The 121896-nt window shown below is 36.0% G+C and overlaps 15 protein-coding genes and 1 long non-coding RNA gene across 17 annotated transcripts in view; 10 read left to right on the plus strand and 6 right to left on the minus strand.

Moving 5' to 3' along the window:
- Positions 1–463, plus strand: part of LOC137573034 (uncharacterized) — a 2543-nt gene extending 2080 nt beyond the window's left edge. Inside the window, exon 1 of the mRNA XM_068284885.1 lies at positions 1–463. This exon is cut by the window's left edge and continues 2080 nt beyond it. The gene's annotated coding sequence lies outside the window, so the exon portion shown is untranslated.
- Positions 464–4099: 3636 nt separating this feature from the next.
- Positions 4100–9855, plus strand: LOC137572809 (carbohydrate sulfotransferase 11). The gene is made up of 4 exons (XM_068284649.1): positions 4100–4387; positions 6476–7087; positions 8228–8283; positions 8346–9855. Exons 2-4 carry the CDS (start codon positions 6585–6587, stop codon positions 9119–9121), a joined length of 1335 nt encoding a protein of 444 aa, XP_068140750.1. The 5' UTR covers positions 4100–4387; positions 6476–6584; the 3' UTR covers positions 9122–9855.
- Positions 9856–12271: 2416 nt separating this feature from the next.
- vri (vrille) lies at positions 12272–18054 on the minus strand. Its single transcript, XM_068284636.1, has 3 exons — positions 17531–18054; positions 15601–15897; positions 12272–15533 (listed from the first exon to the last, which is right to left on the minus strand). Exons 1-3 carry the CDS (start codon positions 17706–17708, stop codon positions 13750–13752), a joined length of 2259 nt encoding a protein of 752 aa, XP_068140737.1. The 5' UTR covers positions 17709–18054; the 3' UTR covers positions 12272–13749.
- Positions 18055–52640: 34586 nt separating this feature from the next.
- On the minus strand, positions 52641–56747 carry Bub1 (Bub1 kinase). The gene is made up of 3 exons (XM_068284846.1): positions 55459–56747; positions 53503–55405; positions 52641–53439 (listed from the first exon to the last, which is right to left on the minus strand). Exons 1-3 carry the CDS (start codon positions 56436–56438, stop codon positions 52714–52716), a joined length of 3609 nt encoding a protein of 1202 aa, XP_068140947.1. The 5' UTR covers positions 56439–56747; the 3' UTR covers positions 52641–52713.
- A 103-nt stretch (positions 56748–56850) lies between these two features.
- Positions 56851–64083, plus strand: Nin (blastoderm-specific gene 25D). The gene is made up of 8 exons (XM_068284913.1): positions 56851–57493; positions 57854–58104; positions 58178–58400; positions 59616–61359; positions 62710–62823; positions 62858–63185; positions 63246–63357; positions 63415–64083. The coding sequence occupies exons 1-8, from the start codon at positions 57220–57222 to the stop codon at positions 63672–63674; spliced, it is 3306 nt and encodes a 1101-aa protein (XP_068141014.1). The 5' UTR covers positions 56851–57219; the 3' UTR covers positions 63675–64083.
- A 2252-nt stretch (positions 64084–66335) lies between these two features.
- Positions 66336–73719, plus strand: LOC137572938 (alanine--glyoxylate aminotransferase 2-like). The gene is made up of 4 exons (XM_068284791.1): positions 66336–66666; positions 67722–67840; positions 71961–72195; positions 72270–73719. The coding sequence occupies exons 1-4, from the start codon at positions 66578–66580 to the stop codon at positions 73312–73314; spliced, it is 1488 nt and encodes a 495-aa protein (XP_068140892.1). The 5' UTR covers positions 66336–66577; the 3' UTR covers positions 73315–73719.
- Positions 73720–74032: 313 nt separating this feature from the next.
- Positions 74033–75006, minus strand: LOC137573064 (uncharacterized). Its single transcript, XR_011031801.1, has 4 exons — positions 74887–75006; positions 74677–74830; positions 74509–74602; positions 74033–74439 (listed from the first exon to the last, which is right to left on the minus strand). It is a non-coding gene; the product is annotated as an uncharacterized lncRNA (long non-coding RNA).
- Positions 75007–75351: 345 nt separating this feature from the next.
- LOC137573062 (tubulin gamma-1 chain) lies at positions 75352–77411 on the plus strand. The gene is made up of 3 exons (XM_068284898.1): positions 75352–75602; positions 75692–75894; positions 75954–77411. The coding sequence occupies exons 1-3, from the start codon at positions 75554–75556 to the stop codon at positions 77118–77120; spliced, it is 1419 nt and encodes a 472-aa protein (XP_068140999.1). The 5' UTR covers positions 75352–75553; the 3' UTR covers positions 77121–77411.
- Positions 77412–77683: 272 nt separating this feature from the next.
- Positions 77684–79035, plus strand: LOC137573063 (uncharacterized). The gene is made up of 2 exons (XM_068284899.1): positions 77684–78019; positions 78084–79035. Exons 1-2 carry the CDS (start codon positions 77734–77736, stop codon positions 78893–78895), a joined length of 1098 nt encoding a protein of 365 aa, XP_068141000.1. The 5' UTR covers positions 77684–77733; the 3' UTR covers positions 78896–79035.
- A 745-nt stretch (positions 79036–79780) lies between these two features.
- On the plus strand, positions 79781–87465 carry LOC137573061 (probable multidrug resistance-associated protein lethal(2)03659). Of its 2 annotated transcripts, none has more exons than XM_068284896.1 (10): positions 79781–80043; positions 80579–80711; positions 80780–80865; positions 82732–83052; positions 83117–83325; positions 83386–85016; positions 85077–85636; positions 85702–85967; positions 86031–86960; positions 87025–87465. In XM_068284896.1, exons 2-10 carry the CDS (start codon positions 80635–80637, stop codon positions 87067–87069), a joined length of 4125 nt encoding a protein of 1374 aa, XP_068140997.1. In that variant the 5' UTR covers positions 79781–80043; positions 80579–80634; the 3' UTR covers positions 87070–87465. The 2 variants fall into 2 exon arrangements, with proteins under 2 accessions (XP_068140997.1, XP_068140998.1); XM_068284897.1 differs by having other exon boundaries at positions 79781–79978.
- Positions 87466–88991: 1526 nt separating this feature from the next.
- LOC137572797 (probable multidrug resistance-associated protein lethal(2)03659) lies at positions 88992–94145 on the plus strand. Its single transcript, XM_068284631.1, has 6 exons — positions 88992–89010; positions 89225–89415; positions 89910–90315; positions 90377–92199; positions 92261–92957; positions 93015–94145. The coding sequence occupies exons 2-6, from the start codon at positions 89348–89350 to the stop codon at positions 93969–93971; spliced, it is 3951 nt and encodes a 1316-aa protein (XP_068140732.1). The 5' UTR covers positions 88992–89010; positions 89225–89347; the 3' UTR covers positions 93972–94145.
- Positions 94146–94343: 198 nt separating this feature from the next.
- Cog3 (conserved oligomeric Golgi complex subunit 3) lies at positions 94344–97934 on the plus strand. The gene is made up of 8 exons (XM_068284775.1): positions 94344–94546; positions 94608–95105; positions 95170–95663; positions 95723–95862; positions 95944–96104; positions 96170–96299; positions 96362–97089; positions 97158–97934. The coding sequence occupies exons 1-8, from the start codon at positions 94367–94369 to the stop codon at positions 97473–97475; spliced, it is 2649 nt and encodes an 882-aa protein (XP_068140876.1). The 5' UTR covers positions 94344–94366; the 3' UTR covers positions 97476–97934.
- Positions 97867–99173, minus strand: LOC137572924 (AN1-type zinc finger protein 2A). Its single transcript, XM_068284777.1, has 3 exons — positions 98978–99173; positions 98342–98871; positions 97867–98272 (listed from the first exon to the last, which is right to left on the minus strand). Exons 1-3 carry the CDS (start codon positions 99030–99032, stop codon positions 98096–98098), a joined length of 762 nt encoding a protein of 253 aa, XP_068140878.1. The 5' UTR covers positions 99033–99173; the 3' UTR covers positions 97867–98095.
- Positions 99174–100018: 845 nt separating this feature from the next.
- On the minus strand, positions 100019–102372 carry Snx1 (sorting nexin 1). The gene is made up of 5 exons (XM_068284776.1): positions 102122–102372; positions 101815–101918; positions 100858–101743; positions 100605–100757; positions 100019–100539 (listed from the first exon to the last, which is right to left on the minus strand). The coding sequence occupies exons 1-5, from the start codon at positions 102296–102298 to the stop codon at positions 100489–100491; spliced, it is 1371 nt and encodes a 456-aa protein (XP_068140877.1). The 5' UTR covers positions 102299–102372; the 3' UTR covers positions 100019–100488.
- Positions 102373–102568: 196 nt separating this feature from the next.
- Positions 102569–104051, plus strand: SelT (selenoprotein T). Its single transcript, XM_068284778.1, has 2 exons — positions 102569–102912; positions 103035–104051. Exons 1-2 carry the CDS (start codon positions 102761–102763, stop codon positions 103483–103485), a joined length of 603 nt encoding a protein of 200 aa, XP_068140879.1. The 5' UTR covers positions 102569–102760; the 3' UTR covers positions 103486–104051.
- Positions 104052–104672: 621 nt separating this feature from the next.
- On the minus strand, positions 104673–111464 carry vkg (viking). Its single transcript, XM_068284847.1, is given in 10 exon segments — positions 104673–105465; positions 105539–105762; positions 105837–105951; positions 106023–107931; positions 107992–108025; positions 108027–108843; positions 108901–110657; positions 110715–110759; positions 110818–111000; positions 111435–111464. Coding segments are annotated over 10 exon segments (5622 nt in total). The 3' UTR covers positions 104673–104957.
- Between the last annotated feature and the right edge of the window lie 10432 nt (positions 111465–121896).

Genomic DNA, 121896 nt, shown 5'->3' on the forward strand with positions numbered 1-121896 from the left:
TTGTAAGACAAAAAAAAACTAAACAAAAGAAAATGAAAATCCTTACCAATCCCTGAAATATACCACAAAAATGCACATAAAAGCAAACAAAACAACCATGCAATAAGTTAGAGGAAAAAAATTTTAAAATTAAAGAAAATTTTTGTAAAATGAAACACGACAACAACAGCAACAACAATAACAACTATATGAGCAGCAACTGGCCTAGCTTTAAGAAAGCAGTCGCCTGTATACACATCTTTGTATGCATAAATATATATACAATATAAAGGAAACAAAGAAAACGAAACACACATACATATATATATTATATATGTATGTATATATATTTTGCGGTAAACAAAAACACACACACAAATGAAATGAAAAGTTGTATAGTTGTATATAAAGGCAGGCTCTATTTTTGCTAAATGTTATTTGAACAAATAAGAGAAAACAAAATAATAATAAAAAAAAAAGAAAAGTAAAGGCAAAATGCGCTAACAACAAATAAACAATATATATATACATAAATCTTCACCACAAATCACACACACACACAACCACACACAATAATATGTATATATATTGTTCAATATTATTATTATCTCTTATATATATATATATTGTATGATTGCTATATATATTTAATTGAAAAACAAAAATTTAAATCATTTTTTGATACTTTGTACATGTTTACTTTAAACATAAACTTAAACTTCCCCATCCCCCTCCCTTAGTATAACTTTGCATATAGTACCGATATATATGTATATCACGTTTAATGCCCACTCCCTTATGCAAAAGAATCAGATTTAGTAAAAAAAAACAAATAGAACCCTCTATTTAGCTATTTCACACACACACACACAGAGACGACAGAGAACACACAAATCGAGAAACTGCAATAAACCGCAAAATACTGCAAAATGTTAATGTAAAAGTTGTATAAATCATAAATATAATAACCATAAACAATAACACAAATACAACAAAAAACAAAAACAAACAAACACACATGTAAGCAAATAATATAAATATATATATATATTTCAAAGCAAACACAAGATGAACAACAACAAAAAAACGAAAGTGTCTTAAAAACCGTAGTATTAGAAGTTTATTATTAATAATTTGTTTGTACTTTAAAGTAAAAAATATTTATAGAAAAAGAAAAAAAATACAAAGATTTAATATACACAAAATATAAAAAAAAAAATTACGTATTGTTTTTTTTTTATCTGAACTTTTAGATCGAATCGATTGCCAATTTTTGATTTCAGATCAACTAAACTGGATCAATAAAGTAAGATATTCAGACTCGAAAACGACCATATGCATATGATCTAATATTATAAATAAATACTCAAATCAGTATATTTTTTAGGGAAAGGAAAGTTTTAAATCTTCGAATTTGCAACTTTTCTTTTAGAAAAGGTTTAATTTATAAGGATTTATTTTCAAAATATTTCGAATCGTTTTTCGAGGAACAATTTTTCATGGATAATTGGAACTTTAATAGTTTATAACTTAAAGAAAATTTTGGGATTGCAAAAATAATTTTAACATTTTGAAAACCAAATTTAATTTAATAATCGGGCTTTTTTCTTATATGTATTTTTGTAAGATGTAAATTTAAATTTTAGTCCTGATAAATTGATGTCGAACTGTTTTGAATTATTTCAATATAATTTTCTGAACGTACAGGTCCACCCTGTTTTCGGTTCTGATTAAATGAATCCTCTAATTTAGCTTTTAAATCGAATGCTTTGTATTCAATATGCCATTATTTCAGATTATGTTAGTTATAATTTTCGACTTAAAATTATCTCAAATAATTTTTCCTAAAGGCTAATTAAAAAATTGCTCGGTAAGACAACAATATATTTTTTTTCGCAGATATTCTTATTTTTTATAAAACATAAGTTAAAAAGATCCAAAATGTTCTTTTTTCAAGGTTTCAGGTTTGTATTCCCCATTTAATAATTTAAACACATGTGGTCAATGTGATTCCCGTAAACCAAATTTTTCATTAAGTTAATCTTGAAATGGTCACAGTTTTAAATGATTTTTTCTAAACGATTTCCAAAAACTGCTTTCTTAAAAAAATATGTTGAACCTTATTCAAATACAATTAATTTTTCTTTTAATTCTTGTAAATTTAAAAATAACAAAAGATTGATCAATTTATTTAGGATTCATAGAATTGTTAAAAAAAAGTCTCGAGTAATTGTAAAATATTGGACATAAGTAATTCTCTCACAAAGAGAGCTACACATGTGATACTTTATTAGAATCGACAAAAGTTAATAATAGAAAATAAGAACTAAAAACAAAATGTATGCAAAAAGAAAAAAAAATTAACTATAAACATTCGTTTCGTACAGATCTGCGTTTGAGCACAGGTTCTATTGGATCTTCGGCAGAAGCCTTAGCCTCTGCGCCAATTATGACGTAACCGCCTCGTGAAAAATAACCGAAGCTGATTCTGTCTAATGTAATTTATCGATAATATATCGAAAACCTATTGCGTAATAGTAGTTTCGGCAGAAATATACAATGAGTTTCACTTTCTTAAATTAATTTGAAATAGCCATCAAATTTAGAATAAATTGCCAAATATTACTTAAATATCGGATAGTGAATTTCAATATTACGACTAATCCTCGAATTACCTTATAATCCCATAAAAAATATCCTAATGTAATTCCTAATCATCGGTTCAGGCTGTCTGTATTTTAAGCAGTGTGGTGGCGTAGTGGTTTGAGTTAAGCATCATCAGTCTATCTATGGATGGGACCTCGGGTTCGAATTTCCTCTGGGCTAGCCTGGCAGAGAAACATTCACTCGCAGTTTGATGCTTATATTCTCCTATAATTCCACAATCGTAGTAAAAACATGTTGTTTTTCGTCCACACTGCCCAGTAAAGACGCATTAGGCCAAATGTGTGTTTACGACCCCCGCACGGGGAATCCCCCGCAGAGAAAGAGAAAGAGGTTTCGGCTGTGGCTTTGCCGTTTCCACCGGACTTTCATCTACGGTGTGGTTTCTGTGCAAACCTGTTGTGTAAATTTTTTTTCTTATTTTTTTTCTCACTATTTTTTAAACTTTTATGTATTTATTCCTCTGATTAATTTTTTGAAAAAGTTTGCCGTCGATCCAATAAGGTTTTTTAAAAACAACAATTTTTTGTGTTTGAAATAATTCGCTCCGCTGACTTCGGGATCAACTATTTCAAGTTGATAAGATTAATTGAATGCATCTTATATCGGTACATAGTGTCGGATTAAGACATTGCGGGGCCCGTAACTACTTAAGTTTTCTAAGTTTTAATGCAAATTTTCAGGTAATGTTATCAAGATCATATAGGAAATGATAAAAGTAATGCATTTTATCCATGACTCTGTTTCCAGAATTACTCCATCACTTTGGCCTTTTCTTAAAAGCATTCTGCGATACCAATAAACGAAGTTATTTTCACTTGCTATTTCAATTAGCTTTAATTTTAATTGAAAATGGGAACAATATTTTTGACACCTTTTCTTCCGATCAAAAATTTATTTTTGAGCTTAAAAATTACAATACCCCAAATATTTTAAATACTGCGAATTGGATATTTACGTCAAAGTTTATAATCCGAATATAGCCTCCGAATATAGCCTCCGAAAATGCAATCTTAGGACACTTATCACTTTTCGGATCGTGCTGTCATATGTATGTATTATGAAGGAGCAATGCTGGAAGCTGAGTCGTGGATAAAATTCATTATTTTTATCATTTCCTAGTTGATTTTGATAACATTACCATTATAATTTTACTAAAAACAGTTAAGTATGCCACATAACCCTGCAAAAAACCCTTATAATTTGTTTAAATTCAAAAGATCTTTCAGTAACATTTTGAATTGTCATCAATTTAATGATTAATTAGTTAATCGCTAATAAACGAAACTAACATTTATCCGTTGTAAAACATTTCAATTTTCAATTTGAATTTTCCTGCCCTCATTTATGAGCCTCTCTGAGCGGAGTTTGCGCAATCCTGATATTGTTGCTCCAGTCTGGCGGACAGCCTTTTGGAACAGAATCAGCAGCAGCTTTTTAGTTGAGAGCGAGTAACCGTTGCGACCAGCACGGCAAGGCGGAAAAAAACAAGTCCAAAGCCTCAAAGAAGAGACAAAACAAAAAACCCAGGAGGACGAAAAAGGATAAGGCAGAACAAAAAAAAAAAAAAAAAAAGCAACACGTAACACAGTGAGGCCAGAAGAGCAGTGAGTGGATTGGCGGGGTGGACAAACATATACATATGTATATATATATGTATATATATACATATATATATGTATGTAGGCTCATATTCACTGCTGGATACACACGGAGACTTTAAGTAAAACGCCCGCCGATAGCGGTAAGCAAAAAACAAAACTATATACTGAAAACAGGAATCTAGCAGATGTTTGCCTATTCCGTGGGGATCTAGTAAAAAATAAAACTCTGGTCAAGTTGTCCCTTAGGCCCCAAGAATACCGACCTCTTGGTAAGCCCAGAAGATTTCCCAGGGATAGCAACCACCACTACAGAAAGCAAATATTTAATGTTTAAGGATGACGTCCTACTTTTTGCGATTATTTTCCTTTTGTGTGTGTGTGTGTGTATGTGTGTGTGGGGAGTATGACGTAGTTCGTCATTATGTATGTATGTATGTATGTTTGCTTTCCATAAGTATGTAAATACATAGAGAGATGTATATGTATACATATATCTATATGAATGTGTGTGCGTGTGTATACACCAACAAGTGTCGTCTGTCGCATAGCGCCAAAAAAAGTGTCAAGAAAAATGAAAACAAGGACAAAACTAGGACTTTTCCATGTTTAAATATCTTTAACTCTGCCAAAGTGTTTGACCATTCTTTATTTGAGATTCCAAATATATCTCTTTGGTTTCTACAAAAAATTTGAGTGAGTGAGCTAACAAATTTAAAAACCTTCCTTTTATAGAATGAATGTTTTTATATTAAACTTGTTCTTTTCTTACTTTAACTTACTTCTCAGTGATTCACTTGTTAACTGACTGCCGAGTTTACTGACTTACTAGATTGTTTACCCACTTATTCAGTATTTCTTACACTGAAACTAAATTGGCAAGATACATAGATGGATTAATTAAAACTAATTTAAGCTCTATCAATAGCATGTCCGAACAGAAAATCCATATCTTGGGCTCGATAATTTTAGTAAAATTTATCGTAATTGCACGTCCTTTTCGAAGACCCACTAATTGGGTGTAAAAATAAGGCGAAAAAGTCAAAAATTGCTCGTAATAAAGACATTTCTGAGATAGAACTGGAGAAGAATGTCAGTAAGTCAACTGAATGAGTTGTTTAGGGAGTCGGAGTGGAGTGGCCGAGTTAGTAATTAAAGAAGTGAGTTAACAACTGAACAATTCAGTGAGTAAATGAACTCGTTCACTTTTTAAAAAGTGAATCAATGAACTCAAATTTCTTTGATCACAAATTTTTTTTTTTAATGCAAATTGAGAAGATCGTTTTTCAAAGTTTAAAAATTTATTTAAAATTATCTTATTAACAAGTTAATAATGTTTTTGAAATTTTTTAAAAATAAAATGTTTGGTCAATCTGCATTCATTTAAGACTTTTAGGCCAGTTTCTAACCGATTTCAAAAACTTTTAACTTTGAATAAATTCGGATTCTGATATTATAAAATGACATCAAATACTGGAATATTTAAAAAAGTTAACTTCAAAGCAATTTAAACTCTTAAAATTTGGGAAAAATTGTTAAAAGTTCAACCTAAAAAACCGTTGTATTTTGAACATCAAAATTTTGCAAAGATTGAGAAAAAATTTAGTTCTCGTTATACTAATGCAGATCAAAAGACATTATTCTAACCTGAAACTAATTTGATTTAAATACTTTGCTTTTCTTCGGCATTTTTTGTTGGGCTTGAAAAGATAACTCCTTAAATAGAGTGAGTTACAATCCTATTAAAAATTCAGTTTGAAAGCCTTAAAAGAAATTTTACTATTGAAAATCTGGTTAAATTTGGCAAGGTTACAGTTTTGCAGGTTTAAGGAAAAGTTCTGAGGAATATTCCAAATTTTTCAAAGTAGATCTTGGTCAATTTTTTTGTCAACAAAAATGTAACTTTCCAGTGATCGAATATCCCTTTTGACAGAGTTTTTGTTCCGAAAGGCCCCTCCAGGCGCAAGGCCATTTGCTAGTCCTACTGTCTCGCTGCCTCTTTCACACGTGTAGCACTCAAATGCAATCTGTAGATTTCTCAATATTATAGCTAATTGATCTGGCTACAACTACAAGCTTAAGAATTAGGGCTACTGAGAGACTAGATCGTTCACTTACAGACATATGGACAGACGGACATTGACAAATTGTATATCCTCTTCTAAATCAAAGTCCTTAAAATAACCCGAATATTATATGATTTACCCAATTTCTTTCGCTCTCGTTTTTAGCCAACATCATCAACTTGTTTTTAAGTGGAACATGTAGTGGAAGTAATAGGGAAAACTGGTATATACACTAACACCCTCACCCACACACACACACATACACACCGGCAAAATGCTCATACGCCTTCGTTATGGCAGAAGGTGGCAAACCTATTTGAAAATTGGCGCCTGCATTCTGGTGGGTGTCTGTTATTTTGCCTTCCTTTTTCGTGAATCTCTCAATGCATATGAGCATCGAGAGCGTTCATCTGCCGCTTCCGAGCAGATGGATAACGATTTGGGTGACTCCTCAAAGCAACAGCAACAACAACAGCAATTGAAACTAAAACGCCAACAAATGCAACGGCAACGTTTGTTGGCCCAACAACAACAACTGGCCAAAAATAGCAGTGCCGCAACATCACAATTGACACAACCACCGCCCCCACCACCACCACCGAGCACACTCAATCCGGTCTATGAGTACTCCGAGGAGCTGCACAGTTGCACGGAACGTGAATTGCAAATGCGACGAGAGCATTTGGCCACCGTTTGTGAGCGTCACAAGTTGCAGGAAAAATATCCACCGAATCCATGGGAATTTTTCGTTTCACCGGGTCACAATAATCTCGTATGGTAAGTAAATTGGAATTTGTATTTTCGTTCATGAATAAGAGTTTTTTGAGTTTGGAATAAAGTTTAAAATGAGAGAAAGTTGGCTCCCAAAAGAAACATAAGTATATAACTTATGAAGTTTTGTGGTATTCTGTGTTAAAAAAAACCTATTGCATACTTTTGAGAGCAAACTTTGCTGATTTCCCTTTCTGTTCTGGATACAAGTAATTAATTGTATTACGAACAGAAGAACTGATTATCCGTACATTTTTTTGCTTTTTCAATAAAGCAGCATACATTTTTAGTTATATTTATTTTAACAATAAAAAAAAAAATAGTTTTTAAAATGTAGCCTATATTTAAAGCCTTTAGTTTGCTATTTACCCGAATTACTGAGACAGAGGGCAGTATTGCAAATTTTTGAAATAAACTTGATGTGCATACATCCTGCACAAGTCCTATAAAAGTTAGTTTTGTGACAAAAAGATCTTATAGTTTCGGAGATTGAATAGCATCTACAGACGGACATGGCTAAATTGTTATATTTAAAAAGTTATTTTGTTTAAATATTCTTCTAATTATTGCTGGTTGATACTTTTTAAATTCACCTTATAGTTAGAAAATGGTCTAGGTAGAAAGGAACGATTTTCCAATGTCATAAAATATAGAAACTTATAATTAATCAGAATCAACAGAATTAGCCAAGTCAGCCCGTCTGGATAAGCATGTAGATCTTGGAGTCTACACGACCTAGATTTACCAGATTTTTTAGGTAGACTCGTGTAGTGTCCGCGGCGTAGCTTGCAAATAATTGTTAAAAGTATTCGATCTTAATCGGTAAAGAAACTTATATTAAGACCGCCGAACCCTGAATTGTTGTAATAAGAGCTTTGGTGCATGAAGATCAAGATTATTTTAAGTTTAAGCACGAATAGAAAAATAAATATTTAAAAAAAAAAATTGGTTCGTTTGTGTAATATTGTAATATCAATCAATACAGCATGAAGCATGTAATAAGAATTTCATATACAAATTTGTATTTTTTTTAATCTTTAATTTATAAACTTTATTTTACTTTTACTTGGTATAACGAAGTCGATGGGACGACTTCTCTACTTCATTTAAAAGTTTATCTCATGCTTTACATATTTCTACTTACAGGTGCAATGTTTTTAAGGCTGCCAGCAGTACTTGGATGTATTACTTTAATATATTGGGTAAGCAAATAAAACATTGATAAAGTCTTAAACTTAAACTAAAAATTTCTATGTTTTACCAGCCGGCTATGATGTCAAATATTTGCAGCGTACCGAAACTCAGCCACTTGAATTGGCACGCAAACGATTTCCTCGACCCGAATTGTCAGAATTGTTGGAACTTTTGCCCAGTGCTCTGTCCTTCCTCTTTGTAAGAGATCCTTTCGAACGCATATTGAGTGCCTATCGTAATAAGCTGGAGGGAAATCGTAATAGTTTCTACAAGGCTTTGGGCACACGAATCGTTCATCGTTTTCGTCAACGTCATTTGGGTGGTCCCTGGCCACGTTGTGGTCCAACTTTCGAGGAGTTTGTGCGCTTTTTGATTGCTGAATCTGAGGCGGGCAAGCGTTTCGACGAGCACTGGGCCCCTATCTATAGTTTTTGCACACCATGCAGTGTGAATTTCACAATTATTGGCAAAACGGAGACATTTCAGCGCGATTCGGAGTTCATAATACGTCAGGCTGGCTTGGAATCCCTATTGCTGGGCAAATTGCCACAACGAAAGTTACGCAAAATTGGCAATCAAGGACGCAGTGGCATCAAATCGGAGGCTCTGGTGGAACGATATTTTGCCGATATCGAACGCTCAACATTGGACCAATTGCTCAAAATATATCGCATCGATTTCGAATTGTTCGACTACGATTATCACAAGTACTATGATATGGTGCATCCATGGAGCATGGAGCAGCAGACAACAGCCAGTGCAAACAATGGGCCACCATCGACCACACAGTCATCTGTGATGGCCCCAGTGTTGGTGGGCACGGATTCCACTCTAAGCACCAAGTAGACCAAACATCTACCACCTATCCCTCAACAAGCAACAACCGAAACCCAAACAAGATTACGATAAGTCGTTAAACAATCTTATCATGTACCTTTTACACTATATATAAAACTAAACTAAAAAGAAAAACCCCAACCGAAACTACCAAAAAGTTTAAGGCCAAAAATCAACGTTTTCCAAAAACGCAAAAAAAAAGAACAAAACAAAACAAAAATAATGCACACAAAACTCTCGACCTCTCTTTGAAAAAAAAAAAAACAAAAACCAAAATTTTAGTTAGAAAAATGCATTTTGAAAGATTTTTCAGCCAAACTTAAACCAAAAACCAAAGAAAATTTACATTCCTCACCAAACCACAAAAACCAAAAACCAAAACGACATCTTTTTAGGTGCTCGATCTTGTAGTTAGTTCTAAGTACCTACAATTTACAGTTACACTTACATAAACCAAAGAATATATTATATATATACAGACCTCTCTATACCAAAATATATAGATATAGATATACTTATTATATATCTACATATATAAATTGCAGTTAATACTTTGCTCTTCTTCAAAGTTAAGCTGCAAAATTATACAGAAAATTAAAAACAAAAAAAAAAAAAATGGATATGAGAACATTTAAGAAACAAAAATCGTATTATTAACTAAATGTATTTACAAATACATGCATATTTATTTACAAAAACCAACAAAAAAAAAAAAAACAAAGAACCCGAAAAATTCCAAGAATCCCCCCTAAAAGTATATACTTAACATAATAAGTTATTAATTATATATACACAAACACATATATATATATATATATATATATATAAATTTATAAAACAAAAACCAAAAACAGGTCTATGATCTATGTCTATAACTTTTTGTGGACTTAGATGCAAATTTTTTCCTAGGCTAAAACGACGAAAATTTCAAAACAAAACAAAAGAAACATTGAAAATTGAACGATAACAAAAGTATTTTGAAAAACCAAATATAAACCCAAAAAGAACAACAACTTTTCATGTGATGTTTAAGATTTATTATTAACAAAGACATTTAATTATTATATATTTATATATATACAACATACATATATAGATAATTATATTGTACTTCGAATAAAGTATAAAAAAAACATTAATTGAGATACTAATACCACACACACACACTTACACACACCCACACACACACACAAACAGACACATTATTATTCTAAATAATTATATAAAAATTTTTCAAACTTTTTTCGTTGTAAGTTTCTTTTTAAGAATAAATAATCTCTATACCAAAACTCTACAAAATAAAAATATACAGAATTTTCTTTGTTTTGGGAAATTTTAAAAGTAGGTACTAAAAATCTGTTACGTCATTTGTTATTTTGTACAAAAACTTGGAAAAATTTGCAAATGTTTTTCTACTTGTACCTACCTACCTACCTTGTAAAAAGTGTGCAAGGTACAAAGCAAGCATCTTGGACTATATAAAGTATATATACTTTTGATGAGCACGACGGGACGAGTTCATCTATATGATTCCTATGCATCACTTGTATATATCTCCGATTCAGCCGGATCATATGCATATTTTCCATTATTACCACTTACAACTTGTAAGTTACAAATGGAATTTCAGGTATGCAAATCACCGATTTGGATGCATTTCGGATATGTTATAGAATACGCCGTCATTTGAAAATATAGAATAGTGCGCCGAAATATTTAACACAGCTTCAAATGATGCGGTATTCTACAACATATCACAAATTCATCCAAATCGGTGATTCGCATACCTAAAGTTCTCCTTATTAGTTCGCTGAATTTTGTTCATTTGCTCACTTGTTCAGTTGGACTGCATTAGCATTCTAAATTTGATTTTGATTTATGATTCTTGAACAAGTGAGCAAAAAATAACAATTAGAACGGAGAATGTTCAGTTCTTCACTCACATATGAGTCATCCAGCACCAAAAAACTGTAAGTTCGTTTTTTTTTCAAATTAATCTTTATCAGTTTTATATAAGGTGCGCGACATAAAAACATGGGCCACCACGTTGCTATCTATAACACCAGAACCGATTAATTTAATAAAATAAACAACAATTTATCTTTAAATTTACAAAACTTATATATATTTTTCAGCCCATTTAAATGGAAAAAAGCTTAGGACAAGATTATAACAAAAATTAAAGAATATGTATATTTATATATAAAAATAAATTGATAACTGAAACAGGTTTAAACTATTGAATAGCCCTCTGCTCTGTTTTTTACCAATTTCAATATAATAGCTGTCATCAAAGTAATTTTAGTAAAAGTAGTAATGTCATCCTATAAGCCCACTAAATTTCCAAATTGCTTTCCGTGATCAAAAACCCGCTGACTCAAGATTCCCCAAAGATTTTGTTTTATCGGATTTGTGTTTAATCTGTTTGTTGACAATTCTGGAAAAAGAATTTCAGAGACTTGTTGGCTCCAATATCCTTCTAGAAAATGTAGGTATCCTGTCCAAATGGCATATCATTATTGGTCTGCCATATGCTGTTTAACTTAAGCACATACATTTCTATAATTCTGGCAAATTTGATAAAAATCTGATAACTATACGGCCTAATGGCTTAAGGTTGAGTTTGTAGGGATGTCCCTTAGCGGATATTGTAAATTTTCGATAAAACGTTTTTCCGTTTTGACGTCTGTATTTTAGGGGAGAGTAACATATAAACTTGGGTGGGTACACAGCCTTCGGCTTGGCAAAAGCTAGCCCTGGCCCTCTGGACTCAGTAGTTTAGTTCTGAGAACTTGTATCAAACGATAATCTTTAGATAGAGCTCTGTTGTGTTAAGGGACTTTAAGGGACTTTAATCAAACTTGGTAAAAAGAAAAAGAAAACTTTTACATAGCTAACTACTAATGGAGGAGCATGAAACATCTTTGGAAGTTCATTCTCAAGCGATCTTTGGAATAAATGCAAGGAATTTAGAACTTGTCATGTCGATTTCCTTCTAAAATGAACTACATAAGAGTAAAATATTTAAATCGAAATCAAAATGAAAAGATTTTTTTTTATCATGTTATGAAAAAAAGGAAATTAGCTTATAGAAAGCTGATTTAGGATATAACTCATTTGCTTAGCATTATTTCGTTAAAAAAATACAAAAATTTGGAATTTGATTTTTTTAAAACTTTATAAATAGTTTTTATTTTCATTGATCAACACAAACGATTTATATATATATATATTTATATTTTTAAATGTATGTGTGGATAGTTTGTTGTATATATGTATATATATTAGATTCACTTAGGTTTTTTATATATGCAAAGTATTTGTAATAATAGTAGATAATTTTAATAATAATAATAATCATATGTATTTTTCTTGTGTGTATTTGTTTTTTTCCATTATTCTCAAATGTAATGTAATAGTTATATAGTTCAAATATAGTAAAAGTAATAGGTAGATAGCATAAACATTTATATATTTTTTTTTTAGATAATTTAATACAACTTTTTGAAGATAAACGCTTCTTGCCCTGGGCACAATTATGTGTATAAATATATTTAGTTACTACTTAGTTAAGACTAATACGAATTGGATGTATACTAGGTTTAGACATTTCTGTCAAGTTTCTGAAACTTGGTTAACATTTAAATATATAAATCTTGTGTTTAAAGCGCGGACAACCAAAGCAGATATATAAATAGAAAGGAGAGAGAGATAGTTTTTGGGCAAACGACAAAATCCATTAAGGTAAAATCTATTAAAATTTTTTTTTTTTTTTTTGTGTATATGTTTTTTTTTTTTTATAAATTAATTTATTGCAAAATATTTGCTCAACATTTAATTAATTTTTGTTGTTTTTGCATTTTGAATGTGCTCTTCACGCTCTTTTCTCTTATAGAATACAGTTGTTTATTTTTAGGATAATCAGTAAGTAAATTTTAAGAAGCTTAGCTTTTAAAACTATGTACAACAAATATGTATATGTATAGGAATAATTATATGTAGTGTAGTGTAGTGTAGTGTATATATGTATGTACAAGATGTAAGAATACTTAGCAGAACTATAACTAAAATGTTTTCTACTTTGTTTTTTTTTTTTTGTTTGTTTGTTTTTCATGCATAAGGAAACTTTATGGGATTAAAAGAAAATCCAAAAATGGAAAAAATGAAAATTTGATCATCAACAATTTCTTAAATGTTGTTTACAAGATGATCTTAAGGATTTTGTTTTACTTTGTTTTGTTTTTGTAGCTCCAATTAAGACGAGATCTATATAGTTGTTGTTGTTTTTTTTTTTTAACGCATAGAATACATAATTATTAATTGATTATAATAGGGATATACGGATATTATTGGAAATATCTGTCAAGTTGAAATAATTTCATGGATAATAGCCGAAATTTCAATTCGTAGTTTATGTAATTCTCAACTGGTTGAGGACAAATCTTATTTTAGATAATTACGAATCGAAATTAAGGTTTATGTCCTTTAGTTAAATAATCCTGTACTACATTTATGTTTCAGCTAATACCATGGATCTCTCACATACATATCTACATATTCCCTCTCTGTGGCCATCTGACCAACAAAAATGTTATCTGTCTCTTCGCTCTCTCTCCTCTGAGTCCATGTGAGTTTTCTTATTCGGCCAAGATCATCATACTTTTAATGGTAGCCACCTCCGATTCGAGGCGTTCCAATTGGCTTTTAAGCATTTGATCACGTTCAGCACTGGACACAGTGACAGAGACCGCTACGCCATTGACACCACTGACACCACCGGCAACACCAGCAACAGGGGCAACGCTCTCTTTGGGTCCAGCCATCAGTTTGCGTTGAAGTTGAGCCGTCCATTCGGCACTGGCTATGGAGATGCCGGAATCTCTTTCGTCGCTGGAGTTATCACCATTATCATTCCAGGCTGGTGGCGACGAACGATTACTGCAGTTGGGTTCCTGTTTGATGTGCTGAAGAGAGAGCAGGGCATTGGCGGCAGCATCTTTGTCACCCAGATGGGATTTGTGGCGCAACTTGAGGGGCAGACAATTGTTGGCATCACTGGCACTGGGACTGCTGCGTTGCAATTGAAGAGGAGCTAGGTTAAGATGCGGGCTGGATGCATGAGCATGGTCATGATCTTGCTCATCATCACCAGAAACGGCACCTGATGAGACGGAGGCGGATGAAGAGGTTGATGTTGTGGAGGATAGCATGTGCTCATAGTTTGGTGAGCAGGCTCGTCGTGAGAGATTCAGTACACTGGCTGCTGAGGAGCTGGTCACTGCATCAACAGCACTGCTACTGACTGCCGTTTCCACACTATGTTGTTGGCCGTGCTGTTGTTGTTGCTGTTGTTGTTGCAGGTAAACGCTTGCCTCTAGATGCTCCTTGTAGCTAGCTCCCGTGTTTGAAGCTGGATTATAGACAGCTGCTGGTGCTGGTGGTGGTGCTCCTCCAACAGCAGCGGCACTATACAGAGCTCCAACGGCCACAGCTTTACGCAGGCTATCTAAATCCTCAGGTCTCACATTTCGATTGAGGGCCTGTTGCAATACATGAAGGTTGGCCATGGGATTGGAGGGCGGAGATACTGAAGCAGACACAGGCTCTAGAGGTTGGCCATTGGACATTGGCTGATAGGAGGAGGGATGTGCCGGTGGTTGTAGAGCAGCATGTGTGGGCGGTAGCGGGGATGGTTGCGCAATATGTTGGCCATGCTGAACCACATGATGAACACTCTTCACTTGCACATTCTCTACTGCCGCAGAGGGACGAACATTGACGTTGGGCCCATAGATCAGTGGTGAGAGGGGAGCATTGACACTTGCACTCTGATAGCCATTGTGCCCATCTCCTGGTGAACCCATCGACGAGGAGGAAGAGTTGGAGCCATTGCTATTACCACCGCCGCCGCCACCACCGCCGCTGCTCATCTTGGGCCTTTTGGTATTGCTCAAGACTTGCTCACTGGTTGGCAGCGATGCCAAAATTTTCTCCACACTAACCAAATTCTCGCCGGAAATATTAAACTTATCCCTGATGGCGTCCAATTGGGCCTTAAGCACATGATTCTCTTTGGTCAACTCGATGACTCTCTGCTCCAGAACCATATCGTTATAGCGTCTCTTTTCTCTGCTACGCTTGGCTGCTTCATTATTGCGTCGCCGCCGATCCCAATAGCTTTCATCTTTCTTGTTGTCTGGTGTGAATTCCCGTTGTTTGCGCTGCGAGAAGAGCTCCTTTTGGGCTGCTGTCAATGCGGATTGTGGTCCGTTCGGTGTGGGTTGTTTTGACATCATACTATCGCTGACATAGCCACCGCCGCCGCCACCTCCTCCTGGAGCAAACTTGGCAAGGCTATCAGACATTCCACTATCATTTGACTGAGGACTTATCGATCCACCATACATGGATAAGGGATGCACTGTAGAAAACACAAAAGTCAATATCTTTCTCTTCCCAGTTTCAGTTCAATGAATTAGTTTACTTACAATTTGTAGCCTCATTGGAGCTGCCATTCATGGACAATGTGGGTGATATGGTAGTCAAACGTACGTTATTCATCATGGATATAGAACTGGATGAGATGGCTTTATTGTGGCTATTTGTTGGTGTACCGCTAAGCACTTCGGGCATTTGTTTGGTTCCTGGGAAGAGCAATAGCTCTTCCTTTTTGATCGGGTTTCCTTCTGCTGTTAGAGCAGTTAAGTAACGTGTTCCACTGCAGGGATTAATGTACTGCAGATGTTCAAATTTCTTTGGCAAGTTTTGATTTTGTCCACGTCCAACTGCAAGGTAATGAAAAAGATTTTCCAGTTAAAAAACATATAAGCAAAATTTTAAAATATTTAAAAAAAAAAAAAATGATTTATATTACTTATCGTATTTTGTTTTCTTCATGTTTTTTTTTGGCATAATTAGTAAAATGATCATTTGAAAAAACTATAAAGATCTTTTCCTTGCGCCAAAAAGCACACTACAAAAATTTAACTTCTTATTTAATTGGGATTTTTCATTTTCTAACTTTGGAAATTATCTAATCTGAATAATAATATATTATGACATTCTTCCGATCCTATATCAACAGGAAAATTATAAGTATATTATTATTAGTTTGCAGATCTTATCTAACTGATAATTCTAGACAAGTGCCCACTCAATAGTTAAACAATTGCGACGACCTCAACCCATCAAAGTGCCGAAATGTCTAATGCGATCTTGTCTCTGTCTGGTCAAATATAAAATCACCAACACTTAAACACACACACCCTTAAACAACACACACACACACATTCATACTTTAATGTGTTTCTTTGTTTCGCGGGCATTGATGGTCCTTGCCCTTGCCAAAGCAGAAATCCATTTGAAATTTGTTTTACGTTTGCTTTCATTTGCACAATCATTACGATTGAGGGGGGGGTTAGCAGCAGAATGATGCAAGAATCGGTAAGAATTAGACAGAGAGAGGTAAAGAGAACAAAGGCAATGCCAAATAGCAACACCAATACACAGAGGATAGCGTCGCATACGCAGACAGAAACTGAGACAGAGACACAGACACAGACACTCGAAGAATATAAACAAGAAATTGCACGTCGTTGTCGTTGTCGTCGTCGAGGAGAGTTGAAGGAGAGAAGTAGGAGATTTGTGTGGCGCTCGTCTCGTTTTGGTCTCGCACCCTCACCCTCACCGTGACCATCGAATTGGCATTTACAGTTCAATGTGCTCACACACACACACGCACACATATTTGCGAGCATGCCAACATACATATAGCAAGCAGTCACGTCAGCGTCCAGACTCTGTCAACGTCGCTGTCGCTGTCGCAGTCGCAGCCGCCGGCAACCCCTACAACGCCGACGACACCCCCAATTGCAGTTAACGCGCTCATGCTGCTCTGCCTGACGAAATTCACAATAACAACATGACTAATCGAACTTCGCTCTCTTTCTTCCCTTTCTTTCTCACTCGCGAAATTCACATGAATTTTTTTTTTTTTTTTTTGGTTGTTTTTAATATGAAATTGTTGTTTTTTTGCGTTTCTAATAAATACATTTATTACATTATTGTTTTTTTTTTTTCGTATTAGTTAATTTGCAAATTCTTAATCTTTAACGAGTTTTTCACTTTAAATTTTTTTTTTTTTGTTTTAGTGTGTTTTTAGTTAATCCTGTTTTATTTTTCAACCAATTGCACAAATTTCCAAAAAATTTATTTTAATAACAGAATTTAGTTTTAAAAGCTTGAAATGAAATTTGTAAATAACAGCACAATCTAAAGAACACATTTTCTAATTGAAAAAATATAAATAAATGTTTATAGTATTTTTTTTTTATGACTTTCCCAAGAACCTCTCAACAAAAATGATGAAATTTTTCTTAGAAAATCCATATTTAAATCTTTATAAGTTTTATTAATTACATTGCTTGTTGTTGTTGCTGGTGCTGCTTGTAGAGGATATATCCTGATTATAATTTATATTGTGATAAATGGTATCCGTGTTGTTAATATTGTTGTTCTTGAGTATCAATAGATTTTTTGTTGTTGCTGCAGCTTTAAAAAAGTTCACTTTCTGTTCCAGCGTGCAAACAATCGACATAATGTTTTTTTGTTAACACTTTTTTTGCATTACGTTTGCAATAATAATAATATTATAATAATTGTAATTCAATTGATTCACACAATAATCAAAATCGCGAGATCATGATTTATTTATTTATTTGTTGTTGTTTTTATTGTGTGTGTTTTTTCTTTTGGCCCACTTTTGCAAGAACTTTCTATTCACTTGATTTGGCTTTGACCAAAATGCTTTTAACGGTTCTCGCTAACGTTTTCACTGTTGCTTTTCTGATGGTTTGTTTAATAACAATAATAATATGTATTTTATATTTTGCTATCCGCCGACTCGCGACCGCTTCGAACGAACGCTGAATCGCAATTGAATTTGTAAAAGCATTTCTCCTCAGTCGGCAGCAAGAGAAGTTGTGTGTTGTTGTTCGTGGTCACGTTGCTGTTGCTGCTGCCGCGACACGCGAGTGTGTTCTCTCCGAGAGACAGAGATGGAGACAGAGACAGAGGCAGAGCGCTCCTCTGAGCAGAGAATTGGCAAAACAAGTTGGTTATTTGTTGTTTTTTTTCTCTCCCCCTTTTCTCGTCTATGGTTAATACATGTTCGCTCTGGCTAAAAGTGAAATTTTGAGGTTCGATTGTCGTTGGCGGCCTCTGCGCCTGTTGCGCATTTTGTCTTCTTTGCAACCGATCAACAGAGATTGTTGGTTCTAGCCACTTGGAAAATTACTTCTGAGATTTTGTTTGAGCTGCACTAAAACTAGAACTTGATTGTTAGAGTGAGAAGGAGAACAAGATACCAAGAGCTTATGTACATACATAGGTGTCATATCAGGTGCGGGTGAGAGAGAAACAGAGAGCGAGAGAGAGAGAGAGGGGTTACCGGTGGTAGGTTAGGGAGCACTGGTGCTGCTGCTGCTGCTGCAATGTGCTGGCCGCGTGAGCCATTGAGCTTACATATGCATGCCTGTAAGTGTGTGTGTGTGTGTTTGATTGAGGGTATTTTTAAGTGTGTATGTGTGTGTGCCAGTTGTCTTTTGGTGACGCAAGCGTCTTACACAAAATATTCAGAGAATTAACACATTATCAAGTATAACAGAAGAGGGGATAAAGATGGGGCGAGAGAAGAGAGCTACGCAATATTCATACGCCATAAAAGGAGCACAGAACTGGGTGATGCTTACGAAAGGAATTTACTTGAGATCCGTTTAAGAATCGCATTAAGAATTGCTTTAACTGCAATCGACAGATAGGACTTGGTTTTTTTTATCAATGATGCTTTAAAAATTAATCTCAATAAAAAAGTTTTGATCCTACAGCGAACTACGAAGGCAAAAATTAATAAGGAAGGAATTACAATTACTTTAAGGCAAGCAGCATAAAAATTACTTATTATTATTATATTAAATTATTATAGCTATAAAATATTTATTTATGTCTAGTTTACTATATTTGACTTTTTGACACACGGGCCAAAACTCATTCGATGAAAATCCTTCAAATTTTGTAACTTCATATTAAATGTTAAAATATTCTCATAATTTTATTTTCGCATTAAACATAAATATTTTATACTGTAATTAAAGGCATTACCTAATCGTATGAGTGTCGGCTATATTATAATATTGAAATCTAAACCGAAATATATGGGACATACAAACATGACCGATAAATTGTGAAACTGTAGATTTCGGGGAATACCTACATATGTACATACATACAACTGTACATTAGAGTAGTCCTATAAAGCAAAATCTTTGGAAATTCGACTTGGTTTCATATGCAAACAATAACAAAATCGAATTTCGAAGAACCTTAAACTTTTCCTCCTCACGCATTAGTCTATAAAAATTGATAAACAAATTTTTGTTACTTGATCATAAAAAAAGTCTAAAGATCGATCTTAAATCTCAATTAGAATTCATTATTGTTTAATGAATGAGATCTCCTTATTGGTTGATAATTTTCTTTTCCTTTAACTTTTAGTGTTTGAATGTTTGTCTACTGAAAATAAAGTTTTTAATTAAAAAATGTTTTTAAGTTGGTTTACTTGTAACACCATGCGTATACGTTATTATTGACACGTATACGTCAGCTCTTATGTTCTAGAAAAACTAAGCTTTTAACTTAAATTGTTCCAAGTTTTAAGCCAAATTAGTATCAAGGGCATAATATAATATTTCGATTGTGTTTTGTATTGCCAATTTTCTTTGTTAATGGAAATGGCTACTCCAAAAACATTTATGATAAGAAATAGAGTTGTTGTTGTTTTTGGTTTGAAGTTTAGTTTGAGATTGTTTAGCTATTAAAAAAACTAAAGCCATTGAGTTAAAGATCAAGTTAAATACAGGATATATATTTTATAAATGTACAATAAACACACTTGCATGTACATATCTAAACATAAACAATCAATATTGACAACTTATTAAATAGAAGGTCTTTTACTCGAGACACCACCAAACAATTAATTTTCTATCAAGGCTAATTCCTTTTGTTGATTACTAAGCTTTTTGTTGTATTATGACTTTTGATGGGGGAAAAAAGTATTAAAAATTTCCCCTTATCAATGGAGATGGCGGCAATTTATGGCCACAACTTAGTTGCAGTTAAAAAAACAACAAAAAAAAAACTTAAATTAAATGTATACAACGACGACAAACAAAATATCAGCTAAAGCAGTCAAAGAAAAAGTAAGGTCGGGAGATAGTTATGCAAGTTCCGTCGATTGATTGAGTGAGTGAGTGACTGACTGACTGACAGAATGACTTGGACAAATTCTATAACAATGAAATTCTATTGAATTGATATTAAAAAGTACAATCAACAATAAGCAAGTTCTCGATTGCGTGTGAGCGTGTGTGTGAGTGCCATGATTACAAAATGCATCACGGATCATGTAAAATGTTTGTCCATAAGGTTAAAAATAAAGTTTTCTTTTTATCTGGAAATAAACCTTAATCTTTATGTACTTTTATTTACACAAATTATCAAGAAGGCTAATAAATCCTCTGGGAAAACAATATAAGAGATTCGTTTGAATTCGATAATAGAAAAAACTTTATGTAAAATGGGAAAATGCATTCAACAATTTAGGAAATTAGATGCATTTCAATAGAAAACATTGATATATTTAGAAAAAATTTGAATAAAACTAGTTTTAAAGACCATTAAAAAACCTAAATTTTATGTAAAATTCTTCAAAATTTAGTGATTAGTGCAAACATGTTTTGAAATCTCTCTAATATTTAACAGATTTTAATAAGAATATACATATATAGATTTGACCAAATAATTATAGTTCAATAAAAACGTAATTTAGTATAAATTAGTGTTGTAAAACGGCTGAAATATGATTGACCCGAAAACAGCTTCAGGAGCTAAATTGTTAAATTTAGGATGGAGTTAATGTTAGGTTCCCTAAATCTATAATTTCCTGAATGGATTTTTTGTTCATCCAAATTAATAACCAACAAAAACTAAAAAATTACTTCATTAAATTACTTGGAAGTCAAGAAAATCAGAATTAAAAACAACAATTAAAACTTTAGTTAACTTTATTCAGTAAAATTAATATTGCAAATTATTAGATAGCTTAAATTTATATTTCAAGTATTGTAAATATAGTTAGATCCATTTTGCTATTAATTATTAATTAATAGATTGATATATTATAATTAAAGGAAACCTTACCATACAAGCTTGAGGAATCGAAGTAAATATCCTTATTATATATGTACACTCCTATTTATACTTATTTTTGTTTTGATCGATAAGTATTAGGAAGAATAAGTACATGTCCTAAGATAGTTTCTATCTGAAGTTTCTTCTGAAGTTTGTCGAAGGAACTTTTAAAAATTTAATAAGTTTTTACTCATTTTATTCAAATGACATTTCAATAAAGTTAATTTCTTGGAAGATCAAAAGATTAGTAACTAACGTACAACATTTTTGTCAACGTGCTTAAAGTTTTCCCTAAAGGAAAATCAATATTTTGAACTTGACCTTGTAAAACTGCTCAGTTTGTTATACAATCCCAAAAATTTGTAAGCCCATCACTAAAATATACCTAATTGTATACATTGAACAAAGTTGGCTTGTTTGTTTTCAGAGTGTGAGAACATTTAATAAGTAGGTCTAATACCATTTTAATTGCAATCTCTCCCCGCCGCACTTGGCCTGCTCATTCTGTGGTTAGCTTATCGCACTTTTCTAAACCTTAATGTCTATGCCATCAATTACAACATCATGGCAATTGCAGGCACACAAGTCAACGTGAGCCAGCCAATTCACGTGGTCCAACCTATCGTGGCTGGAGCTGCACTTCCGTTCAGCTCCGCAAGCTATCATCTTCGGGCTAAGTTGTCTATGTATGTACGATTATTATCATAATGTCAAATACATGCAAACAAACATACATAAATGTGTGTTTCTCTACCAACTACATTTAGCAAGGGGAGACGGTGACGGGGGGGACGGAGAATGCAATATTTTGCTACAAAAGCGATTACATAGAAGAGAAACTACATTCTACTGATAGTAGGAATGGCTACGGTAATCAGCTATGGAACTCACTACAATTGGCCACACTGTGTGAGTGGGTGAGAAAAAGACGCGGCAAAGAAAAGGGTGTTTGCCCAAAAGCAAAAGAAATACCAGAGAACGCGAAACTGTTACGAAACCTACAACAACCACAACGTAATAGAAGCTAGCCCAGCTCGTCCAGCTCAATAGCCCGGCCTTCTCCTTTCTCCTCCCACCGCCCCCCGCCTGGCCAGCTACGACATAGTCTACTCAGAACACCCTTGGCCCTAACGTCTCGGCGTCTATTTATACACAGAGAGGAGCTGACTTGGCGGGCTCTGAATCGATGGTCACGTGTAGGGGAATGTGCAGCACAGCAGTGCAACGCTCCCAAAGCTAGCGTCTCACATGTTTGCGATTTGCGAGTTGCGTTCCCAAATGGAAATTAACGTTTTTTCCACATAGCTTTTTTGTTTTTGTTTTTTCTAGAAATAAGTGCGCTCACTCACTCTAGCTTGTTCTCCTTGTGACAATACAATATAGAATCATGTAGGTTATGATAGATGCCAACTTTGTAATACCCTTTAACAATTTGAATATTTTGCATATTCGGAATGTTTGTACATTTGAACTTTTTTGAAAACTTTACGAGTTCTCCATGAATATCTTTGGAGTTATCTCAAAGTCTGTAAAATATCGATTGAAAATCGGAACTTTTCAAAGTCTTTAAAATCGACCAATTGAATACAATATTTTTTAGAGTGAAAGGCCAATATTTTGGCCTCAAAAAGCTGTGGCGTATCTTCGATATTTTATGCAAATCGGTTTAATTGTCCGACCTACATCCGCAACTGCCATCAAGAGGCAGAGGGAAGTACCCCCAGGACATCATCTACAAGTTCCTTTAACCAACTCCCCGAATTCATTCAAAGTGTCTCATCTCTCGGTTATACCCAATATGCTTTTGCAGGGTATTTGAAAACGCAAATCGTTACAATTTAAGGGAGGGGAGGGAATATAGCGGAGGCGGCGGGTTAGGCAATGTGCATTGATTTCAATCTGTCTATGGGTTTTTGTTGTTATTGCCTGACAACGTGCTTGGTAGCATTTGCTGTAATATATTTATATTTTATTTTTAATTTTAAAAGCTTTTCAACGACCAATGTCATACCTCGTAATATTATACAATTGATTCACTCAACACTCAACATTCACTCATTGCATACTCCCATGCAATGGCCTTAAATTCTAGGGTATTAAATGTGATGAAACATGCATAATTAATAAAGAAGGGAAAAAAATTACGTTTTTTTTTTTTATTAATGCTATTGCAATTTTTTGTTGTTTTTATTTATTTATTTATTGACTTACATTTAAAACGTTCTTAACACAGTCATTCTTTGTTCGTTCAGAAACGAATCGGCGAAAAACGACGACGACGACGACTTCGTCTTGACTTGAGCTCGAGTCATGCGGATTATGTAATCCGACAATGTGATTTCGTTTTTTATTTTTTTTTTTTTTTTTGTCGTATTTAATTATATGGCACAAAATAAAGTATACAAAATATTTGTCAAGCATACAACACACAAAAAAACTAAGTGCATTGGCAATTTGTTGAATATTTATCGAGAAGATCTACTAGAAAATTTGTCATTTTATTTTTTTAGAGAGATTTTCGTGGTTTTGCTTAATTAGAATTAAGAAATTGTTTAGAATGTTTAGAAATGATTTCATAGTTCTTAGTTGGAGATTAGAATTAAAGCAATGTTGTCATAGTTACAATACAATGACACTAATCAACAGATAGTTTGATAATTGATAATAAATGATATTTGTTAAATTTTTTATTGCCTATAAAAGCTTTGACTTTGTTTCAACTTTAGTTTATTTATTTAATTGGGGTTTTTTTCAAAATTAAATAATACATTTTACAAATTAGTTAATCATACTTTATGGACATGTCTAAATCGTAGGAGGAACTTGATATTTATTTTTTCGATTTATCAAATGAAAAGCTTTATAAACTTAGTATTAGTTTTTTATATAATATGATATGCATTTAACAATGTATTTCAAGGTTCAAAAGTAAAGTTAAAGTTTGATCCATTTAAGTATTATAAAATAAAGTTTTGGAAGACTTTTGACTCCCTCTACTTAGTAGAAATTTTAGCCTAAAAACCCCAAGAATTTTAATTTTGCCTTTTGTTTCTTATTACAGATGAAATTTTAATGATTCTTAAAGTCGTTTTAGTTATGTATAATATTGTTAAACAATATTAAATGACGCCATTGCGCTAATGTCCTTTCTTATTACGCATCTGAATGACTTACAGGAGGAATTGTTTTACTTTATTATGAATTAAACGACCATTAAAAAAACTGGCGTACAAAATTGCATATTTTGAGATATAAAATGTCAATACGAACTTAATTAATCCTCTAATTTTGCTCTTCAATTTACAATTTATTCAAAATATTGAACAAAAAGATGTTTCCTTTATACAACAAACTCCATAATAAAATGTTTCCTGTCTTAACTGACATAAACTTTTAATGAAACATTTACTCCAAAATCTTTTCGTAAATTGTCAGTTAATTATTAGAACCTTTTATTAAGAATAATCATTTGCATTATTCACTAAAGTTTTACAAAATTATTTACCATGGTTTAACTTATTCAAATTAAAATTCACAATGTTTTGGGAAAGTGTTTTGAAATTACTTTGATTTGCCCAATCGCTTCCCACACTGATGATCTATAGAATTTTAGCCTTAATTTAAGCAATGTGACCCGCTTTTAGCCATTAGGCCAATATCCAATTTCTGTATTTCTCTTTAACCAATATTTAGCCATGACCACGAAAAACTTTCCTAAACTGCTCTCAAGCAACTTGACCTGGAAATCGGTTTTTCTTTTCGGGACACTTTTCCATCCGCCTAAATGGCTAAATAGATGCCGGGGCTGGCTGTGCAACGTGAGACGAGATGTTAACGTCATTCAAGCAACGCTCCACAGTCTCCCGCTGTCTCTCGTTCTCCCTCTAACTACCCCCAACCAAGCTTGCCCCTCAACTCAAACCAAACCCGATCAGCCACACAATGCAACATCCAACCTGTTTGAAGCTCCAAACGTTGGCAGCGCTGCTGGAAAAACGTGAGTGAAAAACGTGACGCCAAGTTCGAAATGATTTCTGCCTGGCCTACTGAGCAGGTGATGGGGGACCTCTGAGCAGGGTGCTCTGACGGCAAAAGGGGTCGAGGGGGTGGCACTGGTTCGCTTACACCACTCGGCCGATAAACATTGTATGGCACAGGCACGTTGCTTGTATGACGTGGAACACATAGAGAAAGAGTGGATGAGAGACAGAGAGAGAGAGACACAAATGGAGGGAATACGAAATGGGACAGGGACTGGGTTACTTGTGGCATTTCGATTGCAGGGGACAAGTGGGCAGAGGAGGGGAGATACGGACACTCCAAAGTCACATTATTTGTTGTGCCTATTACATGACATACAAAACGGCAAAAAAAAAAAAAAAAACAACAACGACAAGCAACAATTGTTGTTGCTTGGACTTAGCCATGGCAATCACTCCGGACACCTGTAAGCGGCAACGTGATGAAAAGCGTGCCCACAAAATCAGTCATTTCGATACATCAAAGCAAAAGAGAAACACACAGAGAGAGGGAAAGAGAGAGAGAGGAGAAATGAGCCCTTGCATTTTCTGACCGCGTCAATGTCTCAATATATATATATTTTTTGGCCGCTAACCTACGACGGATTGACTGCCCGGCAGCCCGCGTAATTGAGTGCAAATGTGAATGAACTTCCCGCAGACGCACACGCAGCGCCAACGCTTTCCTCTCCTCCCCCGCTGTCCCCAAAGAAAAAACCAAAACCAAACCGAAAATCTCGAAAAAAAAAAACAACAAACTTTGTTGGCTCTTGCTTTTGCCATGGCTTATAACTTTCACACCGAACTCGAAACGTCTCGCACATTCACACAGATACACACACACACACACACACACGCATGTATGTGAAAGGCAATCGTCACTCCCCTCGTTAATCATATATTTAAGGTTCTAAGCTTGAAATGAAATTGAAACTTTTTATCGATACTGATTCAAATATATGTATATATATTATACCTACTTGAATTAAATGTGTTTGACATATGTATACATATATGGATAAATTTATGCATTTTCTTTGTGGAAATTATACAAATTTGCAAGAAGTAAAGAAAAACATTTTAATGGGATATACCTCTGTCTTAGGCTCCAAATCGAAACAGAAAATATATATATAATTAATTGTTAATAGGTCTAAATACTTATTTTGATAAACTTAATTCAGCCGGAAAATTTAGATAAAAATCTTCAGAAACTTTTGGTTAACATTGGAAAATTGAAACTTTAGATTTTTCGGGCATTTTATACATGGTTTTTTATTTATATTTAAGACGGCTAATAAATAATTACATTTCCCTTTAAAATAAAATTTAACTACAATTGGTTTTTAGATATGAAAATCAATACTTTTTTATAACTTTAAAAGATCCAAAAATAACTCAACATAGACCAGAAGATTTAACAATTAGAGGAAGGTCTTTTCATTTTAGATTTAAACATTTGGACCAAACTAAAATAAACTGAAGGAATAAGAATTATTTAAACTTAAAAATTAAAAATTGAAAAATAGTTGGATTAAACTTTCAAATCAATTTTTATTTTAATTTTATGAAATGAAATTTTTAAGTCTTATGTAAAAATTGATCAATTATTCTTATTGTAAAAAAAAACAAACAAATTAGTGTTAATTTTCTTTTAAATTTTGTGCTTGAAATGTTTGCCTTACCATAAAAATAAATAATTTGAAAAACGAGATTAAAAAAGATTTATCGAAGTTTCTCAACACAAAGTTATATTAAAGCATTTTGAATTAAAATCTTGATTCATTTTCATTCTATTAAAATCTTTGATTTAGTGGAAGTGGTTGATTAATTATATGAAAAAAAAGTATTTTTATTCAAGTGTTAAGATAAGTGTTTAATGTTTTTTTAAGAATGTGTAAGTGCTTTCTGGCGACAAATTTATCTAACTACTCTTTGGAAAAGTCTAGCATTACTTTCAATTTAATTTTAGGTAATTGATCAAGTTGAGTTGTGATTTTTTATAATTTTTAAGATATTTATGTGCATATATCATACAATTAGCCTATCAAATAAATCCATTGCTAAAGACTATTGCGTTCTGTTCTTTAGAGTTATGACACATATATTTATGACATTTCTTATCAGACGGTCACAAAATCCATTTGCTGCCTTCCCCCTGCCCCCCTATGTATATAAATGTCCACCCCCGCGCTATCACCCATACATAAATACATGTACAAGACAAAGGCAATAAACAATACTTGAGAAATCACTTAACATAGGCCCGGGGCAGGGAGGCAATAACAATCAGCTAGCAGAAGAAAGAAAGCCATCAAAAAAAAATGAAAAAAAAGAGTTGGAAGTGGGAGGTAGCAGCAAAAGAGCAGAAGAAGCTGATAACACACAAATACAGTAACACCAATACACACATGCGTTCATGTGTGTGTGTGTGTGTGAGTACGCTCACTCGAAGCAGCAACAAAAATTGTGAAGAAATTTGGGTCTTGCTCTAGTTTTCACAACCAAAGTTCAATGATCGATTGCAAGAGCCAAAAAAAAAAAAAAAACATAAGCAACAACAAAAATTAAAATTCCGCTCATTTAATTTGTTGTCGACTTTAAAATACCCTACGTTTCTTATTTTCTTTATTGTGAGTATTAATATTTTTTTCATCTCATCTATAAATTGTTTATTTTGCTACTCCAATTGTATATTATTATATTTTAATAGTTATCTTATGCATATTTTATGCATTCTAACTAAAATCTAGAGTGGATACTAAAGGAGCTATACAAGAGTAACCATGCAATTTTTTTAATCTCAACTAAAATTAGTATAAATTATGCCTAGAAATAGGTAATTAGGACACGACGGTCTGGATAATACTGATCTACCTGGATATTGGTCTACGGGGGGGTAAAGTGTTTATCGACTCCTAAGTAGAAGGAACTGTGGATTACTTCCGTTTTTTATTAGTCACCCTAAAGAGACTCTAAGAGACCACTTTACTATTATTATGCTGCGCTGAATCCGAGTCCTTTCTCCAAATAGTCAGATTTGTTTTGCTTTAGAATATATTGTAACTTAAAGGTAATGATTATTGACAAAAGCAAAAAAAATCTGAGCATTTGGAGAAAGGACTCGGGTAATGATTTTTGCCTGAATGAAAACCCACTCAAAAAAAAACTAAATAAAATTATAAAACCAAAAATGTTAAACATTTAGAAAAAAGGTCTTAGCACTTAACTTTAATTAATAAGTAAAACGATTTGATTTTTATCTATTCCTTTGGCATTTTTCTAATTTTCATTGAGGATTCAAGTTGTTGCTTAGAGATTATTTAAGATTTCATTTCTTTTATATCTTTTGTATTCAAGAATGTTTGCAAAAAGTTTCTTAAACAATTTAGAATAATTTGTTTAAAGACAATAAAATCTCAAGAAGATTCTCTATCGGGAGATGGTCCTCTTAATTCCATTTCCTGTTTGCACTTTTTTCAAGGTATCTGTCTTCAGAAGGACTTACATATATCCTAATGACTTTGATTGTATGTATGTGTGTGTGTACCTACTAACTTGTTGGGGATGCAGGGTATTTAAAAAGCTTATTTGTGTGTGAGAGAGCGGAGCGCCGCTTCTGCTGCCTCTTCTGCTGCTGATGTTGTTGTTGTTACTCTCTTGCGTTTTTGCAGAAGAACTCACGCGTCATATGTAGAAATGTCTACGTCTTCGTTATTGTTTCTCTTGTTGTTGTTGTTGTTTGTATGTAGCTTTCTGCTTTCTTTTTATCGTGCAACTTTTGGCTGTTGCTACTGTATGAAAGAAATTCATCATATAATAATTTTATAATAATACTTTGTGTAAGTATGTGAGTGTGTGTGTGTGATTCAAGTGCTGTGCATTCAACTTGATTTCATTTATGAGTTTGTTTTCATTATTTACGCAGCGAGTTGATAATTTTTTTTCCTTCTTCTTTTTCTCCCTTTTTTTTTTTTTTTTGGTTAACGAAATTAGAATAATGAAAGCAAACACAAAAAAACACACACTGACACACACACACACATAGACAAAGCTTTATTTTTTTTGGCCCCAACAAGAATGGAAAGTCAATGCACGCAGCAACATCGAAGTTGACGTCTCTGCCGACGTCGACGTCGATGGCGATGCCGTTGGCAAAGCCAAAGCTTAGCAATTGTGTTGCTTTTTTTTTTTTCTCGTAATGAAATTATTATTAGAATTTCACATAATGTTAAGCTATTTGTCGTCCAAGCTGATGCCCCCTCACTCGTCCACTCACTCGTCTCTCTCTCTCTCTCTCTCTCTCTCGTAGGTATGCATGTTTTTGTATATATGGGTAAGTTGAGGCTTAATTGTTGTCGCTTTTCAACTTGGCTTAGAAAATTTAACCGTTACTTCAAACCAATTAGAGTGCATTACACGGCTCAGAGCGGCTCTAACGAATTGTATCTACAAACGACAAACAAACAAGATCTTCTTCTTCGGTTTCGGTAAATCATTCGGTATGCACATCACAATAAATGGAAATGTTATAAACTGATCGCAATACCGGCTTCTTGCCTCTTTCCTCCACTCCATTGGCAGTGGCTAAGAGAAAAGTTAATTTTTAGACACGAATAATAAGACTTTTCTTTTAAATCAAGGGAAATTAGCTGACATCAATATTGAATTTAATGGCCTCAAGTAGCAGTAAATAATGCACAAAAAAAAAAAAACGCTCGGAAGTTTGTTATTTAAGTGTATATTGCTTAATACTTTAGGAATTTCCTCACTGTCTATATTTTTGCACTCGTAGATGTATTTGACTATATAACTTAATACCTATGTATACATAGGCAGAAATGTAAGTAAATATTGGTAACGTTAGGCAAATTTTAACTAATTTCCTATTATTCTAACAATCTTTTTTCTAATTTTCAGCAGACTATGGGTCACTGGTGGAATTAGAAGTACCGTACTTCAATGCAAAAACTGGTTGGGAATCACAACCAGGGATTAAGGGAAAAAGCACAGAAAAACGCAGTTATATCCAAAAGTTTGATATACAAGTATATCAAACAAGTATATAAATGAGTTAAACGGTTATCCTAAAATATGCATCATGCAGGAAGCATTTTTAATCCCCAAGGAATTGTCATACAGGTTGTTTGAAAATTATAGAAGATTTTGTACCATTTGACCCAAGGGTGATAAAATGGCTACTCTTTTTAGACTCTTCAAATACAATAAATTTTTGTTAGTTAACCCCACAGAAAAGGTAAATTGTATAAAGACAAAGTAATGTGTTTTATATATAAATTTTTGCCAAATCTAAGACCGATTTACCAACCAATCTCAACCCAATCATCAACGGCCCAAAGAAAGACAATAATATTAGGTATATATTCAACCAATTTAGATCCGCCATGGAGTATAACCCTTAACGGTTGAAGAATTTCCCAAACTTCTTACAGTTTTTGGGGATTTTACAAAAAATATTCAACCCACACATCTCACAATTCTCTATTCTAAGTCACTTGACCTAAATAAAGAAATTCTCTACTCACCAAACGCAAAAAGAAACAACAAACCAACACACATAATTATGTAATGGCAAAGTCACCTAATTTTCAGTTTGAACGGTGAAATTATGGTATGTATATGTATGTATATATAAACACAGGCAGAGGCACAGATACAACACTACAAAAACTACGGCAAAAGCAGAAGAGAGAAGGAGAGAGAGGAAGAGAAAGAGATAAACGTTAAGCAAACAAGTTTACAGAATTAGGTAAACGGCATTATTATTATTAAAGACACATTTGAGTTTTAGACGTTTTAGGGTTTGAGTTTTTTTTTTTTTTTTTGAGTATGCTATCCAGAATATTAGGCCATAGTACCGTTAGGCCCATTGGAGCCCACAGCGAGAGCGACAGAGAACCGTAAAAAAAAGCTTTCAGCATGAAAAACTTTTCACGAGGCTTATGTAATCAATTACAACAAGAATGATAATAAAGAAAGCCATCACATTATACTGGTCCGCTGCCAGGTTTTGAGTTCGAGTTCGAGTTCTTACTTTCTCCAAGCCAGGCCCCATAAGTAGGCCGGCAGTCGATTAACCAACTCCAGCAGCTGCCCAGTCTCAGTCTCAGTCGACGTCTCAGTCGTCGTCGTCATCGTTGTCGTTGTCGACATGTAATTATGAAACTTTCACGCAAGACCCACACTCACACACACACACGATCGCACGAACTGCTTTCTTGGCGCTGTTCTCGGTTGGCGTCGAAGTTGCTGCTGCTGCAACTTCTTTTGGTGTTTTTTATACCATGCATGCATAAGATGAAATAATATATTTAAGGTATGATCCGTTTAATATGTGTCTGATTCCTTATTCATATGAATCTCCTTTTTAAGGCGGGTCAAAATGTGAATAATATGGGAAAAGAGACCCCTAAAGAAGCAATAGTATTTGCATATTTCCAAAATGTACAATTTGAGGTATTTTTGTTTATCGGTAATGTTTGCATTTGAGGTCAATATTTTATTTATTTGTTTCAAAATAGTAGATCTTTGAATTTGATTAAACTGATTTTAAAAATTGTGTAAAGAGAATTTCCACCATTCCTGGGTTTGCCACTGCTTTCCTTCTTTTTTTCCTAAAAACTAGACTTTTATAGTAAGTGCGCAATTTAAGTTTAGTTTATGTTAAAAGTGTTTTCTAAGTTATGGTGAGCTTAATTTTTCCTAAAATTGATACAATAATATCTCTTATAATAGTCTATTAAGCTACCAAATTTCATAAAAATTGATCGAAAAATAGCCAAGTTATCCAAAATAAACATCTTTCACTAAATGAACTAAATTAAAGTAAATGGCCGATAGAGTCGCCACGGGTTGATGAAGTGAGCGAAAAAGTTCAATTTGCTAATTTTGATCTTATAAATTTCAAATACTTCTTTTACCCTTTTGCATGGTATATGAAAGTCGTCGCAATGACTTACTTAGTTCATTTATTTTTCGTTGATGGGGAGGAGGCTTGAAGTTTTCGTTCATTTCCAGTTTAGAATTGGGTCAAATAACGGATTTGTGTGCGCTTGTTTCGTTCTCGTCTTTCTCTCTGTCTCTCTCTCTCGCACACTCTTTTCCTCTCCCCTGTCTACGTATCTTTGCGTTGCGGCAAGATCACCGCAAAGAACACAACGTAACGTAACAAGCTGCGTCATCGGAGGTTCCAACGTCAGCTCCAACTCCAGGTCGTCGTCGCAACACACAAACCGAATTTCAAATTCAGATCAACCAACAACAAAGAAGAAGAAGAAGACGAAGTAAACCGGTTTTTATTACTAAAAAGAAGCTCAGCACGGTTCGGCTCAGCTCAGCTCACCTAGTGCCCCGGCAACGACGTCTTTTACATTTTGTTCTACATTCATGAAGCTGGGTGAAAATGTGTTGCTGCAGCAAGCAGGCGGCACCAGCAGGTTTTAGAATGCCAAACAGATTTGTTTAACAATTTTATGTTATTTCTAAGGTTTTTGTTTTTTTTGGTTTTGTTGGATTGTTCAAGAAGAGAAAGTGTTACGCCAATTGATTGTTTAATTAATTTTTTTTTTCTTTTCCTCCAGTAGTAGAGTCTTCTACTCCACATGTCCAAGCCAAAGAGAGCAGTGTCAATGACCACCACCAACATCAGCTCATCATTATCATCATGAAGCAAAGTGCCAAAATTTAGAGACAGAGTAAAAGTTTGTTGTTTTTGTAACATTTTGCACAATGCGCTTCATTTGTTGTTCACTTTTTTTCAGTATATCTTTTTTTTTTTTTTTTTGTTTGTTGGACAACTTCTTCTGACTTGGCTTTCGCATTTTTCGTTCATTCTTTTTAGCCATTTGCAATTGTGTCGCTGCTCTAGCTCTCTCTCTCTCTATCTCTCTGTCTGTGTGTGTCTTGCTCTTTCTAATGTGTCAACTATACACAGAGTGTCGAACCCAAAATGAATTATGCATTCGAGCAAGTTACAACTTTCCAAATTGCTTTCGTCGTCTATCGCCTCCTATGTGATGGCTACCAAAAACAACTGCCAAATAGAAAACTCTAACTATTTGCACTTAGACTTTCGCGCGATCTTTCAATTAAGATTACAAAAAAAAAAATAAATGTGTTTGAAAACCTGTTGCCATTATGGGCTTAGAAAATGGAATTTGAGAATAGAAAACCAATAAAAACCAGGACTTAATTTGAGTATTTTAAGAATGTGTTGTTCTCAATTTATTATAATCGAAAACCACAAAAAATTGTAGTCAAAAATATTTCAAACATTGTTTAAAGTTATAAATTTTTTAACTAAAATTTAAATTTGTTTTTATTTTCCTCTACCTAGATAAATAATTTAATCTCAAAAGCCCAATATATTGTTTTTTCGCATTAGAGAACTTTATAATATTAAGTAAATTTAATGGTGTATCATGTCTTTTTTTGTCTGTTGAATAGGATGTCATTGGCCACTATCACTTTTTATCTATCATTACAGTGTTTCATAAAAGTTTTTAACTTTTAAAAACAAACCATTCTTTAAGTGCTAAAACAATTAAAATACAAGTTAGATTTGCCGAGCAATTTGATGAAATTATCCTCAAGAGCACTGATGTCCAAAAAATACTGTTAAAGCCATTAAACATCGTGTTTATCTGAAATGGCTTCACCAAATCAGATTGAACAAAGAAATACACAAACACCAAGAAAAATAAGTATAAAGATTCTATGACAATTATTGCTTAATTCCAAAACAAAAAAATAATTTGTGGAAAACACTAAAGTTTGTAACAGGGTATTGTATAATTTTCAACCCCCGAAAACGTGGGTCATTAGAATAAGATATTTTAAGAACAATTGTTACTGGCCTAAGATTCCTTTATAAACTCCATACTTTTGTTAATAAAATCAGTTCATATTTTGAATTCAACGAATGAAGATTGGGTTATTCTTCTCCTCCGGAATCCTATTCTGACTTATTTTTAAAATTTCAATTTTGCTTAAAATTATTTAAAATAAAGTTTCATCAACTGTACATTTAACGGAAATAAACAAAATCACATGATACGTATACTTGATGCATTCAAATATATATTAAGTATACGACTTGTTATATAAAAAAAAGAACAAAATTTGTTATTGTAAAATTACAATTATATAATGCTCGTAAAAGCAAAAAAGGTGATAACAAAAAGAGAAGACAGTGTAATGCACAGTCACACACACACACGCACACAGACACATACATACATATGTATTTGAGCAATATCAATGAATATGCCATTGTGGCAGAAGTACGTTTTGTGCCAACAAAGACAACCCATATAGGAGAGAGAGAGGAAAGCACACCAGAACAAGAGACAGAGGGATAGAGAGCGAGATAGCAGCGGAGGTTGGGGAAGGTAAAGAGGTAGGAAGAAGAAGCTGAGGTCCCCCCACGATCATGGCAAGTCACAGCGGATGTTGCGATTATTACGAAATAAACGAAGAATAAGAATGAAAACGAAATGCATACAAAGAGTGAGCCAACTCAACGAGTGAGAGCAAAAACGATAAAGGGGGAGAGAGTGGGAAGGTTGGATTTGTCTTAGTGTGTGTGTGTGTGTGTGAGTAGGCAGAAGAACGTATTATCCCTTTTATAGCAGAAAATGCCAAGCGACGGACCACAAAAGAATTTCTTAAGAAAATGCTAAATTTAGAGCGCCAACAGAGGCCATCAGCCCCCCAAGCCACCCCAGAGCCCACCAACAATCAAGTAGGTTGATTGGTCATCTCTCTCTCACTCTCTCTCAATCGTTCTCTCTGTCATCTCTTTTTAAGTCTTATGCAGTTTACTCTCTGGCGCACTCTCTTTCCTTCTGTCTCTCATGTTAAGCAATTTGCGCAGTTGCAGCCTGACAACAACAACGACAACAACAAAAACAACAACAAAATTAACTATTAAGCTCTTGACTTGAACTTTGCCAGCAAATTTCAAATGAACTTTTCGTTCATTTCACCTTAACCTCAGAATACCCCTTCTCTCTTCTCCCCTCTCTTTTAAACAATAGTTTCTTTCTTGCACAAAATGAATTTGAAGCTTCCGTAATTTAGTTCCTAGAATTTTACACTGATAACTGAATTAGCCAATTTTTTTTTTGTGTTTTGTTGTGTGCTTTGTTTTTCTTGCTGACTAATGGAAAATGCAAGTGATGTCATTTCATTGCGGTAGACTTGATTTTTGTATATGTATGTATGTATGACATGCATATGCACGTAAGTTAGGGTGTTCCAAATATAATAAAACTTATAAATATAGGAAGTCCTTAATGCCTAATTTCTTGTTTTTAAAAAACGACTGCCTTGCATTTTGCGCCATGAATGAAAATTTTATTATCCTCTATGCGTTTCAAAAAACAAATGTTTAAAATATCTCCACTAACTTTGGCTTTAAGTCGACGTATTTACATATATTTTAAAAGTATTCAATGAGTCCTTGATAGCTCAGAGGCCCACAGAATCCAGATATCCTTTATTAAGATAATCGTACTTTAATATAAAAGTTCGTCTTAATTTTTGAGAAAATTCCCGAGATACATGCAAAAAAATCATTATTTTCGATGATAGACATAATAAAATCTAATAGTGCCAGTTGAGATCAATCAATTAGGACAGCTAAGGACAGTTAACAACTATATATGTACATATGTATGTGTTAAAATATAATACTTTAAATATACATATTTGAAACACCCAAAAAAAAAAAAAAAAACCTAGCATATGAATGTACTTACATACATCATACATTATTTATATATCTATTATATTATTATGAACAGCTAAACACAAAATGTCTCAGCTTATATATGTATTTGCATAGAAGTTTAAAGCTAATTTAATTATTAACAAACCTTTTAATTGTGGTGAAATGAAATGCCACTATTATAGGTACTAAGTGCCTTGTATTTCACTTATAGTTCATATCACTATAAGAGCCCATCATAAAGAGATTTTGAAGACAAATTTTATAAAATTTATAACCCAATATGTTTGTTAATAATAAAAACATGTCCCTTTAAAAATTGTTAGAATTAATTTTTTGTAAAATGGTGTTGCCTACTTTTGGGATAACAAGCTTGGGAATTTAAATATCTGTTAATCAGATCTGTAATATAATATGCAAATTAGCTGTCATTTTATTGCATGTTTAATTAAATTTTAATTTAAATAAAATATACTGACAACAAAATCTCAATAAAATATATTGACATCGAAATTTGTGTGGCTTTTATGACGCTTTGAGTGGGTCTTCTTTTAAGGCCCTTACATACTCATATGTATTATTCCCAATCTTTAGATAATGTCATAAGTAATACATATTTTGATATTGTTGGCTTTTGAAGAATTCGTTAAACAAAATTACTTTTAGTGATAGAAGGTGTAAGTAGGCTAATAGAGTGCCATAAAAACATTAAAGAAATATGTATGTACATTTACATATGTATGTACATATTTACACATTTATGTACATATTTTAAATTATTTCGTATTATAGTTACTTACAGTTATTTACAGAAATACAGAATGTATCAATTTAATTGAATGTTAAGTATGTACATATGTATGTATGTACATACATATGTATGTATAAATTTTTCAAAAGTTTACAGAACATTTTTATGAGCCTTGTTCCTGGATTCTTACCATCGCCCCACGCATCACTACACAGACACAGACACGCATAGTCATGCTTAATTATAGAGCTGGCACATAAATTACAGATTGCAAACATACATACATATATAAATATATATACATATATACATATATATGTACATATATACGTATATACATATATGTATGTAAGGGAGTATATATGTATATATGTGCTTGTGTGTGTTGGTGAGTATTTGTATTACATATTGCATCCTTCTTACATGGAGCAAAAAAGAAGTACCCCACAACCTCAAAAACCATAAGGCGGCCCAGCTGCGCATTCTTAATACGACGCGTTGTGCTAATTTATACAACAACAACAATGAGAAATATATAATTTTTTGTTTTTATTTTTGCGCCGCAGCCAAAATGATCTTATTGGAATACTCACATGCACACACACCCGCCTCTCGAGCAACAGAAAGAGAGAGAGACAGAGATGAACCAAGGGGGGATAGAGAAGGTCCCTCTCTCTCTCTCTGCTTGCCTGCAATATGCCAAGCGAATGAACGACTGATTTGTAAGGCCTTGAACTTCTGTTGGAGTGCATTAACTCTGTGGCCGCACACACACACACACATGGGCCGCAACAACACGGGCGCAGCAGCGCTGCTGCTGAGCTGCTCTTGTCGTAGCAGAACAGAACTTTTTTTTATGCCCGCTCGCAAAAATGGCCACGCAATATCTGTATGTGTGTGGGTCTGTCTAAATGTATGTGTGTGTGTGTACGGATTGCAGTCTGGTATGAGTCTGATCTTGTTGTAGGCCTTTATGTAATCTAGAATGAGAATGTTGTCTGGGCTTGCACAAACATATGAACACACATACATACACACTCACATACACACACTAATATATGTATGTATGAACACATATTGGCTTATTTACACTGCCTGAGCAAATTATTCTCTTTATCAACTCTCATTCTTTGTCTCTCATCTGTCTCTTTGTCTCCCCGCCCCCCTGTTTAGGATTGTATTACATAAGCGGTCAACAAGCACAGGCCAGCAGGCTGACAGGGGCGTGGCACACACACATACACTCATAAGGCTGCAGACGCTCCTTTTGTCTTTCCCTCTCTCTCTCTCTCTGTGTGTGTTTCTTTGTTTCTCTCTCTGGGCCTGTCGCCTGTTTCCTGCGGGTATTTTGAACCTTTCAATTGGCCTTGAACCTACCTACTGTCGATCAGAACGGGCTCGGGCTAGGGGCTCTCAAAGTATTTGCAAAACAGATACCCATAAACACACACAAAAACACACATACACACTCACACGCACATTGAGTGGGGAGTTATAATACCAACAAAAGCAGCTAAGAGCTATTTTGGAGCTTCAGCTTTTTAATACCCTGTGCAATTGTTGCAAAATTAGAGAAATGTTGCCTTTTAGTGGCCTCAATTTTAAGAGAGTTTAGCGCTGCCGTCACACGAAATGTTCTTGTGGCTTCGGCAAAGTCACTTCCCTTCGGCTTATTATTTGGTTCAAAGCAGGCCCGAACATAATCGGCCATGAGCAGAGATCCAACCATAGGGGTTTGTGAAGAGATCTTTAGAAAAGCATTTGCTTCACTTGCTTGATCTGCCATGACACTCTCATATCCAAATCAATCTATAGTCTCGCTCTGACTTCCTCGTCTCCATTGCTAAGTACAGGGTATGAAGAAAAAAAACCAACGTTCTTTGTGACGATTGCAACTGGGCCTGGTTGTTGGTTATCTTTTTATACCCTTGCAAAAAGGGTATATTAATTTTGGTCAGAAGTGTGCAACGCATAGAACGAAGCATCTCCGACCATACAAAGTATATATATTCTTGATCAGCACGACGAGACGAGTTCAACTAGCCATGTCCGTCCGTCTGGATCAACGCAAACTCCTCCTAGACCGTAAGAGCTACAGAGCTGAAATTTTGCACGTAGGCTTGTATATACTGCAGGCGTTGTATATCTCGGATTCAGCCGGATCGGACCACTATATCATATAGCTCCCATACAAACCCCAAAGTCACGAACAGTGACTTTTCTCATAACTTCGTTATTTTCTATGCTATTATCGTGAAACTTAATATTAGAGAGTTTACTACGCCTATAAGCGACTATGCCAAATTTGATCAAGATCGGGTGACTATATCATATAGCTCCCAAACAAACGGCCAAGTCACAAACAGTGACTTTCTCAATACCTTCGTTATTTTCTGAGCTATTGTCGTGAAACTTAATATTGAGAGTTTACTACGCCCATAAGCGACTATGCCAAATTTGATCAAGATCAGGTGACTATATCATATAGCTCCCATAGGAACGATTGGTCGAAAACAGTGACTTTTGTAAATAACTTCGTTACTTTTAACGCGATTGCTTTTAAATTAAACATTTCTTAATTTAATATATATGTTAATAACTGTGCCGAATTTGATAAAGATCGGGTGACTATATCATATAGCTCCCATAGGAACGATCGGTGGAAAACAGTGACTTTGATCAATATCTTCGTCATTTCCTATAATTGTAGGCCTTTCTTTCTCAGCTTAAGCCTTTTTAGATAAAACGTTCTTCCACATTGATGGCTAATAGGTAAGGAAAGAGTTACCAAAAATTGCAAGGGTTACAAACTTTGACGCGGTCGAGTTGCCCGGCCTCTGGTTTTTTTTGCCATTCATATTGGCATTGGTATATACATACATATGTATGTATGTGTGTATATGTATACTTATTTGCCTGACCCCACACAACATGGTTGAGTCTGAGTCTGTCGCAAGACCTTGAGATTGTTCGTTGTTGCCGTTGTCGTTGCTGACTCCTGGATCCATTCCCTCCCATACTTATTACCTATAAAATATTGGAAATGTTTGATTATTGTCCAAACCAAATCAAATCAAATTCTTTTCCCGCTCTCTCTTGTGATTTATATCTACCTTTCTCACTCTATGTCTGGTGATTAAGAATGCATTTTGGCTTATCATCGTTTGCTGACGGTTTTGATAAGTGTTACGACTTCACCCCGTCCCTTTATCTCTTCCTCTTTAGTAATACCATTTTTCTTTTTGCATTCTGTCAGCTGTTGTTGAACCTTTGTTTCAATATTTATCGCATTATTTCTGTTTTCTACTTTTGTTTGTATGCAAAATGCGGGCTGTAGACAATCGACCGATAAGTCTCTAAGCTTATAATTAATATGTAAAGAAGAAAAAGATATAAATAAAGGCCTCTTTCACTATCAAGGATAAGCGGAAACGACTTTTGTATGTTCCTGATAGATCACCAGATCCATTACATACAAGCAAAATATTATATAATATGTGCATACACGCCTAATTGACTTTAATTGAGTAATCTCAGTGAGTCATTTTTGTTATATTCCAAAGAAATTTGGAGGGGGAAATGAAATGACGCCAAGTTATAATAATAGAGCCCAAATGTCGTACCCCAAATGAATGAGTTGTACATTAAAAATATTACGAAATACTTTTTAACCCTCAAGATAAAGCGAAAGAAACAAATTCTTTTCGCTTGATTTATGTAAATTCCGCGAAATATATCAAAGTTTTTTGACTGTTGAATATATAAAACATTTTAAGATTATTTTTTTTTTTTTTCCCGCGTTTTTAACATTATTGTACTTTATATGCATATAGAAGTTTTACGATCATTAAATAAACCCATTAAATCTGGTAAGAATTCATCATGATGCAAGTGAGAATGGAATATTGTTACAAGGAAAAAGAACCTGGAATTTCTTTGTATCATAGCAAAAAAACCAGTTATTAATGAGATAATAATTCTATACCACAATAACAAAAATAAACTAAATACAAAAAAAAAAAAAAAACACCTAATTAAATTGTCGACAGATATAGAAACATGTCGTAATGGAATATAAACAATTTTGACATTGACGCAATATCGCAATATCGTTAAAAACATTGTAGTTAAAAAAATGTAAATGATTTCGTTTTTAATTGAATTCGGATGCGATTTAAGAAACAATTCTAATGAGGACAAATAATTCTTTTTCAATTTTTCGTATAAGTTTATATACTAATTGTTGAATCTTCACTGAACTCAATCTAAATCCTGGGGCACCCAGACAAATATATGGTTTTCGAAATTTTGATCTAATATGTCAAAGTTATAGCTAGATAGTTATTTTGAAATCTATGAGCAAATGCATAATGTAAAAATGTCTACTTAAATATTTTTAAAGAATTTCCTTTATACATATTTCAAAAACATATTTAGACCAAATTTAACATTGCATTACATTTACATATATGAAAATCGTAGAAGATTGTTTGCTTTTAGCCAAAATTTGGCGATAAATTTCAAAAGTAATCTAATCGAGAACTAATTAGAGATTAAAATTATTTACGTCGTGGAAATGTTGTCTTGAGTATCTATAAGATATATTGATATAGTATGAGAATTTGAAACAGAAGCATTAAGTGAAAAACAACTCGATCTCTGTCTGAATGTGCGTGAGTGCATGTAAATTATCCGTTATATGTACATATGTATATGCATACATATATCTATAGATACATATGTATATGTAGTATATAGTATATGTATTTATGTGAAACAAAGGAACAACTTTTGCCGTTGCAATTTGCTTTGCAATAAATGGCCGCCAACGCAATGTCGTTTTGTTGTTGTTGTTGTTGTCATGTCCAAGTGCGATGACTTCCGTGTGGTGTATTTTTTTTTTTGCGCGTAATCTTGCCTTGCACTTGCCTCAAGTGTTTGCATATGATACACAAAACGCATAGTCTGGGGCTTCGCTTTTATCTGAAGCACGCAAACCTTAAAACAAAATAAAAACGAAAAAACTTATGAATGAACTAGCAGAAACACTGAATAATCGCACATTATCATCATAGTCATCATCATCATCATCATGATTATCATGATCATCGTCACACGCACACTAACCTAATGCCTATCAAATGCCTGGCAAACGGCAAAAAGGGCAACAAGCCAAACAACACGCATGAGTCAGTGTCAAGATCGTGAGAGAAACATCAAGAAGAGAGCGAAAACTGCTTTGTGAGAGTGTGCACTCTGCCGGTGTTTGGAGCTTTTAATACCCATCATTATTACAAAGGGTGGATGTGTTGGCAGGAAAAGCTTTGAGAGCACCGTAACCGTAAAAGATCTTCATCCTTAACAGGGTTAAGTGGATTTGGCTTTGAACTGGATATGTAGCAATTAAACATTTAAGAATTTAACTACAAATTATTATTAGTAAATTCACAAAAAACAATTTTAACAAATTAAATAACAATAACTTTAGTAACTGGAAAATAAAATATTCAAACATAACCAAAAGTAATTAAAACCAGCAAAATATTTTTCGAAAATTCGCATAAAAACTCGCAATGTTATCCTTATTTTGTACTTTTAGAAAAAACTTAAAAAAATATACATTTTTTATTTTCATCTTTTCATTTATGACAAAGCTGATAAATTTATGAACAAATTTTATAAAAACAAAATTAATGTAATTTCTTTTGAAGGTTTTTATTGTTTTAATGGAAATTTTGAATGATACTTATCATAAAAAATACATAAATGTCCGTCTGTTTCAGTATATCGCATACCATTAGTTTGAGGGCTATGTCGATTGAACATAGAAATTAAGTTTTTGGTTACCATAGGTAGCTAAAGTTCTTAATTTGGTCAGATTTGACCACCATTATATAAATGGTGAGTTAAAATTTTATAGGAACGATAGTGAGAAAAACTTCTTTGTTCATTGTGTTTTGACTTTGAAGTATAATTATGCTTAGTTAATATGTACATATGTACCAATTTTTGCTAAATTATTTTAAAGATCTACTAATAAGTTTTTTAGCCAAAGTTGTTACTTACCTAAACATACCTGCAGATGTGCGTGAGTGCATGCATTTGTATTTAGGGTATTAACAGGTCGATTATCGATGATGATTTCCTTATAATTGTTGCACGTTTTAATTTTCGTGGGTTTTTGTTTTGCTCGCGTCTTTTTTATTATTATGTTTTTGTTTTTGGGTATTTTGTTATATGCATGTGTGTATGTATGTGTATATTATTGTGCTTTTGTTTTTTGGTTTATTTCGTTGTGGCGGCTTTTTGTTGTTTATTGGGTTATGGTGCAGTTTATTTGCGTCTCCTTTAATTCATTACATTCGTTCCTACATATGAATACTTGTATATGTATGTATACATATTTATATCTTTAAATAACATTCATCTGCATATAAATGTTTATTTCAATTTCATTAATTGCGCCACAAATTACAAAAGAAATTTACCAAAATGACGCGTCGCAGTCGCAATTATGAAATTCTTAGCGGCTGTTGTTGTCGTGCTGTCAGTGTTGTTGTTCCTAATGTTGTTGTTGCTACACGTACTATGTATGTTTGTATGTATGTATGTATGTATGTAGTAGTAAAATTTCACTTTTCACTTTTTCAAAAGAATTTTCGAGTAGCTTTTCGTTTTGTTTGTTGATCTTTTCTGATTTTATATATATAGTTTGATGTTGTTTTTAGTATGTTTATTGTTTTTGTTGTTGTTGTTGCTTCAACGCTAAACCAATCGAAACTGAAATTGTTGTTGGCCGAGCCGCAACAACGCCAACGTCGACGTAGACGTCGACCGAGGCGTCAGAACCGACCGAACCGCCGCCAACTCAAAAGTTCTGAGAGAGAGCAAAGAGAGCATTGAAATTCAGAGAGATACAGTGGGCGACTGAGAGAATGTCGGCAATGAGAGCACGAGAGCAAGCCAGCAGCGCACATCGCATGCCGCCCACAACGCCTCAGTCAACGCTGTGTTGTTGTTGTTGTTGTTGCGGTTATATCCCCCAACCAAACAGCAAGTTCAAGTTGCTGCTGCTGCAGCGTCAACAGAGACGACCCAGTTTTATTCTTTGTTGCCGTTGCTTTTTTTTGTAGTTTTGTTTTTTCAATGTTTTTGTTGCTTCTTGGTGCCACCAACTTCTTTTTCATACCGTTGGCTCTATGCGTTCTTTTAACGGGGGACCCGCTTTCTCTTTTTATAGTAGTTTTATTTATTTTTTTTTTTTTTTGCCAAGTCAATTGATATGCGGCGCGACATGTTTTGATGTTTGAAGTTGGAAACCCCCTTTCCCCAAACTCCGTCATCCACTCTCGTTCTTTTCTAGCTCTCTTTATATTTGATGAGCTGATCTTTGCCTTTTTGCCAAGCAAATTGGAGCTGGAGCCTCCCAACGAATTCAAATGTTAAGTTCATAGCCACGAGTCTATGAGTCAATAAATGTTTGTATGTCTGCAATGACTCTCTCTCCTCTCCCCTCTCTCTCTCTCCATCTCTCACTCTCTCTTATTCTCTCTCATTATTTGTCTCTCCCTTGGTAAAAAAAAAAAACATCCTCTCCTGGCTTGGTCGTCCTTTTTGATTTTTACTTTTTTTTATGTTGCTGTTGTTGTTTTATTCTTGTTTTGTTTGCCCAGTCTGGAGGCAAAAACTTTTCAAGGTTAAGTCTTTGCGTCGTCTGCGTGCAATGACATTTGGGTTTCAACCATCGAAGCCGACCCAAGCAAGTTCGTTCACTCGTCGGCAACTTCTTCCTTCCTTTAGCCACAATCTTAATGGTCTTCTAAATATTCAAGCAGACGCACAGTGGTTAGATTAATATTAATTTATCCTTGTTTAGAAGATAGAGTAAAAGAAGTATAGAGAAAATTTCAAGTTAGAATATGGATATTAAAATTTGTAACATTTTTAAATTAACTATGTAAAAATTTATATAAGGCTTTTATTTAGCGGGTTTTTAATTCTCAGGACCAACACATTCTTAATGTTTTAGCTAGGAGAATTTGTTGCAGTTATAAGAATTTTAATCCTTTTTAGTTTATGTTTCGTTTCCAATACATTATTATATACTTCAAAAACTTTTCAGTAACTTACATAAACTTATTTAAAATATTATCTTTCATTTATGTTAACACTTGTTATGGAAATAATAATTGCTTGAGGACACTGTAGATAGGATCCCCTCTCTCATTGGTTCTCTTTCTTTCTCTCTTTGCCTGTCTGCCGTTTTCCGTTTTTTTTTTTTATTGTTCACGTTCTGGTTCCCAAGCGCTACAGTTATGTCGGTGTTGTTGTTTTGGTATCTTATTGCGCCAGGACAACTTGGCGTATACGTGATCTGTACTGTCGGTTTTGTCGAATCATGCAGACAGACGCAGACAGTAAATTTCATTAGCTTTACGCAAACTTACATAAGGCCAAACAGGAGCAAGCAGGCGGCAAACAACCAACCAACCAGGCAGGAAGATGCCTCATCACCGACGATTCTTGATGGTGGTGGTGTTGTTGCTGTTGTTGTTTTTGTCGTCTGCCCCTGCTCAGTGAAAGGGAAAGGTTATTAGACTCCGATCTCTATGCAGGGATGGGGATCCAGACCGCTGCCTCTGTCACTCCTTATTGTTATAATAACCTTTTCGGTTTCGTTTTGTTTTTTTTTTTCTCCGTTGCGTTCTTTTTACAAATATATTTTCGTCGACGGAAGCTTGTCCCCTTTTGGGTTTGGGCGATTCTGTTCTGCAGACAGCCGAGGCATTAGTGGCAGATGTTTTTTGGGGCATGGGACAGTGCAATGGCTGCGGCTGACGTCGGTCGCCGGGTCAAATGCGGCCGCATTACGAAAGTTTCGCCCACAGAAGCCGACGAACTCCTCCACGACCCAGGCACGGGGACCCGAGGCCCAAAAAAGTGAGGCAAAAATTAGAGGCTGAGCTTTATAGGATAATTCGGGCATTGACAGCAGTATTTTTGGGTCTATTGACATTCGGCAACATTCAAGGCAGTTGAATGGACGAGGCCGACACACGCAGCGGGGTCACAGGACACTTAAGGCCTAGGCAAGCTAAGGGCCATCGCCATGCCACACATGTCTGCTGGACCAATGCCAAGGATAAGGATGATAAATAAGCAATGCTGAACTAAAGTGCCTAAGCAAAATGTTTTTTGTTTTTTAATGTTTCAAGTTCAAGGACGATTTGAAGCGAGTTCAAGTTTAATGCCCGAAGAGGATGTTAAAAGAAAAATATAAAAAGGTATTTTCATTTTTATGGAATACTTAGCTTCAGGAATTGGAAAAATTTTAAATGTTTGTTTTTTTTTAATCCAGAAATTAAGAGATTTATAAATTATTTGAAATCGGAAAAAAATTTGAATATACTCAGTTGAGACTCGGCAAATATCCCACTCCAAGACGATCTAGAACTGGTCAAATTTTGAGACAGATGAAATTTGTAATTTTGTTCCAAATTTGTATTAAATAAAATGCAAAATAAACTCAAGCGTTTCAAGTTTTTGCGGAAAAGGAAAATTTCTATTACAAAATAAACATATATGTATTTATTTTATGTTAGTTAGTAGCAAAAATCTATTAATATTTTCCACTAGCACAAGGTCATGCTGTAAATGATAATGAGATATTAATGATTTTTTTGTGAAGTGTTAAAATAAAAGTCAAAATAACAAAAAATTAAATAATGTTCAGTTTTTTGTCATTTTTATGTCGGAATACTTCTTTGACATTTCAAAACAAAATTCAAAGTTTTGTTTATTACATAAAATCTGATTCCACATAATAAATTAAATGGCATTAGCTTTAATGGTCTTTGTTAGGTGATGATGGAGAATATATAAAGCTTTTTTTTAGTTTTAGTTTTTCTAAGAATAATTTTTCGAAAAGATTTAAGAGACAATTGGAAATACTTTTGATTCCAACTCGATTTATAATATTCTTAAATCTCCAGTTATACATACATATAACCTTCTGATTGGTTAAAATAGAAGTTATTTTTGTAAATCTTATTTAGGCTCATGTACCTAAACAATTCTGACATCAATAAACATAATTTCGGTTACATTATTATGTAATATGATTCCACTATAGTTTTCTATTAAATCTAATACTAAAATATTATATATCAAATTTCAAAAAATTAAAAAAAAATACTACCCAAAAGAAAAAAAATTTACACAACAGGTTTGCACAAGAAAACCACCGTAGATCAAAAGTCCGGTGGAAACGGCGTGGGCCTGAGCCGAAACCTCCTCCTCTCTCTCTGCGGGGTGTCCCCGTGCGGGGGTCGTAAACACACATTTGTCCTAATGCGTCTTTACTGGGCAGTGTGGACGACTTATAGGAGAATTATAAACATCAACTTCGAGTGAATGTTTCTCTGCCAGGCTAGCCCAGAGGAAATTCGAACCCGAGGTCCCATCCATAGATAGACTGATGATGCTTAACTCAAACCACTACGCCACCACACTGCTTAAAATACAGACAGCCTGAACCGATGATTAGGAATTACATTAGGATATTTTTTATGGGATTATAAGGTAATTCGAGGATTAGTCGTAATATTGAGATTCACTATCCGATATTTAAGTAATATTTGGCAATTTATTCTAAATTTGATGGCTATTTCAAATTAATTTAAGAAAGTGAAACTCATTGTACATATATTTCTGCCGAAACTACTATTACGCAATAGGTTTTCGATATATTATCGATAAATTACATTAGACAGAATCTGGTTCGGTTATTTTTCACGAGGCGGTTACGTCATAATTGGCGCAGTGGCTAAGGCTTCTGCCAAAGATCCAATAGGACCTGTGCTCAAACGAGGATCGGTGACACATTACTATTTAAAATATTTTTTATTTTTTTATCTTTTTTTTTTTGTATAATATTATTAGTTTATATATAATACAAACTATGAAAAAAAAAAAACTATTAAGCTTTGTAAATCGAAACAGTCCAAACATGGCTTTTTAGTTCTCCTTAGGTTTACGTTAAATTTATTAATCTAACACTTGAAGAAATATTTCGATGAATTGCATCTTTTGATGGGTATTCAATTTTAGATTAGATGTTTGTTATTTTGAGAGCAATCGAGGGATTTAAAAAAGTTTATTGTTTTGAGATAAATTTAAAATATTACCATACCATGGACCATATGTTAATTAGGAAACGTGTTTTGAACACTTTTATGAAATTTATTAGAAACTTATATGAGAAATTATTAGAAATTACTCACTATTCGACCTTTTGACTCTGATAAACGAGATTTTCTTAAATATAAATTAGTTGTCGACTTTTATATTTAGAGTGTAATTAAATAAACAAGGTTTTCCCAAATCAACTACATATACTTTAATTGTTTTTTAAATTTAATTTAAATGTATTTAGGAATGCTTCTAACCTATCCAAATTTTGTATTGAAATTTTGTTAAAGCAATTTAATAAAAGTCTGCTGTATTACCAATTAGGCAGAGGCCTAACAAAGAGGTCGAATGGGTGACATCGGCTTAGACATCGAAAAATATTGACTGTTGATCAAGGAAAGGAGAGCAAAATGTAGTTAATGATATTAAAGTCTTGAACAATATCGGTCGCTAAATCTTTAAAGCTTGGACTTATTATATTATATTCAAAACTCTAAATAAAACATATTTGATTTACACGTTCAAATTTTATAGATGCTATTCATCACGAATTGTTTAATAAAATAGATTTACTCTTAATAAATAGCCAAAAATTCTAATGCAATGGGTTCTAAGCGAAAGATATAGAAAAGGTGTAAAGCAAAATCCAAATTTAAGTAAGTAACTAACCATCTAACTATAAGTAGACGCCATCATTGTTACTATACTATACATAGCAGACCCCAATTTGGGGCCAAGTGGTGAAAAAAAAAGAAAAGCAGCAGCAGCAGCAACAGCCCATGACAGTTGCAATTGCAACTTTCTAATGCTGCAACTGCAGCAACATCAGCAACAACATCAGCAACAGCAATAAGCCAGGCCAAACGGATGTGGATGTGGATCGCGAACATTGGGCATTATGTGTGCCAAAATGCAACAACAACAACAACAACATCATGGTGCAGCAGCAACTACAACTGCACCAACTCCAGCAAAAGCAATAGCAATAGAAAATAGAAAAAAAAAAACAAAATTTCTCCTTTGCTTTTCACTGCAAATTACTTAACTATTTTCCCCAGTTTCGCTTTGTCGTCAAAGTCTTGTAATTTGTGCAGTTGTTGCATGTTGTTGCATATTAGCGGCGGCAGTGAAATGTTGGTCATGACAATCAAATGAGGGACTTGCTAGGTTCACTATGTCTGTGCCCATCCATCCATGTAGAGGGGAGAGACAGATATATATGAACATATATAGCCAAGGGCTTAGGGAGGGGGGCTTGGAAATGAAGACCTCTCTACCCCTATGTAAGTATATAAAACAAAAACAAGTTGGCCAAAAGGGAAAAATGCATCAGAAGGAGAACAAAAACCAGACTTAGTCACAAAGATGACTAACTGTACTCAAATTTCCAATGACTCATAGGCCAAGTGGCAATGCAGCAGACGTTGCAGTATCAAAAAATACATCAATTTGCTTACGTTCTTAATTTAGCAATGATCATCAATAAATTTTCAATTAGTATATGAAAAATATACACATGAAACTTGTATATTTATTTATAACTATTTATTTAGCTGAGCCTTTAATTTTGTACTCACTTCTAGAAATAGGTGGGCACTTTAGAAAACATTAATAATCTTAATTCTATAATTATTGTCAAAGGTTAGTCAAAAGTATAAACATTTTTTCATTTATCCACCTACCTTTCTCTCTAACGAGCTGTGAATGGAATTGAGATATTTTTAAAGTAGACTAGATGGTTTTCAAATGGAAACAGTGAAAATATTCCAAGTATTAAACTAAACACAGATATAGGACTATTGACGTTAATAAAATAGACTCTTTGAAAAATCAGCTATATCTAGAGATATTTAGAACTGTTTTGGTTTCCGTTTCCATTTAATTTTCAAAGGTAAAAGGGTTTCCTCTCTTACATGGACTTGAAATCAAATTAAGCCAATAAATTAACTTAAAATAAAAACAGAACCATATATCCAATTGCAATTTCGACCAACTTAGTTGGAATCAAAAAGATATTTGTAAAAAAAACCCCGTGAACCTTAAGAGCCTTACACTAGTGACTTTTTTCAAAACTTGGCCAACATTTTTTACCCAAACTGAAAGCTTAAATGGTTTAACCATAAATACTTAATGAACAATTTAAGTACTACAAAGTCACTGTCTAAAAATAAACTTTGACTTAGATAGACTTGTATCTATCTTTTGAATTACTTACTAAACCTACCTATTAAAATAATATAAGTGCAATTATTTGTTTAGATCTTTAACTAAATATTGAAATGTATGTAAAAATCTAACTTATTCTACATACAAAATAAATTAATATAAGAACAATTAAAAAACTGAGTATTTAAATTATTTAAATCTTCATTTCCTAAACTATATTGAACTTCCTTGTTTGGGCAGAACTTTAGTCCCTTAGATTCTGCCTAAACTAATAACTGTTTTTTGGTCCTCTGCCCAAGAAATTATTGATTTATTTTAGCATATTTTGAAAAACTTAATTAGAGTTATGTAGACTAACTTACTAAAGTAAAAATTCGATTAAAAAATGATCAACCTATTGTTAAATTTTGTTCTTATCAGATTTTTTCGATTTAACCAAATGAGGGAAACCAGTTAGCTTGTCCAAAAAAAAAAAAAAAAACAGATTTCGATCTATAAACGTTTTTTTTTTTTTTTACTATTTTGTCTATGCTTGATCTTGTTGTTGTTGTTGTTCCAGTCGCCAGTGATCGTGCCCCAGTGATCTAATAAAATGGGGCATTGTCAATCGTGCCCCTCTCTGTCCTCTATTGTGTCTTTCTCTCTCCATAGACAACTTCATTTGTCACTCAAACTGAAATGGCCAACTAGCTAACTGGGACACGTTCATTAATTTATGCATGCAAAACAATTTGCAAAAACATTGAAAAAGACATCTCTCTCAGTGTATGTATAGATATGGATGTGCCGGATTGCATTTCCACAAACATATAGAGTGAGTAAAAGAGAGAGAGAGAGAGAGAGAGATAGAGAGAGAAAAAGAAAAATAGAAAGTTTTTCCAATTGCATAGCCGTGTGCGCATTCGGCCAACTGCTGCAATTTTCTCTTTGCAATTTGATTAAATAAAATATTGTGTAAAACGCTGTAGATATTGTTTGTCGTTGTTGTTGTTGCTGTTGTTGCTGCTGCTGCTGCTGGCAAGCAACTTTCCAACTGCAGCAGCGGCTTCTAACTCGGTTACTAGTTAGATGCAATAATAATTGCATTTGTCCCACTTTACTTTCACTTGGCATTTGGCAAAAGCCGCAACAAATCACAAGCAACTCAGCAACAAGCAACAAGCGCAGGCGTCGACTTTGACTTTGTGTGTGGTGTGTGTTGTGTGTTGCCTGTTGCTTTATGTCTTTCTCCATCTTTCTTTCTCTCCCTCTCTATCGCCCACTTCGTCTCGGTTGCATGAAAAGTTGCAACTTTTTCCAGTCTCTGTTTTGGTGGAAATTGTTTGCAAAAAGGAAAAGTGGGTCAAGCGCAGTATTGCTTGTGTGTGTGTAAGTGTGTTTGTATTTGGCCATTGTTGTTGCACTTACTTGTTGCATGCCACCTCCATCACTTAATTGACAATTGCCCAGGCGCATATTATATATATAAAGATTTTCGTGGCATTTGATTTATGAAACTGGGTTAAAAGTTGCTGGCTTTCCTTTTTTTTGCCTTTGTCTATTGTATAAACTCGTATTTGTTTTTTCCATTTTAAACATTTTTCTTCAATTTATTTACTATTATTTAATGTTCTTTATATTTGTATATATTACTCAATAGTACATTAATTGGAGTTTTTCCAATCTTATAAGTATTTTTTTTTTGCTTTTTTTTTTTTTTTTGTTGTCAATTTTTTTTGTTACATTTTTTTTTTTTTTGCATTTGCATTATTAATATTATTTACAATAATTTTATAACGCTAAAAAAAAATATTAGAAAAAAAATCATTTTTAGATTTCAGCTAGCGTTTTTTCCGGTTTTTCTTCTTTTTTTTTTTTTGGTATCAAAACTAATAAATAAAATAAAAAGTGAAAGAAAAACTATTATTTTAAGCAATTGCAATTGGTTGGTTAAAACATAATTATAATAATAATAGAAATAAAAAGAAAATATTTTAACACATATACGAAGAACCAACTTTTAAAGTGTGTTTATGTTTTGTTTTGTTTTAAGAAATATTTTTTGTTAGTTACAAATTGTGCAATAAAATTTAATGCCACAAAATAAAAAATTGTTTATCATGTTTAAGTAAAGTTTCTAATTGATTGAGGTGTAAAATGTTTTGTGAAATTAAAGTCAAGCAACTTTTCTTTACAGGAAAACAGAGCGACACAAAAAATATACCAAACATTTTGTACCATTTTTTAGTTTTTCCTTTTGCGATTTTGTAAATTTAAACCAAATAGTTTTGCTTTTTTTTTTTTTTTTTTTTTTGTACAATTTCAGTTGTTATACGCACAGAGAGTGCGTTTAAAATTTTAGATCGTTTGCTTTTGAAACTAAGCAAACATTAATGTATATATACATATATAGATATATATTCATTTTGGTCGAGGAGATGGGGGTAATTGCTTTTGGGGTTTTAACAATTGAAATGTAAATTGAAGTTATTTGCAGTTATCGCCGATGCAATATATTGGAAAGCGTGCGTATTTGTTTCTGTAGTTCCGAATCCATGCCAAGGCATTCCTCTTCAAAGATGATACGCATCTGATGCAATTGGGGCAATTTATCGGCCTGCATATTCAAAAGTTCACCAAAGAATTTCGACCATACATGCTTTTTGAGATAACGCGGCAGCTTCTGGCGTATATCCCAGGTGGCGCCGCGTTTTTGCGGTTGCATGTATTCACCAAAGAGCATCACATGCACTGTGCCGGCAATGCAAAATAGATCCGTTTCATAGGACCAGGGGCGACTTTCCTGCATCTCGATGCAGGTGAAACCGTCTGTATGGATGACTTTACGAAATTTCGTATGCTCCGCATCCGGAAAGAGCGTCATATCGATGGCACAGCCAAAATCAATTAGACGTAACGATGGCAATGGACTATCCACATTTGGAACACGCATCAGCAGGAAGTTGTCTGGCTTAATGTCTGCATGGATTATATGCTGACGATGCAAATAATCAACAATATTGCAAATTTGGCCAGAGAAATGCATGACCAGGGACTCGTGCATCACTTTGGTAGTGGCCTGACGTATTTTGTTATTGATATCCAGCAATGAACCAAATGGCGAAAACTCAGTAGCTATCAGACTGGCATTCGGTGCTATAATCGCTGTCGATATGTCCATTAATCCGGGCAGAATCTCCGGATCTGTAATGCGCTTAAGCACCTGAAATTGAATATAAATTGTTAGCGAGGATCTTAGAAGATCAGTTTAAAGTTTTCTGCTTACCTGATCACATATGTAGATTTCCCAAGTGTTAGGGGGCTTTTGATATTTAAGAGCCACCACATTGCCAGTCCTTGTATCGGTTGCCTTGTACACTGATCCATAAGAACCACGTCCCACCTCTTTGTCAATATTGAATTGAACACTGCCTTCTAGAACATTTAGAGTGCGTGTATTGGAAATTTTTGGCAATGGAGTTTGAACAATTTTATAGGTAGATTGTTCATCGTCTTCATTGGTGCCGGGAAAATTAAGTTTGGCCAAAAATGCCCGGCACAATTCGCTGTTAAATGGGTCAATTGCCTCTTTAGCCAAATGGCGTTCAATTGTTTCCAAAGCTTTCGATAGACGTCTTTCTTGTGCCTCCGAATCGTGTTGGGTGGCAAAATAAGAGTTCTCCTGAAAGGTTGAAAAATCTGCACCATTGTTGTTGTTGTTGTTGTTATTGGTAATGGCTTGTAGTGTCTTATTTACAGGAGCAGGTGGTACCGTCGTAGACTGATTAGGAATGGCCTGACTTTGATTGCAAACTATCTGGGAAGAGTCACGGAAATTCAGTCGATCCACAGCCAAAGCTAAAGAGCTATTTGAATTATCTAAGGCAGTGGCACTAGAGAAAGAGAAATTTGCATTATCATTGAAGGAGGCGGCATGGGCATGAGCATGGGCCATAGCTGTTGTACCACCAGCCATATCGTTTGCTGCTGTCACCGAGGATGAGGAATTGCTATTGCTGCAGAGATCAGCTTGAAATTTGTTGCGTTTGGCCTTGGTTCGTATGCGTCGATAACCATTTGCCTCACTCTTCGGTGTCGATGTCTGACCCAAGAGATAGGGATGGAAATGATGACCATTTCTCTGCCTCTGTTGATTAGCTAAGGGTATAGGTGAGACATTTGGTTGAGGGGCTTGCACTGGGGTCGCCGCCACCGCCACAGCCGCTGTCGCTGGTGTTGTAATTGGCATGGACGTGGGTGTATGGGTTATTTGTTCCCTTTGCTGATAGACATTCTCAATGGTATAGGCACTGTAGGCGCTGCTGCTGCTTTCCAGCGTGCGCTCCTTTTTGAATTTAATTTTAATTGAGCGATTTGACTGCTCAAATGTAGTCTGGGCACTAAATTGTATACCGTTTGTGGTCTCTTCTTCCTCCTCCTCGTCCTCATCTTCCTCCTCCTCGTCGGTGGCCTCTTCGGATCCTTCTTCCTCCTCGCCTTCTTCAGACTCTTCGTCTTCTTCGCCATCGTCTTGCTCGTCTTCTTCATCTCCTTCCTCTTCGTTTTGTTGGCCTAACTTAGTTTCTAATTCACTGCTCGTATTTTGGTTGCCATATAATGCTCCATCTACAGCAGTCATATAATAAGAATTCTCGGATGAGTTATAGGAATTGTAGAGCGTCTGCTCCTGTTGCTGATCCGACGATTGGTGCTGTTGCTGTTGTTGCTGACGTTTCGTTCGCTCCTCCATTTTCTGCTTGTACTTACGTGCCAACAACTCTTCTGGGCTATACTCAATGCCCAATCCTGGCGGATATACTAATTGTTTGGCATAATGACAGATTCTTGAGGGATCATCGGGTTCTTCTAGCGTCAATGCTGGCTTCCAGGTCTCATGATTGTTGCGTCCGTAGGCATAAAAATTACGCGGCAAGCGTAAACCGGCCACCTCTGACATGACAGCAGGAGCAGGTGCATCCACATGTCCATTGCCATTGTGCGTGGCATTTGAAGGTGTAGGAGCCGCCGCTGCCGCAGGAGCACTTGCAACCACAGGAACCGTTGTCGTTGCGGTAGCCGTCGCCGTAGCCATCGTGGGAGTCATTTGGTTCTGGTTCTGCTGTGGCGGCTCTACCTGCTTTTGTTCTTGATGCGGCTGTTGTGATTCATAATGCGTCTGCTGAACGAAAAGGATTGGGAAAAATTAGTACACCATTTGCTAACAAATTAAAAATAAACTCACCTGGCTGGCCCCTGGCATGGGAGGAGCATATACCGCTTGATTTGAATAATGGTTCTGAGGCGGAGGATTTGCTGGTGTTGTTTCTGTATAGTGATGATAGGATACTGGTTGATGGTGATGCTGCTGCGGCTGTGGCTGCTGCTGATGATGATGATATTGCTGGTAGATTTGCTGGGAAGGCAGTTGATCCTGCTGCTGCTGAAGATGTTGCTGCGGATGTTCTGTTGCTGCGGATGTTGTTGCTGCTGTTGCTGAGGATGCTGTGGCTGCTGCTGCGGATGCTGTTGATATGGCTGCGAATGCGTTGGTGGACGCTGCTGATTATAACTCTGTGGCAGTTGCTGTGTGTAATTTGCCAACTGTTGCAAAGCATCTGGCTGCTGTAAAATCTGTTGTTGTTGCTGCTGGAGGTGTTGCTGCTGCTGCTGCCGCTGGAAGTAAACGGAGCGTGCGTAATTGAATTTGGAGTGGGCATGCTGCAGTTCGGCATGGGTTTGGGCCTTCTCCTGGAAGGCCAAGTTAAAAACTGCTTCCGCATCCTTAAACTCCTCCCTGGACTCGTAGTAACCGGCCCAGCCTATATAGAAGGCAGCCACCTGTCGTCCTGTTCCTCTTTGGAATAGAACCTGATAGAAATGCAATTGATCGGTTTGCATGGCTATATATTTTAGCCACAGGCGCACCAAACGGGCATCTTGACGATAGTAGTCGTTGTGCTCGTACACAGTCAGACAACGTTCCAATGTCTCGCGGTACTTAAGCTCTGGATCACTATTCGCATGATTCTCATACCAGCATATGTAATTATACCAATGGTCCAATGGATCGGGGCCTTGATACAGCGAAATAGCATGCTCCCAAGCTTGTTTATCCTTTAAAAAGCCGTGCATCTCATCGGGACTGGCTGGGACGAGCCCACTGGGTGCTCCGCCTCCAGCTTGGCCTTGACCAGCTCGCATATACGACGAATGCATGGCCATGATTAGCCAAAACTGGCCGAGGGCTATTAATTACTTATTAGAAGGAAATTTGTTTTTATTATCAAACTGCAAAAAACCAACAGCGAACAGCAACAACAACAAGAATGTCGTCGGGTCCCTTTGACTTGGAATTTGCTGCTGGGCAAGGCCCCTATGTTTATGTTTCTATGTGTAGCAAGCGAAAAATTCAGATTCACTGATTTCCTCAAGCCTTTAGCCAATCTGCAGATTCCATTTTCGTCTTTGGGTCACTTTTCAACTCGCTTGCTTTATTTTTTTTTACTTTATTTTTTACTAATAGGCAAATACAGGCAAAAATAGTGGTGAGAATATACGGGGGTCAAAATACTGGTATGCCTTAAACTATCGAATTTATATCGAAAATACTGCTCAAAAATCCCACTATAAAAAATCCCGCACAAGAAGAAATAAACAGAGTGGCCATTTTTGTTGTTGTTGATTCATTTAATGCTACAACTATAATAATTTAAGTTCAATTAAGTAAAAAGTGTTTATATGTTTTTGACTACTGCGTGCATATCAATAGTTTACCATTTAATTAGTTAAGAAGCAAATTTATACGCGAAACGACCTCCCTGCATGCCTGCATGCTCCTTTCCCTCACCCGTCCACAACCGCAGTTATTCTCCGCTCCCCCCCACAAAGTCTGTGCAGTGGCGCATATTATCGATTTCAACCCAAAAAAAAAACCCAAGACGAATCCCTTACCGAAATCAATCACAACGCAACGCAACAGTAACGGCTATAAACTGCCTTGCCTATGATAATGGAAGTATCGTCTGATCCTTATGAACAGAAATTATATCAAATGTTCCAAAGCTGCGAAACGCAGCAATGTGGTCTGCTTGATGAAAACTCTCTGCTAAAGCTTTGCTCATTGCTGGAGCTACGTGACCATGGAGCAGCATTGATAGCTAGTTTGGCAGCAGATGGTAGTCAAAAAATTGGCGTGTCCTTTGGCCAATTTAAAGAGGCGCTACTCAGTTTCTTGGGCACCGAATTTGAAGGCAACTCCACAACGCATGGACTAAGAGGTAATCAAGGGATTAAGTAACTGCAGCAGCAGCAGCTGCTGCTCCTAACATAAGGTTATAAAACATAATGTCATAAATACCATTTTTTGTTTTATAACCGGACCGCTTATTAACGGCTACCTGATCCGAGCTAGCTTGCATCCAGGTAGAGATAGATCGAATGTATATATACCACTATGATTCCATTATTGAGTTTAGTCCTTAAAGTCTAACGATGGGAACACGTTTATATTATAGAAAGGCCAAAAATGGCCAAACGCAAGACATAGTTATTGATAAATTGGCAGCTCGTTTTGGTATTTTCCCAAAATTCAAAATTCTGTTTTAAACTAAATTAATATTTTTTATTTTTACTTTCAGAACGTTCTTTGGTTATCAGCAATGAACCGATGACTAGTACATATATCGAAAGTCCTCCGGAGTTATCAGATCGTGAAGTTTCACCCAAACTCATTGTGGGTTCAAAGAAATATGGACGTAGATCACGACCACATCAGGGTAAACAACAAAGTGGCGGAGTTGAGTCGGTGACAGATTCGGACAACACAGATGAGGATCGGGACAAGCAAATGCAGCGAAGTCTCAATGGATGCGATGACTTAAATGTCCAAGTAAGTCATGCTTATCCATATTTCTTTCTCACAGTTATCCATGTACGTATTTATTTCTCATTTTTACTTACAGGTCCATCGTTCGTCATCTCAAACCGATCTTCCTGGTAGCCGGCGTTTACGTTCCGTCCATTCAAATGGCAGTAAACTGAAACGTTGCGCTTCACTGCCCGCCCGCAGTAAGAATCTACAACCCAAATTACATTCTAATACATCGCCAGCCTCACCAATAGCAACAAAAGCAGCCAGCAATAAGATCAAACAATTGGAAACAAGTAGCAGTGTTGAGTCTTTGGGTAAGTGTCAATTGTCCATGAATTTTCATAGGGTATCCCCTTTGCTGTCGTTTTTGTGATGATGTAAAATGTTAGCCCAGAAATCAAGTATTATTTGGTATTATTTTTGGTTAATACGAGATGCAGGCCGCCATCAAGGGAGATGCTATAGTTACCACAGCGGGCACTGTTTGTGCTGCAAAGGTTTGTGCTTTGCCCATCCATACAATCCACTCCAACTTATATAACCGCACGATCTCTCTGTCTATATCTCTGTATATACATATGTTCACACATTTTAATTGCTTCGATTTATTGCTATGTCCGGCAAGAGTATAAATTGTACTTTAATTTGAAATTTGCCAAAAAAAAAAAAAAAAAACATGCAAAAGTTAAACTTTGTAAATGGTAGAAACTTATCCAGTGAAAAGATTAAAAAAAAGAACAGTGTTAAAAAAACGTTAGATCTCTTTTATATCCTTAGTTTTCTACAAAGTTTTATTAAAAAACATTTAGAAATACAATTTTGCAGTGAAGAACGCAATAAATAGAAAGAACACATTTTAAAAAAAAAAAAAAAAAGTGGTTAAATACAGATTGACTCCAATTATCCGGGGTGGCCAGGACCAGAGCGATTATAGAATTATGAAGTATTTATTACTTAAACATTTATAACTACAAATATAAAAGGAATCGAGAAATAGGTTTCGTATTTATCAAAGGGAAATAAAAAATCTTCGTTTCATTATCAAGAGAAAATCAATATTAGGCTATTTAACAAGAGAAAGTAATAATATTGAAACTGAAAAACCAATCTATAAGAATTAAAGGATTAATAATTGGTAGCAAGAGATCGTTCCATAAAGTATAAGAATTTAAAAAAGAATAATTGAAGAAAGAAGAAAATTTTTATTCAAAGTTGAAAAAATATGTATCCAAAAAAAAACCTAATTAGATAAAGGTTTGTCCGACGAATTTGATTAGCTTGAAAAGAGAAACGTTTCAGCGCCTCTGCACACCCGAACACACACACTCCCTACACCACCCCCTCTTTCCCACCTGGTATCTTGGGCTATATAAATGAATTTCTACATTATCTATCTTTGTTCTTGTCTTTATCAATTGAAAATAAAACTTATCGAGCTCTCTCCTTTGTTCTTTATGCTAATCAATGCCATAATTGTAAACGTAACGTGCAATCCCATATCATATTCCATTCATAATCATGCCTTGCAGACATTGTGACGCCCCAACAGCTCGAGTTGATCAGTGCGGACAGCATTATTGATCTTTGGGAGCACGCCAGCATTTTGAATAGCCGTGGACTTTTGCATATACTTGGCTTCGACGATGACCAAGTTAATCTTGCCCAATTGACCAAAGTGATTGAGGAGGATTTACGTGGTTTGGAGGGTGAATCTCATACCAATATGCTAAGAGCTCTGGCAACTCTTCAATCGTCCGAATTGTCCAACTATCGTGTGGCCTATCGTCAGCAACATGAGGAGAATCTGAAATTGCGAGCTGACAATAAGGCGGCCAACCAACGTGTGGCTCTTATGGCCTTGGAGGTGGATGAACGTCATGCCACCATGGAGGAAAAGTCGCAGCAACAGTTGCAGCAATTGGAACAGCGTCATGCCAGTATGGTGCGAGAACTGACGCAACGGATGAGCAATGATCGAGACCATTGGTCCACAATGACTAGTCGTCTGGAGAAACAGCTTAGAAATCTCGAGCAAGAGGAGATTAAGTTGAAAACCGAATTGGAACTCGTACGCACAGAGAATACCGAACTGGAGTCAGAGCATCAAAAGTCCCAGCTACAGATAACTGAATTGCTTGAGCAAAATATTAAACTCAATCAAGAGCTGGCCAGTTGTGATGTCATCCCGTCGGAGAGGAACTCCAAATCCACCCGCTGCGATAGTAGTACGGATAAAATTCATGATGTTGAGGACGAGATGCTGCAATTGATGGACAAATTGGCTGCCCTACAAATGGAAAATTCTCAATTGCGCGATAAGACTGATGAGCTAACTGTGGAAATCGAAGGCCTGCACATGGAGCTGAAGCGCAAAAAGAAACAGGCTGAAGATCTTGAAGGTGCCTCTGGTGCGGCGGCGGCGGCAGCAGCTACCAAGCGGCGTGGTGATTCGCCCAGTAAAACGCATCACTTAACCGAGGAGAGTCCTCGTTTGGGCAAGCAACGTAAGTGTACCGATGATGGTAAGGGAACAGCTGATCTAAGTGACAGCAGTGGCGATTGGTTGGCCCTAAATTCGGAGCTGACACAACACAAAGACCAAGAAGAAGAGTTGTCTGGCCTAAAACAACAAATAGAACTTTTAGAGCAAAAATTGAAAGCGGCCACAGCTGGAAAATCTCCCACACCCGAGACACGTTGCACAGACTTGGAGGCTAGTCTGGAGCAAATGCAACGTGCCTATGAGGAATGCGAGGATTATTGGCAATCCAAGCTGAGCGATGAAAGGCAAATGTTCGAGAAGGAGCGTCAGATCTACGAGGATGAGCAACAGGAAAATGATAAAAAGTTCACCGAACTGATGGAAAAGGTACGCGAATATGAGGAACAATTCAGCAAGGATGGTCGTCTCTCGCCCATAGACGAGCGTGATATGCTAGAACAACAATATATCGAATTGGAGGCGGAGGCAAACCAATTGCGTTCTAGTTCCATGCTCATATTGGAAGAGAAATCACAGGAGATTAGTTTGCTGCAATCGGAAATTGAAGATTTGCGTTTACGCCTTGGCGAAAGCGTAGAGATTCTGACCGGAGCCAGTGAGCTGAATCAACAGCTTAGTTCCGCCGAAACGGGCAAGAGTCCGGCCAGTTCACCCATTAGCTATCTGTGGCTACAGAGCACAATTCAGGAGCCTCTTAAGGCATTCAGTGGCGATGAGGCCACAGCCGTTGCCCTCTTGGGTGAATCACCGACGCACAAAGCGACAAGCCGGTGAGTAGACAAAGCCTCCTTCTCCATTTATCCCTCTGTTATGTCCTGTAAATATATTATAGTTTAGTTTATGTGTTTGTCCAAATAAATGTAATTTAAGTTCAGCACTAAAAAAATAATTATAATTTTTTTTATTTTAAAAATGCTAGTCGGTTAACCGACTTGTTTATACCCTTGCAGCAAAATTTCAAATACTAATTCAATAAACGATACTTAAATGTCTTCTTCGCTCTCTTTCACTCATTTATAAATATAAACTTTATAGGTTATTGGTTCAAACTATTTATTTTCTAAACAATTTTAGAAGCTTTATATGATATAAATATAATAAAAGTTTATTTTGGTAGTATGTGGCAGATCTTTTTATTATGTTTTATTGACTTGATAATGTTTTTACAGAAACGTTTTCGTGTCTATAACTTTAGTTCCGCTTAATTTTTGCTAAGAGGCTGTATTAAATAAAATCACTTGAAATTACAGCCAATGACTTGCAAACCAATTGGGTTTGGATATAAATAATCTTGGCTATACATATTTTTATGGGAAATATTTAAACACTTTTATTTTTTACTTTTGCTATCCACTACGAGGATTTAATCATAACAGCTTAGTAACTCGAAATCTAGTCCACTAATTAAAAGCAGATCTTTGTAAACTCAAAGCTTTAACATTAACATCGAATACAGTAGAATCCGGTTATAACGACTCCGTTTATAACGTCCTTCCGTTTATAGCAACTAAAGTTTAATGAGTGATTGGTTGGTCCCAATACAAACATATATGAAATGGACCTCCGGTTAATAGGTCCTGCGGATATAACGACGGAAATCGTCGGTCCTTTGAGCGTCGTTATAACCAGATTCTACAGTAGTTAATTAATTAAACTAAAAACAGTTTATAGGTGAACATGTGAAATAACCAGCAGGACTACAATTAAACAAAGAAAATCAATATTTTTATCGGGATCTTTGCAATTAAGAAATATGCTTTGTTGGTTTTTTTTTCGATTTTTGAATATTGAGGATATAGTCCTAAATTTTTTTTCTTGAAATTCAAAACACTTTAAGAGATATGAAGTTTCTTGGGAGGCAATGTTTTTGCCATGTGATTAATCGCATTTCTGTCCAAAATTAATGAAACAAAAGGATCACAATCCTGGTGCTGACTGCCAGATGGAAGCTATTCCGACCCCACAAAGTCTTTTCATGTCTGTAACCAATTTCGAACTCATAAAACTATTGTTAAAATGTATAAATACACTTTTACAGTTAATATTTTGTGTCAATAATAAATTGCTTTCTGATAACATCTAATCGTATGGATTGACAATTTTTGATCTTTTTACTGTAGCAATAAACTTACAACCTCGGAGACATCCATTTTTAGTACCACACCATTTGATAGCACACCCTCAGGTCCATCGCCAACAACAACAAGTAGTGCAACAACAAATGGATCATCTTCCTTGCCCGCAAACAATCAGGCAACAACAATGGGGGGCTCCTGCTCCGATTAGCAAACCGAAGCGTACCCAGAGTCCACAACAACAATCGGAGGGTGAGATTGCCGATTGTGAGACCTCATCGACGGCATCCAATAAGAGTTTCGACACACACAGTGTCCTGTCGAATGGTAAAATCTCTTGCCTTAGTCGTGATGATAAATGCAGCAGCCCAAGCATACTGAAAGAGGAGCTGAAACGCCTTAAATTCTTTGAATTGTCACTAAAGGAGCACATCAAAGATTTGAGCCTGCAACGTGACGGTTTGGTCATGGAACTGCAACAGTTGCAGGAGGCGCGTCCAGTACTAGAAAAGGCCTATGCGGTAAGTTGGTTGTGTCAACAATGTATTCAAAAATGATTGACCACAAATGTATCTTAACAGAGAACCACGCATCCTACGCTTCAGCAGCGACTGAATCAACTGGAGCTACGCAATCGTCATTTGCAGAATGTGGTTAAACAGCAGCAACAGTATACCGAGTCCCTGATGCAGCGTAAGTGATGAATTTGACAATTAAAACCAAGTTTGCATTTCAACTCATAATTTTTAGAATCCTGGCGTCAGCATCAAGTGGAGCTCAACGATTTACATGGCCGCATCGAGGCTCAGGGTGTTATGCTTACCGATCAAACGCAACGTTTACAGAATGCCGATATACTTGTCAAGGATCTATATGTGGAGAATTCTCATTTAACTGCCACTGTACAACGACTGGAGCAGCAGCGAGCCCGGGTTAATCTAATACACCAACAACAGCAGCAGCAACAACAACAGCAGCGTCTTATTGGTGGACTGCCAGGCATGCCTTAAAAATATATTAATAATTGACAACAAACAAAAAAACACAAAGACAACATCGAAACATGCACCAACTCAACGTACTCGTTGTGAATGTTATCTTTTATATACATATATACAAGCATACATAGATTTAATTGTCGTCAATGAGAAAAATATCGTTTTCTATTTGTTTATTGTCGCTGTGAAATCATCAAATTAAACAAATCAATGTTGTAAGTGCACCCCACGTGCCCAGCAAATGGAACACACACAATCCACACTTTATGTACCACAAAATATTGTATACACACAATAATCGACTAACAACAACAACAAAACCTTAACTATTTACACATACATATATAATACAATATATAAATATATATATTGCAAATGTTGACCTTACTAAAAACAATAACACACAACTACTACCAATTGACTACTAACTTAATTATCTTATATTTGTTATTAGAGAATATGAGAAACGAAAATCAGATAGCAGTATTTTAAAAATTTGTTATGCACTTTATGCATTGTGCATCGGAATTGTTATTAATTTTATTGGAAAATCCCAAAAACAAAAGTACATACATTTATATAAATGTATGTATATGATGAAATGATAATTATATAAATATATATATATAAATTATATGTAACACGATAAAAGACCTGTAAAGCTGTAATCATATATGTATACATGAAACCTATTTATTAAGTTTAATCAATACTCCACAATTTTCAACAACCAATTTTTTTTGTTAAAACACAAGAAATTCAAATGTAAAAAGCAACCTCGTTTAATACGTACTAGTGTACTAAAACCACAGATCATATTTTATATAATTATCTGTATCGTCATCATTGAATGTCGTTTTCAGTGCTTACAAATATTTTCGATCAAAATGTAGAAATGTACTTTCTAAAAGTATAAACAAAAATATAGAAAAATAAAACCAAATATACAATTATTTAATAAAAACAAAACAAATACCCACACAAGGGACTAATAAGTGCACAAGTTTGTTTATTTAATTTTTACATAAGTAAATTGGAATTGTAGATATAACCCAGATTGAGAAACCAAGAAAATATCTATACACATATCTACTTTTAAAAGATCATTTTCAAAAAATTCTAAAACAATTTTTTTAATAACTAACATTGAATGATCTTATTTTGGGATATTCAGCATATGCGAAGTTATTAAATATGTAGTTGCTTCAGGGTTAGTAAACTTTAAAAATTATTCAATCGTTGCCGCCTATTTTTTTGAACTTGGGCTCATTTTGAGTTTTCAGTAATAGTCCTAAGGATGAGAGTAATAGTTTTAAGGGAGAGTAATAGTCCTAAGGCTGCGGGTAACAGTGCTAAGCGGCAAATTTGAAAACAAATGAAATGTTTCGAATGCAACGAGGAGTATCTATTTCTTATCCGATTTTAATGAACAATATCTCATTCGAGGGAAAATTCACTATCGATCGTAGTTCAAATGTAGTTATACTTTAGTATGAATTATTGGCGTAAAATGACGCCAAACAGGAAGACCAAAGAAAATACACACCAAATAAGAAGAAATAGGGACTTCTTCCTCCTGCTTTATCTCCTTTATTAGTTAAAAGTATAGTTCTAAGTTTTTTAGGGGCTGTATTACAATAGTAATTACAGTTATTATTACCAGATCGAAACTTAAATACTTGATCTTTGCTCTTGATCCTTTACCTGGATTTTGTTCTTTAGGATAATGTATAGCAAGTGTGCTGTTGTTGTTCGGCTTATCTTTAATCATGGTTACGTAAACAAGGAAATATTTTCTCAATATGTAATTTTCAGTTGGTTATTAATTTTGATATGGTATTTATTGAAACTTACATTTTAATACTTCATACATTTTTCTTTTATTTTTAAAAGCAAGCAAAAACATAAGATGTAGGGATTTTAATTGTTAGGTCGTGGGGGGGTGGGGATAAAACCCCCCCAATTGGTTCATTTCTTATTAAATTGATTCAGCCAATTCAATATCTTTGATCCTAAAACATGTTACCCCCAAAATTTTGGCTCCACTGTTAGCGCTTATAGAGAAGATATAAGACCAATCATCTCAGGGTAAAAAATTTGGTTCCTGATTTCGATGGTTTGCCGTTATACCTACTTTACTGACTACAATTAGTAAGTAGTTTTTTAAAAAAATGAAAACGTAATTTTGTTTATCGCATAATTATAATTAAACATTATCACCAAGTGCTCTTATTCAAGTGACCGAAAGTAAACATCTTTTTTTTTGTACTTCATTCATAATTATTTTTTTCTTAATTAAACAAATTTATAAATTGGCAACTTTATGTATGTATTCTCATGGGAAATCATTAAATTTTGATTCTAAATTAAAGTCAATTCAAGAGTATAAAGAGTTTTAACATGCCAGAACGAATATAAAACAAATTTCGGGTGTTCTTATTAAAGTGTCTGGCAGTGTATTATGTCTTGCATACGGCCCAATAGCAGGCGCAGAGAGAAAGAGAAAGAGCAGTAATAGTGACAGAGAGAGAGAGTCACGTTTGTCTCGACTTTTAACAGTGACTGTAAGGCAACCACACACACACACCCACACTAGCGCATTCATGCAGGAAATATAACAGAGACCATATTAACAGCGATACAGTGGGCCGCCGCGATTCTGTTATAAAAATGCCACACTCCCACAGAGAATTTGTCATTCGGCGACAATTTCTAAGCACCCAAAGACGTGAAAGTGGCTTCCAAGTCCACCCACCTAACACCGCCAAACATTCCGTGCTAGTCTTTATATTCCTGCCGGGATTAACATCCAGCATCCACAGCAAGCAGCATCAACCTAAATAGTATCACTTTGAAAAGTGCGCGCTCAAGTTAAAAAAGTTAATACTTAAAGAAATAAAATAAATTAAATAAAAATGCCTTTCGCTGTTGAACAACTCAAATCCGTGGCCACCGAGCAGTTGTCCAAATCGGAAACGATTAAGCTGCGCAACAAACATATCGGGTTAGTATTCAATTTAGTTATTAACTATGTCTATATGTCATAAGTTATGTATGCATAAAAAAATAATATAAACCTAAGTAGCCACAATTAGCTGTCTTTATAAGTACTAAAGTCAAAAGACGAAACAAAAGACCTTCCCTTGAATAAGCATTTCGCTGTCAAGGTCAAGTATCCGCCGCATCGGCATCCCCCAAATATGTAACAGTCATCCGTTAAGGTGCCCCTCCAATGCCCCATTCACATTGCTCTCTCGCACTCACAGTCACAAGAGACTGTTTTTTTTTTTTTTTGTTCTTAAATCCGCATTTTCTCACTCTTTTGTGATTTTACTCTGTTGCCATCTACATTCAGCTAACACGAAAAATTTATTTTTGGCCTTTTATTGATTGAGAACTAAAAGGGAAAACGAGTTCAAATGCTGTTGCCAAATTACATTCTCAGTAAATATGGTTACAGTTGAGATATACAATTTTTGTATCCTTAAAATTGCATTATTTGTGGCAAAATGTTTAATGTTTATGACAGAGAGAAAGGTCCTTACAGAAAGCCAATGTCTTTAAATAACGGTCCAATCGTTGTTAGAAGAATCCAAAAAAAAAGTAATTTTCGACTTAGATTTGATTTCTAATTTTTTGAAATTCTTAATAAAATTATATATATTGGCCCCAAAGCCTTCACTTATGTAAATCCAACCCTGATGCTAAGTCTTTGGGCAAACGTTTTAATTTGTTTAAATTTAACGCTTACGAGCGTAAGAAGATATGAAAGTTTCAACAAATATATTTATCATTTGGGCTAAGCGTCAAAAAGTTTAACCTAATCAACCTATAAAACGAAATCCCCTCCCCAATAAAAAGTTCACTGACTATCATTGTGATTAGGCCCCGTTATAGTAGGTATACTACGTAGATACTTGCACTTAATACGTCATTTTCTATTTAGACTAATTCGCTGATTCTTTCTTCCTAGTGCGTCTCATTCTATATAAAGTGCATGTGTTTGTTATTTTCAATTACTTAACAACATCTTTCGATTTTCTTTTCCGCAATAAACAGACAAGCATGCCAACTTTTCTATCGCTCCGATCCTTTGAAAATCGTACGTGGACAGGGTCAATATATGTTCGATGAAGAGGGCACTCGCTATCTGGACTGCATCAACAATGTGGCTCATGGTAAGTGCTAATATAATTATTAAGTTTAGTTGTGCAAAGTAAAAAATTATCAAGAACTCCCAAGAGTACTATATACATAATAGTTTTTTTTTTTTACGTCGCATTACTAACTATCCCATTTCAAGAGCCTAGACCCTAACAACAGTATATAAATATATAAGTCATAACATATATTATTACCTTGCCTTCTGTCTGAATGACGATCATACGGAGCCGGGGCCCGATGAATGGGCATTCAAATGGGTAATTTTTCTTTATGTGTCCAAAACTCGTAAATCATAATTGTGAGTGTGTTGATATTGTTTACGTGAAACATTAAATGGCCACGGAGGCACACGACATGGCTGAGAGTCCACAAAAAGACCCTAAAATAATATGCAGGTATAATAAAAGAAAGTGCCTACCATATACCATAATGAACAAGATCTCAAGTGGCCCCTTCACCCAATTTAGCTTACTGCCTCAGAACATTTGGCAACAAGTTCAAGGTTGCGCCACAGTGCCCATTTGTCCCATCGCCACCAGACATTAGGGGCATGTTCAGGCCCCGATAGAGGCAATAGCAATATCACTTCTCATTTTACTCTCCCTACCTTTGGCTACAGCTAACTGGCTGGCTGCCTAGCTTGCCTGGCTGGCTGGCTGGCTGGCTGGCGGGCGGAAGGCCAAGCGACCGACCAAAGCGACTGACTCAGCCTTATCATGGACTGAATATTTTGTGTTGTGTGTAGATGCTGGATTTCGGGCCCCGATACAGGGCCTCGATCTGATGATTAAAATAATAATAGCAAATATGAACCACACAAAAAAATAAAAACAATCAAGTGCATACACCCAGACCCATGGGGGGCACGGGGAATGGACGGAGGATTTCAGCCCAGCAACGAAGATTGACGTAAAGCAACCAATTTGCCAATTTGCTGACTGTATTCAAATTGAAAAATTGAAATTTGACAAAAGCAAAAAAAATTTTCCATTCAATTTCTTACCCCCTAGAATTTTATGCTATGGGTGTGGAAAGTTTTCTTTTTTGTTTTTGCGTTTTTTCAAATGTGTATGCCAAAAGATATAATATACTTTTCCTAGACCCAAACTTAAAGGGAAGAGGTATCAATCAATCAATCAATTGTTTATACTTCTTCAGAAATTCTATATGAAATGCTGCCACTGCCCTTTGATAATCATAATGTACCTATTAAATTATGTTGTGTTGTTACTGACTGACTAACCGAACTGATAAGGGCCGGAAATTAGCCGTTTTTTTTTGGGGACATTGCCTTTTAGCGAAAACAAAACTTTCCGATAGTCCAACTATTGCTATTTATAGTGGGGGGTAAAGGCACATAATGTTGATGTTATTGATTAAATGTATTTTTGAATAACAAAATCAAAACTGATTATATTCTAATCGAGACCATAATCAACAAACAGCTGTGAAATCTTATTCATTTATAGATTTGTATGGCATCATGATGACAAAGGATTTACCAAAAGTCTTACTTTCTTTACATTATAAAATTGTTTATCAAAAAATGACTTCAGGGCCGATTTTATGTAATGTTGTTTACCTCAAACAAAACCCCATCAATAATAAAGCATGGAATTACTTTGCTTGTCATCTGGCATTAGGCCCTCAAAAATACAAAACTTAAATTGAAAACGTGATAAGTTAGAGGCAAAGGAAACGCACGTGTACTTATGTATGTATAGTGAAAAACAAAAGGCAGTCTTTGTCAAGCAATGTTCACGTTATTTGTGATCTCGTGCCAGTTTTTACTTGTTATAGTTCTTGAAGGGGCCGCCTTATCAGTTCCATGTGAACGTCTCGTGCCGAGTGGAAATGTACTTGAGATAATCAGAGGCACTATACTCTACTACCCAGCCCAATGGAAATTCTTAATGTCGGTCCATAGTGCGATCGTCGATCGCTCATGCCCCTATTCTAGATTTTCAATATATGTATGTATGTATGTCAAAGAGGAGGCTAGGCAATCCAATCCCATCCAATCAGCTGGCTGGGGCCCGTTCATGGAAAATTCTGTTCGTAGATAAATTTTATATGAATAAAAACACACGCCCTGCTTTTGCTAATATTGTTTTCTACATACATACATACATATGTATGTACATACATACATATATCATCTAAAAAGTAAAGGCGGCCAAATATACTGCATACAAAAATAATATAAAGTTGAATCCGATTAGACAAAAGTATAGAAATATGTTGTCTGATGTCGCAAATATTGAAATAGAAAGGCAGCAAAGTATTTGAAAACACAGTAGAGCAAAATTGTTAGATCTTGATATAAATTTATTAATGGTTTGTTGATCCAGGTGTGCAAAAATTTAGTTTCAGAAAGATTTTTATATAGACAAGACTCAACCCTTCTTACACTTCCATCTTTGAATCAACCGTTGTCAGGAGCAAAGGGCAAAGTTCCTTAAAGTAGAGGAAATCTTGGCGTAATTTAACAAGGAAATTGATTTTGAAACTCAAGAAAGTCGTTTTTAAAGCAATCCTCTTTTAAAGTGTTTCAAACATCTTGCCGGCATAGAAAATGCACTCGGTTGTTGCAATTCCCAACTAGTTTTAGCATTGAGAAGCTGATGATATAAATTGATCATTCTTGAAATGAGCTAGCCTGTTTGCCATTTTGTAAGAAATATTCTTTATAAGATTGACATCGAGTCGCCAATGCCACCTCAATGCAATCTGCAAACACGTTTTGAACACAGCTGTACTTTGGACTTGGTTCTTTCCTTTTATAAAGTAACTCCAGCTAGTTGCCATCCACCCCACCCCCTAAAGAGTGGTCTAATCAATCTATAGCTACAAAAAACAAAACGTTTGAAAGATTAATTTATTATTAACTTCTTGTCTGCCACGGCAAGTAAATAAATCGATTAATTTATAATTCGCGTTCGTAAAATTTTGCCATCAAGTGTTTTTGCCTGTGTTAAGTCAGTCACATACTAAGTATAATTTAGCTAAAAATAACATTCACGCAAATACACGTGATTCGTATGGGCAGTCAGAGTGGGCAGGCATCGATCTTATCATTAAAACGACGACGCCGTTTGCCATTTGCCGTTTGCGCATCGTCGCCCCCGACTAACAAAATATGTGACACTAAAATAGTGTCAAAGTAGAGAGAGAATATTCTGTACGCCCGATCATTTAGCGTGATGGCTTTCAGACAGGCCCAGGTCCCGGGTCCATCAGGCCCCGATACGATAAGAAAAAGAAAAGAAAACGGACCAGACTGGACTGGATCGCCCCAAAAAATAAGAGAAGGCAGAAGAAGACGGGGCACCGCCTTCTTAACGATGGCGACGACTGATTACGTAGTTTGGGGGTCAACACAATTTCATTCAGTCACCCAGCTGGTGGAGCTGGTGCTTCTTGTTGTTGTTGCTATTGTTGTGGGCACCCTCATTCCATTCCATTGTTTTTTACGATAAGACCGACCGTAGGCGAGTCTCTCGTTTTAGATGCGACTAGAGGGGCTAGAGCTATCACGTGAAACGCACGCGATGGCCGATCCGGCTTGCCTGGGCCTGCACGTTTCTTAAATATATTGTCGATTAGACAACGTTTTGTTATTTATATTTTTTCATGCTTATTAGTTTCACACTAATGTTTATAGTACGAGTATACAGAAGGTAGACAAAGTGCTACAGATAAGCAATAGAATGACCATGATAGATTCTTCGAAACTTGTGGGCCGATCGAGAAATGCTTAAGTACAGTAGGAGTCTATTTTGGGGCGTGTCTTGGGAGGTTTTCAGAAACACGAATTACTTATGATAGGACACTCGAAAACCATGGGCTGTAAAATTTAAGAACTTTGCCCAGCTGAAGCAATGCATTCCAAAATGTAAACAAAGAAATCTGGTAATATCTTTTGGATATAACATAAACTTTAAAACAATAAAAAGTTGTAGATTTGTGGAAATCTAAAAATTAAGTACTTTTTTAGCCTATTACATACTTTAAGGGGCAAAGTTCCCCCCATTACATGCTTTAGATCTGCCTCAGCTAGAGAGAATAAATCTTTAGGGTGGTTTTGATCTAACAAACTAATCAGTTTTGCATTTTAATTGTTTCTACTTTTAGTGGGTCATTGTCATCCGGAGGTTGTTATGGCCGGAGCTATGCAAATGGCTACCATTTCAACTAATTGCCGTTTCCTACACGACGAATTGGTGCAATGTGCCAAGACTTTGACCAGCAAGATGCCGTCCTCCTTATCGGTTTGCTTCTTTGTCAATTCCGGTTCAGAGGCAAATGATTTGGCTTTGCGTTTGGCCCGTAACTTTACCAAACGACAGGATGTCATCACCTTGGACCAGTAAGTACATTTGATGATTTATAATTAAAAGATTTGGTCATAACTAGCTTCTTTGTTGTATTTTTTAACTCTAGCGCCTACCATGGTCATTTGCAGTCTGTGATGGAAGTGTCGCCTTATAAATTTAATATGCCCGGCGGTGAGAAGAAATTGGACTATGTCCATGTGGCTCCATGCCCGGATATCTATAATGGTCAGATAACCGATAAAATGTATCCCGATGCGGATTTGGCTAAGCTTTATGCCCAGCCCGTTGAGGATATTTGCAAGAACCAAGTGGCCAAGGGTCAGGGTGTGGCTGCCTTTATAGCAGAAAGCTTGCAGAGTTGCGGTGGTCAGATATTGCCACCACCTGGCTACTTCAAGGCAGTCTATGAGGCAGTACGTTCGAATGGAGGTGTTTGCATTGCCGATGAAGTGCAAGTCGGCTTCGGTCGGGTTGGCAGTCATTATTGGGCCTTTGAGACGCAGGATGTGGTTCCCGATATTGTCACAGTGGCCAAGCCCATGGGCAATGGTCATCCAGTTGGTGCTGTCGTCACCACACAGGAAATAGCTCAGGCCCTGCAGGCCACCGGAGTGCCCTATTTCAATACATATGGCGGCAATCCGGTTTCCTGTGCCATAGCTAACGCCGTAATGCGAGTAATCGATCAGGAGGGTTTGCAACAGAATGCCAAAAAATTGGGAGATTACCTTCTGGATGAGTGCCAGCAACTGAAGAAGGAATTCGAATGCATTGGTGATGTGCGAGGAGTGGGATTCTTCGTTGGCATTGAATTGGTGCAGGATCGTGATGCTCGTATTCCAGATACCAAGTCTGCCCGTTGGGTTGTCAATCGCATGAAGCAAGTCCACAAGGTTCTTGTCTCGTCCGATGGACCCAATGACAATGTGATCAAACTAAAGCCACCAATGTGCTTCAATCGCGAAAATGCCGATGAATTCCTGATGACCTTCCGCGAATGCCTGACCACTTTGATGCAAGATAAACTGGTGGCTGCTGTTGATGCCGCAAAGGCCAAGGCAAATGACAGGATTACCAGTGCCGCCGCCGATACCTTGGCAAATAAGACAAAACTGTTGGAACGCCACGATCGCCTGATAAAGTCCGTCTAGGGAAACGTCAATTGATCGTGCCACATTTTATTTGTAAAGATATTTATACATTATTATTATTAGCCTAGTTTATAATCCTTTACATACTCATTCTATATACATACATACATGATAATCTGTTTCCCATATTTGAATTTACAAAACAAGTTCTAGTATCTAGAATTATAGAGAGCTTTAAACAAATTTCTTTCTCCATTTGCTTTCACTATATTTTTGGCATGCTTATTATTTTTTATGAATTATTTGTTGAAGAAAGATTGAACGATGTGTTAACCGAAATGCCAGTACCAGTACATGAATATGTAGTACAAAATGTTATACAACAAAAAAAATATAAAGTAATAACTAATAAAAAGTTTATCAATGTTAAACCAAAAATAAATATATTGAAGAAATGTTTTAAAATGTTTGGAAATTTTTTTTTTTATTTAAAATGGTATTCGATTTTAAATTGAAAAAATACCTTAGGAATTTATCAAAAATTCTTTTTTATGAATGTATATAAATTTTAGAATTTCAGTCATTATTTACTACCGAAGTTCAAGGATATCTTTCTAGTTTGTTTTCAAGAGGACAAATTGACTTTCTCATCATTGGCATATCTAAATATGTACAATGTTCCAAATTTGACTTCTAAAGAATACATATTTTGCTTTATATTAAGACAATCAAGAGGTTTAACCTTTATAAATTTCCAGAAATTAATTTATCTACGTACTCATTGTTAATAGAAATTATTGATTTAATAGGATTTTTAACAGTCCAATTGTATTAACATTTTGGCTTACATTGTGGTTAGACGAAATTGTTCAATATACAATATATCTATGTCTACATATCTAAAAATAAACAAAAACTACAAATTTCCAAATATAAACAAATAAACATTGCACACAATCGGCAGAACATATAGATGAAAAATGAACAATTTTTAATATATATTAGCTGAGCTCCCAAAATCCCTGAAATATTATAAATTATATTTTCCAAAGTAAATGAATCTATTTAACTGCTGCCTGAATGTGCGGTTGGATGTGAGTTCCATCACAGAATGGTCGGTTCTTAGTTTGTTTACAGGTACACATCAAATATTCACCCGATCTCTCCACTTTAACACTTATGGGCCTAAAAGATAATAATAATTTTGGTGTATATTTTAAACAATGTATATATATCGATTTGTAATTGGCTTACCTTAAACCATGTTTTAGATAACCAAGTATATGTCTGCCATCGCAAAGTGGTTGTGACTTCGACCTTCCACACAAACACCATTTATAGGTTTTATCTATTTGATTAAGGTGGGCAAGCCGTTCAGGTATTGTAATTGCAAATGTTTTTGGTGAAATTACGTAGTATTACCTTTGTCGAGGTGCACTTTCAGAGGGCGAACGTGAAAAATTCCTCCATTAGGCAACTTTGCTCCTTTCTCATCTATTATCAAATTTTTGGGTCCTTTTTTGGGAATGGGTTCTGGAGTCTTGACACCGTCGGCCTTCGAGCTATAGCACATATGCTGTGTAATGGTGATATATAAATTACAATTGAGGAATTTTTTTTATTGCTTTATACCTTTAAAATGCAAGGTGTGTACAGCAGGTTGCGTTTCAGAATTAAGGACATATTTGTTGAAGATTAAAATCCTATTAAACGGTTTACAGTGTTGTTCAAGATCAAAAAAGTAAATGATGGGCAGCGATCGATTATCTACATATACACTTACGTAGATACAACAAATATTTTTCCGTTAAAATTGTCGAATTGTCAAAGTCACCACATAGCCGATTTTTTTTTTCAGAGTCTCTTTCATTCTATCTGAAAGGTTTTAGTTGAAATCTTGAAAATTAAACAGAACAAGGTTTAAAAAAGGTTAAGTAAACGTTTTAGCTAGGAACGATTGCAAACATCGATATGCTTTTCAAATTAATGTTTGGCGGTATTTGAAATAAATTATTTTTAGCCATTTAATTTAGCTAGTTTCTGTTTTGCTGTAATCGGCAGCTCTGAACACGATATGTATTAACCAACACTGGTTATCATCAGCTTCTAACTCTTCCCCGCTGTGACATTTGTTTAAATTTTTGCTTGTTAATAATAATTGCTTTGTTTTGTTTTATTGTTATTCGTTTAAAAAGGACTCAAATTCAACTAATAAAGACAACATTAATTGAGAGGTAAACTTAGAAAAGAGCAATTCAAAGGAGAAAATTTCGAGTCCCTACACGGATTCGTGAGAAAGATGCCAAGCGAAATAATTACTTTACAGCTAGGCCAATGCGGCAATCAAAGTAAGCATAATGCATATAATATATGTATATATTTAGAAATGCATACGCATATATGTATATGTTCATAAAACAAATATTTACTTTTGCAGTTGGCTTTGAGTTTTGGAAGCGATTATGCCTCGAGCATGGCATTTCACCGAGTGGAGTGCTGGAAGACTTTGCCACTGAGAGCTTGGACCGCAAGGATGTGTTTTTTTATCAGGCCGATGACGATCATTATATACCACGAGCTGTCCTATTGGACTTGGAGCCCAGAGTGATACATAGCATTATGGGATCAGCCTATGCCAAGGTATACATTGTAAATTCCAAATATTAACTATGACTAATGATGATTTTTATGTAACTTAGCTCTACAATCCAGAAAATGTTTATCTGTCTAAGCATGGTGGAGGTGCAGGCAACAACTGGGCTTCCGGTTACAGCCAGGGTGAGAAGCTGCAAGAGGAAGTATTCGATATTATAGATCGTGAAGCTGATGGCAGCGACTCATTAGAGGGATTTGTCTTGTGCCACTCCATAGCTGGTGGCACTGGCTCAGGCATGGGATCTTATATTATGGAACGTCTTTCGGATCGTTATCCAAAGAAGCTAATTCAGACTTACAGTGTTTTTCCAAATCAAGATGAGATAAGCGATGTTGTGGTGCAGCCATATAACTCTATGTTAACGCTGAGACGTTTGTGCCAGGCGGCCGACAGTGTAGTAGTCTTGGATAATACGGCACTGAATAGAATTGCCACCGATCGGTTGCATATCCAAAATCCTAGTTTTTCCCAAATTAACAATCTCGTCTCTACAATAATGAGTGTCAGCACAACTACATTGCGTTATCCATCATACATGAACAATAATCTCATTGGAATTACTGCACCATTGGTACCGACACCGCAGTTACATTTCTTGATGACCGGCTACACGCCGTTGACCAATCAAACGAATGTAAACCAACCGGCAGTTAATGTGCGCAAAACAACAGTATTGGATGTTATGCGGCGACTGTTGCAACCCAAGAATATGATGGTCTCCACTGGACCAGATAAAACGAATCATCATTGCTATATCTCTATTCTGAACATCATCCAGGGCGAAGTGGATCCCACACAGGTTCACAAATCTCTGCAACGTATTCGCGAGCGGAAGATGGCCCAGTTTATTCCTTGGGGACCTACCTCTATTCAAGTGGCACTGTCCCGAACCTCACCCTATGTCCAAAATAATCATCGTGTCTCGGGCCTTATGCTGGCCAATCATACTAGCATCTGTTCCTTGTTTGAGCGTGCTTTGGCTCAATATGACAAGCTGCGCAAACGTGGAGCATTTCTTGATCAGTTTCGGCGTGAGGATATCTTTAAGGATGATCTTTCAGAGCTAGATGAGTCGCGCGAGGTTGTGGATTGCCTAGTTCAGGAATACGAAGCTGCCACAGGCATGGGTTATCTACAATTTTCGGCTAAAAAGCGCTCAGCAGATACGAAATCCGAGGACTCCAAATCAATTGGCCCAAGCTCGGGCTAAGAACTTGCACAAGATATCGTTAAGTGCCATTGCTCGAATATCTACATATATATATATGTGTGTATATGTATATGTGTTTATGCTTATACATGTAATATGTAATTTAACTCAATTTTTCAAAATTTGGACGCACAGGGATTACAAATCCTTTAAGTATTCAAAGAAAACAAAAACAAAGCACAAAGATTGTATCCTACAGTATTTACAGTTGTTCTGTTTTTAATTATCTGTGGCGTTACAAATATGTATATGCATGTTTTTTATGCTAATAAAATAAAAATGTTTCAACTACTGCCATTTTGTATATTTTAACGTCTAACTTTAAGTCAACACGGCCTTTTAGCAGAAATATTGCTGACCTACCAGTAGTTTTACAAAAACTTGATTTTATTAAAAACTGGTAGTAGATTACAAAGGGAAAACAATTTTAATATTCAGCGATTTTATTAAAAGTAAAAACAATAAAAATTAGATATGTCAAAAATTAAGTCCAACGGAAAACATTTCTAGCTTTATTTTGTCTAGCCGTAAAGTAGTTGAAATGACAGCACTGCCAAAGATAACAAAACTAAAATAAGTATTATGCTTTGCAACCTGTTTAGTCGCAATCGAAATGGCGCCGAATGATGCAAACATATTTGATAAGCCTGAGGAGAGCCTCAATAAAATAAATACGTTTGCTGTGATAGATTTGGAGACGTGCAACTTACCAGCCTTCAACTACAATCGGACAAGCATTACGGAACTCTGTATTTACGCCTTTGATGCTGGAATTCTGAAAGATAATGGGGCCGATACAAATGCGACAGAAATTCCCGAAGCACCAAGAGTGGTTCATAAGCTAAATCTATTGTTTCAGCCAACCATGATGGTTCATCCGGAAGCAGAGAGGCTTACGGGTATGCGCATACATGCATCTTTTCGAAAACGGTGATTGTTTAACCCTGTCATTTAATTTATCAGGTCTAAACAACTATATCCTTGAGAAGGAATCCAGGCTTAATGAGAATTCTGGCCAAATGATTATTAATTTCTTCCGCCATTTACCAGGACGAATTTGTTTGGTGGCTCACAACGGCTGGAACTTCGATTTTCCCATTGTTCGTCAGGCTTTTGAAAAACTGAGTCTCTCATTTCCGGAGGACATGCTATGTGTTGATTCACTGCGAGCATTTATTGAAATCGATGATAAGCGTTACATTGAGAATAATCTACTTAAAGTACCAGTAAACAGAACTTTAAATATAAAGCAAGAGGAGCAAGCGCAAGTGGTCAAAATTAAGGTAGAACCAGTTTGTCAGCAAGATCATGAACAAGAGCTGGAAATTAAGGTAGAGCCCTCAAGTCAGCCAGTCAAACAAGTCAATTGGCAGCAAGTCAACGAAACTACACCCAAACGTCCCATATTGACACCCATGGAAGCGGTATCCAGGCGAAGGAAACTTGACAACACCAATGCAGAAGAAGACTCGGACGATGAAGCACCAACTAAACGTGATTTCCGTTCGCGTCGACAGCTTTTTAAGGGCTTGAAATGTGCCAAGCGGAAACGCATACCACCCCGTGGCAAATACAAGTTGGATAACATCTTTGAGCGTACCTTCAATCAACCAGCAGAGAATGCTCATCGAGCCGAAGCTGATGTAGCCATGGTGACCCAACTTATTCAACATTATGGTACCGACTTTTTGGCCTTTGCAGAGGAGCAAGCCATTCCATTTCTTGAGGTTACACCATTGGGTTCGCCTTTAAAAAAACCAAGAGTAGAAACTTGATTCCATTTGTTCTAAATTTTAAGATTTTATATTGTAAATTTTTACCAATAGTTTAAAGCATATTTTTTAGATGTAATTTTTTTCCAAATTCATATTTTATAATCGCAATATTATATACAATATATCATGATTTTATTGAATTGTGGCGATTATCTTTATTGGTGTTAAGCTGATAAGTTTCTGGAAACTTGAAATAGGAGATAACAAATGTTGTATGAGCAACGCAGTTCAAGAGCAGTATGTATTTAAGGGCATTTATAAAGACTGCACTCTCTCTTCAAAAATTATTGTTGTAAAATGCATTTACTGACGGCTTAAATTTGTACTATCTTTAAATTATAAAAATTTAGAAACGTAATGTTTAAAAAGATTATCGTTGCTATGTAAAATTCGTCTTAGAATATTAAAATAGAACTATATTTTGAACATCCTTCCTAATGGTCATAATTTTTGTTCTTATTCCGTTCTTGTTCTGATTTTTGAATCTAAATTTTTTTAAAACTAGTAATTCATTCTTATGTAGGCGTGCGAAAGTTTTTGAAATAAATTTAAAACTAAAGCTTTTAATAAAGTTTTAAAAAACTAATCGATATCAGTACACATATGTATGTATAGTTTAAGAAACTTTATCAAATTATGTAAATTATAGTTTCAGACATCTTCTCAAGAAGCTATTCCTTCTTTTAGGTTAATGTTAAATTAATATGAATTTAATATTTACAGAAATAGCCTTAAAAGTATGCAATGTATAAATGTATTCCAGTGATATTTTTTAACATACCTTTAAACATATCTAGAAATGAAATAAAATTAATTTGCCTATTTTGTGACTTGTTGATTCCATTCGGTGGCGAATTTGGCTAAACAGCTGATGGTTCATACGCTCAGTAGCGAACTGCCCTTCGAGGAGCGTGGTTGTTTTTTTGTTGTTAGTTCGTTGTAGCGGTTAAAATTACTTTTTTTTATATTATATGTACATATATGTATATCAATTTATTTAAGCATATTGTTTGTATTACGTTGCCAAACGAATCTCCAACCGGTGACGGGACGCCGCCGGTTTGTTGCGGCAAAGTGTGGAAAGTAATTTGCAAGTTCTGTTTTAGGTGTTTTGTTGTTTATATGTAAACAATAAGTGAATATAAAATGTACGTACATATAAGCACGATTCTATTTAATTGAAGCAACTATTTTGTTCACAATTGTTTAGTAAATTTTGTGTGCGCATGTAAAATACACAAAATCCGTGTGATTAAATAATTTGCAAGTGATAATATTTGAATCGATGAATGAACTATTATTTGAATTTCACTTAAATAAATTATTGTACAGTTTGGTGTAATCTCATGAAGTTTAGCTGTAAATGCCGACATATGTATGTATGCATGTACATACTTATGTATATACAGTCATACATACATATGTAGCCCATGACTCAATGAAGAGCCACCCGCGTGCTTTATGTTTCTTCTTCGATTTTTTTTTTTGTTGTCTTGCCGTGGAATATTCCCCCCATTTAGAAAAAGGAACTCGGCGAATTTACTGAGGTTACCAAGCCAACATAAATTCGTTGCTGGTTAAATAAATAGAAATGGAAATATGAATATTGTTTTGCTTATAGTTTGTTATTATTATTATTCCTTGTCTCTCTTTCTTTGTAATTTCATCTCCTTGCCATAACAGAGTATTATAAGGAATTCTCATTTTGTTTATAATTTGGAGTCCCTTTCAATTTCATCATGCAATCGGTAAAGACGGATGATTTACCAGAAAATCCACGGGAGCATTCAAATTTTATATCATCCGCTTGTTTCTGGTATGTATGGGAAAAAGAATTGAATAATTGTTTATATTATTGAGAAATTTATCTTTCTCTTGTTTTAGGTACACTTTGCCCACATTTCTAAAAGGCCGCAAAAGAACATTGGATACCAAGGATCTCTACAAAGCCTTGAAGGAACACAAGTCAGGTGTTGTGTGTGTGTGTGCTTGGGTGTGTGTGGGCGTGAACTGTTGCTTTATCAATAATTTGTGCAATTAATGTGACTCTCACAGGGAAAGCCTTTTGACAACTACGTCAGTTAGCATTATCTAATCTTATCTTTATAAAGATGGATATCTAATTACATACTAACTATGTACATATGTACATACAAATGTTGTTGTAAATTTGGGTTATCAGCATGAATATTTATTATATACATAATTATTATTTAAGCACTTAACTTTGATTATGAATTAAAAGAAATGCTGACATTGGCATTTTTTATTTGAGTAAATATTTGAAAAGATTATGGGATAGTAAATTTTTGGAAGATTAGATTACTAGGCTTTTTAGTCAGAGCGCTTTTAATGAATGAATTTGTTTTATCTTATTACCAATTAAATTCTATATTTGTTCAATTACTTAACTTTTTGTACCTTTTGGGGTTGGCTGATAAGCTTTTGTACAAAAACAGAGTTTTAATTAACTTCAAAAAAGGTCAATCTCTATTATCAAGTTTTGACTTTTAACTCTTTCTACTTTTCTCTTTCTAACTATGTATATTTAATCTTGGGGTTTCCCACTGAATCATACAAACACGTCATACATTATACATACATATATGAAAGCAAATTTAGTGCTAAATAAATTACAGTTTTTTAAAGGTTTTCTTAGTTTGCCATAGCCCAAAAATTATTAACAATTTATTGGGATAAAAATAATCTACCAATGTTATGTAAATATATATGTACATATGTATGTATGTCCTTGACAGTGATTTTTCAAAAGTTCCTTTTGGAAAAAACTAAATATATAGATATATCCTTAAGCATAATAACAAACTAAACGCTGAGCCAAATTTAATTTGAAAAAGTTTAGAAAGTTCCTAAAACACTTCTTCATTTTGCAAATCTGTAACTTTGTAAAAATTTAAATGCTTTTAAATTTAGATTTTCCTTGCCATTTGAAAATAGACAAAATTGAAATTCAAATCGCTTCAAAATTTGCCAAAGTAAAGAAAGTAAAGAAAAAAGCTTACCTTTGCGAATCTCCAAATTTGAAAGTTTTCCACCCATTTTCATTCATGTTCTAACTTTCACACTTGGAAAATGATCCTATAATTTGCCTCAACATCCCGTAATCTTATGCTTTGGTTTTCATGGCTACTCTCTCCGTTCTAGCTTCATCGGGCACTTTCCTTAAGCGATCATTCTCGATTCAAATTGGATCATGAAAAAAAAGATAAAAGAAATGCAAGCTAATGATTTGTCAACGGAAAAAATTCTGTACAGTACAAAAAAACTCTTCATAATTAGTTGCAAAATTTGTAGTCAGTGGTAGAGCTCAAATTGATTGGCCAGTAAAACAAAGTAATCGACTTTTTTAGTAATCATTGCTATTTACAATTTCTATTAACTCAAAATGTTACACACCCAGATAAGAATATTAGAGCCCTACACTTTATACATTCTAAATATTTTATCTAGGAAATTCTGTCATAACTTTCATAATTGTCTAGCAAAGTTTCTACTTAAGTATTACATACAAACCAATTAAATATGTCAAAAACGAGTCAATTGACAGTTTTCTTGTGTATGTGCAGATTGGTTTGTAGGCAAAACAATTAATTTACTTGATTGATTGTACCTACATATATTTCACAATATATGTACATATATGTACATAGTATGATATGTTCGTTGAACTCATACTTTGTTTTTAATCCACAAAAAAAGAAATGTATATTGTGTCACGAGTGCAATTGGCAGACTGATAAGTCTGTTTGATTGGTTGATTTTATTTTTATTTCATAATTTCGTGCAATATGTATTTAAATATTTAATATTTACAGAAACACTGGGCAACAGAATATGCGATGCCTGGGAGCATGAAATAGAAAAGAAAAAGGATAACAAGAAGGAGCCAAGTCTATTGAAAGTGATAATCAAAGTGTTTGGTTGGTATTTTGCTCTATTGGGTGTGGTGCTGTTCCTTTTGGAGCTGGGATTGAGGACTCTGCAGCCATTGTTTCTATTAAAGTTGATAGCCTATTTCACGCACAATGAAAAGGAGAGTATCGAGGCGGCATATTATTATGCTGCTGGAGTGGTTTTATGTAGTGCCCTTAATGTCTTCATTATGCATCCATATATGCTGGGCACAATGCATGTTGGTGGGTCAATCTTTCATTAAAATCTTTTCCTCTGAATTCATAATCTCCCTTTTTTCCGTTTTAGGCCTCAAACTACGTGTGGGCATGTGCAGTATGATATATCGCAAGGCTTTGAGGTTAAGTAAAACTGCCCTGGGAGATACAACAGCTGGTCATGTGGTCAATTTAATGTCCAATGATATGGGACGCATGGATTTGGTTACCATATTTGTTCACTATCTATGGGTGGGACCGCTTGAGACAGTTTTCATAACTTATCTCATGTATCAGGAGGTAAGCCGTGGTGTGACAAACAAACAAAGCTTTATATTGAGTATTCGCTTTTTGTTTTAGATTGGCATCTCTGCTATATTTGGTGTGGCCTTTATGTTATCCTTCATACCACTGCAAGCATATTTGGGCAAGAAAACTTCCGTTCTAAGATTAAGAACAGCGTTGCGTACGGATGAACGTGTACGGATGATGAATGAGATTATATCGGGCATACAAGTGATCAAAATGTATGCTTGGGAATTGCCATTTGAGCAAATGGTTGCATTTGCCCGTAAAAAGGAAATCAATGCCATAAGACATGTATCCTATATACGTGGTATACTGCTGTCATTCATTATATTCCTTACAAGAGTTTCCATATTTCTCAGTCTTGTGGGCTATGTTTTATTGGGTACATTTCTAACTCCGGAAATAGCATTTCTGATCACGGCCTATTACAATATCTTACGGACCACAATGACTGTATTTTTTCCACAAGGAATTTCTCAGCTGGCTGAAGCTTTGGTATCGATTAAACGTGTTGAAAAGTATATGAAATCGGAGGAAACAGATGTGAGTGATAAGAGTCTGGACATGCTCCTGCCCCCGGGTAGCAATCAGAATACTCTACATGCCCCCGCAGAACGCGACGACGAAAATGAGAAAGATTTGAATGAGAAGCTATTGAATCCATTGCCAATTTCTTTACCACACATCAGTGAGAATGCTGTTTTATCGGAGGCTGGGATATCGATTACAGATCTTAAGGCAAAATGGGATCCCAAGTCACCGGATTATACACTGAATGGCGTGAATTTGCGCGTCCAACCGGGTACCTTGCTTGGCATTGTGGGTCGCACTGGATCTGGAAAATCCAGTCTTATTCAGGCCATACTAGGAGAACTTCGAGCCGAATCTGGTGAGATTCGGGTAAATGGTAGCTTCACTTATGCCTCTCAAGAGCCCTGGCTTTTCTCCGGTACTGTGAGACAGAATATACTCTTCGGCCAGCCCATGGACAAGCGACGTTATGGTCAAGTAGTTAAGAAATGCGCCCTGGAAAGAGATTTTGAATTGCTACCCTTTAAGGATAAGACCATTGTCGGTGAACGTGGGGCCTCTTTGTCCGGCGGCCAGAAGGCCCGTATCAGTCTGGCACGAGCTGTATATCGTCAAACAGATATTTATCTCTTGGATGATCCTCTAAGTGCTGTCGACACTCATGTAGCACGCCATCTTTTCGAGCAGTGTATGCGAGGTTATCTAAGGGAACGCATTGTCATTCTGGCCACACATCAATTGCAATTTCTACAGAATGCCGATCAAATTGTCATTATGGACAAAGGCCAGGTTAGCGCCGTGGGCACCTATGATTCCCTGCGGCAATCTGGCCTGGACTTTGCAAGTATGTTAGCTGACCCCTCGCGCGATGAGCAAGAGGATCAAGCCTCCCGCTCTAGATCAAGCAGTCGAAGTGATCATCGACGAAATAGCGAACAATCTCTTTTATCTTTGGCCGATTCGACACATGATGAAACCGTGGCTGATCAAATGAATCCCCAAGAGAGACAAGAAGCGGGACGCATTGGTTTAGCTTTGTACAATAAATACTTTAAGGCCGGAGGAGGTTTCTTTGCCTTTTTCGTAATGATGACATTCTGTGTTTTATCCCAAGCGCTGGCCTCACTGGGAGATTATTTCCTATCTTATTGGTAAGTACCTAAAAGAAAATCAAAAAAATATATAGAATTAATTCAATTTCTTTTACTTAGGGTGGCCAAAAAAGGAGACAATGCTGTAGTGCGTCAAGTTAAGCATTCGAATCAAACTATTGGCAATTCCTCAAATATTATACCTAATGTGGTAAAAGAATCTCCCCGTCTGGCTAATTGGTTGCACGAGTCCATTGGATGGGATGTTGATGCCGAGATGTTGGATACCTATATCTTTACAATCATCACAATTGCCACAATTGTAATTACTGTTGCCCGTTCTTTTCTTTTCTTCAATTTGGCCATGAAGGCATCGATTCAATTGCACAACTCCATGTTCCGTGGCATTACACGGGCGGCCATGTACTTCTTCAATACCAATCCCTCGGGTCGGATATTGAATCGTTTCTCCAAAGATATGGGACAAGTAGATGAGATTTTGCCAGCTGTCATGATGGATGTCATACAAATTTTCCTATCTTTGGCAGGCATTGTTATAGTCATTGCCGTTGTAAATCCATTATTTCTCATACCCACAATTATATTGGGCATAATCTTCTATCAGCTGCGAACCTTCTATTTGAAAACATCGCGTGATGTTAAACGCTTGGAGGCCATAAGTGAGTATAAAACGAGTTACGTAAATAGAAGAATCCGCCTAATGGAATCTCATTTTTCTCTTCAGCTCGCTCGCCCATCTATTCACATTTGGCGGCCTCATTGACGGGTTTATCTACTATTCGTGCATTTGGTGCTCAACGTGTTTTAATATCCGAATTCGACAATCATCAGGATTTGCATAGTTCAGCCTTTTATATGTTCATTAGCACATCGAGAGCCTTTGGCTATTGGCTTGATTGTTTCTGTGTAGTGTATATAGCGATTATAACATTGAGTTTCTTTATATTCACCCCAAGCAATGGTGGAGATGTTGGTTTGGCCATTACACAGGTAAAATTTACCATTAAATATTATAATAAAAATATCTATTCAAAACTTTGCATTCGCTTCCAGGCAATGGGCATGACCGGCATGGTCCAGTGGGGTATGCGTCAATCTGCTGAATTGGAGAACACCATGACGGCTGTGGAACGTGTAGTTGAATACGAGGACATTGAACCTGAGGGAGAATTAGAGGCGCCAGCTGAAAAGAAACCACCTAAATCTTGGCCTGAATATGGTCAAATTTTGTTTGATGAGCTAAGCCTGCGCTATTTCCCCGATCCAAAATCTGAATACGTCTTGAGAGCTTTGAATTTCGTAATTAAACCGCGTGAAAAGGTGGGCATAGTTGGTCGGACAGGTGCTGGAAAATCATCTCTTATCAATGCTCTCTTCCGTCTATCCTATACGGATGGCTCCATCATCATCGATAAGCGTGATACACAAAAAATGGGACTACATGACCTTAGGAGTAAAATTTCCATTATACCGCAAGAGCCTGTCCTATTCTCCGGCACAATGCGTTACAATCTCGATCCATTCGATGAGTATAGCGATGAGAAACTTTGGCAAGCATTGGATGAAGTGAAACTAAAGGAAACTGTTTCCGAGCTGCCAAGTGGTCTGCAAAGTCGCATCACCGAAGGTGGCACCAATTTCAGCGTTGGTCAACGTCAATTGGTCTGTTTGGCACGGGCCATTCTCCGCGAGAACCGCATATTGGTCATGGATGAGGCCACAGCAAATGTAGATCCACACACTGATTCTTTAATTCAGACCACCATAAGGAACAAATTCAAAGAGTGCACCGTTCTAACCATAGCACATCGTCTGCACACAATTATGGATTCCGATAAAGTTCTGGTCATGGATGCCGGGCGAGTGGTGGAATTTGGTGCACCCTATGAGCTACTAACAGCCGTAGATACCAGAGTATTTCACGGGATGGTTAAACAAACAGGGCAAGCTACTTATGATAGTTTATTAAAAGTTGCACAAAGGGTAAGAGAAAGCAATTTCTAGCTTGTGGTGTAGAAATTTTAATGGTCTAATTTATAAATTTCAGGCCTTTGAGGATGGCCAACAACAGCAGAGACGTTCATCTTCCTGAAAATCCATTTCTAGCCAACAGCATATTTTTGAGAACTGAGGCCCAAGCGGATTCATAAAGCTCTCTTAAACGTAATAAAAGTGCAAATTGCAAATTTTTGTGATTTTGGATATAGTCCAAGAACCGATAACCAATGGATGCAAAAATAATGGTGCTCCGGACCGCCCGCTCTCAGGTTATGCAATTTGGATTTCTAAGCATAACTATTTACTTTATATGATGGATGATTTAAGTAATTTAGGAAAAAAATCAATGTGCCTTTCACAAACAAAATAAACATGTTTTTCAATTTATAGAAATTTACCAAATAATATGTTGTTAAATGTGTACATAAACTAATGGCCAAGCTTTGTTAAGGATTTAAATGCAAAATAAAAATCCCGTCCTATTTATGCATTTCTTATTCAAGGGATTTGTCACAGTTCTAGAATCTATAGAGTAAAATTTGGACTAGTTCAAGAATCTATTTTCAGTATTTTGTTTTTTAATTCTATGAAGCAAATGTGATATATGTAGAACGATAGTTCTGTAATTGGATATTTTGTTTACCATTGCAGTAATTATTTCATATGAATGGATCTGGATTTAAGAACACATGGTAACAAATAATTGTTAGTTGGAACTGATATGATTTTCAAAATGTTTATAAAAATACTTTTTACCTTGAGGACATTAATTTGTTTATTTGTTTATATATATACATATATATAAATCTTGAGTCGAAAAAGGTTTGATAGAAATAAACAAAAAAGTTTCCATAGAACAACAAGACTCTTAAGTAGCAAAATTATTTATTTAATTTTGTGGTAATTACAAATTCAACTTAATCAAAATATGGCGATACCTTAGTGCGTAATACTTAGTTGTTTTTTTCTTTATAGCCTTTCATTCTGACTTTCCAATCTATTACATTAAAAAATGAACACGGAACATCAATTTCCGATATTTTATATTTTGAGAATTCCTTAAACATAAATAGTAAACCATTGAAAAACAATTTTCTAACATTTCAAGGGTGTTTATTAACTATATATTGTGTGCATAAACTTCTGATCCATGACGATATAGGATCTTAATTGACTGTAACTTGTGTTCTATTTGTATATCCAATCTTTTTAAAATTTAAGGGTATGATGTTTTGCATTAGAAAATATCACATTAGTTAAATTTCAAACGGATCTCACTCGAACCGACGGACATGGCTATATGAATGTGTCTCATTGCTCTGATCAAGAATAAATATACTATATGGGGTCGGACTTCTATTTCTTCTTAATGATTTGACATTTTTGTAAAAAAAAAAAAAAAAATAAATGAGCAGTATTTATGTACATATGTACATTTGTATGTATGTATGTACATTAGTATGTTTGTATGTACATAATACATATATAAAATTTACACCATAATTATTGTATTTCACAATAATCATGTCAAATTTATCACATGTATTTAGTGTCTCTATAAGTGGTAGTTGATTTTGAGGAATGTTTAAAATGAATAGTTTATTAAAGTTTTTTCCACTACATTTTATATTTTTGATAAGAATTGATAAAAAGTTTTGCAATAATTTATAATATAAAAGTCAATACAACTACAGCCCCCCAATGACAACTTGTGAAATCGACGCTATATAGTTTCAATTTTTGAATTAAAATCAATTTATGGAAATATATGTATGTATAAATACATGTACTTAGTTTTAATAGTTAGTGTTCTGTTTTTTGGACAAAGTCCACCCTAATGTAATTTAAATATGTATATCAAATTTAACCATTAGCATTTTGTCAATACGTTTACATAACGGCGCCGACGCCGTCATCGTCATATGGAGAACAGCTGATTTCTCAAGTGTCCGGCCACAAGTCGCTGGCATCGGCAGTTTATCAGTGTGTATTGAACGGCGTTTCGTTGTGGATGGGTCGTCTATTTACGTTTTTGGTTTGTTGAATGGAAAGTTTATGTACTTGATGCATACATATTTAAAGAACATTTAAAATTTCTTGCTGTTATTGTTAATACGTTTGTTTTTTTATGTTGTTGCAACAATTCTATTAGCGTTGCATCCCTTCTTTCGGATTTTCATTAAATTAAATTCCGTAATAAATTACAAAACGTTTGTAAACGTTTTTAACAAAGAATTTCTGAATTAAAGCCCGTTATCAATTGAAGCCAATTGTATGCGCCAAAAGCTGTAGAGCGAAAGATATATGGTTATCAATTGATTGATTGATGTTTCCAAAGGTTACGCAAACCCACTCAAATACTATATAGTAAAATGCAGGCCAAGAGCTTGCCAACAAATCCCCGCGAGTCGGCAGGTCTTCTGTCCTCGCTTATGTTTTGGTATGTATTTCTATTGTATCTGCAAAGAAAAAACAAAAAAAGCAAAAATTGTTTTGTATGTAACTGTATCTAAACGTATGGGATACGTTTCAATTAAGTCATTTGGGTGTGTGAAATCTTATCACATTGAACCTTGTAATTATAGTTGACACTTGGCATTGCAAAGGGGTTATGGTAAACGCCCCCTTGGCTAATGCCACTCACCCGCAGAGAACTTCAAGCTTAGGTGGACCTTCGCCCCAGTGGAGCCGCATTCGTAGCAGTACTTAGCGGCTTATATTAGTAATTATATGGGAATTTTGGACAGAAACTAGCCGTTCTTAAGGTGTCCTGGCTGGACACAGGACATAGGAGGTATTAAAGCGTCTTTGGGACTTCCGGTTCCAGTATTCCGTTGCCAGGGAACATATTACAAATCGTTTGTCCCTTTAAAAATTTAAAGGTTTTTCAAGTTTTTCAAAATACATTTTCTTAACATATTTTTTCTTTTCCAGGTATGCCGTGCCTATACTATTTAAAGGACGTAAACAAGCATTAAAATCAAGTGATCTATATAATGCACTAGAAGAACATAGTGCCGAAAATTTGGGTGACAAACTTTTTGAAACATGGCAAAACGAAGTGGAGCAGAGCCGCCAGAGTGGAGGGAAAAGAAAACCCAGCCTTGTACGTTCAATTGGACGTGTATTTGGTTGGCATTTAATAATTTCGGGCATAATCATCGCCTTTCTTGAACTGGGCACCCGGGCAACAATACCACTGCTATTGGCTGGCCTTATCTCGGAATTCACCAAGAATGGCAGTGGCATTAGCTGGGAGTCGCAGTTCTATGCAATTTCCTTAATCGTTTGCTCCCTGGCAAGTGTTTTATTAACTCATCCATATATGATGGGAATGATGGTAAGGATAAAAACTACTTATAAAGGAATTTCCATGTTAATTAATTCATTGTATTTTGCAGCACTTGGCCATGAAAATGCGGGTGGCAGTGAGTTGTACAATCTATCGCAAGGCCATTCGTTTGAGTCGTACTGCTTTGGGTGATACAACCATTGGACAAGTAGTCAATTTGGTTTCAAATGACTTGGGCCGCTTCGATCGTGCCATGATACATTTCCATTTTCTATGGCTTGGTCCGTTGGAGTTGCTGATTGCGGCGTATTTCCTGTATCAGCAAATTGGACCGGCATCGTTTTATGGCATAACTATATTGATCCTATATTTGCCATTTCAAACCTATATGAGTAGATTAACATCAAAATTGCGTCTGGAGACGGCAATGCGTACGGATCATCGTGTTAAAATGATGAATGAAATAATTTGTGGCATTCAAGTGATTAAAATGTACACCTGGGAGAAGCCTTTCAGTAAGCTTATACAACATTTGCGCCAAAGGGAGATGAACACGATACGGAAAGTCAACTATATACGCGGCTGTTTGCTATCCTTTGAGATTACACTTGGAAGAATTGCGATATTTGTGAGTCTACTGGGATTTGTCCTAATGGGCGGTCAATTGACAGCGGAGCGGGCATTTTGTGTGACTGCTTTCTATAATATATTACGGCGTACAGTGAGCAAATTCTTCCCCTCTGGCATGAGTCAAGTAGCTGAGTTATTGGTTTCTCTGCGCCGCATTGAAACCTTTATGAAGCGCGAAGAGGCAAATGTAATTAAAGACACAGCGATGGATCAAGAGGAATCCGAGCAAGGAGAGCACAGCAAACTGCTTGCAAATGGCCACAAACGGGATTTTGATACGAATGCCAGTAGCTTGGTAGATATCCAGCAGTTAAGAGCTAGATGGAGTCCAGATAGCTCAGAGCCAGTATTAGATAACATCAATATAAGTCTAAAGCCCAAGCATTTGGTCGCTGTCATTGGACCAGTTGGCTCAGGAAAATCCAGTTTAATTCAAGCCATCTTAGGAGAATTGCCTGCCGAATTCGGTTCAGTTAAATTGCATGGAAGATACTCCTACGCTTCGCAGGAACCGTGGCTCTTCACTGGTTCGGTACAAGATAATATCCTTTTTGGCCTACCCATGGATAAGCAAAGATATCGCATGGTCGTCAAGAAGTGTGCTCTAGAAAGAGATTTTGAACTACTTGGTGGAGATAGCACCATTGTGGGTGAACGAGGCGCTGGTCTCTCAGGTGGCCAGAAGGCTCGCATTAGTTTGGCTCGTGCTGTCTATCGCAAGGCAGATATCTATCTTCTGGACGATCCATTAAGTGCTGTGGACACACATGTGGGTCGCCATCTCTTCGAGGAGTGCATGCGCGGTTTCCTTCGCCATCAACTGGTTGTTTTAGTGACCCATCAATTGCAGTTTTTAGAGCAAGCCGATCTAATTGTTATCATGGAAAAAGGCAAAGTTATGGCAAGTGGGTCATATGCAGATATGCTGAAGAGTGGCCAAGATTTTGCTCAACTTCTAATAGAGCATACACAAAGTCAGGGAAATGGAGAATCAAAAGATAAACCCAATGAAAACGATTCAAATGGTACAACAATATCCCGTCAGAATAGTACGGCAAGTGAGAAGAGCAACTCATCCTTAGATTCCTCTGGCACAGATTCATTAGTATCGGCCAAGGAGAAGACAGAATCGGCAGAACCTGCTTCAATCCAGAAGGAAAATACCCAAGGTGAAATTGGCTTAGGCATGTATAAAAAATATTTTTCGGCCGGTTGCGGTGTGTTATTGTTTGGATTACTTGTATTCTTCTGTCTGGGCACACAATTGTTAGCCTCGGGTGGCGATTATTTCCTATCCTATTGGTAAGTCTTTCTAAACAAATCTATATTTCGTTTGTATTTAATGATTTTTTTTTTTTTGCAGGGTGAAAAATTCGTCAAATTCAGATTCCATTGATATCTACTATTTCACCATTATCAATGTGTGTCTAGTGATCTTTGCCATTATGCGTACCATTGTCCACTTTAGCGTGGCCATGCATTCATCTACCCAACTGCATAACAGTATGTTTCATAGTGTCTCGAGAACTGCCCTATATTTCTTTCATAACAATCCATCGGGTCGTATTCTCAACCGTTTCGCAATGGATCTGGGTTGCGTGGATGAAATACTTCCACTCGTAATGCTTGATTGTATTCAAATTTTCTTAACCCTTACGGGCATTTTATGTGTTCTCTGCATCACAAATCCATGGTATTTGATCAACACTTTTGTCATGCTATTGGCTTTCTATTATCTGCGGGATTTCTATTTGAGTACTTCGCGAGTAGTGAAACGCCTCGAGGCTGGGGCACGTTCCCCCATGTATTCGCATATCAGTTCGACTTTAAATGGATTGCCAACTATTCGGGCCATGGATGCCCAGAAAATGTTGATTGGCGAATATGATAATTATCAGGATTTACATAGCTCCGGCTACTATACATTCATTTCGACAAGTCGTGCCTTTGGTTACTATTTGGATTTGTTTTGTGCATTCTACACCATATCGGTGATTTTAAACAGCTTTTTCAATCCACCAGTGGATAATCCTGGAATGATTGGTTTGGTTATCACACAGGTAAGTTTTAAATAGTTGTTCAATTTTCTATATTACTAATAATTCGTTATATTTTAGGCAATATCCATGACTGGTATGGTGCAGTTTGGTATGCGTCAATCGGCCGAGCTGGAGAATACCATGACATCTGTGGAGCGTGTCATAGAATATACGGGGTTGGAAGCTGAAGGATCATTCGAATCCACACCAGGCCAAAAGCCACCAGTGACTTGGCCCGACGAGGGACAAATTGTTGCCAAAGACTTGAGTTTGCGTTATTTGCCAGATCCCAAAGCAAATTTAGTGCTTAGATCTTTGAACTTTACCATTAACCCATGTGAGAAAGTGGGAATCGTTGGTCGAACTGGCGCTGGCAAATCGTCACTAATCAATGCACTTTTCCGTTTGTCCTATACGGATGGTAGCATGCTGATTGATAAGCGTGATACTCAACAAATGGGACTACATGATCTACGAAGTAAAGTTTCAATTATACCCCAGGAGCCCGTATTGTTTTCCGGTACTATGCGCTACAATCTAGATCCCTTCGAACAGCATCCGGATTCAAAATTATGGGAAGCTTTGGAAGAGGTGCATCTTAAAGAGGAAATATCAGAATTGCCAACAGGACTGCAGAGCAACATTACCGAAGGTGGAACCAATTTCAGCGTTGGACAACGACAATTGGTCTGCCTGGCTCGAGCCATTCTTCGTGAAAATCGTATATTGGTCATGGATGAGGCGACCGCAAATGTAGATCCTCAGACTGATGCCCTAATTTTGAGATTGATTCGAAACAAGTTCAAGGATTGCACTGTTCTGACAATAGCCCATCGCCTAAACACTATTATGGATTCCGATAAAGTTATGGTGTTGGATGCCGGAGAAATTGTTGAATTTGGATCACCTTATGAATTATTAGTTGAGTCGAAGGCTAAAGTATTCCATGACATGGTTATGCAGACGGGAAAGGTCAGTTTCGATCATCTGCTCCAAGTTGCCCAAGAGGCCCAAAAGCAAACTACTGCAAGTTAGTAAAATATATATGGATATGAAAGTGTTCAAACATAAACGGTAATAGTACTTATCGAATATACCCATGAAACTATTTTTTATAATTGTAATAAAAGACAACTTTGCCAAATTGTAAATTAGTAAATAAATATTGCCTTGCCAGGTGCAAAAATTTGAAAGCATTTAAATATAAAACTCGCGGGTCTTTTAATTTTTTCTGAGCTGAGTCTCGTAGCTGTATTATTATACACGTAAATAATCTTCAACTCTAAATAATGTATAATAATTTTAATTGGTAATAATTTTTGAAAATCACTAACACTGTCACGGGTTGATTTCCTACCATCACTATTGAATTTATCGGTATCGGAAATACAAGTGAGACGTAAACAGCTGATTGATTTGTTTCCAGAAAGATGGATGACGTCGCCAGCGCTCGCAATGAGAACGAAAATTTACGCAAAATTCGGAACCGTTTGATGCAATGGGAGTCTAAGAATGATCCCTTGGCAGCGCTAAGTATAGAGCAAGATGAGTGTTTGGATGCCTTGACCAATTTGTGGCACAACGACGAGAGCCTTAGTTCAGGTCCAGCGGTAACTGGCGAATGCGGTAAAGTTTACTGACATCATTAAAACAAATTTTGTTTGTTTACAGCCACCGGCTAGTGCCACGCCCACTAAGGCTGTAAATCCGTCAAGTGATAGTTGTGATGACGTAGCGCAGCTCCCTAAGGAAGGCCTTGGCAATACAAACGATTTTCTCCTGTGGTTTGTAAATGTAAACTCGGAGATTGAGCAACGTGGCGATGCCAGCTATCAAAAATATCTACATCAACTGGAACAACGCAAAGCGGAATGTTCCGATATGCTGCAACAGATATCGGTGGCCATGGGGCGTCTGCAGGCCTTAAGCGATGAGTACGAGTTTGTGCATCAAAAGACTAGTGCTTTGAATACGGCCAGCGAGCAATTGATCGATGAGCAGGAGAAACTACAAGATTTGAGTCAGGAAATACAAAGGCGTTTGCACTATTTCAGTCAAGTTGAGTTATTGAATCAACGCTTACAGAGTCCAACATTATCAGTAGCCAGCGAAGCATTCCGCGAGTGCCTAAATAAGATTGACGAATGCCTGAATTATATAGCCGAGAATGTAAGTTGTAGATGGAACATATAGGTTATTATCAATACTAATTTTTACGCTTTTAATATGCTAGTCCAGTTTTAAAGATTCTGCTGCCTTTAATGTAAAGTATCGACAATGTTTGGCCAAGGCCACAGGATTAGTGCGAAACTATGTAACGAATGTGATTAATCAGGCAACAGAGGCCACCCTGCATCCGAAACAGAATGTCTCAGATGCCACGAATGCCCTGAAAGCTCCTGATGCTGCATTTGCGCTGTACTATGGCAAATATCAAACAGCAGCGGCGAAAGTAAAGCGGGTTTCCCAATTGATTGAGTCACGGTTGGAAGAGCACAGTGGCCAGGAGTATGGTCAACTGATGACGGACTTGCAACAGCATTATTTGGCACAAAGAGCCAGTGTGATGTCACCGGCCGTTAATTCATCCATACAAAATGTTAAAATTGCTCATAAAGGAGATCATTGCTCACTGACGCGAAGTGCCTGTTCGTTTTTGGTGCATGTATGTCAGGATGAGCAGCGTTTGTTTTATCAATTTTTTACAACAGGAGCTCCACACTTAACGTAAGCTATTTATATCAGTTATAAAATAAGCAAATAATTAAATGTTTAACACATTGCAGTGTCTATCTGGATGGGCTTTGTACCATTTTATATGATACTCTGCGTCCTTTTATTATACACATCAATCATTTGGAGACTCTGGCCGAGATTTGCTCGATACTTCGCATCGAAATGCTCGAGGAACATGTGCAACAGAATCGTACGTTTAGTATGAGTTTTAAGTTAATCAGGTTATACTATTTGATATCCGATTTCAAATATTAGTATTTATTCTCTTTAGCTACAGCACTCGAGGCTTTTGGGACAACAGTACATCAGCTACTGCAGGATGTGCAGGAACGTTTGGTTTTTCGTGCCCATTTGTATCTTCAGTCGGATATACAAAACTTTAGCCCATCATCTGGTGATCTAGCCTATCCAGAGAAACTGGAAATGATGGAGGTTTGTTTGCTTCTAAAGTTGTATATTTTATTTTATTAATTTTCCCTTATTTTTGTTTATACTAGAGCATTGCCTTGTCCCTGCAAGAGCCTGCGCAGCTAAGACGTTCTGATTCCCGTGTGTCCATAATATCAAGTGCATCGAGTGCTGTGGAAACTGAAAGTGTGGACACAGCCTACAGAGTAAAACAATTGAGTAAGTAATCTTACCGATTTACTGTCAATATATATAAACTAATTAAATTGTTTATTGCTTAGATTCACCAGCCGATCTCCACGGCATGTGGTATCCTACAGTACGTCGTACATTAGTTTGTCTCTCTCGCCTGTATCGCTGTGTGGATCGTCCAATTTTCCAAGGATTATCCCAGGAAGCTCTTAAACTCTGTATACAGAGTGTTTCACACGCTGCTGCAAAAATTTCGGCCGCTAAGACACCCATCGATGGTGAATTATTTGAAATCAAACATCTACTTATCCTAAGGGAGCAGATTGCTCCATTCCGGGTGGATTTCACAGTAAAAGAGACATCGTTGGACTTTAGTAAAGTGAAAACTGCTGCATTTGGCCTACTGCAGAAACGTAAACAACTGTTCTCGATGGGTAGCAATAATGCCCTGCTAGAATTCTTGTTAGAGGGTACGCCGCAAATCAAAGAACATTTGCTTGACTCTCGCAAGGAAGTAGATCGCCAGTTGAAGACAGTTTGTGAACAATACATTAAGGATGCTGTGAATATGTTAGTCTCTCCGTTAATAACATTCCTGGACAAGGCCCAAGCTCTACTTTCCTCAACAACTGCCCCAGAGACGCCTAAAGCAAATTATGCCTTAAGGCAAAGCCCTTGGGCTAGTCCACAGCAAATAAGCAGCATTATTCAAGAGGCACAGCGCCTAATCAAGGCCAAATTGGCGGTGTTACAACGGGCCATGCAACTATATCTCAGTAACCGCGATACGGAATTCATCATCTTTCGACCCATACGCGTAAGATTTCACCAAATAATATATTTTATTATATATAATATATTCGTTTTATCTTCTTTATTCCCCAGAATAACATTATTCAATCGTTTGTCAAATTGGAGCAATTATTAACAACGAATGGCTATTCCAGCGATGATATGATCATCAGTAGTTGTCCCTCAGCGGAACAGGTTTCAATATTACTGTCCAGTGCCAGTATCTTAGCCACTGAGACTGTCGCAAGTTTTGCACGAAAAATTAGTACCTCATCTTCAGTAGAAGGAGGACGAAAATTAAGCACTTTGACTACTAATCCCGAATTAGCAGAAGAGCAGTCGCAGACAATGGAAAAGGAGGAAGGCAAACCAGCGATAGATGAAAAAGTTGAGCCAGTTACCACGGCATAGTTTGCAATTTTTAAATCTTGTGTAACTTATATGTATTCTATATCTATGTGCAAGTCCATGTAACATATATGTATCTATGCAAATGTATTGATATACAGGGCTATCTCAAATTGATCTTCTCAACTTACGACGAGTGCTTAGCTCTCAACTTTCTCATCAACATCAAATACCTGCTTCTTTTCCTTTTGATATCCACTTTCAAAAAATTTAATTACTTTATATTTATTATAATTCTTCAACAGAGATTTGCCGTATGTAATTCCTTTGTCTAAGTTATTTCGAAATTGTATATAGTTTTTCAATATTTCATTCACTTGTATAAGATCAATTTGAAACAGTTCGTTAACGTATTGAAATTTATTCTTCCCAAAACAAAAAAAAAATATCTATGTACATTAAACAATGGTTTATTTTTGCTAAGCCGCTTAGAATGTGACGAAGTCAAAGTAAATTATTGATATATAATATTACAACAACAATTAATAATATGAAAAACAATTGGATTTAATTACAACTATTAGTTTTGGCAGCGTTTTGTATTACATTCGGCTGCTGGTCATGTGAGTTTGTGGTAAATGTTTGAGACGATATGTTTGTGTAGTATAACAAAAGATTTTACCCTATGATAGCGAACATTTATCCTTGGCACTGGATTGCTGGCTATCACGACCACCTACAGTCACACTCTGCGGGTTACTGGTTGCTGGCACTTGACTGTTTGCTCCTGAGGATGTTGCATTGTCATCCTGTTCCATAATGGACAGGGCTAAAGCACGGGCCAGGGCCTCATCTTCGCTCTAAAATAATGTCAAATGTTAATTTAAAGTACGATCAAAATGTTAAGTCTTCTTGCTAATTCAACTCACCATGTTTCCTTGAATATTTTGCACTTGTGTGGCCTGCACTGGTCTTGGTCGAGGATTTGAGTTGAAAAATGCATTTGTTGGCTTATTCTGGCGACGATTTTCGGCCGCTTGGGCGGCTTTCGATCGCGGATCCGAGGTGATTTTGAATATAGACTGAGATGATTTAGAAGTATCTTCTTTTTTCGCTTGCGACTGGCAATCGTGATCACTCGTATGACGATGACGTAGGCAGAAATTTAAATGACACTGCGAGCACTTTACCGGAATCAACTCCTTTCGTTTACAGCCTTTGGCGTTACAGCGATTTGTATAAATTTTCTTGCTCTCCGATTTACATTGTTTATCAATGTGTTGCCCAACGGTCAGATCCGGTTCAGTGCCAGGAGGTGTAGGAACTGGCTCGTGGCATAGCGGGCAAATGGGGACTTGTACATTCTTTTTATAGGCCCCTGGGCAATTATGACGGTCGTAATTGTAATGTGACGCACAGAACACCCTATCGCATGAATCGCACTTTACGGGCAAGAAATCTAGAAATGTAGAAGAAAAATAATTAAATTAGCTTATGTTGCTTCCTGGTTTCAATATATGTATGTACATATGTATGTATGTATGTATTTATGTTTGTAGTCTCACCCAGTCTGTTGCATGTACTTTCGTTGCAGTGTTGTCCCAAATGTGGAAACTCCATTATATCCTTTTACTTCTCTTGTTTGTGACGAAATAATAGTTTAGTGGGATCGTGTTTCTATTTATACTTATTGGGTTGCAATAGCTTGGACGCGAAAAACTTCCAGAAACTTATAATGACTCGACAATAGCAATGGCAATAGAGTTGTAAATTGTCCGATAACAACTACAAAATATCGACTTAGATGTATCGAATTAAATTTATCGATATGCGTGAAAACTGTGATATTTTTTTCGTCACTATGCTTAAATGCTCAACGACTACTATGGGTTTCCCCCTTTACATATTAAAAGTAGTTTGTATTAATAAGATGTTGCAGAATATTGTAGAACATAAAAATGATTTTACGAACAATTTTTTTGTGATAAAATCAAGTAATTTACAACGAAACCAGTTTTGACATTGAAACCAGTTTTAATTTCCACCTTTTTTAATTAGCAATAAAGTTTCAGTTTCATAGTAGTATTAGTTAAATGTAGTTCCATATACATATGTATGTACATATGTAAAAACATTAAAACCGCATTGTATTAGAAAAATAATGTCTTCTTATCAGAGAAGCTTCTATAGAAAGGATCACTAAAATAGTCCAATATATGTATGTATGTATAAAGTTTATACTATAAACTTAAAACTATCAGGGCAGATTTTACGATATGGATGAATATACATATGTACATATTGTGTCCATAAAAGTTTTATTATTTTCAATGTACAAAAATTCTAAAAACTTGAATTTTAAATTTACTTATTACTAAGGATTTTCCCAGTCGATTTTCTATGCTTCACTAAAATATTTAATAAACATTTAAATGTACATATTTACAAATTTATTTGATAAAAATTCATTTTTTTTTTTTGTCATGTTACAAAATGTTTTAATTAAGAATACATATATATAATACATAAATATGTATATAATATACCAACAATAAACGAGGGCAAATCTGATTCATTTTCTTTAGTATAGTACATATGTAATTCAATTTCTTTTTCACGTTCTTCTTTTATTGTTTTTAGGTAATACCGAATATATATATATATTTATATTTGAAAAATGAGAATAGGTGTATATAAGCCTATAGTAAACAGTGATTTTTTTCCTTTTTGTATACACATTTACAAAAATAAAAGCAATATTTTCAATAATCATAATAATAGTAATAATAATAATCATAATAATACGAATAAAAATCAAAGAATGCAACGTTTGTAAAAGTTTAACTTTTTTTGTATGATTGAGAGGAATTTTTAAAGCGTTATTATTATTTTGTTGTTTTCTTTTGTGAGTTCTCCATGTTACCGCGATTTTTAAAATTTGACAAACAGCGGAATAGCTTTAATATCCAGAAGAAATTTTGGTCCCGCTGAATTAGAGCGTTTCTAGCCGTTAAATCCATTTTCTATTGGAAATGCCATAAGAGATTTTACTAAACCAAAAAAGGAAAAATGCAAGTTAAACAATTTCACGGGCAAACGGGGCAAAAGCTTCCCAGTAGCTGACAATCTAAAAAAAGAAACATTTAGAATCAGTTATTCAATGTGCTTTTTAAATTGTGTACTATTCAGTACCTGTTGCTGATGTGCCATTTGATCTTCGATATATTTAATGATATTTGCTTTAAAGTCTTTCACTCTAGTAAGTTCAAAACGTTCCATTTCGCGCTTTATTTCCGACGATATGTCATCAAACTGTTGCTGGCAACGTTGTACTTTGCCTTGCCACTAAAATAAAAAAAAATTTAAATGCATTTAAGTGAATGTCTTATCAATGAATCGTATGGATAACAAAAATATGTACCCATTAGGAAACATATGTTCTTACCTCCTCTACTTCCTGCTGTGCTTGATCTAGTTTATCGACCCGATTGGCCAATTCGAACCGTCCACGATTTTCTCGTCGCTTGGACAACTGCATTTGGGCATATTGCCAATTTTGAAAGGCCTTGACACGCTCATGAAATATACATTTAATGGCGCCGAATAGGCCCAAATAGTCTTTAATGAACTCAGCCAGAATATAAAAATCTGAATTAGCCTGTTCTGAACGCAACAATTCGATTTTTTCTTCTACATCCGCTAAATTGGACAAGGCCCTAGAGAGTCCAGTATGTTCCTCGCAAGTGCTCAACATGGCAGCGGATTTCGCCACTAAACCCGTTAACACTGACAATTCGCGTCGCGAAGTGACCAACGATTTCATTGCATTATGGAGCTTCTGCAAATTAGCATCCAAATTTTCCACTTCGGTAATCTTATCGTCAAACCAAGGATCATTTTCATCCATTTTGTACGTAATCTTGTTAACTGTCTCGCCCACCTTGTTGAACAAGCGAATGACACCAGCTCCACTTAACGCCGAAGTGTTCACGGCACGGGGTAGCTCTTGGTCGCTTTCCAAAAAATTCATGAAATCGAGATCCACACGCAAAATTGGATGCTGGGCAGTACGATGAACGAAACGTTCTAAGGCGGCACGACGAATCTCAATCCATTCCTGATTGATTGGCGTTCCTGGTTCTGTTTGCTGGGGACTAATCTTGACCTTTGTGCTGCCAATAATGTTCTTTGACGGAGCTGGAGGTATAATTCGGCCCAGCCGCATATACTTGCCGACCAGCAGATCATGAATACCCAAGAAGTCGCTAAATCGACGCAATGTACTAAACTCATTGCGCTTAAATTTAGGAATGTTCGTCTTTGTTGTCACCCTGTAATAATAATATTCATAAACATTGTGTCAATAAAATCGACGATAAGGAAATGAGAATGAATCACTCACTTATAGGCCAAATATGAACCCATGCCATCGCCAATTTTTTGAGGATCGGATATTGTAATTTTAATAAAGTAATCACCATCGTCATTTAGAACTTCCTGCAGTTGCTGTTAGGATTACAAAGCAGAGTTTAAATTTAATTGGAACGCTGATAAGCTTTGTGGGGGAGTGTATCAGCGGCGTAGCAAGAAAAGGGGGGCGGCTGAGGCCACACAAAGCCAGAGCAACGCCCGACCCGTACGATTAGTATGAAATGCGTGTGAATGCAAATATCGCCAACGCATCCTTTTGTGTGCTAATTTGAACTTACGTGTGTAACGTCGCTCGGACTTAAGGCCGATACGAATAAATCATTATTTTCATCAAGAGTCACACTGCCGGGAGCTGGCACCTCCTCTTCCTCATCAGAGGCCGATGCCGCCCCATTCCCATTATTAATATCCACATCAGCAAATTCTCTGTTATGCTCCGGGCTTTCGACGTCCATGACAAAAGCTGTAGTCGCTGCTATTAATTTAATTTTTGGAAATTTTTTTCTACGCTGCTGCCACCAGTGTGACCAAGGAGTGAAAATTAGAGATGGACTTTTTAATTACAAGATTTATGAAATAGGTATCGATTGTTTTTAGTTCTTTGTTAGTCCCAGCAACTTAGAAATCACGTACTAACATTTACATTTTTCTAATCTTACAGTGTTGCATCATTTTTGCCCTTTGAAGTGAGCCTTGAACATTAAAACAAAACATCAAATAAAATAAAAATAACAAAAATAGGGATAATTTCTAGAAATCACAGTGGCGAAATATGCACTACCCGTGCATATTGCTTGCACTGCCACTTGTAAGAATCACGAGTATCTCTCATCTCTAATTTATATTTCAAATTCATCTGTCCGGCACCTCTCTATCATAAACTGAAAAAAAGAAAAGAAAAGAACTTAATATACGAAATGGACGCTTTAAATGGTAGAAACTTGGCTTTGCTAGTACTCTGCTTATGTGCCTGCTATGCTTTAGCTGCTGAAGGAGATGGGGCCAAGGAAATACCGCCCACAAAATTTGCCCAAAATATCGCTGCGCCGACGATGACTTTTCTTTATTGGTAAGCAATGATAGTGTGGTCTGACCTGTACGCTAGTGTTGGAGAGGGGGTGGGAATTAATTAACGTGATGTTTGATAACAAGACATACATATAATACATATTTAATTCTATCCACTAACAGCTACTCATGCGGGTACCGCAAAGCTTTTGAGGATTACGTCAACATATTGGGCGAGAAATATCCTCAAATACAAGTGCATGGAGCCAACTACGATCCACCCGGCTTAAACTATTACTTGTCCAAGCTGATATTCGCTCTCAAGATTTGCATCATTGTGTCGGTGGTTAGCTCAGTTAGTCCGTTTACATTTTTGGGACTTAACACACCCGGATGGTGGGGTCATTTGCAGACAAATAAAATCTATGCGTGCATGATGATCTTTTTCTTGGGCAACATGCTCGAAGGTCAGCTGATATCGTCTGGAGCATTTGAGATATCACTAAATGATGTTCCTGTCTGGTCAAAACTCCAAACAGGTCGGTTTCCATCGCCAGAAGTCCTATTCCAAATCATTGATAACCAGTTGCAATTTACTGAAAAGATTCAGGAGAATCCCGACTTTGTTAAATAATAGTTATTGTAGGAGTCGTAACAACAATACTTAACACCAAACACTAATATAAAGAACTGTTTAAAATCTAAATCTAACAAAAAAGCTGAATTCCTGTCCCTTATGTATTGCGTAAAATGTTACTCAACTATCGCCGATTAAGTTAACCACCCTAATTTAATATTCTTCAAAAAATTTATTTTGTTTTATCATATTGTCTTGTGTGTCCTCTTTTTTGTGTAGTATATTAATTAATTTTGTTATTTTTTAATACCTACCTACATACTTACATATAAATTTTGGTTGAAGAAACACGAACGGGTAATGGGTATACAGCATATTGCCGGGAATTGCTTAAGTGTGTCTTTATGGTGTTTATAGACTAAACTAAAATAAATATAAAGGTGTATTAGCGATACTATTTAATCAAACTGAAATAGTACATCGAAATGGGAATGTAAAATCTTTTGAAAATTTACACACACATACACACACAAATTACTTTTCATTAAAAAATGTAAATTGGAGTATAGAATATTTAATACAATGAAATAGAACACTAAATAAATCACAAAATGACATACATATATCTTGTCATTATGACATTTTACATTGAAGGGAACCAACTTTGTGTGTTTTTAACGCAGGATTAGTTGGCCAAAAAGATGGTTTGCATTTGTCTATTTTGAAGCCGAGACCCAGACATAGAGATAAGAGTATACTAACTAATATATAAGAACGCGCTAAATCTGATTTCGAGTGTTCAGATTAGATCTTAGCTTAACGAATCTGCAAATTTCATAGACTTTAACCAACTTTCAAGACAGAAATATTTTTTAAGTGTTTTTGAATTTCATTTTGAATCGTACCCGAAAATTTGTACCAGGGCAGCAAACTTGCAAAATTCCGAAAGCTATACATATCTGAAAAAAAGTTCTGAGTTTTGTCGGCAAGTGTGGTTATTTATCGAATATTGTTGAATAAAGTGAATCCCAAATGTTCTGCAAATACACATGTAAACAACTAGATTGACTGGGCTAGTAACTCTTACGTATATCTGACCTTAAATATTTCTAACTTAGAAGAAAAATAGGAAAGTGAAAATTCATTTAGTTTTTATTGTTATAAATTTTATTTTTTTTTGGTTTTAAACTGGGATTTGTTCTCGTTTCGTTACTTCTACAATAATCCGAACAACTCAAAGGCAGTGGATTTTTACATTATTTTTATTATAAAATGGTTTTTGGTAGTTCTCGCATCTTGCTATTTGGCACATTAGTTTTTTTTATATATGTAGTTTTATTGTGTGGGTTTTTTGGTTTTTCAATGCAATTGAATTACATTTTACTTGCTGAAACCTCTTGAGGCTGTCAACATCGAAAAGTCTGAAGAAGAATAGCATTCAGATGATAGGCAAATAAACTTAAGACAAAAGATAACTGCTACTTAGTATGTAATCTGCTTGCAATCTGTGATTGGGTGACGGGATCTCGCTATGGAGCGAATGTATCCTCGCGCGGGCGTCGGCGATAAGCTCGCTGATCTCCGTAGCGCGCGTACTGATTGTAGTTGTTCCTGTTGTCATTGGGTCGTCTTATATTGTTTCTATTGATGTTGTAGTAGTTTGCTGGAGCAGACGACTGAGACACGGACGGCAGTTCAGCCTGATAACCGTTTGAACCTACCGATCCTGATCCGAAACCAGATCTAGATGAGGAAACTCCACCTCCCACTCCTCCTCCTACTCCACCTGCTGATCCCAAATTGGTTCTATAGGAGGATCCAGAATTGAAACCAGTCTGATAACCATTTGATCCTACCGATCCGGATCCAAAACCGGATCTACCGGATGAAGATCCCGTGCTGTAACCTGATGAACTTGAGTAACGTGGATCCGATCGCGATGATGAGGATGCGGAGAATGACGAGGATGAATACGTTCCCGATGTGGATGTACGACGGGTAAGAAAACTATCTCCACGTCGTCGACAAACGGTACATCTATATTAATAATTTAAAGCAGAAAAATGATATTATATTCGTTTCAAGCTATGTTCAGAGTATGTCGACTTGCCTGCTAATCTTGCTTGTGTGATCGGCCTTAAGCGTCTGCTGGCGTGGCTGAACAAATTGATCTTGCTCCTCAATGACGGCTAACCAGAAGGAGGCCAATGCATCATAGTAATTACAACGTCCGTGGCCATGGCATTCGATAACAGGATTTGCCCGGAACTGTTCCAAACAAGATCCTGGAGACACTAGATTTTGACCAATACCTCCTGTGTTATCCATGGTTGTCTGTTTCGCGAAAGTCAATATATAGTCATTGGAGTCGAAAATAATTGTTTTTTTTTTTTTTTTGTTTCACTTACCATATAGTAACTGTAGCCATTCCACATTTCTTCCCAGCCTCCAGGACATTCTGGTAGGGACATGGATTGCGAGTGCAATGCAATAATTCTGGTCGATGTTTCACAAACAACGCAACTAAAAGATTAATTTCAATAAAGTTATTTGCAGTCCGTGGATAATTAAATATAACTTTTTTGCACGCTTACCGAGAGATATATTTCATAAGATCTCTGGATTGAATGGGTGTCATTGTCATGGGCATAGGCTCGTCTGTAGATAGCCAAAGACTGTCATCATTATTCTGGGCATAGTTGCATACATTGTTGACATCGCAGAACATGTATGGCATCGTTGTAAAGCGCAAAAGGCAGGAACCAGATTGACCCAAATCCTGACCCACGGATCGACTACTGGCCACATTACCGGATAGTGAATAACCTTCCCACAGTAAGTTTGTATTGGCTGGACATTCAGGAACGCGGACTGATTGCGAGTGGCGAGTGAAAATAAATCCACGACTTTTTGGTGGAGGTGGGGGTGGTGCTGGATCACCAGGTAGACCGGGACGACCTTGTAGACCCGTGCGACCAGTTAGACCAATTTCACCAATATCACCACGTTGTCCGGGTGGTCCATCAGGACCTATTATACCAATCTCTCCTTGATCTCCCTGATAACCAGTTATACCAACCAGTCCTACGGAGCCGGTGAATCCGGGCAAGCCGGCGTCACCTTGTTCACCCTTAAATCCATCTAATCCAGGTTCGCCGCGGTCTCCAGGTTGAGCATAATTGTATGAATAAGTTACTCCTGCTTCTCCTTTCTCACCATCGAGTCCATCTATGCCATCAATACCGCTCCAGCCAGCATCGCCGACGGGACCGCGAGGACCGCGTGGGCCAACCCTTCCATAGCGTCCAGGTCGTCCTTGTTCGCCCTGCTCACCCTTGGCTCCATCAAGGCCAGGTGCTCCTTGGAATCCAATATCACCAGCATCACCTTGCGCTCCATAAATCGCAAATCCAGGCTCTCCCTGCTGACCTTGCCATCCCTCGTCACCACGTTCACCCTTGATTCCAGGTTGTCCATGTATACCGGGACGACCGGGAGCTCCGGGATAGCCTATTTCGCCCTGGGGACCAGGAGGACCTTCTAGACTTGGACCCACATGTCCAATTTCACCGTTTAATCCGTACTCGCCCTGCTCGCCTGGTGCTCCTTTCTGACCATAGCGACCTGGACGTCCGGGCAGGCCGTCATAGCCGATATCACCTTCATCACCGTTTTCTGCAGCTAATCTCAAGCCAGGAGGTCCTCTAAGACCCCTATTACCTGGCAATCCCTTAACACCGGGAGCACCATCAAATCCAGCTTCTCCAGCAAATCCAATATCACCTATCTCACCCTGAAAACCCCTGTCGCCAGGGAATCCAATTAAGCCGCGCTCACCCTTCTGACCTTTCAAGCCCACTTCTCCGCGAGGTCCAGGAGCACCATGTATTCTAATGTATCCCGGCGCGATTAGGGGCGGTCCTTGTTCTCCTTCATCTCCACGCTCTCCATCAATTCCACGTTCGCCAGACACACCTTGTGGACCCTGGTCACCGATCTCTCCTTTAAGGCCGTTATAGCCGTCATCTCCTCTCTCGCCCTGCACACCAATCTCTCCGGGTGGACCGACTAAGCCAACTTCTCCCTTTTTGCCGGGAGCTCCGTTACGACCGCGGTAGCCAGGCAAACCAGTATCGCCTACATCACCGGTTTCACCAGAGAGTCCACGCAATCCAGCATTACCTGGATTTCCCTTAAGTCCATCTCTGCCAATTATTCCATTAAAGCCGGGCACACCAGCTTCGCCCTTTCTACCTGGACTGCCGTTTATGGCTTGTACAGAGTCACCATCAAGACCACGAGATCCCTTGTATCCCGCAGCACCCTTTGGACCAGGAGCTCCAGTCCATCCAGCCTCTCCAGCTTCGCCTTTAATGCCACTATATGAGGCAACACCCTTGATACCACGTCTTCCAGGAAGACCTCTGTCACCTTGTTCTCCTTTTCTGCCGGGAATGCCATTAACACCAGGATATCCAAAAGCTCCAACATCTCCAGTTAGACCTGGTTGCAGAGATAAAGGTAGACTACAATTTTATAATCGAAATGTTTAAACAACTATACCTTTAAGTCCCATTTCGCCGTTTTCACCGCGGGGGGCCTATGTCTCCAGGACGTCCATCGAAACCAATGTCGCCACGATCTCCTTGCTCACCGGGGATGCCATAAAGTCCAGAAATACCGGCCACACCAAACACACCAGCTTGTCCTTGATCACCAATTGGGCCCCGACGTCCAGAAAAGCCGATACTACCCTTGGCACCATTCTGGCCCTTTTCACCGTAAAATCCAATTTCTCCCTTTTGTCCTTTGATGCCATGAGGAGCTGCACGACCATTGACACCGGGTGCACCAGCCTGTCCAGGTGGACCCATTAGGTAATCACCCACCTGACCCTTGTTACCGGGTAGACCTTGTAGTCCATAATTACCGTCGTCTCCTTTCTCACCCTTGATACCTTTAGGTCCGTCCCGTCCTGCAGGTCCAGGGAAACCAATTCGACCTTCACTACCAATTATGCCCTTTTGGCCAGGTATTCCCGGTTCTCCGCGCTCGCCCGGCAATATGTATTGACCTGGTTCACCACGTTGTCCCTTGTATCCTACACCGCCGTCTAGACCAGGTTCACCGTCAAGACCTGGCAAGCCAGGAGCTCCATGCAAACCAAAGTCTCCAATTATACCCGGATAGCCCTTTGCACCCTGCGGGCCAGGAATAACTTCTCCTTGAGGTCCCACATCACCATTTTCACCAGGTAATCCTGGTTCACCGCCTTCGCCCTTGGGTCCTCGGAAACCTGGCTCACCAGGATAGCCGAAATCTCCGGGATCGCCTCTGTTGTCAAAAATTAATCCAGGCGTAGGCTCACCCTTGTCACCCTTGAATCCTTTGTGGCCAGTGTCTCCACGCGCACCCCTAAGAATTACGAAATAATGATTAAATGGGTTAACTTTAAAATATGGCAGTTCTTACTTTCGTCCGTTGTAACCATGTTCGCCAGTAAGATAGAACTTGGGCACCTGTGGTGGAAGGCCGGGCTTTCCATCGCGACCATTGCGGCCAGGAGCTCCGTCACGACCGGGACGTCCAGCATCTCCATAGTCTCCACGAAGGCCGATTTCCCCTCTTTGTCCTGGAGCTCCATAAAATCCATCTAAGCCGCTATCACCCTGCAAACCCGCTTCACCTCGTGCTCCAATATCTCCCTTGTCGCCAATTTCTGGTTCTCTTCTACTACCAATTGACTCACGAATTCCAGGAAGACCTGATCTACCTGGACGACCAGCTTCTCCGGGGATACCAGCTGTTCCACGCATGCCCTTAAAACCAGGCAATCCGGGCTTTCCGCGTTCTCCTTTAAAGCCACGAGGACCGGTAATACCGACCAAGCCACGAGGTCCATGTTGCCCAGGATAACCAGCGTCGCCAATAATACCCTTTAAGCCTCGAGGACCAGCATGACAAAAACCACAGTCATCACCGCGTATACCTTTAGCACCGCGATATCCTCTTAAGCCATGGAGTCCATCATCGCCGGGACGCCCACGAGTGCCAGGAGGACCCTGGAATCCTTGTGGACCCACAATGTTGAATCCCTCTCCAGGAACACCTTTGTCTCCAGGTATTCCGACTTCACCACGTTCGCCGCGATAGCCATCTGTTCCAGGTAAACCATTGGCTCCAGGTTGACCCTTGGGTCCATAAACAGTTCTGCCATGGTCTCCAGTTGCGCCAAAGCGGCCAGGAGGTCCAGCCTCACCTGTTGGTCCTTGGGGTCCAGGGGGCCCCATTAGACCGTAATCACCCTCTTCGCCCTTGTCGCTTCGTCCCGGTGGCCCACGAATGCCGCTTAAACCTTGCTCACCAGGGGGACCAGCCTCACCGGGAGGTCCCCTGCGTCCAGGTTTACCAGGTATTCCATTTAGACCCGGTGGCCCCAATGGACCGATTTCTCCCTGAGGCCCTGTGGGTCCCGGTAGCGATTTGTCTAAGCTGGGATCGTAGACTCCCTGTGGACCGGGTGGTCCCTGAACACCTGGCATGCCGTCAAAACCATCTTCACCGATTTCTCCAGGTCGACCATCCTCTCCGTCGTCGCCGTTATAACCAGGAGCTCCTTTAACACCCTTTTCGCCAGCTACACCAGGATCTCCGGGCTTACCTGGTTTGCCTCGTTCACCAGGCGCTCCGATATCACCTCTAGATCCTGGCAAACCATCACGACCAAATTGTCCAGGTTCCCCGAGAGGTCCCCCTAGACCGGGTTCTCCATCCTTGCCCTGAGGTCCTTTGTAACCTTTTAACGACTCATCAATTGTCAATGCTCCGGGTTCGCCTTCTCCTGGTTCACCCTTTGCGCCAGGTGCACCCGCGTTAGCCGGACGGTACTCGTGTACTCCCGTTTCTCCCTTGAAACCTTGTTCACCTTGTTGTCCTTTCTCGCCACCTAAGCCAGCAAAGCCGATGTCTCCTTTGTGGCCCCGAGGCCCACTAAATCCGATCTGTCCACCCTCTCCATCAGGTCCCCTCACACCTCGACTTCCCTTCGTACCCTTGGAGTTGATACCTCCCTCCCCAGCATCACCAACTGGACCTGGTAGACCGGGTTTTCCCATTGGTCCACGTCTCCCATTTTCTCCAGATACGCCAGCATTTCCCCCAACACCAGGACGACCGTCGCATCCATCGAGACCACGCGGTCCTGGAGTACCATGTATGCCAGGCAGACCCTTAAAACAGTCAAAAAACTTAATTTGATGTTCTATAATTTAATTAAATTTGCTTACTCGTGTACCAGGCGCTCCCTGTTCTCCAAATGGTCCTATATCACCCTGTAATAAAGATTACTTTTTAATTTTATTTTTAAACGAAAACTACAACAATACTTACGCGGTGACCTTTCTCGCCTGTTTCGCCATATTCTCCGGCATCACCCTTTTCGCCAACATAACCATAGGGACCGGGTGGTCCCAACTCTCCAGGAGGTCCTTCACGACCAGTGACACCTGGTGGGCCAATAGCGCCAATCCTTCCTTTTAGGCCTTTGCAATCGCATACTGTACTATTGCAATCCTAAAAATCAAATAAAAATTGTAAGTATTCAAATAACTCCGATTAACTTAATATATTGTATTTTCATTTCATTCATTCGCCAAAGTTTTGAAACTATATATATTTTTTTTGGAGATATGTATCTTTCTTGTTGCTAGGTATACCAAATTCGATCCAGAATCTTATGCAAATACTTTCTTCATCAGACATAACAATAACAATTACTTCATTTGCATTCCTTCTACCAAATCTAATTCGACATGCTGCAAAACTCAACATAGAAATTCTATTTTAATTGCACCATTTCTCTGGACTATGAGATAATCTTCGGCATTTTGTATGTATGCATATAACTTTTGTGTGTTTTTGCCACATTTTTCATTCTTCATACTGCTCATACATATTTGTTTAGCTCCAGTTATATTATGTTAGGCTATCAAGCGAATGCATTGAACACGCTCATTGAAGCGATTACTACTTCTCATGCTGCTGAGAGGCACACAAACTATAAAACGGAGTCATTAGGCAACACTGAACGCCTATTGAGAAATTAGAAATATGTTATGACTATGAAATACAAATTGCATTTCTTTGAAGTCAACTACAATTTTTAGGTAGTTTAGAAAGAATTCTATTCGTCTCGCTAAAAAATTCAACATATTATGGATTATATTTCAACTATTGTTAACAAACAAACAAAAAATTAATAGTGCAACTAAGAAATGAACATAAATATTAACCCTCTTTACCAATTTTCAAAAGTAATAATCAAATTGTCTTTTCAAACAGAATGGGGAAAAAAACCAAGAATTCTAATAAACCAGAATTTCATTAATTCTTTGAGTGTTTAAAAAATTCATGTCTTTATTTTTCGGTTTTGGCAATAGAAATTCCGTGTGATAGGACGAATAAAATAATGTCATATGTATAAGTGAGAGTGTTTCAATAAACGTGTTTTCATTACATTTTGGAAAGATAAAAACAAGTAATTATTTAACAGAATTTTTTTTATGAGTTTTTAAAGTTAGGATAATAAATATTTAAAAAAAACAAATGAACCTTGTAAAAATTTAAAAGTTTTGCAGACTGTCTAGACGGGAATATAAAAAAGATTTCGGTAAGACAACTCTTTCTCTCCGATCCTTTATTTTCCAATCCTATCCCCTCACAGAATAAAGTTTGCTCATATACCTAGTAGGTAATACTTTGTTAACATTTTCGACGTATGTAAATATCTCTCTCTCTTCATAAAAAGTCAAAATATCAACCATTAATAGCATTGACATAAGTCTTCGTATAGTTGGAAATAAAAGATATATGAACATTATAGCTGACATCATTAAAAATGACTTTGAGCGGTTTTCGGGACTAGCCGATTGTTCGGTTGTTCTCATTTATATTTTCAATTCTACATAAATTCAAAAATAAAAATTTTTTTTGGACAAAAAGCTGCACATATGTTGCACGCATGTTTTTGAAAAAAAAATCCAAACTGAAAAATTGTGTTAAATTATTTGCTAACCGGAAAAATAGTGTCAACACACACACACACACACACACACATTTATAAACACATGTATAAGTGTTTGAAATGCAAAAATATTGAATTTTACAAATATGCAAAAATTGTTTATAAAACAAATAAATAATCATTATAGGTAGATGTAAAGCTTAGCAGAGTTCAAAGCCCCATATTATGCATAGGTGTGCCTGGCCCACAAATCGGGGACTTCCGAGAATAAAACTTTTGGAGATCAAAACATCTGGTTACAAAATAAGCACATGACGTGTTAAATCAGAGAAGAAAAAAATCCAAAAATGAGAACGTTAAGCATAAACAAATCGAAAAACACACAAAAAATAATAAAAAAAAAGAAAGAGAAAAGTGAAAAAACTTTGGTTCTGTGTGGTAAACCAAAAAATCTAGCCTGGTCGGCGGTCAGTTCAAATACATTGTACATAGAAGAAAACGAAAAAAAAAAAATTGGGGGGAAAACGGAATGAACAAAAATAAAATTGTTCAACAATGCATTTGGCAGGTGTATGACTCTTCTATAACACAATTGCACTCAATTTCTGGAAATCTGTGAATGACGCTGGCATCTAAGAAAATGCAAATACATACATATACATATACATATGTAGATCTGCAGTTCTATGTGCATCTAAATATGTACATATGTACATACACACAAATATACTGATTGAATCTGATCTAAAAGAAAATGTACATATGTATATCGTGTTATGTATCTTTGGTTTATGAAGTCCCATTTAACAGTTCATTAAATACAAACTTAAAAAAGTCAATCCTTCTGGGTTCTTATTCAATTATTTCACATTTAGTTCTTTAGAAATTTAGAGATCTTTCAAAAAGTTGTAAAATTTATTTTAGTTTTTTACTAGGAAAGTTAGTTCCGGATTAGCCATGTACCTGGATTAGTAAATGCTACGGGTCCCGGTCTATCAACGCTGTCAAAGGATGTTTGATCACGGATTGTTTATTTAACATTCATTCATTATATCAAAATATAGTATATTGATACAAATTAATTAATTAGAAAAATCTTAAAAAATTCTTAAAAAATTTTAAGAATCTGTAACTTTGCCAAACTTGAAAGGATTTTCAATGAATAGATTGACTTTTAAATGTAAATCACATTAAATTTAAATTTATCTTTTTAAGCAAGATAAAAATGCCAAAGTTAGTTAGAATAAAGGCTATCCTGATTACTAAATTTTGGCCAATTTGTGTAAAAAATCGTGATGTATACATACATACATACTTCATGATGCAGACAATGAGCTTCTTTCAAAGCTTTAAATTAACACGTTCAAAACAATAATTCTTAAATTTTTAATCAAAAAGATCAAAAATTTGTAGTTTATCGAAATCTTTTTTTTCCTTATGTATGTACATCTAACAAACAAAATTCTGAAATGTTTTAAGTACATACATACATACATGCATATGTTTGTATGTATGAAATTTTGCGCTTAGTAACCAAAATTTGGTTAAATAATTTCGATAGCCATTCAAGTCTTTTGTTTCACGCATTCTTTCAATGGAAAAATAAAATCCCACCTTTTGGATTTGTTTCTTCAATCAATTACACCATCTGAAATCCAAGTTGTTCTTTCGCGTGTATCAACATAAAATATTATTGCAATTGTTATGGGGACACGTTGAGAAAAAAATATGAAAACACTGCAGTTTCCCTGAACTTGACACTTTTCTTTTTCCATACACTTGTCTGTATGTTTATGTATTTTTGAATAATGGATGGAGTATGTATGTAGATTCCACTAAGTGGCGTCGGTTGTGAAAAAAAAAAAAAAAAAAAAAAAAAAAATAAAAGGGAAAAGTAATCCAGACACAACAGAGAGACACTAAATGTTTTTGATTGCTACCATCACAACATTGTTGCATACATATATACATTTATATGTACATATAAATATATATATTTATATATGGAGAGGCATGTGTGTATGTATATAAAACCAAATTTGTCGACGTCAGCAAGGAGACAGTGACATGGACAACAATTTCAATGGGAATGGTGCAAAAAAAAAGTCATAATGTTACCTACATTAAATTATTTGCATAATATTATATTCTTGACTTTTATTTACAGCTTTTATTTTTCCCAAATTTCAGTTTAAATGGGTAGATTTTTGGGCCAAGATTCTTTTATTTTAGACGTTTTGGAGGCTCCATAAAAAGTAAATATTTTTACATACTCCAAAAAGTTTTTGGAATAATGATTGAAATTTTGCACTGTTGAAATGAAAAACCTCAAAAAAGTTAGATTCGTGACGAATTTTCGAAGTAAAAACCAACAACTGGACTCAGAATCATTTCAATAAAATCGTGAATAAATATTAAGAACTTTACAAGTAGTTAAATGAAATTTTAAACTTTAAGGAAATGATAGTTCAGTCAATTTAATCATACTCATGATTAAATTCTTAAACTTTATGTTCAATTCAATCCGTTAAAACCAAAAACTTCGAGTTCTGTAAATCAATTGAATATAAAATTTCTGATGATCCGATTGACTTAAAAGACACTTTGTTTTCAGAAATAGAGCCTAAACTTATTCATTCTGTTTAATATTACATATATTGTGAATTGAGAATAAATCTTACTAATCTTATTGCTTAAGTCTGATATTCTGATACCTTGATTCCTATATTAACTAACTACAAAACCCTTTGATGGCCGCCAATGTTCTTACAGCTGTTTTTTGCCAGCCTAAAGTTGCATGACAGATCCATTTGTGTGTACTATATATATACATATGTATATATATATATAGATGTTCTCATATACAATGTGTGTCAGTGGCGCACTTAAGCGCATTTACACATGTTAATGTCAATTGTCCGAAGCGCAGATTTTAGTTGCAGCTCGCAGATATGCCATCTCATTCAGAGTGCAGTGCAGTTACGGAATACTAGATCATACTCATGGTTTAAGGTCAAAGTGGAGGCCTGCACATACTAGATTTGAGGCGACAATTGATACACACAAGCACACACCCACCCACGCTAATTACTGGACATGGATACATGGAGATCACAAAGACAAAAGACACAGACTTTGAGGGGATATAAATCTAAATGTGGACTGCACGTTTTTGTATAAGCCACAAGTCCATTGGCCTAAGTATCTTATTGCAATCCTTCACTTGGAATTCACAACTTGAAGAGATTCCATTGAAATATGTAAACGATACCTAAGAAAAACTTTGAAATCCAAAAAAACTGAAGAGTTCATACATATATAAAGTTTCGATGGCAATATTTATATATACATATTTACATATGTATGTGTTAAAATAAAATGCCAAGAACAGCAAAAAAAAAATCAAACAAAATCCGTAACAAAATCTGTAGAAATAAAATTTTTAAATGTTTTAGATCGAGCATGAGGAGCAGATAGAGAGTCTTCTGATAATCTCTATGCCTCACAAAGATGGATGACTGTCGACTGTCGAGCTCTGCCCGGATGTGGCACAAAAAAAAAAAAAAAAAAAAATTACATCTACACATATGTATATAATTATAGTATGTATATATATAAATCACGACTGATAAGACAAAATGTGAGCAGTCTTTTAGCTTTAAAATGCTGGCATTTTAATTAAAACATTTCAATTTGGCATAAAATTATGTACATATATATACATATATACTTTTTTATAATAATGCTGATTCGCATTCCGAGTTTGGACAAAGGGGTTATCTGTTTTGGGCACAGGAAGTCACAGTGTGTGTTCTCCCTCTCGTCATCTCTTTCTAAAAGAAGATCGGTTGAAGGTCCTGCTCCATAGTTGACCCACTTTGGTAAATAGAAACGCAACTAAACACGCGCCATCAATCAACTTTTGATGAGTGTCAAGAATTGAAACTAACATGAATCAAGTGGAAAGAATAACACATGAAATCGTTTGCAATATGCAATATTACAAACAAATCAAGACTTTTCTTTTTAAAATAAACGACTAGTTGCATATCTTCTAAGTGCAAAATTCATATTCAGATTTCATCAAAAAGACTACAAAGAGAAAACTTTATTAATTATTCTATATTTGAAGAGTTTAAATAGGTCATGAGAACATATTGCTTACTAAAAGTAATTACTTTGACATACATCGACATAAAAAGTGTTGAAATATTTTGTAAACTAATTTTAATTTTGTATTTTAGTCAAGCCTTGGGTATTAAATAGCTTGAGGTCGGTGTTAGCATCAACAGGGTTTACCAGAGTTTTTACAAATGTAGTGACTATTCCAAAACTAGTTGTGAATTACAATAAAATAATGGGAAGAATAAGAGGGTGTTTTACGATTATGTGTTTGGACTACGATCTTTTGCAAATTTAAATCAAACCTTAAAGGATAAAGATTTTCCTTAAAAACTCCGCATTTTCAATGGTGACTTTTCAAGCATTAACGCTTAAACTAGTTAGGAATTATAACTAATTGAAGGGAACAAAAGAGCAAAGCTTGCAATACCAGAGAGCACAGTTTTTAGCATACCATTCTTGAATTGCTGTACAGCTTTCACTAATGAATAAAAAAAAAAAACATGTGATTTCAGTTTTTTTTGTCCATTTTCTAATTATTATTGACTTAAAGAATGAACAAGCTTAATGAAGTATAAGATTTAAAATATAAGATCTACATTATTACTTCAGTAATCACTTCAACCCTTAAAGGGAGTGAATCGATTAGACCAAATCCTTATGGCATTTGGTAAAGATAATCTTTAAAAAATTGGTAAGTCCTGCCTTTGAAAATTGTGCTTGGAAAAATATACTTTTTACATTTTATTGAAATAACCATGCAGTTTACATAGAAATTAAAGTTATCAAATTGTCTAGGGTATTTATAGTGATAAATCTGTAAATGGAGCAACATATGACTAACGTGTGATTGACATGAAAAAGTATGCACATACAAAACGTATAACACATAAATGTATGCACGTACATACATGAAGAACATATAGAGAATATAGCATAATACATACATATGTACGATTGCACATCTGGACTCATAGTCGGTTAATGCCTGATGCTCTGAGCATCATGAGTTTTGTTATTGTTGCAATGTGTGGCGATCTTGCAGCATGACATCATTTTGTTAGTTGACATCATAAAACAAACAAAAGTCGTCAAAAAGAAATCTGCACTTGCATACATTCAAATGAATGGGAACACCCACGCCCTCCATGCAAAATGCTGCTTAAAATTTAAAGGCACTTTAATGCATTCTTTTTTTGTGTATGTGTGTGTGTGTGTGTATTCGTGTGCTTTATTTCGCATTTAATGTTACGGCATCAACTTCAACAGCATCAGTCTTATAATTGTTTAGACACCCGCCTGACAGATGATAACTAATTGCCCAAGCAGTCAAATTAGTATATATTGATATTGATGGACAGCAACTGTCAAACTAATCAGTCGATTATGCAAAGTAATTACTCTATATGGACACCTGGAAATGGCTACCTGTATGGGCTAACCTGGAGTCAAGAAACATAATGTAATGTGTCCCATAAATTTAAAAATTGCTTAACTACAATTTAAGGTATTTCTTCACTTAACTCTCGGAGATAACACTCTGGACTGCGATTTAAACCTTTTAAGATCAAATATTTTTTTCTTTTGAGATCCAGGATTATATGTATTTTAAAACTACTCAATATTTTGAAAAATATCCATTCTTTTAAGAGGTTTTTAGGAATATTTAGCCATAACTTGAAAGTTTTTAATCAATATTTTAACGAAAAGTTTGTCCTATACAACGAAACATTTCTTAAGTTTTTTCAAACCCAAATTGCTTAGTTTTTCATAGTTTTTTGATAACTACACGGTTTTGTCCTGTGCTACAAAACTTTGACCAACGATAACGATCCTTATAGATCTTTAAATGGGGTGGCAGTTCAGTCATACGCCGATTAATATAATACATTTAAAAGATAGGTACATAACAATTAGTTAATTTTGAGTGGTATAAATAAACTAAAATTTATTAATAGTTTGTATCTAAGACTAACTTTCATTATGTACTGTTTGCCTACCATTAGACGTCAAGGTCTCTGTTTTTCATTTATCTTTATCAAAACCTTCGTTTATGTTTGTTCGAGGTCAAACAAATAAATTTCATAAATTTCAAGAAGGTTTCAAATACAGAAATAATTTAAATTTATCTGAAACTGTGCTAAAAATATACTTATTTCATTATTATCACCATAAATGTTTATTACTTCAAATTTAATACTTTATTTTAAATCCTATTTAATTTACAAAACACACAACAATAATACATAATTTGAATGCTTTTAAAACAGCTTTTTAAAAAGTTGATTAAACCAGATAGTACAAAAAGGAACATACAAACATATTATCTTATAGTTTTCATATTCAACTTGTAAGGAAATTATTTATTTTATACTCAAAAGGAGTTTATATAATACAAATAAGGAAGAATAGAAAAAAATCAAAATCAATCCAGCCATTCAGCCTGTTAACATAGTTGACTATTATATTGAGTGCACGTTCTGCCAATAATCAATCAATATGAAGAACAAAAGGGAACTAACTATGCTTAATGTTGAATGGCCGACAAATGTCGCGCTACAATTTAAGCCAATTTATTTTTAGGAGTGACGTTATATTTAACGTTTGCCGCTTGAAATGAAATCACAACCAAGTACAGACTCATATATAAAATGGACCGTATACATACATATGCAAGTATGTATAACTATATATATAATATTTATACATATGTTTTCATGAAGCCTAATGAATTCCAATTTCAAAGTAGAACTGATAACTACAAAATTAAAAAAAAAAAAGGAAAAAAAGAGAACAACGAGTCTCTATGATGACTGATAACCCAATTTCTTGATTTCAAAATAAATCAAATGCTTTAATTTACAAAAATTCATACATACATATGTATATATGTATATTGCATTTACCGACATGGGTCGACCGTAAGATCTGAGTCTTTTGTATCACATAGTATAACATGTTGTTCATATCTTATATAGAGACACAGAGTGGGAGAGCGAGAGAGGGAGAAAACACTTCGCATAATTTCCGCATTCAGTTGCAGATAAATAAATAATTGAGTCAAATTGAAATGCAACTCGCCAAACAATTCTCAACTCAAATGGCACGCAAATAAACTTCAACTGAATAAGATGAAATCCCCGGAGCGGGTGAGGTCTCCATACGGTCTGCTATGGTCAGTGATTTATGTATATATGTATGTATGTATGCATATCTCTGCTTAAAGGGTCAGGCGACTAGGACCCGTCCAAACGACCAACCGACCGACCGACCGACGGACCGATCGACCACATAAACAAGACTCCTATAACTGCAAAATGAACTGGAACTGAGACCCATAAGAAGAGGGGAAAGAGATTGAGCTGCGGCCAGGCATACCATACCATACCATACACTGCATCGGCAGTAGCAACAACAAACATTCAATTCCAATTTGAAATGATGCAGAACGTCAAAGAGACTACCGCACAGACTTCGATCCAATGCTCCAGGCCACTTTACCGATCACTTGAGCTGCTAATTGTTGGGCGGGCAAGAAATACTAATACCCAGACAAACATCAAATTTCCATATAAAAATGGTTTCATTGCATTTGCATACCCATTGGATAAGTGAAGCATATTATGTTGGGTGTTAGAGAGAATTATTTCATAAATATTCTAATGCTTTATATCTAATGGATCTGCTAAGGTTAGTTAAACTAAAAGGTTGAAAATTTGAAAATTTCAGTTTTCGAGGTAAACATTTCTTGTGAAGAAAATTAAGAAGAATTGTCAATAAATCAAAAATTATATAGTTTCTATTGTTTTATGTGGGAATGTAGAAAAAAATAAAAGATAAACTAATAAAATGGTCTGGCATTTCATCTTCAATATGAAGTATAAAGGGTAACTTTTTGTCTTCACTTCGAACTAAACTAATTGTAAGACACTTTTTTATAGACTGTATAATGCACACAAACACACACATATGCGTACACGAAATGCTACTGCATCCCATCAAAGGCTGAGAAAGAGAGAGCTATTGAAGGGGGTGTGCGGAAGGGTGGAAGTGGGGAAGAGACGGAGGGCAAGCCCGAACGTTGTTGATAAACACCATTTATCAAAAATTCATTCATAGAAAGACTCAGAGACGCAGAGACAGTTGCAGTAGCAGCAGAGCAGAGCATAGCACAGAATCTATTTCCATTGTGTGCGCGTGCGGGTGTAACTGTGTGTGTGTGTGTTTCTCACACTTGTTGCCCTCTCTCTCTTTCTCGTTTATTGTAAATCTCTCTTAAATGTGTGTATGGAAACTCTCTCTTTGTATGCATAAACGGAAAGGGAAATCGCAGAAACTGCTTGCAAAATGAAATTTACTGTCCTCGTTTACAGTTTGAGAAGCATTCGTAACAGTGATCGATCCAACTGTTCTGAAAATGTAACCAACAAATTATTTCTTGCATGTACTTGAACTATTCATTTTGTTATATTAAAAATGTTTTTGCCATTACTTTAATTATAAAAAAAAACACAATTCATTTTATTGACTGTTATACAGTAAAATTGCGTATACTTTATAATAATCCTGCTTGGCAAATCAATTTTATGAGAATAAGCCTTTAAACATCATTTTGTTGAGTGAAGAAGACAATTTCTTTTGAGGACTTACAAAATCTTCAATAATTTACTTGGAATTATTAATTTCTTTAAGGTATAAGTATATGTCAAAAGCTTAAGGATGTAAATATTTGTATGCGCATATATTTTAAGTTAATAATTGATGTATGTATATAAGTTTTTATCATCTTCATGAAGCATTCATAAAAAGCATAAAGAAAATGTAATTTGATGCTTAGATTTTCATGCAAACATTGATCATCAGCATGGTTTATGTTTTATATAATTTAAGGTTTACATATTTATGTACTGACTTCCCAAACTGATCTGAAGTGCTTAACTTGTAAGTTCACTCAAACGAAAAAAACTAAAAAGTTGTGTAGAAAACCAATAGTTGCTCAATTCAATTACAAGTACAAATAATCAACTTGGGTTCAAAATATTGTGAAATCTTCATATGGATGTAACAGATATTTGAATATAGAGTTTAAAATTTCCCTTAGACATTGAACGGAATAGCTGTAAAAATTGAGAGTTTAAAAAACGTCAACTTAATGATGACTCTCATTGAGATTTGTTCTCCTAGTTAAGTTATCATTTAAATAATTATGTCAAAGTGATGATACTCAACATTTGCCAGAGCATTTCAAACATACGGTAGCTGTTAAACAAGTTTCTGCTATTACTTTTTAACCTTTTCTGCGGTTATGTGGGCTCCCAAAGCCC

The sequence above is a fragment of the Drosophila tropicalis genome, unplaced genomic scaffold (genome assembly GCF_018151085.1).
Source record: "Drosophila tropicalis isolate 14030-0801.00 unplaced genomic scaffold, ASM1815108v1 contig_393, whole genome shotgun sequence".
In the NCBI taxonomy this organism is placed as follows: domain Eukaryota; kingdom Metazoa; phylum Arthropoda; class Insecta; order Diptera; family Drosophilidae; genus Drosophila; species Drosophila tropicalis.

What these genes read in the sequence shown, in the direction of transcription:
- Snx1 (XM_068284776.1), bottom strand. Translation starts at nt 102,298, where the DNA reads ATGGACGTCGAAAGCCCGGAGCATAACAGAGAATTTGCTGATGTGGAT. An exon ending in GTCCGAGCGACGTTACACAC is followed by an intron (nt 101,919 to 102,121) that starts GTAAGTTCAAAT and finishes TAATCCTAACAG; the next exon opens with CAACTGCAGGAAGTTCTAAA. An exon ending in CACAGCAGGAAGTAGAGGAG is followed by an intron (nt 100,758 to 100,857) that starts GTAAGAACATAT and finishes TTTTTATTTTAG; the next exon opens with TGGCAAGGCAAAGTACAACG.
- LOC137572924 (XM_068284777.1), bottom strand. Translation starts at nt 99,032, where the DNA reads ATGGAGTTTCCACATTTGGGACAACACTGCAACGAAAGTACATGCAAC. An exon ending in AAGTACATGCAACAGACTGG is followed by an intron (nt 98,872 to 98,977) that starts GTGAGACTACAA and finishes CTACATTTCTAG; the next exon opens with ATTTCTTGCCCGTAAAGTGC. An exon ending in AAAATATTCAAGGAAACATG is followed by an intron (nt 98,273 to 98,341) that starts GTGAGTTGAATT and finishes ACATTATTTTAG; the next exon opens with AGCGAAGATGAGGCCCTGGC.
- LOC137573061 (XM_068284896.1), top strand. Translation starts at nt 80,635, where the DNA reads ATGCAATCGGTAAAGACGGATGATTTACCAGAAAATCCACGGGAGCAT. An exon ending in ATATCATCCGCTTGTTTCTG is followed by an intron (nt 80,712 to 80,779) that starts GTATGTATGGGA and finishes CTCTTGTTTTAG; the next exon opens with GTACACTTTGCCCACATTTC. An exon ending in TAAACGCTTGGAGGCCATAA is followed by an intron (nt 85,637 to 85,701) that starts GTGAGTATAAAA and finishes TTTTCTCTTCAG; the next exon opens with CTCGCTCGCCCATCTATTCA.
- LOC137572809 (XM_068284649.1), top strand. Translation starts at nt 6,585, where the DNA reads ATGCTCATACGCCTTCGTTATGGCAGAAGGTGGCAAACCTATTTGAAA. An exon ending in GGTCACAATAATCTCGTATG is followed by an intron (nt 7,088 to 8,227) that starts GTAAGTAAATTG and finishes TTCTACTTACAG; the next exon opens with GTGCAATGTTTTTAAGGCTG. An exon ending in GTATTACTTTAATATATTGG is followed by an intron (nt 8,284 to 8,345) that starts GTAAGCAAATAA and finishes ATGTTTTACCAG; the next exon opens with CCGGCTATGATGTCAAATAT.
- LOC137573062 (XM_068284898.1), top strand. Translation starts at nt 75,554, where the DNA reads ATGCCAAGCGAAATAATTACTTTACAGCTAGGCCAATGCGGCAATCAA. An exon ending in AGGCCAATGCGGCAATCAAA is followed by an intron (nt 75,603 to 75,691) that starts GTAAGCATAATG and finishes TTACTTTTGCAG; the next exon opens with TTGGCTTTGAGTTTTGGAAG. An exon ending in TGGGATCAGCCTATGCCAAG is followed by an intron (nt 75,895 to 75,953) that starts GTATACATTGTA and finishes TATGTAACTTAG; the next exon opens with CTCTACAATCCAGAAAATGT.
- Bub1 (XM_068284846.1), bottom strand. Translation starts at nt 56,438, where the DNA reads ATGGCCATGCATTCGTCGTATATGCGAGCTGGTCAAGGCCAAGCTGGA. An exon ending in CCATGCCAGGGGCCAGCCAG is followed by an intron (nt 55,406 to 55,458) that starts GTGAGTTTATTT and finishes TTTCCCAATCCT; the next exon opens with TTTCGTTCAGCAGACGCATT. An exon ending in AAATCTACATATGTGATCAG is followed by an intron (nt 53,440 to 53,502) that starts GTAAGCAGAAAA and finishes ATTCAATTTCAG; the next exon opens with GTGCTTAAGCGCATTACAGA.
- vri (XM_068284636.1), bottom strand. Translation starts at nt 17,708, where the DNA reads ATGTCGATTGTTTGCACGCTGGAACAGAAAGTGAACTTTTTTAAAGCT. An exon ending in CAGCAACAACAACAAGCAAT is followed by an intron (nt 15,898 to 17,530) that starts GTAATTAATAAA and finishes ATTACCTTGCAG; the next exon opens with TTGGACGTGGACAAAATCAA. An exon ending in CTCCAATGAGGCTACAAATT is followed by an intron (nt 15,534 to 15,600) that starts GTAAGTAAACTA and finishes TGTTTTCTACAG; the next exon opens with TGCATCCCTTATCCATGTAT.
- Cog3 (XM_068284775.1), top strand. Translation starts at nt 94,367, where the DNA reads ATGGATGACGTCGCCAGCGCTCGCAATGAGAACGAAAATTTACGCAAA. An exon ending in GCCTTAGTTCAGGTCCAGCG is followed by an intron (nt 94,547 to 94,607) that starts GTAACTGGCGAA and finishes GTTTGTTTACAG; the next exon opens with CCACCGGCTAGTGCCACGCC. An exon ending in TCATCTTTCGACCCATACGC is followed by an intron (nt 97,090 to 97,157) that starts GTAAGATTTCAC and finishes TTTATTCCCCAG; the next exon opens with AATAACATTATTCAATCGTT.
- SelT (XM_068284778.1), top strand. Translation starts at nt 102,761, where the DNA reads ATGGACGCTTTAAATGGTAGAAACTTGGCTTTGCTAGTACTCTGCTTA. An exon ending in ACGATGACTTTTCTTTATTG is followed by an intron (nt 102,913 to 103,034) that starts GTAAGCAATGAT and finishes ATCCACTAACAG; the next exon opens with CTACTCATGCGGGTACCGCA.
- LOC137572797 (XM_068284631.1), top strand. Translation starts at nt 89,348, where the DNA reads ATGCAGGCCAAGAGCTTGCCAACAAATCCCCGCGAGTCGGCAGGTCTT. An exon ending in GATTATTTCCTATCCTATTG is followed by an intron (nt 92,200 to 92,260) that starts GTAAGTCTTTCT and finishes TTTTTTTTGCAG; the next exon opens with GGTGAAAAATTCGTCAAATT. An exon ending in TTGGTTTGGTTATCACACAG is followed by an intron (nt 92,958 to 93,014) that starts GTAAGTTTTAAA and finishes GTTATATTTTAG; the next exon opens with GCAATATCCATGACTGGTAT.
- LOC137573063 (XM_068284899.1), top strand. Translation starts at nt 77,734, where the DNA reads ATGGCGCCGAATGATGCAAACATATTTGATAAGCCTGAGGAGAGCCTC. An exon ending in GGAAGCAGAGAGGCTTACGG is followed by an intron (nt 78,020 to 78,083) that starts GTATGCGCATAC and finishes TTAATTTATCAG; the next exon opens with GTCTAAACAACTATATCCTT.
- LOC137572938 (XM_068284791.1), top strand. Translation starts at nt 66,578, where the DNA reads ATGCCTTTCGCTGTTGAACAACTCAAATCCGTGGCCACCGAGCAGTTG. An exon ending in CATCAACAATGTGGCTCATG is followed by an intron (nt 67,841 to 71,960) that starts GTAAGTGCTAAT and finishes TTCTACTTTTAG; the next exon opens with TGGGTCATTGTCATCCGGAG. An exon ending in GATGTCATCACCTTGGACCA is followed by an intron (nt 72,196 to 72,269) that starts GTAAGTACATTT and finishes TTTTAACTCTAG; the next exon opens with CGCCTACCATGGTCATTTGC.
- Nin (XM_068284913.1), top strand. Translation starts at nt 57,220, where the DNA reads ATGATAATGGAAGTATCGTCTGATCCTTATGAACAGAAATTATATCAA. An exon ending in ACGCACAAAGCGACAAGCCG is followed by an intron (nt 61,360 to 62,709) that starts GTGAGTAGACAA and finishes TTTTTACTGTAG; the next exon opens with CAATAAACTTACAACCTCGG. An exon ending in ACAACAAATGGATCATCTTC is followed by an intron (nt 62,824 to 62,857) that starts CTTGCCCGCAAA and finishes ACAACAATGGGG; the next exon opens with GGCTCCTGCTCCGATTAGCA.